This window comes from Hemibagrus wyckioides, linkage group LG07 (genome assembly GCF_019097595.1).
Source record: "Hemibagrus wyckioides isolate EC202008001 linkage group LG07, SWU_Hwy_1.0, whole genome shotgun sequence".
Taxonomy (NCBI): Eukaryota; Metazoa; Chordata; class Actinopteri; order Siluriformes; family Bagridae; genus Hemibagrus; species Hemibagrus wyckioides.
In genome coordinates, this window is record NC_080716.1 from 20,778,611 (window position 1) to 20,918,901 (window position 140,291).

General features: G+C 38.8%; 3 protein-coding genes across 3 annotated transcripts; all 3 read left to right on the plus strand.

Moving 5' to 3' along the window:
- The first annotated feature begins 14,932 nt into the window (after positions 1–14,932).
- fgf11a (fibroblast growth factor 11a) lies at positions 14,933–88,234 on the plus strand. The gene is made up of 5 exons (XM_058393771.1): positions 14,933–16,386; positions 49,435–49,545; positions 56,990–57,093; positions 75,332–75,530; positions 81,633–88,234. Exons 1-5 carry the CDS (start codon positions 16,194–16,196, stop codon positions 81,767–81,769), a joined length of 744 nt encoding a protein of 247 aa, XP_058249754.1. The 5' UTR covers positions 14,933–16,193; the 3' UTR covers positions 81,770–88,234.
- Positions 88,235–90,446: 2,212 nt separating this feature from the next.
- chrnb1 (cholinergic receptor, nicotinic, beta 1 (muscle)) lies at positions 90,447–116,147 on the plus strand. The gene is made up of 11 exons (XM_058396036.1): positions 90,447–90,513; positions 92,434–92,567; positions 97,058–97,102; positions 97,657–97,766; positions 101,775–101,883; positions 104,745–104,889; positions 105,055–105,243; positions 106,895–107,118; positions 109,518–109,690; positions 114,501–114,648; positions 115,629–116,147. The coding sequence occupies exons 1-11, from the start codon at positions 90,447–90,449 to the stop codon at positions 115,773–115,775; spliced, it is 1,491 nt and encodes a 496-aa protein (XP_058252019.1). The 3' UTR covers positions 115,776–116,147.
- Positions 116,148–120,868: 4,721 nt separating this feature from the next.
- chrnb1l (cholinergic receptor, nicotinic, beta 1 (muscle) like) lies at positions 120,869–135,798 on the plus strand. The gene is made up of 11 exons (XM_058396035.1): positions 120,869–121,220; positions 122,749–122,882; positions 123,697–123,741; positions 124,161–124,270; positions 124,554–124,662; positions 124,782–124,929; positions 125,441–125,626; positions 125,837–126,060; positions 126,865–127,046; positions 133,925–134,066; positions 134,159–135,798. Exons 1-11 carry the CDS (start codon positions 121,157–121,159, stop codon positions 134,297–134,299), a joined length of 1,485 nt encoding a protein of 494 aa, XP_058252018.1. The 5' UTR covers positions 120,869–121,156; the 3' UTR covers positions 134,300–135,798.
- The last annotated feature ends 4,493 nt before the right edge of the window (positions 135,799–140,291 follow it).

The window sequence follows — 140,291 nt, forward strand, 5'->3', positions numbered from 1 at the left end:
GTGTGTTATGTGCATGGGGGGAACAAAAAGGAACACAAGTCTAGCACAGAACGTGTGTCTGTCCTGTTTTACTGAACCCAAAAGATAATATATAGTTATATAACCTAACAGAACTGAACACAAACAACATACCATTTCAGCAGACAACACACAGCATTTTCTTGTTAGCACTACACATGTATTTTTTAATAGGAAATTGTAATTGTAGTGTTGTAAGACAATTTGAGCTTTTTGATCCCTACAAAAATGTACCACAGCAGTAAGTTCCAAATAGAAGGATGCATGTAGACTGATAACCAATTGCCTTTTTTAGGATACAGTCTGTCCTCTTGATACAGTCAACACTCCCTAAACACTGGAGACAGAACACGCTGACATTTATTCTTCTTGCACATGTTAAACACTGTCTGTTGCTGTTAAATATTTGTCATGTCTGTCTGGCATATATTCTAATCTACTGCTGCTAGGCATAAATCCTTTCAGAGAATTAAAATTAAGCATGTCAGCTCAGTTAGCTGTAAATTAGCTGAACTTTATACCATAGCTACAGATATAAGACCACACTACATTCCACCACTTGTTAAACTGGACCCTGTGTCTTCTCCCAAACTGAACTTTGCATTTTGTTTGCACTTTAGACCATTCCTTTGATGAATGGTCACTGAGAGCAAGCAGGGTTTCTGTTTGTTTGCACTCAAATTGCCTGATTCAGCTGGAAGAAGAGATGCTGAGAGCTGGCTGTATCCATGAACAGCTTTGTTCAGCGTCAGCCTCTCCATCTTCATTGGAGTGTGAACCAGTGAAATATTGCACTATTCAAAAATCCCTGGTCTCTTTCTCTTTTTTTTTGTCTCTCTCTCTCTCTCTTTTGGATCACAGGCAGCTAATCTCAATCTGTTTCACAGAGATAGGACAACAGTGCAATTGTTAATGTTCTGCCATCTGATTGGTTGGGCAGCTCTGTTCCAGAAACCTCAGCTTCTCAACTCAAATACTTATGTTGGGGGTTTTGACTTAAACCTTCAGTGATTCTTTCTGCTCTCGATCACTCTGCTCTTTTTTTTTTTTAGATGTAATACTTACTGCTCGTTTTTTCTCTTCTCTTTCCATCACTTCTTCACTAGCTTTGATTAAATCTAGGTCTTCTTCTTCCTGCTTATTCAGCGATGTCAGAACACTCCACTTCCCAAGCACTCAAGTATTTACCTCAAGTCTCATGCTTAGCAACCCTGTTCATGTATTTTCCATTGCTCCAGTTTAAAGCATTGACGAACTGACCTGAGTCTGGACTTACATTATTATATATCTGGCACCAAGTTACTTTAGAGGATCTTTTTATATTCCTGGCATGATCCCAAAGCTAAATAAATTAGAACACATTTTTTTTGGCTAGCTGATGGTTAATAACAGATGTATAGAGGTCATGTCTCTCTTCTTGTGGCCAGTTATCCATACACCCAGCTCTGTCCACCCACTCTTCCTCTCAGCGGGCAGCCTGTTTATTTTTGACATTCATCCGTCAACAACCGCTCATCTGCACGTATACCCTGCTTCTCTATTTAATCACTGCCTGAAAAGCCTATTCTCACTAAGCTTGTGCCAAAATTAAGCTTTTATATAATGCTTTTAGATTCACTTTAATTAAAAATAAAGGAATAAATCAAAATTTTAAACACTTCCTACGGAACAGCTAATGGCTGCTGTTTCTGAAAATGGGATATAGGAGATAGGATGAGCAGATGGGTTCAAAGAAGGACAGAAAAATTTTTCCTCCATCACTTTTTATTTTCTTTCCTGAATTTGGCTTGTGAAGTTTATTCAACTGTTATGGTGAAGGGTGTATTGAACATTGCAGAGATGTAGCAAACAGCTAGGATTCAATGGCAAATCAAAGATGTATTGTTGCTGCCTAGGAGTCAATGAGGATGTAGTTGGGTCATGTTTGAGGAAGAACAGCAGTGTCATCATAAATCTAATATTGCTGCTAATATCTGTTCCGCTCTGATAGGTTGTTAGTATATGAAAAGTGCTGAAAGGGAAAACTAACCAGTCATTTAATCAGCAGACTGTCTTCAGTTTCTTTTTTTTCTTTTTTTTTTGTTGTTCTAATGACCATAATCAATGTTACATGTGAATAATGAATTTGTTGAATTTAATTAATGGCACAAGAAACTTAAAGATTCAAATGAGTCTTGTTTATCTTTAAATATATATTATTTTATTGATCCCAGTGGGAAATTTGAAAAATTAAATACTTGCCAATGACATTACCTTACCATTAAACTGAACTATCCAAAATGATACCATATAAACTTAAGTCTCCTTCAAATATGAAATCTATCAGCTATGTGTGTATTTCATTGTTACTACTTTATTTATATTGCAAAACTATTAAGATTCTTCTTTGAAACAATGTATAATATGAGGCTTATATCAAATTGTTACTATATCCAGCTTACTGCATAGGAGCTAGAGATGTGGTGTAGCACAGCTGCTTTTGTTTTAAATGTTCATACATCATCAATGTGCTTTATGAAATATCTCTCTGTGTAAACTCATTTGTAACAGAAGCTCTGCTAATGGTTCCCCTAACAGTTTGCTTAGTGTATGCTTTCTTAGCCAGTGTGGTCCTACACCAAACAATGGTGTGGCAACTATTTTTTAAAAATCTATGTGAATGGATATTAATTAAAATTATTAATGTAACTGTCTTTGTTGACTTACCATAGTAGCCCTCTATACAGTCAAATGTATGTAGACACTTAATTTGTGCTCATTCCAAAACCATGGACAATGGAATTTATTCCCCTTTGCTGTAGTAACAGCCTCCACACTTCTAGTCAGTGTTTCCTCTAGATATTGAAGTGTGGTTCTAAGGATTTCATTCAGCCTCAAGAATAGTACTGAGGTCAGGGTCTGATGTTGGGCAAGGAGACCTGGCACGGAATTCAAATTCATCCCAAAGGTGTTCACTGGGGTTGAGGTCAGAGCTCAGTGCAGGCCACTCAAATTTATCCACATCAACCTTGGCAAACCATGTGTTTATGAAAAAAATTCTAATAGCTATATATTGCATATGGTTATTTATCATTTTGTATGCTTCCTGTTACAGACCAGACTCGGGAAACAAGCTACGATCCATGTACAGAGGCACTTTATTATAATATGTAGGCAGTCTGACAAGGAAAGTGCATTTGCATCATTCAAGTAGAAGTGACATGAATGTTCACCTCGCTAGAAGATGCTCTTTGGAGATGTGATTTACATTCAGCAGGAAAATGACCTTTTCCTCACCGTTCAGACAGAGTCCATCCTTCCTCTCTTCAGCCAACAGTTTAACATGACCTATCTCCTTTTGCTTCATGTTCTGGCTCCAACTCCATAGTGATCAATGGTGAACTATGCCAGGTTCACAGGTGTAGGATCAGCCTTACAAGTTAGCTCAGTCTGGAAATTATTTATTCCACAACTGGATGCAGTTTTCAGGACAGAGTCATTCCAGCCATGATTTGCAGTGATTGAAACTGAGTACATAATCAGAGGCAGGTAGTTTTCCTTGTTACAGCAATTGCACTGCTGTCACAGATTCACATCAGCTTCTCTATGGTGTCAGAGATTGCTTCAGTTGATGGGCCCCAAGAAGATGACCTCGTGAAGCGACTGATAATTGGAAGTCCCCAGACTTCCTCTGGATCTGCAGTAGAAGATGAATTTTTCTGTAACAGACAATACTCAGGAGGAAAGTAGAGATCCATGTACAGAGATATTTAATAGGATTATTAGCACAATTCAGAACTCACTATAGTGACAGAGGCAATGGTCAAAACATACAGCTGAAATAACAGAGGATAATCCAAAAATCAGTCCATGAGAAAAGACAAATCTCAAACAACTCTACAGTTGAAAATCCAGTATTGTGGTTGAAAAGCAGCATCCCATTCCCATCTTTTTTGGATAACATGGGAACACATGTACACAATAGAAACTGTGCACAGCTGTGGTTATTTTAAGTATCCTCAGTCGTCTGCCCTCTGTGTCTGTCTGAATGTGATTATCTGTTCAGTTGTGTCACCTGCCTGTTAAATCTGTGTCCTTTAAATATTTTGCTTCTTGTCAGTTTCATCCCGCCTTTCATTATGTTGGCATAACAGTTATCTCCCCAGAGTTATTACTTCTCCTTTCCTTAGCAAGATAGACTACTCTTCAATTTTCCCTTTCTTTTTCCCTTGGTGTGGCAAAAACCCAACTGAACTTTGTTTAAAACAGGCATTCTCGGGTCATGCTATTCTTCTGAGTGACAGCAGAACAGATGGGATCTGCGTTATGCCAACATTCAGACACTTTAATTGCAACAGCTGGAGTACACACACACACACATACACACACACACAGCTGGGAGCAGGGATTGGAGGGTGTTCTGTGATCCGTGTAGTGCGTCTGTAATCTGCTATAGGGTTGTTAAAAAAAACGACCCTCGTCTCCTCTGCCATAGACCAGAGTTGAACTGAGCTGTGTTCTGATCGCTGACCTGTAACACTGCTGATGTCCCGCTTGGAAAAAAAACAGAATATCAGTTCTACAGTAATATACCAGCTTTATTGTGGCACTCAACATGCTATTTTCTGCCTAGCTTCAGTCAGTGATGCCATATTTTGGCACATCCTTGCTGCCTTATATGCATTTTTACTGCTCAAGGGTAGATCTGGATTTCCATTTCTAAATTTACAGCTCCATACCACACTACCAAAGGTCCTTGTCCCAGAATACTAATGCATCTCTAGGACTTTGGAACTTCCACCTGCGGGTCATTGCTTCCATGGTTACCTACAGCTTATATAGCCCAGTTCTATAATAACTCACTGCCACAAAACAGATTATACCCAAGGCTCACCTGTTCTACAGTGGATATTTCACCTGGACACTATAGAACTAAAAAGTGCTACTGTAATCATAAAGACTGTGATGCTCATATTGAGCATCTTTTCAACACACTTTGAACTGTTTGGTTTTATAATAAACAACTGAATAAAATGTTTCTTCTCTACTGTAGGTTTCTTCCTCATGTCATCTCAGAGTTTTTCTGTACTCCGCCTGTGGCTTGCTCACTGGGGATCTAAATCAATTTCCGCAAAGCTGCATTGTAACTATGTCTATTGTCAAAAGCACTGTACAAATAAAATTGAATTGAGTTGAAGTCTTGCCATCTCCTAGATTGCATTTCTGAGCTGTCTTATATCATGTTAGTTTGTTAGTATGAACTTCCCATTTTGTAATCCCATGTAGTACTCTTGCTTTTTTGGCATGCTTTTTGGCATTGACATTTTGCTTGATTTCTGACCAAAGACTGCGACTTCCCCTGTTTTGTAATTGAATTTTACCTTATTTTGCTGTGCCTTCCTTAACCAGGAGTCTCGTGTGATAAGAAGCTGATGTATGGCCAGAAAAAAAATTCATTGATACATTTTAAGATGTCTGGTTTATAGCAGCAGAGTGTGATGCAATAGAGTCTTCCATTCTAACATCACATTCTTCTCTCTACTCTATTCATTGTGCCATTTATAACCACTAAAGGTTTTCTTGTAATGTCATGGGTTTTGATGAAAGCACTATGAGAGTCTCTTAAATCATTAACATTAACATTCTGTAGCCAGGGACTCTCAAAAAAACTGTCTCTCTCCGTACAGAACAATCCAACTAACCAAACGTTAGGCTTATTATTTAAACATTTGATCATTTTCACTGCTGCAACAAAAATTATTATGGAAATAAATAAATTGTAAAAACCCCTGCCTATGCTTAATGTATCCCTAGGTCTACACACCATTACTGTATTATCTCTTCTTCCTCTGCCATCAGGGTATACCACCTAGGTGAAGGAATGATTTATATAAAGCAATAAGGCTTTCTCATGTGCCCTGTCTGCATGCTGTGTCCTCAGACTGCAGTGTTTATATCAAGGAGGAGCTTGAATCTTCCAGCATGTTTTATTTGGTGACTCTTATGTTCTGTAATAGGATACAAAAGACAAGGTAGAAGAAAAGAAGCTCCTGAGAGAGTCTGGCAACCTCTACGTACACACACCCACATTTATATTCTCAGAGCCAAGATTTGCCCACATAGTAGTGCTATGTTTGTTCAGACAGACAGCTCAATTCTTGAAAGCTGAAAAAAAAATGTAATAATTGAGTAAATTCTCATATGCTTACGGATTTCTAGAATTTGGCCAGGTCAAAACAGGTTTGATGCTATTTTTCTTTTTCTTTTTTGAGACAAGGTGCATGCAACAATTTCACACAGGTATTTATCCACAGCAACATCTTTCTTTTAGCTAACTAGCTGAATTCATCCTACCACACAATGCTCAACATAGTTTACTCTACGAAAGCAAATATGACAACAGTCTCATAGCCATAACTATTACGCTGGAGATGTATTTCCCCACTTTTATAAAGGAGCAATCTTTTACAAAATATTTGTATAACAGCATGCAGGAGAAGCTGATCCATGGCCTTTCTAACAGTATCAGTTTAGCCTTATTCATAGAATGGCATATGTAATAAAATAAGAAGTGTTTCATATCCAGGCGTCTGTAAATTAACACACTAGGAGTGAGTTTTTGGCAGGCTTCCTTTCCTGTATATCCAGATGTTTCCATTGTACACATAATATTGAACAAAGGGTGAATTTATAGAAAACTAGAATCATATTATGGTATATGTGTACATAAAGTGACTCAGTGGCTTAAGTGTAGCTTTTACAAAGGAAAATGCTTGAGAGATTTTTTTTTTTGGGTTGGTTATATTTTCTTTTTCTTCTCTTACTTTCTGACTTGCTTGCTTGTTTGTTTGTTGTTAATCTCTCCTGTGCCTTGCACATGCAATCTGAAGACAAATTTGTTGGCACAGTGGGGCAAAATTAAGTTTGCCCTACTGTGTGAACAAAGTCAAATTACCTTGTCATTTAGTTTTGTTAGTGTTAATGACATTGTGTTTATTGGTGTTTGAACAAACCAATGTTGGGCTATTACTACGATTTCTGCAGTCAACAGTATACAGTATCTTTTATCATCATTTTTGATTTGTCAACTCTTTTGCCTTATTGCAAATTTTCCAAGAAGTGCTTGGCTGCTTCTACAGAACTTAAGTGGCTCTCTCTCCAATTGGCCCAAAACCATAACTCAGCAGACCTGAATCCTGACACAGACCGCTTCATCAACACTGTATTTACCTTGTTTAGGCATCATTAAGACATTTACTATATTTCCCCTCTACCTTTCATGCATATGTGTCTAATTCAGAGAGACTAATGAAAATAAGGTGCGCATCTTCACTGAGTTATACGGTTATTAAACACTCCCTGGAGGCTGGTTCGCAGTATCAATCCTTGTTCTCAAGTGATTCATTCAGACCGGTTGCCAGTTAACAAGCTCAGCCTGACACCCACTCTAATGCACTAGTAACAGATTCGGCTTGCTGAGTGTGTGGAGGCTGTAATTTACACAGCCCTGAGTGGGACTATATCAATGTATTTCTCTCTCAGCTCTCAGAAGTCTAGACACTTGAGCTAATGTGACTTCCTCTAGTTTTCATCAGTGTACAGATTTCAGCTTCTTTTTTAATTGCTCGCTTTATTTGAGCGTTTGGGTTTTGTATTTTGACCCAAAAATCCTGTGCTATTATACTAACATCATGTACCTTTTTTCACTCATTTCTGTCTGTCTGTCATTTCCATTGAGCTCCATCCATCCAGTGCCCTTTCCATCTCTGCTGCTATTCCTTGCTTTCTCAACTTCCAGTGGATCAGCACTTTCTCTCTGCATTGGCAGATACACTCTAATTCCCATAGATCTGTTAAGATTAAGCATTATGCTAATTACTTCCTCCAAAGCTTCCCTCACACTCCGCTCTGCTCTTTCACTCTCTGTCACTCTCTCTCTCTCTCTCTCTCTCTCTCTCTCACTGCTCCCCCCACCCAACTCTCTCTTTCTTCCTGTGTAAGATTACTGTTATCACTACGTCTGAGTGAGAGTGCACTGAGATGCAGTAGGCTTCATGTTATACAATAAATCTGAGCACTTATTAATGTAAGGTTTTGCCCTCCTACTCTTAATCTCTTGTCTTGTGTAAAGGGCATTGTATTTGACAAAGCATTAAATTAATTACTTCTAATTAAATAATCTTCTTCAGAATGAAATAATAGAAAGTTCCCTGTGTAGAAAGCCATAGTTTGTTCTGCACTATTACTCAAAACACTGTGTATAAGTCACACTGCAGTTAATGATGAAGACCACTGAGCTGCAATTTCACCATATATTTAATCAGGATGATGAGAAAATGTCTGTGCATTAATATTTCTGATCGAACGACTTTGATTTGCAAAGCTTTGATAATGTTACACACATACACTACACTGAAAACTACATTGGCAGGCATGTCATAAGTCTGAGACTGTATGTCCTGCTTAGAAGCAGTGCATTAAAAATAATTTCCCATCACACACGGGCAAACTTTATGTCAGCTTGTGTTTATCAGAGAAATAAAAATTCCAAGGTGTTTTGCATTTTTTTCTCAAGAAAAAAGGTTTAAGCAACATGAATGAGAGATTTAAGAGACATGCCATAACAATATTCTTATCTACAAAATGATGGTGAATTTTTGTATAGCTTCAGCCATTAATTACACAGATAGACACAAGCTGCTTATGGAGTCGGTACAGACACAGCCAGTGATATAAGCAAGAATTTGTGTGTGTGTGTGTGTGTGTTAGCTAGGAGCTTCATGCTGACTGGTGTAAGTGTGTAAGTGTCTCCTCAGCCATGTTGATGATTGTGTATCTCAGCAGGAGTTTGGAGCTGTGCGATACACACTCTGAAGGCCGTCTGATTAAAATGGAGCAGGTCTTTTCCTCCTCAGCCCTCGCACTGTTACTCACATTATTCAGGCGCTCACTTCCCCTGCATTGCTGCACTCCCCTCACCGACACGCAGGCTTCATTCATTCTGAGATGTTTGAGTGGTTTTAACTTCTTACACACACACACACACACAAACATTTCCTTTATGACAGCCACTGAAAAATATATCTTTTAAGATTGATGATGTACTAAAAGACTAAGTCTTTTGTGTGTGGGTGGTCGCATCACATTTTCATGTAAATATCTAAAAACTAAACCATTGTGGCACTCACAGAAATTTGCAACATGCAAGTTATTAGAGTATTACAGCACATAATAAGGATATTTGCACTATTATATAATAGGCAAAGGATGATATGTAAGACGTCTACTTCCACGGAGAGTTAAAGACAAGAAAAAGAGAGCAACACGGAGACAAAGGGAGATTTCACTGGATTGTGACAGGGTTGACATGAGGAGGAGGAGACGAGAGAGGGGAAAGTGAATAAAGGAAAGTAGATACACGAACACACACACACAATTTGAGTGTAATCTCTTTAGATGGACAGTATGACCTGGTCACATAATGTCTCAGGTTTTGACAATAAAGAATGCAGCTCATGAAAGCACTTACGTCAGTATTGTGTCATACAGAGCGTCCTCTACAATAATACCCAAGAGTCTGCTTAGTCAGTTCATTTCAAGCAAGTTCCTCTGATGCAATCTATAGCATATCCCTGGCAAGTGTGGATTAAAAATGTGCCAACATAATGTCCAAGAGTCAGGCCTAATGGAAGCTTACTGAACATCTGTCTTATTTGTGAATAATAGGCAATGTACAATATAGTGACATCAATCTTCTTGTGTTTACTCCAATATTAAAAAGTGTTTTCTTTGTTTTAGTTTTTTTTTTTTGTATTTTATTTTTCTTAATCTGCCTTTTTAAAGGAAAGGAAAGATAAGCAAAAATTTTATATAAAAGAAATATATCAAGTTATAAGATAAGGAAAAAGAATGAAGGCATATTTTCTACAGCCTTTATATATTGGCTTGGGGACATTGGCTGCTATGCTTTTTTAAAGGTTTGATAAGAAGTGTCAAGCCAAGTTGTATACAGGCTACTGGATCATTCAGCAATTGTGTGTGTATTCATCCATTCATTTTACCTAACCACTTTTCCGGGTCAGTGCTGCAGTGGAACAGAAGCCTATCCCAGGAATTCAAGGTGTGAGGCAGTAATACACCCTGAATGAGATGGTAGTCTATCACAGACCCACCCCACCCTCAACCAAACACACACACACACACACATACACCCACACACACACATATTCACACCAAACTATGGGCAGTTTAGTTCCCAATTCACCCACTGTTTCTGGGAGGTGGGAAGAATCCAGAGAACCAGCAGGAAACACATATGAATATGAGAAACTTCACACATACAGTACCCTGAGCTCAGGATAGAACTGGAGCTACTCGTCATCCTGGTGCCACCCACATGCTCTATAAACTTTTATTTAAAATGCATTTAGTAATATTCAATTCAATTTATTTGTATAGCGCCTTTTTTTTAAATAAAACCTAGAAAAAAGAAAAGCATCTGTGTTCACAGGTTGCGCAGGTAAGAGCTAAAATTCTGAGTATCCCAAATCTGATCCTAGAGAAATTTGGATTGACTAATTTGTCACAATGTGTTGCTGTCTACATTACTGAATCTCCATATTAATCAGTGGCCATTGGTTGCTTTGTGGCTTGATAGACTCTGACCATAAAATATCTTTATATGTGTATTTGCACTAACATGTTACATTTGTCAAGTCCATTGATTTGAAACAAAAACTCAGTTCTGGCCTTACTGGTGTGTATAATCACCTGCATGCATGTCTTTCTGCTACGTCAGGTCATGATGACTTATATCCCCAGATTTTGTCCAGGTTGTAATAAAAACTTGTGTGCACCATCCAGTTCTCCAGAGGCAGGGCTGTGGATGCACAGTCTCAGCTCTGGGACTAATTCGCCAGCTCTCTGTCACTGTGGGCTACAGAATGTGCCTGCCAGCCATGAGTAGTGTGTAGCACTAGTGTTCCTGTCAGTGCTGGCAGAATGTCTAAATGTCATCATGCTGGCCTGAGGCACAGGAGGCGACTGCAAGAGAAACACTAATGTCATGATTCACGTGGCAGCTGCATTAGAGCCAATTTCAGATCCACAACTGGCAAGGCAGCTTGGTGGAGCTTATCACAGTGTTTCTCTCATCAGCTGGAATGATTGTGTCTTTGTGTATCTATGTGATTTGAAAAAAAAAACAAAAAACAAACAAACAAAAAAGCAGAAATGTAATAGGCTATACAGTAAAGGGAAAGCTGGAGACACAAAGAGAGAAAAAGAGTGTATGGCTAGTGTTTTACAGTAACTGGAGTTGTTTGGAGACTAAAGCTCATATTTCTACAGTGGGATGAAAACCTAATAATGCAACACTTACAGAGAAAGATGAAGATGTTAGATTCCTCATCACCACACACAAATATTTACACTTCCAGTAGAAGTATATTTCTATCAAAATTTGTCATGCACTCATAGACAATATGTGTATGTGTGGTTTGTAGTAGTGTGTCATGGCATACACCGATCAGGCATAACATTATGAGCACTGACAGGTGAAGTGAATAAGACTTGATGATCTCCTCATCATGGCACCTGTTAGTGGGTGGGATATATTAGACAGCAAGTGAACATTTTGTCCTCAAAGTTGATGTTAGAAGCAGGAAAAATGGACAAGCCTAAGGATTTGAGCGAGTTTGATGAAGGGCCAAATTGTGATGGCTAGACGACTGGATCAGAGCATCTCCAAAACTGCAGTGGGGTGTTCCTGGTCTGCAGTGGTCAGTATCTATCAAAAGTGGTCCAAGGAAGGAACAGTGGTGAACTGGTGACAGGGTCATGGACGGCCAAGGCTCATTGATGCACATGGGGAGAGAAGGCTGGTCCGTGTGATCCGATCCAACAGACAAGTTTCTGTTGCTCAAATTGCTGAAGAAGTTAATGCTGGTTCTGATAGAAAGGTGTCAGAATACACAGTGCATTGCAGTTTGTTGCATATGGGGTGACCAGTCATGCTGACCCCTGTGCACCACCGAAAACGGCAACAATAGGCACGTGAGCATCAGAACTGGACCATGGAGCAATGGAAGAAGGTGGCCTGGTCTGATGAATCACATTTTCTTTTACATCACGTGGATGGCCGGGTGCATGTGCGTCACCAGGATGCACTATGGGAAGAAGGCAAGCCAGTGGAAGCAGTGTCATGCTTTAGGCAATGTTCTGCTGGGAAACCTTGGGTCCTGCCATCCATGTGGTTGTTACTTTGACACGTACCACCTACCTAAGCATTGGTGCAGACCATGTACACCTTTTCATGGAAATGGTATACCCTGATGGCTGTGGCCTCTTTCAGCAGGATAATGTGTCGTGCAACAAAGCAAAACTGGTTCAGAAATGGTTTGATGAGCACAACAACGAGTTTGAGGTGTTGACTTGGCCTCCAAATTCCCCAGATCTCAATCCAATCGAGCATCTGAGGGATGTGCTGGACAAACAAGTCTGATCCATGGAAGCCCCACCTCGCAACTTACAGGACTTAAAGGATCTGCTGCTAAAATCTTGGTGCCAGATACCACAGCACACCTTCAGGGATCTAGTGGAGTCCATGCCTCGATGGGTCAGAGCTGTTTTGGCAGCAAAAGGGGGAATATCTCTATATACATTCAGATACACTGTAAACCCAAAGTGAACATAACCTGAACGAGAAGTTTTGTTTGTTTGTTTGTTTGCTTGTTTATTTGTATGAACTGAACCATTATGCCTATAGAAATAAATGTAAAACCCTGGAAAGAAATAAACCAGCAGTAGAAATGCCAGCACTTTCAGCATAGTCTGTAAATTATGGCGCTGGCAGTTCCTCAACCTTAGCTATAGATTAAGTTAGCTAATTGAAACTATAGCATCCCTGACCAGGCATTTACTAAGGATGAATGAATGACTGCCATAAATGTATCATGCAGTGACTGAAGTTCACATTAATCAATGTAGTACTTGTCGCATAAGCTTCATATCTGTATACACTTCATATACCATTTATCTATGCCCTTAAGGTTCGTACACCTAAAGTATTTCTATTGTTGTTTTTATTTAAAGTATCTTTCTAAAGCTATGTTGGACCAAATTAACTGGAAAAACAGTTAAGATCTGCCAAAATGTGCCACTATATCTGTCTAGTTTCGTTTTCTCATGCAGTAAATGTCAGGATTTGTTACATGCTGTTGCAGAAAGGAAATGAAACTAATCATTCAGTCTATAATCAGTCACTAGCTATTCAAACACCGGTGATGCTGCATAGTCATGTGCCATAGTCAGTCTTTTTTTTGTCACTTTTACGAGACTTACTAGCATCTAGAATGTTAATTCTGTTTTAGATATGTGTAAAAGGGAAACATTATGGTTTCTGTTGCAGGATAGTCTGTTGTTAAGAGAACTATATATAGCCATGTCGAAAATTTCACCTTGTAAAGGGTTTTGCCTGACATATGTCAAACTTCTTAAGCAGCTCACATCAAACCAAATGTGCAAAGTCTGTTGTAGTTTGTGATAGCCTGAAGGACAGAGAAGAAACAAAGCACCAAAGCTGACTTATGCATCATTCTGTTACACTTGTGAATTATCAGAGAAAATGCTTCAAAAGTCTCCAAAAAGAGAAATTTCCCACACAATTCTACTGCGATTCATAGTGACCTGTCGAGAGGTGGGCGGATTTCCAGCTCTGTGATGAGATGTGCATGTTTAAAGAGTTTGGCTGAAATGTGATGCTGGCTACCAGCATTTTACAAGCACTGAATGTATAGTTAAACTCCATTCCCCAGGGGAAAGATGGAGCTATTGCACTTAATTAAAATGAAGTAGCTTTTAAGTAATTAAAGAATGTTTCATTTTCTTACCAATGTTTAACACATTATATACTTTTAACCAATTAAGACATGTATTTCCTCTTAGGTGCTTAGATGCACTTTCTCCTTTCAGTCTAATGCAGTAGATAATTTTCCATCATCTAGACCCATAATTGGATTTAGAACATGAAAAGACATCATTAGACAATGCAAAGCCAAGAACCACCACAGGAACTAGCAAATGAATTGAAGACAAAGGAATAAATCTTTTTTCATCTTTAGTAACTGCTGCATCCTGGTCAGAGTTTCAGTTGAATAGACTTCAGATATCAGCTCGTTGCAGGGCATTCACATCTATTAACACACTCACTCACATCTAAGAGAGATGTGACCTGAAGGAAACACATGGACACCTGAGCTAAAGGAGCTAAGGATCCTGCCCAAAGATGTTTTAAATACAGAAGCTAAAGCTATCTATCAAGATGAACAAAAAATAGCATGTAACTTTACTTATTACTACTTCCTGTGCACTAACTTGTACCCTTTTTTTAAAAAAAAATATACTCATCATCATCATCATCATCTCATCATCTATACTCATCATCTCTGACCATCATCAAGACATTCTCATACATTAGCCACATTGTATATCTGACAGTTTAGTTGTTAATATGAATTGGGTTTATTCATCCAGTTGTTTAGTTGTTATACATCCATGGCATGTTTAATCTTTTATCGCTCCTGAGGCTGTTTGTCAGCATTTACACTGTGGATCGCACAGTCTCATTCTCTGTCCCTTTAAAGCAACATCAGGCAGGCTTAATTTTTTAACGCTCCAGTCCACACCACACCGCAGTCAGAGAGAGAGAGAGAGAGAGAGAGAGAGAAAAGAGAGAGTGAGAAAACAGACAAGGGGGAGGGAAGGAGAGGAAGTCAGGAACGAGGGGGGGAGAAGGAGTGACCATGAGTGATCGAGGAAAAAAAAGGAGGGATATGAATGACAGAGGGAGGGAAAAACAGGAGGGAGGAGAGAAAATGGGAGGGCTTTGAGAAGGAGGGACGGCGCGAGAGAAGCATGCTTCCAGTGTTGGCTCGATAATACAGGCAAGAGGGGGAGAGACAGGGAGTACATACTCATACACTCTCTCTGTCAAACATATATGCCGTCTCTCTCTCTCTCACACACACTCATACAGAGTCACATACTGTCAGAGTTGAAACAGAATCAGGAACCTGGGACTGAAGAAAACTGGATCAGAACTGACATAATTGGACCTGCGGGACAAGGTTTCTTTCTCAGGACTTGTACAGCAGGACCAGTGCTCGGAGATGACTGACACATAGAACCATTCATAAAGTAAGGGACAGAAATCTCCATCCATCCTCTCCACACCTCCCTCTTCCCTCTCATCCTTCATTCATTCATCCCGCTCTCCTCTCGTTTCTCAACGTGGGTGAAGGACACAGGACTGCCTGCTCATCTGTGTTAGCTGCACACCATAGTGCACTCCTTCCTCTCTCCCTCTCTCTCCCTCTCATTCATTCTCCGCTCTCTCCCTCGTTCCTGAATGTCACCTCTGCATGAGGGAGCCTGTGGAATTTACAAACCATTTCCCAAAGGCCAGAGATGGAGCGAACACTGAGGGGGCTGAAAGATGACAGAATCAGTCTTCCATCCAATTCCGTTCATCCGTGCTTCTCTTTCTGTCATTCCTTACTCTGGACGTGAGCTTCTGGCATTGATTGGACCTGGTTTCGGTTTTTTATATTTTTAATGTATCTTAAAAGTGATTTCTTTGATTTTAAAATTGTGTTCATTTTGTAATTGAATTCCACTGCGGATTGCCTTGTTTGTAGTTTTTTTTTTTTCTAGAACATTTTTCAATTGCAATTTGCGTTTTTTGAATCTGGCTAGCTTATTGATTGCCGCTGTGAAATACTGATAACATCTGGAGTCGATGTAAAGCTGAAGTATCTGCTCAAGGTTTCTCTGTGCATGTGGAGCTGGGACTTACCGGACAAGCTACGACAGGACAGCAGACAAGAGACACAGACAGGACAGAGCTTGACAGAAGCATGCTTTGTCCGTGTTTAGCTCTTCCAACTCCAACATGACTCTGGTAATAACTCACTGTCACACTCGAGGTCCAACACTGGCATATTAGAGCGACTTCTGAAACACGACACCAGCAAGCCACCCAACAACTTCAACAGTCTCCACCCTCAAGAGACTTTTATTTCATTTCTGTCTTTCTGGCTGTGCTTCGTTGGCATCTCTGTCCATCATCCTGGGTGGTTGGGCAGGTTGGCGGCTCAGTGACGCCCTCCGTGCCCCTTGGGTGAGCTGGGCACAGCAAGATGGCCGCCCTCGCCAGCTCACTGATCCGACAGCGCAGGGAAGTGAAGGACCAGCAGGCCAACCGGCAGATCTCCAACAAGCGCAAACCCTGCCCCAAGAGCAACAAGTCTCTATGTCAAAAACAGATCCTCATCCTCATCTCCAAAGTGCGACTATGTGGCAGTCGAGGGAGAAAACTGGAGAAGAGACCAGGTGAGTGGACAAAAAGTCTTCGGTTTCTCCTCCAGTCGTCATCTCATGACATAGACACTTTAATGTATATTGTTATAAAAGACACAAACTCGAAAATAAGTAATAACTCAGTTATTCACCTTACAGCATATATGCAATAACTGCAGTGAAACTAACGGGAAGTGTGTAGCTATGAGGGTGAAAAACATAAATCTGAGAACTGGTCCTGGGAATTTTATGGGATTAATTTTACACATAAAAAGCACACTGAGGTTTCAGAATCCCTGCATAGCCATGTAAGTGATTTGAGTACATTTGTAATGGTGAGGGAAAACTTTAACAAAATTATCATGACTATCAGAATGTGTATATCCATAGTGCTCTGCAAAGGAACTGCATGGCATCCAGGGTATTTCAGGGACAAGCTCTGGATCCACATTGACCCTGACCAGGGGTTACTGAAGGATGGCTGAACTAATCCAAGGCTAATTTAAAATACTCTCTATAAAAAGACATTTGTATGCAGTGTGTCGTCCTTCTATCCAGCAACAGGAAGCGAAGATGCTGTGATTTGATTGTCTGATTATTTGGTTGTGTGACACAGTGCCTTTGAGCTGTGCTCCTGTTTTACGGTCAATGAATGAACTTGAAGCAGGCATCCATCATTCACACCCATGTTAAATTGTCACAGCTGCATTTACGACTTTTCCGGTCTTGCCCTGCCCTGCCGTCTCCTCACCTGTAAGCCTGTAAGGCTTATGCAAACAAGACAAATATTGTGTGTGTGTGTATGTGTGTATATGTGTGTGTTTATTGTGCTAGATACTTGAGTGTCATCTGTTTGTGCAATAAAGCACATCAAGACCTTTACTCCGTTACAATAAATCAATCACAGCACTGATGAGTTCATGGTCAGAAACACTGTAAAGTACAGAGGGGGAAGGCCCTCCCGAGCTTTACGGCATCATGGGAGAAGTGATGTGGAACAGAAGTGTCTTGGTCAGAGCTGCTCCTCTTTCTCCTGAGACAGCATGATGCATTGTTTACTGTCACCAAGCCAGAGTGACCTTAAACAGCTCTTGGAAAAATAGCTGCATTAGATTTGTTTTAGAGCAAGAATTCAATTCGAAGTAAAACGTGTAATTTTATTTGACTTTCTGCATGACTATAATCGACTTAGCATATTTCACACGTACATTAAGATGGAAATATCGAAAATGAACATCTGTTCACTGATAAACAGCAGCAAAGGAATACATCTAGAACAGCAGAACAGTGACTACACTATCTGTAATGCATTGCCCTTGATTCAAATGTATCTCATTAATAACTGCCTGTGCCAGTAGAGGGCACCACTGAGATGCATGCTAAATCTCAGGAATGCCTCTAAAGATTAATGAATGTGAGCTGGACATGACAATACCAGACTTTATGCTCTTGGAGTAAATCCTTCAGCTGACATTATAAACAATGCCATTTCCTATTTACACATTTTTGTATCTTGGCAAAAGTTCCTCACATTCCAGCTGCTGTCTTTAGCATATCTGCTAGAGGAGATATTCTTGTCACTGGGCCATTTTCTGTAAATTAGGGGCCAAAAAAGAACAGAAACAGTGAAATAATAGCAATATAAATTTTACAGCTGGGCTATGATCAAAGCTGCTATTATATTAAAAAAAAATGAATCCACATCTCCCAAATCAATATTTTCCAGTGCTGTGTTATAATTAACATTAACTCACTGATTTTATTATTAATGATCCATATGTAACATTAACATAGTAATCAATATTTGTATTAATTCATGTTTGTTTGAAATGCCTTAATTAACTAATGTTTTTTTTTATGACTAAAACATGAAACTGCAATAATTAACAAGTTATTAGGGGTTATCTTTTTTCCTTTTTTTTTACTCTACAGTTTTTACACTATTACATTACAAAACAAACAAATCAGTATTTTTTGTGTTTTTTTTTATCATTTTAAAATATAAAATTATTTATGCTACAAAATGTATTGTTTAATCTAGAACGATGGTAAATAAGGAATGAAGCACAACCAAGTGTGCCGTTAGAGGAAAATAATCAAGCACAGGGTTTATGATGCAACTTGACAGTTGTTGCCTCACTATTTGCCTGACTCTCATTTTTTATCCTCTCTGTAAATTAATACGACAAGAAAAGAAAATAGAAAGAATTTAATACAACAGCAACAACAACAACAACAAAAAAGAAAATACAGCTTCGTAATGCTATGTAACCAAAGAACTATAAAGTCCTCTGTCCTGATAGACTGATAGAAAACCACTACAAGGTGCTGACACTGGAGTGGTGGCAGGATGTATGTTGGGGTGAATGTTGTTTATTTGGTGGTTTGTATATTAGGGTATGTGTTTGTGTGTATTTCGGGGGTGTATGTAAGAGTGTATATAGGATTTTGGGATGTATTTTGGAGTGTATGTTGTGGAAATATGTTGTGTTATATATTGTGGTGTAGTATGAGGGACTGTTGTGTGTGAAAATTCCAGGAAATCAGCAGTTTCTGAAATACTCCAATCAGCCCATCTGGCACCAACAAGCATGCCATGGTTAAAGTCACAGAGATCACACTCTGATGTTTGATGAGAGCATTAGCTGAAGCTCTTGACCTGAATCTGCATGGATTTATGCATTGCTCTGCTGCCACATGATTGGCTGATGATAACTTTTCCAGAGCACCAACAACGCACAAGTCTAAAGGTTTACTTCTCTTTCACTTACTATACTCCACATTTCAGAGAGCTGCATCAGTTCCGAGGGTCAGGCTCTGTGTAATCTCTGTGGCTCTGTGGGTATATTAATGACTGTCATGTGGCAAGTTCATCATGGTAATTATGAGGGAAACCATCCTGGCGTCGCACAGCATCTGCTGCAGCAGAGTGCAGAGCGGTAATTCCCGGCTAAAATACAGCACTGATCGCCTGCACAGCACCTGATCAAAGATTACCTTCTTCTCCTCTGGTCAGTGTGCGGATCAGCATAAACTCCTCCAAAGTGCTGCAGCTATTCAGTTATTGTGTTATTATGTGGATGATAGAAAGGGTCTGCTTTAGAGAAATACAGAGAGAGAGTGACAGAGAGGGAGAGAACTTTTTTTCTGAACTCTCTCTCTCTCTCCTTTTTTGTCATTGAACAGGCAAGAAAAATGAGATCACAAAAAGGTAATCCCTCATTCTACTGTCCTTTCAGTGCTGTCAGAAAACTTCAAGTGTACTCCAGCTTGTTAAAGCTAGATTGCAAAGACATAAGGTAGATGTTAGTTTGGTGTGTGTGTGTGTGTGTGTTGGGTTGTGTGCTCATTCCAGGACTAGTTCAGAGAGGGTACTTTCTCTCTCTTTCTTTCCCTCTCTCTCTCTCTCTCTCTCTCTCTCTCTCTGTCTCTCTCTCTCTCTGTGTGTGTGTCAGTGGGGAGCTGGTAGGTCACTGTAACTGCTCAGTGATTTTATTGATTGAGTTTCTGATCTTTTGCTGCACACAGATTTATCTTCACCTGCAGGATGCAAGTCTGGGTTCTGCTGCTCAGCATGGAACAAGTGCTGTCACGAAAGAGCAGAGTGTGTGTGTTGATATGTGTCAGTGTGTTTGTGTGTGTCTGTGTGTGTATATGTGTCTGGGGGTGACCGCTGCCTTTTTTTGTTGTGTGTGCTTTGGCTGTTGAATTAGGGTCTGATGAAGTGACACAAAACCAAAACACACACACACACACACATACACACACATACACACACACACACAAACTCTTTATATATATATATATATAAAGATCAGATTTCATTGCAGGGGCAACCTAGAAAGAAAGAAAGAAAGAAAGAAAGAAAGAAAGAAAGAAAGAAAGAAAGAAAGAAAGAAAGAAAGAAAGAAAGAAAGAAAGAAAGAAAGAAAGAATAAGCTGAAAACTGAATAAGTGCTACAGAAGCAATACTATGATTCATGACCAGTCTCAGGGCCACAAAAGAAAAGTGTAAAATTAAGTAAAAATGGGAAAATGGGGACTTTTATGGGAACATTTATTACACAGGGCAATACAATGCTTCATCTCCTGTGTCAAAAAGTAACAAACATGTGCCACAAATAGACACACACACCCCAAACTCATAAGAAAGGTGATGACATTTCAGTGACATTTAAGCATTTGCAGGATTAAAATACAATGGAACACTGGAGTCACTGGTGTGCAATGCATCCAGAGGGCAGCCTCCATCCTATTCATGTCACATAACCTCACAGGCTTTTTCTGCTACACTCTCACAAATAAAGAAATAAACTAGACCCCTTCTTGTTCCTGGGGCTGCATTTTTAAGGATACATCTTTTATACCTTTACTGTGTTTACTAAACTTGAGAAGGTGCGATACATTTTAAAGTGTAGATATGTACTACTTAAGACACAAGAGGGATCACAAAAGGTTGAATTTTTCAGTTCAATAAAATTCTATTTTATTTGTATAGCACTTTTAACTATGGACATTGCCTAAAAGCAGCCTTACAAAAATAGAAAAATATAGAATAAAAATTAAAAAGTTTAAAATTTAGTTAAGGGCTGCATGGTGGCTTAGTGGTTAGCACTGTTGCCGCACAGCAAGAAGGTCCAGGGTTTTAATCCCAGGGTTCGAACAGGCAGGGGCCTTTCTGTGTGGAGTTTGCATGTTCTCCCCGTGCCTGCGTGGGTTTCCTCTGGGTTCTCCGGTTTCCTCCCACAGTCCAAAGACATGCTTCTAGGCTGATTGAAGTCTCTAAATTGCCCGTAGTGTGTGATTGTGTGAGTGAATGAGTGTGTGTGTGTGCCCTGTGATGGGTTGGCACTCCGTCCTGGGTGTATCCTGCCTTGATGCCCGATGATGCCTGAGATAGGCACAGGCTCCCCGTGACCCGAGGATAGATTGGATAAGCGGTACAGACTATGAAATGAAAAAAATTTAGTTAATATTTATCCCAAATAAGCAAGTCTGAGGCTAGGGTGGCAAAGAAAAACTCTCTCAGATGATATGAGGAAGAAACCTTGAGTGGCACCAAAAGGGAAGCCATCTTCAATCGGATTAAACTAGACAGTAAACAGTGTAAATGTAAATAATGTCCTTTCTACAGCTGTTTATAGTCAAATGATTTATAAATGATCTCTGCCTATAAATAGGGCTTTTTCGAACCCTTTTTTAAACCCTGCCTTTCACCCCAGTTAGAGGTTTTTTTTTTTTCCCATTTGTAATTTAGAAGCAGGGTATAAGCATTGTGATACATGATACAAAATAATCCATGATTCTGTTTACCCGTGATTTAGAATGACCCAGGTTTAATTATTTTAAAGTGTGAGAAGCCCTTATATATTCACATTTCCCAAAGAAAGATCAATATATGAATATATGAAAGATGAGGGTTTGTCCCCAGCAGCAAGAAAAGATTTAAGTGACAGTAACAGTCTGTGTGTGATGGTTCTGATTTCTGGATTCTAATTCTAAGCCCAGTATTGATACACTAGCTAAATAATCACCGCTAGAGTGGAGTGACTGTGTGTATCTTGGCAATAATGAGAGCTTTTACTTAACAGCAGCATCAGTCTGAGGTGCTCGGGATAAACTCTCTGAGAGCTGGTTTATATTTACTCAGGCTGAAATAGTTTTCATTACCTCTACTGAAATGGCCTGGAATGACACACACACACATTAGCATGGATCTATGAAATTTACTTACCGCACCGTCACTCACACACCTGCTGCAGTGGTGTCATTGTGTTTCAGATGCGTATGAAGGTTTTTGCACAGGCTCAATATCAAACATAAATAGATTACTTTTACACACTCTGCCATGTGTCCTCTCATGACAGAGTGTTAATCTGAGTCGCTAAGGCAGGTGGAGGTCAACAAAGTACCAAACTGATTAAACTGAGTACCTGAAAAATACTCTGGCAGAACATCTGTTCAGAGTCCATGACACTCGTCGAAGAGAGTGACGTAAAGCGTCGGTGTGAAACAAAGCATAATCACTTCTGTTTCTCTCACAGCATCAAAGTGATCATTAATTGCTCTGCATTAAAACAGAGCTGTTGTCGCTATCCTGTTGTGTTAGTCACTGATTCGGCTGTTTGTAAGCAGGGAGGTTTATGTAGCTATAATGTAGCAGCATTTACATAAAATAAAATGGAAATGCAAATGTAAAAAACAGGATTTAATGTTTGGCAGAGCTGCAGCTTTTTTCTCCGGTTTTAAAATGTGCCCAACTGATGTATATATTTTATTTTAAGACTTGTGTAGGAAGTGCAATTATGAGTAAATGTCTGTATTTTCTTAGGATTTGGAAATAAAATGAAAATGAGTTTGAGAAAGAAATAAATAAAAAAATGCTACGAACAAAATAGTCGTGCTACAAAGCTTGCAAAACTCCATTTGAGCATCTATGCACTCAGAGAAATAGCTGAAAGTAATAATAATAATAATAATAATAATAATAATAATAATAAACAGGTATGTATTTAATATCTTTTGTGCAATTATTGCCTAGAGTAATGTGTTTGTGCTATAGATAAATGCTTTGGATGATAAAGCCAGAGGTATAACTTGTAAAATCCTCCACGGTTTTCATTTATTTTACATCATGCATTAGCAAAACTCCCACATCGGAGTACATAATGGCCTGGCTTTTAAACTCATGAAAATACATGCTGGTTCTTAAAAATAAAAGGATTTCATAGTTTCCTGAACAATGATAGGGTTTTTTTTTTTTTTTTTTACTAGGCAAAAAAACACAAGAGGTAAAAGCGGTCAGCTCTCCCCTCCAAGGTCTTTCCCTTTTAGCTATGTCCTCCCTTCAGAGTGAAACACCCTCATTTGGATCCTTCTCCCAAAGAACATGCCAGCTAGATATTTTTGTACTGCAGCAGTGGCACAGTCACAAGTTGCATTAACAGAAATAAAAATGTTTTGCAGTGACTCTTTACATTTGGCTGTGGTTATTTAGCCACCTTTGAAATTTTTTCTTTGCGTTAATTCTAATTTCATTTTATACACATTTCCAATCCAAAAGTTGTGGAAAAGCCAAATGAGTGAAAAATAATTAAGTGATTAAAATCATCAGCTTATGCAGTAGTGCAGACACTGAAGAACAGAGCTAGTACATATACAGCCATTTCCAAATCATTTTCTGCTGATAAACAAATTAAATGTGTTCACTGCTTGTGATGGACACATGTAAAGCTTTGAAAGTTTAGGAAAACCTTTTATTGGTCATTATTCTCTTTTTAAGGAAGAAAAAACATTTACGACCCACATGATGACTGTGTTATTGTAGCTTTGGCATTTTCACTCCTATGTCTGTTCTTTTACACTGTATATGTAAACAAAAAAAAGTCTTTAGAAGTAGAATTAAGTAGAATATAACATTATGATCACCTGCCTAATATTGTGTTGATTCCTATTTTGCTGCCAAAACAGCCCTGACCCGTCCTGCACTGTGTATTCTGACACCTTTCTATCAGAACCAGCATTAACTTCTTCAGCAATTTGAGCAACAGTATCTCGTGTGTTGGATCAGATCACACGGGCCAGCCTTCACTCCCCACGTGCATCAATGAGCCTTGGTTGCCCATGACCCTGTCGCCGGTTCACCACTGTTCCTTTCTTGGACCACTTTTGATAGATACTGACCACTGCAGACCGGGAATCTTTACACTTACCTAACACATCAACTTTGAGGACAAAATGTTCACTTACTGCCTAATATATCCCTCCCACTAACAGGTGCCATGTTGAGGAGATAATCAGTGTTACTCACTTCACCTGGCACTGCCAGTCATAATGTTATGCCTGGTCAGTGTATATGATATCCATCCATCCATCTGTTTTCTGTAGCACTTCTGTGCCCTATGACACAGTGTCATAGGGAGCCTGGGGTTTATTCCTGGGATTCAAGGCACAAGGAGGCAGACACCCTGAACAGGGTGCCAACTTACTGAAGGGCACTGAAGGGGAGAAAACTGGAAGAAACCCCTGATGCACAAGGAGAAAATGCAAGCTCTGCACACACAGGACAGAGGCAGGAATTAAACCCCTAACCCCATAGACGTAAGGCAAAAGTGTTATCCTCTAAGCCTGCATCAAATCCATGTAAATAAATTCCAAAGAATTACCACAATTATTGCCAAGCATACACTAAAAGATTGCTATACGTTTTAGCCTTGAGGAAATGACATGTATTTGAATGAAGTAAATTCACTTTTTTTTTCACTGCGCTCAGTTGCCACCCCCGATTTTAATTATACTGTACTTTAGAGTTTCATTACATATGAAAGCTGATGGGAAAGACGGCAGTCAGCCTTTTTCATTTACCGTAGGGACACTGTGACTCATTTCCCCGCTCCGGTTGTGTACGTTTCGTGGCAGCACCGTCAGCTCTCAACTACAGAGGTCTCCGATGTAGCCCTTATACAACCCATCAAATTCATGCTGACAGGGTTATGAGTTGTGTAAGGACTGAAGCTCTGTGCAAGTGCACTGCAGCTCTGAGTGACATTACACTAGCGTGATTTTCTTTTCACCTACAGCATTTTGCTGTTATAGAACATGTTACTCTACTGTATAGATGCTGTGTGTGAGACATGCAGCGACATGGATGAAGCAAACTGTAGATTAATGGTAAGAATTATTGGGTTTTTTTGTTTGTGATTACCAAGGCAGAATGTGTTCCACAAAATCACATTAACATCATTAATAAACTTGTTAAAAGCAAACTATGTACAGTAATAAAAATAACAGAATAGATAGATAATTATACAATATTATATAATAAAAGTAATAAGCCTACACCAATCAGCCATAGCATTATGAGCACTGACAGGTGAAGTGAATAACACTGATGATCTCCTCATCATGGCACCTGTTAGTGGGTGGGATATATTAGGCAGCAAGTGAACATTTTGTCCTCAAAGTTGATGTGTTAGAAGCAGGAAAAATGGACAAGTGTAAGGATTTGAGAGAGTTTGATGAAGGGCCAAATTGTGATGGCTAGACGACCCCCCTCTTGTGGGGTGTTCCCGGGCGGCAGTGGTCAGTATCTGTCAAAAGTGGTCCAAGGAAGGAACAGTGGTGAACCGGTGACAGGGTCATGGGCGGCCAAGGCTCACTGATGCGTGTGGGGAGCGAAGGCTGGCCCGTGTGATCCGATCCAACAGCCGAGCTACTGTTGCTCAAATTGCTGAAGAAGTTAATGCTGGTTCTGATAGAAAGGTGTCAGAATACACAGTGCAGGACGGGTCAGGGCTGTTTTGGCAGCAAAATAGGAATCAACACAATATTAGGCATATTAGGAATATTAGGAATATTAGGTCATAATGTTATGTCAGCACATGCAAAGAAATACTGTAAAGCAAAGAGACCTTAAAAAAATAATGAACTTGAAGGTGTCTCTGTTTGTAAATACTACCAGGAGCATTAAACATTGACAAACTAACAAACTTAGTATTTGGTGAGAGAACCATTTGCTTTTTAAAAATGCCTCAGTAGTCATTGGTGCAGCTCTATAAAGAATTTAGCAGATCCCTTTTCTGATTTTTGGACAATCTGTCACAGTACTTCTGGAGACTCTTGACTGTCACACTTGCCTGAAACCTGACAGCATTCATTATGCTATGCGATGGTATATTATGTAATATGTTGCTTTCTTTACTGATATACAAACATTTACTCTTGGAAATGTAATATATGGAAATTGAAAATGTTTTGTACTCACTCGATGGTGCAGAAGTCATAAAAGAAATATTCATCCATACATCCATTTTCTGTGCCACTTATCCCACACAGGGTTGTGTGGAGCTTGGTGTTTATCTCAAGGGACTCGGGGTACATGACAGGACACACACACACACACGCCCACTCACACACTGCAGACAATTTAGAAATGCCAGTCAACCTTCAGTGCATGTATTTAGGACTTTAGCAGGAAACCAGGAATCAAAGAGTGGGAATTGAACCCTCAACCTTGCTGTGAATATAAAGCCTAACCACAATTAATTATGGCATACCCAGAGGAAACCTCTAAAGCACAGGGAGAACATGCAAACCCCTAACCCCAGAGGTGTGAGGCAAATATATTAACTAATGCATTAAGCCACTAAAGCTTATATCTAAAACCTTAAAAAGGGTGCTGCACATAAGTTTAGTTTTTTTTTTTAAATGACATTTTCCAAATCCTATCTATAGAAAGCTAGAGAAATCTGTGACCATTTAAAAAATAATGATGAATTATAATACAGAAATCAGTAAGTGATAATCTGTGTGTGTCCTCCAGCATCCTGGGTTTGAGTCTCGCTCTTGCTCCCGCTCACTGTGTGTGTGTGTGGAGTTTGCATGTTCTTCCCGTGCTTGGTGGGTTTCCTTCGGGTGCTCTTGTTTCCTCCCACAGTCCAAAGACATGATTCTAGGCTGATTGGAATCTCTAAATTGCTCTGTGTGTGTGTGTGTGTGTGTGCCCTGCGATGGGTTGGCACTCTGTCCAGGGTGTATCCTGCCTTGATGCCCAATGACGCCTGAGATAGGTACAGGCTCCCCATGACCCGAGGATAGATTGGATAAGCGGTATAGACAATGAAATGAAATGAAAAAATAATCTGCGTGTGTATCCACAACATAAAATTAATGAACATTGGAAACTACAGTATGTTCACCTTCTTTCACTGTAAACAAAAAAAGAAGTAGTCCTAAACACAGAGCTCACAGCAAAGCACTGGAACACTGAAAGGAAAGTTACCACACGTCCCACTGCCAGGACCATGACCAAGGGACAGAGGCCAAGGCTAAGGGTTTTGTGTGTGTGTCTGTGTGTGTGTGTGCGTGTGTGTGTGTGTGTATGTTTTACAATGTACTAGCTAATAGCTGAATAATATTGAGCTAACATGAGCTTAATCCTGACTAATTAAACCAAAATATTATGGTTAAACTTGATTGTTTTAATAATTACTAGAATGAGTAAAAGAAAAAAGAAATAATGAATAGATTTTTTTTCAGATACTAGAGACATGTTCACTTGTTTTTCAATGTGCATGCTATTTTTTTAGACATAGACAGTTTTTTTTTTAGAAGCTTAAGCCTAATTTCTTATTAAACCACGTAATATTAATTATGAACACAAGATTTCTGATTTGAAATAGTATTGGACAGGCTCTGGTATTCTGTTATTGACATTCAATGACTTTATATGCCAATTTTAACACTGAATAGAAGGGCTGTTGTGTTAATGCTGCGTTAGTAGTACTTTGGTTGTAGTGATACTATGAAATAATGGCAAAAATCTATCTATCTATCTATCTATCTATCTATCTATCTATCTATCTATCTATCTATCTATCTATCTATCTATCTATCTATCTATCTATCTATCTATCTATCTATCTATCTATCTATCTATCTATCTATCTATCTATCTATCTATGGTGTGTGTGTGTGTGAGAGAGAGAGACAGAACAGCCCTGACCCGTCCTGCACTGTGTATTCTGACACCTTTCTATCAGAACCAGCATTAACTTCTTCAGCAATTTGAGCAACAGTAGCTCGTCTGTTGGATCGGATCACACGGGGCAGCCTTCACTCCCCACGTGCATCAATGAGCCTTGGTTGCCCATGACCCTGTCACCGGGTCACCACTGTTCCTTCCTTGGACCACTTTTGATAGACCACTGCAGACCGGGAACACCCCACAAGAGCTGCAGTTTTGGAGATGCTCTGATCCAGTCATCTAGCCATCACAATTTGGACCTTTTCAAACTTGCTCAAATCCTTATACTTACCTAACACATCAACTTTGAGGACAAAATGTTCACTTACTGCCTAATATATCCCTCCCACTAACAGGTGCCATGTTGAGGAGATAATCAGTGTTACTCACTTCACCTGGCAGTGCCAGTCATAAGGTTATGCCTGATCAGTGTATATCATATCCATTCATCCATCTGTTTTCTGTAGCACTTCTGTGCCCTATGACACAGGGTCATAGGGAGCCTGGGGTTTATTCCTGGGATTCAAGGCACAAGGAGGCAGACACCCTGGACAGGGTGCCAACTTACTGAAGGGCACTGAAAGGGAGAAAACTGGAAGAAATAACGAATAGATTTTTTTTCAGATACTAGAGACATGTTCACTTGTTTTTCAATGTGCATGCCATTTTTTAGACATAGACAGTTTTTTTTATAGAAGCTTAAGCCTAATTTCATATTAAACCACGTAATATTAATTATAATCTATCTATCTATGGTGTGTGTGTGTGTTTGTGTGTGTGTTTGTGTGAGAGAGAGAGAGAGAGAGAGAGAGAGAGACAGTTATATACATGTCACTTTACTTAAGTTAGAAGATAATCACTATTAATGCAATCAAAAGAAACAACATAACACATGACTCCTTTTCTCTTCACATTTACTGCCTTTAACTACAATTGACTACAACTACTAACTATATCTGACAGCTTACATTTTATAGCACATCACACTACTAGAAATAGTGGAATATTTTACCCAAGAAAGTATTTATACAGCTTTCATGTACTTAAACATTACAGTGTTGTTTTTATATAACACTCAGTGAATAAAGAGGAAATATATGGTTTTACTATAAGTCTTCAGTTACTACTTCAATATTTATCTATCACGTTATCACATTCAGCTGTATCTAGCTCACTGCGGCTTACACATGAAATAGTTTACAGAAAAAGGAACCCTGGGTTTATTTTGTTTCATGTTTCACACTGTTCATATTTTTCTTTCAATAACGGCTTGTCTCGTGCTTTCACATCAGTGAGAATAAAATGACGCAACATAAACCCTCATTGGCTGTTTTAAGCCTCCTGAGACGCACAAAAACAAAAACTACTGTTTGCACAAAACATGTGAAATGAAGCACATGCTGCTCAATTTCTTATTGGGTGTCTGTTCTTAAGCATCTAGCCATAATATTTTAACACTGTGTCGTCTCACACTGTTCACATCTGGCAATGCAACACAGGGTTAATACTGCTTCAGAGAACCACGCTTTTTCCTCTACCCTTGGCTAAAAGTGGGGTTTAGAACAGTGATAACCCAGGGTTACGGTGTGTTTTAGTGTTTTCGACAGGAACTGACGCATGCTGTGTGGGCATACACCATATATGGAAGTGCAGATCACAAGCCTCAAGATTCTGAATATCGTCGCTGTAAAAGTATCAGACTTTCAGTTTCACAAAAGCGATCTACTACAAAACTACAAACAATGCAGTAGGCAGAGTGATTAACTACTATTTCTTCTCCAAGTTCCCACCACCACAGTTTGATGATGGAAAGAAATGGTTAACATTGACAAACTAGGGCTTTCATAACTCCTGTAGTGACAGGAAATAAACTATTTTAGTCAAATGCATGAAAGTGTGATCATTTAAGAGAACAGGGATTTCATTCCATGTAGAGCTTATGAAATAAAAGAGTACTACATTATACATGGCACGTCATATAATAGATCACATGACTCCCTTTTTTTTTGTTCTTGTGTGTATATGTACTTGAGTTCTCACTGTCTCTCTTGTGGCTAAATGAAGTCACGTGTGTTTGTTCTCTGTTATAAAAGAGCATGAGTGCCTATGTGTGTGGGCGATTCGTCTGCCGTTGTTAACACTCTGGCATGTTTCCAGCCTGGGTGATTGATGGCACATTAAAGTGAAGGACGCGTCCCACACCTGTGCTGCTCTTGATCCTCAGGAAAAGAAAACACACTAACACACTCATATAAACACAAGCACACACAGAAACAGGCTGCAACCAGCAAAGCGATTCAGAAACACTGCATACACTCGACCGCTCCTTATATACCCTTTCTTACTCTCCTACATGCACACACACACACGCACTGGTAAACAAGCAATACAACACTGAAATGTCAGCTGTGAAGCTTTTGTTTAAATACACACTCCAGTGCACAGTATGTAATGTGTGTGTGTGTGTGTGTGTGGGTGGGTGGGTGGCTGTGTGGGTGTGTGTGTGGGTGTGTGTGTGTGTGTGTGAGATTTTTCTAACTCCTAACGCTGTTTGGAGTAACATGATACAGGTCTCATTATTATTAGTGAGAAGGGAAATTGTGTAATAATTGTGTAATTATTCAGCAATAATTATGTTTTCTTCCCACTCAAACAAACAAGAAAGAGTTTCTCCAGGTGATATGATGTATGCTACATAAGCAGTTTATACAGAATCACAACGTCTTCATCCAGTGTGTAAGGAGAAGTTTACTGTTAATGTTTGTGTCACACAGTGCTATTCATATACTCGTAGTCTGAGGCATACTCCGAACAAGACTAACAATGTGTTCATCAGAATTAGAAGAAAAAACTGTTCATCTCATCGGTTCTGGCAACAGGTCTTTACTATTGTAACACACACTTTACCAAAATAAACAGAAGGATCTCCAGAATAACGAGCCTTTCACTAAAGTCTGTCTTCCATTGTAATAAGGTCATTACTACAACGATGTCATTAGGGAAATTTGAAGGAGATGTTTCAGTGATTTTGGTTTGCAGGAAAACATTTGGTTAAGACCGTTCTGGTAAATGGGAGTGCTTACTTTTATTCGTTCCACAATGTCGAATGTAACTTTGTATATTTGAATCATCTGCAAATTACTTTAGTTTTAAAAAAAAAAGGTATTTATGCTGATACTAGAAAACAGTAACTCTACTTTGCTGTGGGTCACATCACACTATTCTGTCTTGATTATTTTCCTATAACAGCACATCCCCATCATGTCTACACCTTACTTGTTATTATTTATATATACACTACCAGTCAAAAGTTTGGACACACCTTTTAATTCAGTGTTTTTTGTTTAGGGATTTATTTTCTACATTCTAGAACAATACTGGAGATTTCAAAACTATGAAATAACACACATGGACTTAAGTAATCCATATGTAATGACAACAAAAAACAGTCAGTTGTTATTTTAAGACACGAAGGTCAGGTGTTCTGGAATAGTTCTTGCAAGAACAGTATTGTCAAGCCCATCAAGCACCATGATGAAACTGGCTCACATGAAGACCATCCCAGTAAAGCAAGACCAAAACTTACCTCTGCTGCAGAGAAGTTCATTTAGAGTTACCAGCCTCAGAAATCACCAATTAACAGCACCTCAGATTAGAGCTGTTATGAAGGCTTTACAGAGCATCAGTAGCAGACATATCTCAATATCAACTGTTCAAACGAGATTATTGTGTATTTCGGCCGCCTTCAGCATTGTTTTACAATGTAGAAAGAAATAAACATCAGGAAAGACCATGGAATTAGAAGATGTGTCCAAACATTTATATATATATATATATATATATATATATATATATATATATATATATATATATATATATATATATATATATATATATATATATATTATTATATATATATAAACTTATATAAACGTATATATATATTATTTATATTTATTTATGTATTTTGAGTGTGTGCAGGGGTTTGACTTATTAATAATGACTAATTAAGTAATGGGCTTTTGTGAGAATGTTAGAGAAAATAGTTAGAAAAAGACTTCTGCTGGTTTTTAAACATTGACATGTCTACAGAACTGAAGCTTCATTTTCATTTATTGTGAAAATTCTGTAGGAAGAATCAGTTGTTTCAATGCTTTCTTGTCCTTTTTCCCTCCTTCCTTATTCTGTCTATCATGTATTCATATCATCCTGTCCTCTGCATATACACCTTGGGGCTGAAATGGACATCCATGTGTTTGCATATGCGTATACTTCAGCATGTAAATGTGTGTGTGTTCTTCCCGGTGGTCCTCTGAGTCCTGTAATTGCTGACATTCAAGACAGCTGAGACGAGGAGGTGCTTTTATAGAATGATTACCCCAGGCTGAGTCCTCTTTTCCCTGTCCTTCTCAATATGTCTCCCTCTGTCTTTCTGTTTAATTGCACTTGGGGCCTCCCTGTAATATCCGTGCTGATGGGAAGCACCGCTCGGCACTTTCAGGGACTCCCTAGTCAGCAAAAAGTGTGATGTGGAGAAAAAAAGAGAGTGCGAGAGAGAGGGAAGGAGAGAAGTGTTATGATGGAATGAAGGTGGAAGACGGAAATCAGCAGTGAATATGGCTGCAGTGCCTCGTTGGATTTGGATAAGAAGACTTAATTAAAAGCATCTTAATGGACCTATTAATGAATGTAACATCAATGACAGTGTTAAATGTGAAAAGCGTGTGTGTGTGTGTGTGTGTGTGTGTGTGTGTGAGAGAGAGAGAGAGAACGAACATTCACTCATAACTTTTCTTTGGCATAAATGAAATTTTCAATTTTAATGAACCCCTTCTTCTAAGTGTCCCAGAGTAACTGACCTTTTCAAATAGAGAGAGAAACATTATAGAAAAATATGCTGTGCTTTGGTACACCATAACCCCACTGGAAGAGATGCAACTTAAAAATGCACTATAGCTACATATATTAGCTATATTAGTGTAAACATTAAGGGAATTGTAAGAAGAAATTCTGCTTACTTGGGGTTTTCCACAGTCTGTAATAGAGCCTCTGTAGGTAATCATTACAGTTTAAAAAAATAATAATAAAAGAAAAAAAAATGGCTTTTTTTTTTTCAGAATCCTATCGAAAAAAAAATGAGGAAAGAATGATGAAAACTGAACTGCCTGGAGGCAATCAACCTCTTATTTAAGGGTTAGATGGCCTGTGTGTGTGTGTGTGTGTGTGTGTGTGCATTTAACTGTGTTTGCTCCATTATAATAGGAAATTTGGCTATATCCCTATAACTGACTGAGCCTTAAGAATTTCACACACACACACACTCTCTCTCTCTCTCTCTCTCTCTCTCTCTCTCTCTCTCTCACTTTCTAATCTTTATGAATGTTATAGATAATTAGTAAAATCACAGACATATTTACACCCACTGTCTTTCTTTAAGACAAAGCCTCACTTGGCATTTCAGAGATAAAAATCAAGCTAGTTAAAGCATTCCAGTGTTGAATGTCAGTGACCCTCCCCTTCCACTCCTCTTTATTCTCCTTCATGACTGGTCCAAGGTCATTGTCCTTTTAAAACACATAAGTGCTGTAATATAAAGGCAGGTCAACATGTCCTTGTTCTAATGGGTTTTTAAGGTGTTTTAGCCACATACACATTCATTAGTGGCAAGTAAGGATGTACAGTTGAGTTAGCATTCCATTTACTATAAATACTACTAACTATTTAGACTACAAGAAAGCGGATGGTGTAAGGTTTGTTTTTTTGTTGTTGTTGTTATAGGGAACAAATATAATGTGTGTTTTCATAGCATGGCATGGTGTAAGCAGCTGAATCTAAAGAAGTGAAACTCTGCAAAGTAATATGACCTTGAAGAGAATTCTCAGATTTAACAACAAGGTCACTCCACCAATGCATGTAAGGCAAACTCATTCATTTCTCCCACAAAGTTTGCTGTATTTGCTAGCAAGTTATTAGGCAAGGTTGTTTTCAAACAGGCATTTTGCACATGCTCATAGTGAAGGGCAATAAAGAATTGAGCAGTGTTTTGGATTTGCTCAGGGATGAATCTGCCAGCATGTTCCAAACAGTAGTACAACAAAGGTCTTGATGGCTATCTCAGAGACCACATGCAGACCTAGTTGCTAAATTTTCGGCAAGGTGGGAAGAATCAGACGTGGATAGTGGATGGTTGAACCGGTCATGTACTGACCCTATGGGCCATTGCTGTACAGCCCCTCAGACTAGTGAGGTAATCTGTGAACCTGAGGAGATTCTGTGCAAGACAGATAGAGCTTCTCTGAGTTGTGCCACCCTGATGGATGATATAGATGACAATCACAACATTGTCTCAGTGAATCAACAAACATTAATGTCACTCAAGTGGTGCAAAGACTCAAGAGCCAGATAATACACCCTCAATTTTAACAGGTTTATGTGTTCTGATATTACACCAGCAGGGCACCGTTGCCTCTGTGTGATCACAGTACACCGCGGCCAACAGCGGATATCTCAGTGGCAACTATCTTGCTACAATGGGACGCTGCTTTTAGGAGTCTAAACTAAGAAGTGTGTGGTATGGCAAGAGAAAGGCACTCAGTCACATCAGTGTACCATATGGTGTACATGTGGTCCAATGTGTGTACAAGCCTAGAGGAAGAAAAGAATAGATGGCTGTGACAACAATATTTATTCGGAAAACTGCATTCTAGTATGTTACTTCATGATTTTGTTGGATGCAGATTAGGAGAGGGGGAATAGTGGCAAAGGTTTGTTTAATCCCCAAGGTAGAGTGTTTGTGGTTGCCATGGTGACACAGTATATATAATATAAAGCTTCAGATATTTCTATGTAGAGCCCAATTTCCTATCAGAAATGGTTCCTATCTTGCCATTTTAAGAAGCTAAAACTATACCTTATCAGTACAAAGGACTTCTTTATAAAATCAATTATTACCTCTTAAAGCAAAATAAATACATAAATAAATAAAATTGTCATTTATTACCTCTAAAGTTTGAAAAATCAGTTGTATAATAAAGTCATACTTTATTAATCTCCAAAGCAGTATGGGGCTCTGAGCTGCACCAAAGTTGTCAGAAAGATTTCCTTTTTCTGCTTTATTTTGCTTCCTAATGGAAAGACTTGTTTTTATGTACACAAACTAAAAAAGAACCCAAGCAGGTCTGTGCTGACCTTCAAGAAGATAATCTTGGCAATCTAAGCATTCTGTACGTTTAAGTTCTTACTGGGAAGGGGAAAAAAACATTTTAGAACATTTATAACAGATGCAGTTGAGTAATGAGATTTCACCTCCCTCCCAGCAGAGACATTTATATCAGATACATTGATTACATCAAGTTGCATCAGCATGTTGCTGCAGCTGGATAACTTTCACTCTCCTGTACCAAACAGGGATTGCGAGCCATAGTGACCACTACTTGTACTGATAGAAGCTAAACCAGGGTTACTGAGTGAAACTAGCATATTTGGTGTTCAGTCACCAGTCTGAAAGTCATTGAGATTTTCTGCCAACATTAGGCTCGGTTTTTTTTTTCCTATGTGGCATGGTGGTGCAGCAAGACAGTGGTCAATTATAGTGGGAGGCATTGGGCTAGTGATTGGAAGGCATGTGGATTGGAAGGCAAATGTGGATAAGAGCATCACTTATATGAGGTCTACAATTTTAAAGGCTTCTCTCAGGTTCTCTGGTTTCCTCCCATCTTTCAACAATACGGCATTGAGTGTGCACACTGTGGCCTGTGATGGGTGGCCATCCTTTCTTGGGTGTATTCCTGTGCTCTGAATCCACAACAATCCTGTCTGTGATACAGCTCTTACTGAAGATGAATGAAACTTTCTATGTATGTTGGTGAATGAATGAGTTTTAACTCCAGCTATAAGAGAAATTATAAATAATAGATAGCTGAATGTGATCCTGATCCCTGAGAGGTTTCCACATTATTCTGGATATGCGTATTATTCTATCCTTCTTTGTTTTGTTTGCATTAATAATATATTTCCCAAAGTTAATAAACAGATAAGGATAAATTTTAATAAATAAACATGTAGATGTGTTTGACCAAAGAGGAAACAGTTTTAAAAGATAAATCAAATAAGGAAATAAATTCAAAGCTATTACATCATATACAAATCTAAAGACATTTTAATTATTATTTTTTGTTTGTTTCTTTGTTGTTTTATTAAATATGATGTATTATATATCCAATGAGAACAATAGAGTAAACCGTGAACAACATATAGATCACAAACAATACAGAACCTCTGGGGAACATTTATGGAGAAATGGTTCCTCTAATATGTACAAGGACAAGTATAAAACAGTAAAATATGACTGGGGAATCTATTTAGCACTATCAAGGGCTCTCAGGATTGTCCCCATGGGTTGGATGTGAAACCTTACAAGAGAGGATTTCCCTTTTAAAAAGTTCTAGGCATAGCAGTTTTCGAAAGCTAGAGGCATTCAGCGAACTGTAAGGAATTAGTATGGGTACCAATGAATGTAGCAAATCTACTGACTAGTGAGTTATTATACTGCAAGACAAATGATCCCAATTATGTGCAATCATGCATACACTTTTAGTGATGAAAAGAGAACAGAAATCAGCAAGAATAAATGTTTGGTCTTTATACTGCACATAATGTCACTAGGTACATCCCAGATCTCATATTTATACACTATTCTATTCTTTATTTTCTAGTATAAATGTGAGTACCCTGGAAATTCCAACAACAAGAAGAATTGCAATTCAAGTACCATTTATATAATTGTGGAATGATGGCCATTCCTGTACTCGACAGTGGCAGTATTGCTTTTCAAGATGGCTGACGCCATTGTGGTGGACAAGATATTTTACAAATGTCTTTTAAATGAGCTCACGTTGTGTGGTTTATTTTTCAACATTTTTAAAAAATTCTCCATAATCTGCTAAAATTTTATGTGTTGACTGGGAAGTCCCATTAGTAAAGTAATGTTAGCGTTCCATTTGAGACGATATTACTCTTCTAAAATCGTAGACTAGACTGTAGAGTACATAGCATAAGCGCATAGTATGCAGTGCTTCATTTGAGAGACAGCTACTGTCTTTTCATGTTTTTCTGGTACTATAATTATAGTATTGTCTTTCGTCTGCAGTCAGAATAATCATTTGGGCTTCACTGTCTCAGTTCCTACATAGTATTTTGTCCCCCCCTGACTTTACAGCCCCTTTTATTCATTGTTTTCAATAATACAGTGTCAGGGAACCTACTTTATCTAATCCCTTATTGTGTCTGTGCCAATTAGGCTGCTGTTCTGTTTCTCTCCTCTGCTTAATGATGACAGAGACTCCTTAGGCTTGACCAGCTTTGTTTCCCGTCTCGTCATGCCTCTTTGTCGGCTGTTACAGTGCGGTAAACTAGCGAAGAGGGGGATGATGAGCTGCTATGAGAACGACAGCGAAAGTGAAGGAACGGAGCGACGGAGAGAGTGCGAGAGAGAGAGAGAGAGAGAGAGACAGAACAAAGAACAAATCAGATTAATTAAAGAGTATCGATGCGTGAGATTAGACTGCAGGCTTATGGTGTAAAGGATATGATTACACAGAGAAAGAGAGAGAGATAACAGGACAGGGAAAGAGATGGAGAGACGAGTGGACGGGAGAAACAGACTAATGTGCACGTTAACAATAAGATTAAGGTATGGCCATGGTTTTGGAGGTCCATCTGTTTTTTCTGGTATGCAGGAGCATTTTCCTCTTTGTTGCACTGTTGGTGCAGTGTGATGATGATGTGGTGTTGTTCTGACATCAGCCAACTCCAACAGCATTTCCAATGGTGCATAGCAAATTTACACATTCACACACACACACACACACACACACCCACACACACACACACACACACACGCACGCACACACATGCAGACACATTCTGATTAATTTCTGGTGTAATTAAAAAGTGAATTTAATTTTATGTGTGAGCAATCAGTCACTCAATCACTGAGGCCTTTTATCCATCATTCAGGTCTACTCCTACACACTCTGCTCATGCTGCGTAGCTGTGTGAGTCAGTCTGTATGCACAATGTAGCAACATTTTAAAGGAGCAGTTAGTAATTTGGGTGGAACAGTGGCGCAGACAGTAGTGTTGGTGTTTCGTAGCTCCAGGGTCTGCTGTTAGATCCTGAGTTCATTCTCTTTCTGTAGCTGTGTGGGCTTTCTCGTTTCTAATTTAAATTGTTAATAGGTGTGTTTGTGTGTGCGTGTATGTGTGTGTGGTGCCTTCAGTGGAATGGATGGTGTATTCACCACAACCCTGTCTGGGATGAGCAGTTACTGAAGAGAAATGAATGAATGGGTTTGTCCTTTTTAAAGCCCTATGCTGTCTGCAAGGTGGATTGCAATTGCATTGAAAACAGAGAAAATCCTCCCATAAGACCCCGCCCCTTCTGAAAAACCTGCTTCCTGAATTGCCTTTTAAGGAAAAAAGAACAGAATTGAGCAGCTAGGGGTGGGGCTAACCTCGAATGAAGGAAGTAGTGATGTCTAGTGTAAGGTAATATTACAGAGGTGAAAAGTAATTACTAGCTAAGTCTGATCTCGAATGTCTGTACTTTCTTTATTTATTCACTTCAAATGGTTACCCTTTTGAAGTGAATGATCACATTTGCCACCAAAAGGAACCATAAAGCTCCCATTAGGGGAGGAGAAAATCAAAAACATTGACATCATGAAAGATAGCTATTAGCATGCAAGATTTCTTGCAATCTTATAATGCTAGCTGGTGTTTAAGGGATTATGAACACGTCTCACGTTGGCTAATGCAATACAAAAAATAAAAGCTGAACTTCCTCTGTTATTCATTTTTCCTTCTTTTGAATATTTGCACTTTTACTTGATTAAGGCATTTGTGTACATCTAAAAGGTTATTACAAGACTAGAAACATTTTAAAAATTATTACAGCAGCTACAGAACACTTTTTTATAGCCAGGCCTGACTGTAAAATCGAGCTGTGTGTGAGAGTAATTAAAGTAAAAGACATGGACGCTGGAAGTCATAAACGTGTCACTTTGTTTGTGGTTCCCTCTGCAGTAGCACTGCAGGAGCGATATTAGCCGTGCTTATGATGTATTTCTGCTCTTGAGTGAGATAGTGAGGGAACGAATGCGAAAGGGAGAAACAAAGACATCGCACCACTGTTGTTTCGCCTTTATGCATCCTGACATCAGAGGGAGGGAGAAAAAGAGTGGGAGGAGGCCTGATTAGCATTGTGTCCATGTCCCACTGGCGTGACTCTGCTGAGAGAAAGTGAAAGGATGTGGTGTACGTGCGTGTGTGTGTGTGTGTGTGTGTGTGAGAGAGAGAGAGAGAGAGAGAGAGAGAGCCTACTCAGCACATTTCAAGGAGCACAGTGATGGAGAGGAAGAAAGGGACAAGAAGAACAAGTGATGAAGAGAAAGAAAGCAGACAGATGATACACCTTTGTCCACTGTCCACCCCGTCTCGTTTTTTCCCTCAGTCCTCTCTTCCTTTGTTGACTCTCTGGTGTATTTTGAAAACAGGAACTCGCTGTCTGCTCGATTTCCATCCTTCTTGCTCATTCTCTCTGTTTCTGTGTTTCTCCCTCTGTCTCGCTGCTGTCTCACTTTACACTCCAGTGTTAACATCAAAGAAATGTCAGACAGCTTACAGCACCGGGAGGATAGCCTTTGTAGACGGATAGTTTTCCTGTCTTTCTTCTTAACGAGAACACACACACACACCACTTTTACCCGTGTTCCGGGAAGACTTTTCTTTCAAGGAGATCCTCTGTGAATTCACAGTACATTTCTCAAAGTATTTTTCTTTGGCAGGTAGTTCTGCTACACACACACACACACACACACACACACAGTAACTCAGTCAGTGGTGTGGAGCAGCAGGAGCAGCCTCACATTAAATAATGTGCTGTGGGTGTGGATGTGACTGTGTGCTAATGTAAGTGTGACTTCTAAGCTGTGGTGCTGTAGGAGGACGAAGGGTCAGCTCATGTCCACGTCCTCATACACCATTTATCTCTGTCTCACACACCAGCACACACACACTTCAGGGTTCCACTGTGTATTAACGTTGTGTGTAGTGATTATAACCATCACCATTTTCACCAGTCAGTCTTGAAGTCTTTGTCCAAATGTTTTTAAAATGACGAGTTGCTGAATGACAAATGCATTCTAATTCACGGTGAAATCATTTCTTAAAAGCTTTTAGTCATATCAAGTGTGCCTCATGCTTCCATTTTAACCAGCATTTATAAATCCACACCAGCTTATTAAACCTTTTCGGCAAGTGCAGAATGATGGATGGTTTGAAAGTTGGAAAATTGAGTTGCTACAGTTTACATCACCTACATTCTTCACTAGGAGCCCATTAGAAGCAAAAAAGAAAGCAAGCCAAAGAACTGCACGCACTGGACCATTACAGTGACAGCCCCAGGAAGCATAAAGCACTGTTCTTTACATTGCTAGACTTTTATTATAGAGATGACATTTTAGTACAGACACAACACTCACTGCAAATAGGGTTTAAGTAATAGGCTGCATGTTTGTATTAGTTTCAGCAGTAGAAGGTTTTAACAGACCATATGGCTATAAAATGCTAGGAACAAAATCATTGCAATCATGACAAAACACATATTTAGAATATTTTGGAGAGGATGAGTAAATTGAGCTTCATGGTTTATTATAGCACGGCTATATAGGCTTCTCTCTGCTTCTGTTGATCCAGTTAAAGCTGAAATGTAAGCAGGGTTCGATCTGAAGGCAGATTTGAAGGGATGTCATCCCACAAAACTCCTTTTTCATCCCTCATCCATTACGATGACATCTTCAGTGACATATACAATATATATAAAACCTCCAGTGATATTTGGCATTAGTATTTTAAGGCTCAAAGGTCTATTCCTGTTTTTGTTTTTTTTGGCTAATATTTCATTCTCAGTTTTTAAAACACTTTTCAAATACATACACTCACCATCCAAATGATCAAGAATACAGTCTCATCATCATGTGTCAGCAGCACAATGCAAAAAATCATGCAGATACACATCAAGAGCTTCACTTAATGTTCACATCGAACTGCGGAATGATGAAAAGTCTGATCTCTGTTAGTTTATTCGTTGCATGGTTGTTGGTGCCAGATGGGCTGGGTTGAGTATTTCAGGAACTGCTGATCTGCTGGGATTTTCACACACACACAACAGTCTCTAGTTTACACAGAGTAGTTGAAAAAAGCAGAAAATGATGAGAGATCAGAGGAGAAGGACCAGACTGGTATGAGCTAACAGAAAGTCTGTAGTAACTCTTTAAAACCATGCTGAGCAGAAAAGTATCTCAGCCTACACAGAAACAGAAACAGCCTTTATTTGTCACATATACATTACAGCACAGTGAAATTCTTTCTTCGCATATCCCATCCTTGGAGGTTGGGGTCAGAGCGCAGGGTCAGCCATGATACGGCACCCCTGGAGCAGAGAGGGTTAAGGGCCTTGCTCAAGGGCCCAACAGTGGCAACTTGGCAGTGCTGGGGCTTGAACCCCTGATCTTCTGGTCAGTGACCCAGAGCCTTAACCACTTGAGCCACCACTGCCCCATCAACACATCACATCAAACCTTGAGGTGGATGGAGCGTTACTGTGAGCCAAGTGTTTTATTACTGTATGACTGGTTTGTTTTGAAAGCTGTGGAACTGCTGTGTAGTTGAGTTATGCATTCAGTTCATTGGAATAATCAAAGAATTTGGTTATATGTTGAAGCTATGGAGGATATGGTGGAGCCATGGTTGATCTGCAATCAGTAACAAATGCAAGTCTAATAACCCCTAAATTATCAATCTGTACTTTTCTTTGTCTACCGCTTACATGCAACGGTAGCAATTAAACAATTATTTAAATCTTCATTTTGTTAAGAAATTATTTATATTCTATGGTATGGGAGGTGACAGTAGTCATATAGCATAATAGCAGTAGTAATAATAACAGTTGGTGTAAGAGGAATAGAACTCTGCTTCAGGTTGGGCTTCTTTATTCTGCATGTCTGTTATTTTCTCACACTTTGTTGGCCATTTGCTTCAGCCTGATGTTGTATAGCATTATAATGAACCTTGTATCTCTGCACTTTATTCAGAATACACTCACACTGTTTTTGCCGCTGATCTTTTATATTCTTTGTATTATATTGGGATATTTTTCCCTTTCTACATGTGTAGAAGTAAATTCTAGGTTCATGTCAATTCTATTTTTATATAATAGATAGTCATTTGGTCTGCTGTATGCTTGTGTATGCAACCAATGTCTTTTTAGCTCTAATTTTACATGTAGATTTGAATTGAATGATCATATTCTCTGTTTGCATTTGTATGTGTGTACACATTTGTATGTATGTGTGTGTGTGTGTGTGTGTGTGTATGTGTGTGTGTGCAGGTGGGCGGTACAGAGAGAGAGAAAGAAGGTCTTGGATTAATCATATAGGGTTAAAACAGGGCATCTATAGGTGTCTGCTAGATAAATAGGCCATTGCTTCCTCAGGAAAACCTCCATAAAAGTGTGCGCGAGTGTGAGGGTGAACTACGACTCGGCTCATCATTAACTTTAACCGTTTTCTTTGTCTCATGTTGAAGCGTTGCACAAAATTGAATCAGGTTCAATGAGAATTTCCCCTCCATTACTCACACAGACACACACACACACACACACAATTAGACATGCACACACACACACTTGATCTAGCTGTCAGGTTGTAGGGAATAGTCGAGTTGGAGTCTTTGTTGAAGGGATCGTTAAAGTAATTAACAGCTGTAAAGGGGGCATATTAGAAACCTCTGCGGTGGCATTTCAGAGGAACAGTTTCTCTCTTGCTCTTACTCTCTGTCTTGGTTTCTTTCTTTTTTTCTTTTCTTTTTTTCTCTACATCGACTGACTTTAATCATTCTGTTCTTCATTAAACTAGAGTCATCAAGGATGACAGAAAAATGTCTAGGAACGTACATGTACAAGTGAGTGTCTATGGCAATGTGCTTGTGTTTGTATTAGCCCCTTGTGTACATCCCTCCTCATCATTGCTTTATATAGTTTGTTGCTACTTTATCTATTACTTATAAGCATTATGGTGTTCACTGCAAATAGAATCTGGTGCCATTCCCATTTTCATCATCATAAAAAAAATATAAGGTCATATGGTTATACAGTGTATCCTCTGTATGCCTGTGGTCAGTATTGCTGCTGCTATAAAATTGGTGAAGGTTGACATGATTGTAAAAAGAAGTCACTCACTCTCACTCACTTTAAGTAAGCACTTTATTCTGGACAGAGTCACAGTGAATCTCCTGGGAACACTGGGTGCAAGGCAAGAATATACCTTGGATGGGACTCCAGTCTGTTACAGGGCATCATGCACACACATATTTACACACACACACACATTCACAACATGTTTTTGGGAGTTAGAACATGCATACAAACTTCACATTTTGTTAGTAATGTGAACTCACATTTGGGCTTTTAAGAGAACAAAAACCTCAGAATTAGCCCATTGTACTAAAAAAACTGCCCAAAACTAACCCAAACTTTCATGGCTAAGATGGGTTTTTTCTCTTTATTTGGGTTACAAAGAATGGGGAAATAACACTTATTTCCCAGGAACAAGAAAAAAGAAAAAAATAGTTACGTAGTGTAATCAATATGTGTCAGTATGTTTTCTAGGTTGAAAAATATTGTTTTTAATCACGATCTCACTAAATCTCGCTAAATCTTGCTAAAAAAAATGTATCACCTTTGTTTTAAAAGGATGTCTTGAATAGAGGTAACAGTGCAGTTTTGGCTCAAAGAAGATTTGAAATTTGAAGGTTGACACATTCCACCATGCTTCTCCACATACACTATATGGCCAAAAGTTTGTGGACACCTGACCATCAAACCCATATGTGCTTGTTGAACATCCCTTTCTAGATCAGTTCCCTCATTGCTGTGATAATAGCCTCCACTCTTCAGGTAAAGGCTTCCACTAGATTTTGAACCACCACTTTGTGGATTTGTGTCTATTCAACTACAAGAGCATTAGTGTGACCTCCTGACTAAGGAGACCTGGGGTGCAGTTGATGTTCCGGTTCCTTCCAAAGGTGTTCAGTGGGGTTAGGGTCAAGTCTCTGTACAGGATACTCAAGCTCTTCTACATCAAGTCTCTTTATGGAGCTCTCTTTGTGCACAGGAGCATTATAAGTCTGGAAAAAGTTTGAGCCTTTTAGTTCCAGTGAAGGGGAATTGTAAAGCTACAGCATACAAACACATTCTAGACAATTGTATGCTTCCAAATTTGTGGCAACAGTTTGATGGAGAAGCACATATGAGCATGTGCCGGGTGTCCACATACTTTTGGCTTCATAGTGTAATTCATTGCTTTTATTTCGAGCACTAAAAAGCAAGCAAAATGCAGAAAAAAACATTAGCCCTAAATTATGCTTATACCTCACTGAAAATATTGCCCTTTGGCTGCTGTTTCCTCTTCCTCCACAGTTTCATGATGATACGATCTCCATAGACTTTACTGCCTGCGTAAATCAAGAAAAAGTCCTACACCAATAACCTAAAGTAAGAAACTAAGCCAACTGATTTAGCATCTCTGCGTTATTGTCTTCTTACTCGCTCTCTTAAGTCTCATGCAGTTCAGCTCCAACACTGACAGCTAAATATTGCACAGTCTGCACTTTCATTGTTTGTTCATACTGTTATTTGTGTCTCGACTTATCATAGTTTGCTTATTAAGCATTAATAAATCAGTTATGAATGCAGTATGTGGCAGCACCTATGTGATACGTCACCAGCGATTTTCTCTAAGCCTGCCTTAGGTGTGTGTTTCAGGAGCGAGTTTGTTTTAGGGGTCACGTGTGTCGTTTCAGATGAGCAGTTGAGGGGGTTCTCTGAGAACATGATTGATTGTCGAACAAAATATTGATGTTCCAGCACGGGCTCTCCCTTTCTCTCTAGCCATTAGTCACAGTCAGATTAGGGCAGAGGGAGCGGCCACTGTAATTTTATGCAGTTTAGCTGCTGACTGCTCATGAATATTAAACAGCACCTGCATGCCGCTGCTCCTACAAACCACACACAAACACATTCCAGCACATGCTGTGGAGGTTTCGTAGACGAGCAGGGGGAGAAAATGAGGGGGATCGGTTGATGTGCTGAGGACTGCAGTATCATCATCGCTATGATGCAATTTAATGAATGCTTTCATCTACAGCACACCATTTACTGTCACAGCATTTGAAAGAATTTATCAGTGTATTATTGCCATGATAACTTGCTTTATTGTTCAGAAATGCTTTGCTGTTTGTATTTAAAGAGATTTGTGAGCCAAATATTTAAAGAAATGCTAACATAAACCAATTTATCCAAACAAAACCTTTGGTCAGTTCTACAGGCAGGTGAATTAATAGCCATATCGTTCAAAGAGCCTCGACTTTGGGCCTAAATTTCACTCATGCATGTAATAACTTTGAACTGAAGAAATGACTTGTGTTTCATTTCACACATATCCAATAAACAGCAATGAACACAGCTATACACTATATAAAGTACAATGCGTGTATATGAATGTAATGCCTATAGTGCTTGTAATACAAAATACACAACATACAAACATTTACACAATATGCAGTAATTGACGGTAAATATAAGAGTCAACTTAAGCGTCAAGTAGCTTTTATTGTCATTTCGACCATTTATAGCTGATGCAGTACATAGTGAGATGAAACAACATCCCTCTGGGACCCTGGTGGTACATGAAGACACAAAATTATAAGACAATACAGAACTAAATTTTGAGTGACAGAAACATAAATTTATAGTGAACATCTGTTGTTGTCTACCCAGTTAGCAATGTTTCCCCATTAACTAGCTACATGAGCTGTAAGGTAGCAGTGAATCAGCAACTTTCAGGAATCTACAAACACAAAATTAAACACAGGTAGGACAGTAAGCTAGCTAAGAAACTATAATCCTATGTTGTCAAAACTTCACGTGGTGAAGAGAATTTGGGACTGTCCACATCAACAAGACAATTATATGTACTGCTTCTCTCTTATCCTGAGGTGACATAATAGTAAAGTAGCTCATTGGGCATCTACTTTCTGAATAAAAATTATTGATGTTTTGGTCTGGAAAAAATAGTTAAATGTCATCACATTGCAAACAGTCAATAACAGAATATCAAACAACAATAGTTATATTTAACCACAATGTAAATGTGCTTTCGTTTGCTTAGGCATCTTGCAAAGCTCACATCAGGTAAGGAGCCAGTTTAACAAATACAGTATTAAAAACAGTCAGTCTGTTGAAACATGTTAGCTAAGTGCGATTTCCTCACACAGTGAATGTCACACTTTAATCATGGTGTTGGAAAGTTATGCTGTTGTTGTCCTTCGGCTGCTCCCTGTTCGGGGTCACTCCAGTAGATTATCTGACCCGCATATATTTGATTTGGCACAGGTTTTGCGCCTTCCTGATGCATCCCTCCCATTTTAAATGGGCTTGGGACCAGCTCTGAGAATTAACCCCCTTTAGTGGCTGGGTCGTTTCCCTGCCCGGGAATCAAACCTAAACACAACGGTGTGAGCACAGGATCCTGCCACCAGGGACTGTTTGATAGTTATGAGCCTTAGCAAAAGGCACATAAACCTAAAATATTATGTCTACAAAATAATCAATGTTCCTGCCTTTTAATTCTTACTTCACAGGTTAAGAGGCAAGTGGATGTAGTGTGCTGAAATGACACACTTCCTAATAAATAATTAAATGCTGTGATTCTAGCTCTACAGATTTATAACTAGATGCAGCTCTGCATGTGTGTAAACATCATGGCCCCTAATGGCATATCATCATAGCTCTGATGAGGGTGACTCCAGAGGTGATTTATTTACCGTTATTCTGTAAAGACATAATGTCTTTGCTTACTCCTTCTCTCATTTCATCTCTCTCTCTCTCTCTCTCTCTCTCTCTCTGTTCCTGTCGCTAGTCTTACACAGAGTGAGATATGGCCGACTTCCTCAGTGGAAGGGCAGGTTTTTGTTAAGCACTGTTGCGCTTGAGCGTTTTATCGACAGCTCGTGTAAAAGTATGGAGTGCATCCTCTTTTATTTAGAGTGTGAATCTCCTCTAATGGAAAGGGTGTCATCTCTTCTCTCCTCTCGCTTTCTTCCTCTCTCCTTCTCTCAGTGTCTTTCAGCAGAGAAGTAATGACTGCATATCCCCTGCTGATTGGTTGATGTATGGCATTATTCTAAGAGATGCTTAACTCACATAACTCTCTCTACTGGGGTTTGGATGAGGCAAAATAGAGATAGAAAAGACGAAAAAGACAGAGACGACGAGAGAAATGAAAAGAAAACTGATGATATTCCCATGAGTTAAAGTGTCTGTATTGCTTTTTGGGGAAAGGCCCAGACTTTGGCAGATTAATATCACAACACATTCATACAAACACAGCAACATGGCTTATCAGAATATCACTCTGCTGCTGGAGAGAAATCTAATAGGTGTAGTAGAGGCTGCTGGTGATAGTAGACATGAGGACTGTGATCTAATATCTACAGAAAGCACAACCGTGTAACTACAGTATTAAGGTTGATCAATGCATTATACCACTATATTTGGTATATGGCATAATAAGAATGATGTAGGGCAATTTATTTACACACACACACACACACACACACACTTAATAACAGATGCTAAATTTGTACACAATGTTTCCTTGTACTACCAAATATAGTAAACGGAAAAGTGTGACCTAAAATCAGTCATCTGTGCAACTTCGGTTATTCAATATTTGTTATTTGCACTTTGACTGAAACAAGAGGGCTTTTCTCATTAAATCCTACTTTAAATCCCGGGTAAACAAACATTTCACACTTATAATTAAGAAGTGGGGTTAGCACCACTATTTATCCAGGGTTAAAAAGCTCTGTAACAGCTTTTTTTTGCTCCACATTGTGGTGCCAAACATGTACAGTGTGAAATGATGAGCTGTTACAGCATGCTTGTTATATATCTAGTCATGGGTGTTGATGCTGCAAATATGCAAATAAGAAAGTTAACCAAGGGTTTAGGAATGTACAGTGTGAAACGTCTTGAATTATGAATAGCTAGGATTAATTAAAGTATGAGCAGAGTGAAACGTGAAGCAAGATAACCAATCCATTTTACCCAGGGTTTACAATGATCCAGAAATTACTATTTCAAGTGTAAACATTTCTCACTGCTCATGATGTGTTGTAAAGGTGTCAGTAACAAGGAAAAATATCATCCTAAATGCAGATCAGATCTAGAAAACATTTTACCAGCACAACTATCACTGATAGGCTGCAGACATCTACAGACTGGGATAGAAAGAAATCAGCCCCAGCCTTGCTTCTTCATACAATTCTGTGTATTTTAATTCTCATTTGTGATGTTGTTGCACTTGGTTCAACAAAAATCCAAAATAATCCACTTTAAAGACATTTTATAACAGCAAATAAAAAATAATGAACCCTTACATTGATGCCCACTTACACTAGCTGTCTCTGAGCATGAAGCTTCTGTTTAAAAATCTAAAAGTATTGTACCTCTAATCAAACTGCAAATAGGATTATATCAGCACACTCACACACTCATTTTGTAGGTGAGTTTGCATTCTTTACTCCAGGAAAAAAAGGAGAAAGCTACGATTAACACTAAAGATTTCATGACCATATTAAGATAATTTGCTTTGCTTTCAATTTCCTTAGAAGGTGGTGAGTTTTAATATTCACCAACCTGCTTCAGATCTTTCTCCCAAACCCTAAACCCTGTATATAGCTCTCTATATAGCAGTATATAGCACTGTTTTCACTCCTTCATGTAGTTTCTTTTTCCTCTCTTGGCTACATGAAGGAAGATCTGTATTGCTGGACACCTGAACACAGCCCCAGAACTCATGCATATTTGATTTCTCCTATTATGCTCCAATGTACCTTGGTTCTTGGTGGGTTTTGGGTCCACCGCTTTCATTCACTTCCTCTCTCTCAATCTGTCTCGCTTATGTCCTTGAGCTAACAGTTAACTGCCAGGCAATGGCCAATTGTGTGGTTGTGAGCTGCCAGTGATAAACACTGCCAGAGGCAGAGCAGGACAAGCTTCTAATATTCTCTCTAAACAACTTTCCTTCTTGATGCTGAGTTTCATAAATGTGGCACACACTGTTATTTGTTAGGTCTGAAGTTGGGCTGATTTTAAAGGCAAGGAGGCATTAAAGTTGCAGAAAAAAATACCCCAGCCCTTTATTCTCATGATGCCATGCCTGAATGCTGCATCCATCCATCTTTTGTGATACATTGCTACAGCTTCCCTCTCGCACACACATCCATACAAATACATATTTGTCCTGGCCAGAAGAGGACAAAAAGCCCATTTTAAAGAGGCACAGTAGGCTAATCTGTCCACAAAATGCCTATGAGACCATGACCAGTGTTGGCTAATAGATCTCTCTCTCTCTCTCTCTCTCTCTCTCTCTCCAGAGCCTCAGCTGAAAGGCATCGTCACACGTCTGTACTGCCGGCATGGATTCTACCTCCAGATGTTACCAGATGGCACCATGGACGGCACAAAGGACGAAAACAGCTCCTTTTGTAAGTTCTTGTAGCTCAATTATCATGGAAACAAAGCTCTTGTCTTCCAGAGGACTCATTCTTACACATTATTCAGCATCGTATCAAAACATTAAATGGATGAATGGAGGTGTAGCACGCTGACTCACTTCTTATGAGTTCACCGTAGATCTCACTAATATGCTTTATATACGCAATTACAAAAATCAATTTTTTGTTTGTTTGTTAATTGTATAAAGCATTATGGGTGCTATATTCATGATAATAGCCCACAAGGAAAACTAAAACATTTAAATTTGGGGTGTGGGGGGGGGTCATCAGTGCAAATGAAAATACAAAAAAAAATAAAAAGCATTACGAAGTCGTGTTGTTTATTAAAGTGTTTTTATGGACTAATCTCTTAAAGATTTGCCGATGACATAGTAACTGCAAAGTTGCAGTCAAAGATCATAGTCAGGATACAAAATTATATCTACATAAATAACTCAGCTGATTTTGCTATAAAAAGGGGGCATAGGGGTGTTTCCAATTTGCATATTCATGCAAATCCATAGATAAAGGCATGTTTAATGAGAGCAAAGATATCAGAATCAGAAGATATCAGAAGATATCACATGGCATTCATAGTAATTTCTTGCTCATGTACAAACCAAACTTGTTAAATAATTTTATATTGTTTGTTTTCAAAGCTTCACCTGCTTTAAGTAGCACTTTCTGCAGACACTTTGTGTCATCCAGTAACAGTAATTGGGACATGGTGTTGATTTGAGCATACGTTGTCTGACAGTTAACTGGCAGCTCCATCATGCTGGAAATGAAAACTGCCGTGTCTGACTGCTGCAATTCAGAACATGTGTACTGCACATAATGTGTTAAAAGAGAGGAAGCATTTTGCTGTATCTTTGCTATAACTGTGAATTTAATGACTTGACACTTCAAAAGATCAGCACTTTTCTGACTCAACATACAGATGCCACTATTTATTCGCTTGTTTGGTTGGTTAGTTGGTTGTTATTTGTTTGTTTGTTTGTTTGTTTGTTTGTTATTTGGTTGGTTGGTTGGTTGCTTGGTTGTTATTTGTTTGTTCATTTATTTGTTTGTTTGGTTGGTTGGTTGATTGGTTGTTATTAATTTGTTTGTTTTTGTTTGTTATTTCTTTGGTTGGTTGCTTGGTTGTTATTTATTTGTTTGTTTGGTTGCTTGTTATTTATTTGTTTGTTTGGTATTATTTGTTTGTTCATTTGTTTGTTTGGTTGGTTGGTTGGTCAGTTGGTATTTATTTGTTTGTTTGTTTGGTGTTTGTTTGTTTGGTTGGTTGGTTGGTTGGTTGCTTGCTTGCTTGCTTGGTTGTTTGGTCGGTCGGTATTTATTTATTTATTTGTTTGATTGTTTGGTTGGTTGGTTAGTTGGATTTGTTGGTTGGTTAGTTGGTTGTTATTTATTTGTTTGTTTGGTTAGTTGTTTGTTTGTTATTTAATTGGTTGGTTGCTTGGTTGTTATTTGTTTGTTTGGTTGGTTGGTTGGTTGTTATTTATTTGTTTGTTTGTTTGTTAAGCATGTCTAAGCATTTTATTATGATGACCTAGATATTTCATTAATTTATCTAAATAAAAGCTAATCCCTAAACAAAAAAAATGTGCATACTGATGTTAATGCTGTAGCTTTAAGCAGAAGTGATTAGCAGGATGGAAATCTAAGTGTTTTGTTTGTTGCTAGAAACAGACACTACAAAAAACAAGAATAAACTCCTGATTTCTAGTCTGCAAAGAAGAGATTTTTTTACATTTACTCCCACCTGAAGGAGTATAACTGAAGTAATTAATTGTAATTAATTAAAAGTAATCATAATTTAGTGTACACTGATCATTGATGCTGATCTCCACCTTGATATGTAGCTGGTGTTAATATATAAAGCTTCTATGGGAAGCTTTGAAAAAGTTTGAAGAAAAAGTTTCAGAGGGAAAGTTGACTGTTTCTAGAACAGTCTAAAATAGGTTTTGGGTTAGATAGTTTGGTACTCTCTAGAGGTGTATTGTAATGCCACTATCTGGATCTGTTTAGTGCTCCTACATGTCCCCATGTGTATACGGATTCAGACTTAAGCCCAAACCGAGCATGTATTTGTATTAATTTGTATTAATTTATTTATTTTTAAATTTATTCACTTATTAATGATATGTCCCAAGAATGGCAGAAACACTGGGAAACATTTGAACATTTGACACAATTTTTGTAAGAAAAAATATTCTAATGAATTTTATTGGTTATATTTCCTAAAATATAAACAAAATATTAGCCATATTTAAACCTTATTTTGAGTCATTTAGCATTAGTTATTTTTAGCACCTCATTTTCATGTAAATTTTTGTCTTTGTCCTGCAAGGGACTGACCACTTGCACCCACCTCCATGAAATTAAAAACCTCCCACTGACATATGTTTTTTGTTGTGTCTGTCAGAATCCCAGTCACAGTACACATCATTGGTCTCAACCAGAAGTTCCAGGCCGTGAAACTTTCTGATTTTGTAAAAAAAAAATTAACACTGAGCCTTCCTCCTATTCATATAAGTATTCGTATCTTCAAACACATTATCGATTCATTCTGAATAATATATTTGTATTCAGTTGCAACCCCAGGTACTGCTAAAGGTGAATAATGAGGGCCTAGTGCACATGGCGTGCTCGCTTAACTGTGCTAGCGGATCCTGTTAAGCTAGCTCACCCACACATACTGCATAAAATGTGCTGCTTCTTACACTAACATTTTAAAGATAATAATTGTACAGGTGTCTCTGCATTTTTATGAAAAAGAGCAAGCATAGGAGCGATGAATTATGGGCGTTTGAGAGGAATTAGGCACAGTGTTAGCTTTATCATAGAGAAAATGGGTTTTGTCTCAGATCGTCTGCCAGGCTTGAATGCCAAGATGAAATGTCTCCAGAGGTGTGTGCCCTCTCTTCAGCAGTATCAGACTCCTCATTATGCACTGCACTGCGGACTATGCTAATGAGCTGAGGAAAAAATGCTGAATCAGCCGTTAGAACGGCTAAATAATTAACGCACGCAGGCTGACTTGAAGCTGGAAACAGCATTTCAAATATCCTATGGTTTGATCGTTCCTTTTGTCAGTGCTGTAATGGTCAGTGGTTGCACACTTCCAGGGTTGTAAAGGAGACAATGGCCTAGTTTCAAGCCCAGCATAAATACAGCATTGTTTTTAAAAGCCCCATCACTCACATGAAGGATCTCTCTCTCTCTCTCTCTCTCATTAATGCTCCAGAAATACGCACATTACAAGATATCAGCCAACAAAGAGCCCAACCCTGCTTCCCAAGCCACCTGTCAGAAACAATATGTCATCTCTATGGTTTTCCCACCTCCTCTGTCCCCACATGGCCCTGGCTGCCCATCCAATCTAAATAAAGAATCAAGCCACGGAGTTCTGCCAAGCTTTAGGCCATATCCAACCTCACACACACACACACACACACATTAGTTCCACAAACTCTTTTAAAAAAGTACAGTTGACCGTTCAAGTCTTAAGGACACTAGAGATGAGTGCACTTTCTATTTTTTTTGTCCCTGCCACAATTTAGATGAAAGGCCGTAGCTGGCTGGCTTCAGCGTGGTGGCTGTTGGCCTCTGTCCAGAGTGATTACACACTGCGGTTTGCTCATCTCAGCCAGTTAAGGACTTGTTTTAATACAGCTGCTCTGTTTTATTGATTCCCACGGCTACTGGTCGCACCTGTATCTGTGATCTTCCCAACCTTCCCATTATGTGCCTCTTCAAGAAGCTGACCATAAGCTTTCTCACCATAAACTACCTCCCTACTAAGAGCAAGGGTGTTAAACATCCAGCATTACAGGGGTGTGAAAGTTCTCTTCCAGTCAAGCAACTGAATTTAGTGTCTGTGCTCTAAAGTAAAATTGTCTGGTGTAGGATAAGTGAATTGAAAGGTTTGAAAATGGATTTTATCTCTGTTATTTCATGTTTGCACATATGGAGCTTGCATATGAAAAAAATGCAGATAAATGAACACATTTAAATGTCTGTGTGTTGTTGATCCAACTTAATTTTTTTTTGCTCTGCCTTGAGTTTCTCCCTAGACATTACTTTGTCTATGCATGTTTTGACTCTGGCTTCTCTTTCACAAAAAAACAACTGTTGTCATTTTTATAACAATGTTTGTTGTAACGAAGATTAAATGAAAATTACACTGTTTATTATTTCATTTGAGATCTTATAGCAAAGGATTGCTGAAAAGTGTGGAATTTCATTATTTTCAAAATGGATTATTTGTTTTGGATAATGAGCTGTCAAATTGGATAATGAGTTATAGCAATTGGAAGCCAGACTTCAAGTTTATCTACTGTACCCATGCTGAATCAGACAGGTGTGTGTGTTTGTGTGTGTGTGTGTGTGTGTGTGTGTGTGAGAGAGAGAGAGAGAGAGAGAGAGAGAGAGAGAGAGAGAGAGAGAGAGAGAGTATAATGTCCCTAGAAGGATGGGTAGAGACGAAGAGCCCAGGCACGGCAGAGGAACAGCTGGTGTCTTGCTGACGGGTGTTCAATCACAGAGTGTGCCCTGCCTGTCTGGTGCCTGGCACACGGCATCCCAGTCTCCACTCTGCTGCTTATGTAACAGCCCTAATGAGAGCAGTAGCAGGACAAAAGACCTGGGACTGTGTGTGTGTGTGTGTGCTGTAATTTTTTTTTTACCTGCCAACAAACAATAAACTTCTCAATCTTCCAACACGGACAACAAACCAAAGTTATGGAAACCAAATTAAACTTTATTATGAATAAGCAAAAGTGGAAAGTAGTATGAGTTGAAAAACAAAAAAGTGAGATCACTCACAATTAAGATAATCGAAACTTAAACATAGAATTACTTTTCTCTAGAAATGTCAAGCAAGATATCCAGCTTAGAAGAAAATCCACAAACATTAGTTTATTCTTTAAAGTTTTCCTCCTCAAATGTAGACCTGTCAGGTGCTATTAACACATTTAACTTCACTTGACTGTTTAATCCCAGCATGATTACTACAGAAAGACAGAAAGATGCTAAAACCGCAAGTCAAGAATTTCACTCAGCCCCTGCAGATGAGATGTGATGTGAGTTTCAGTGGGTGGGGTAAAAATGATAGATTCAGCTAAAAGAAATGTGATCATCCATGAATACAGCGATATAATGGAAGATGGTAGAGACAGGGAAATGACAGACTGGCTGAGACATTACCTGACATGAACCCGCTCTCTTTTCCCAACATGATGTACACTGGTGAATGGCCCTGGAGGGGCCTGAAGGTTGTCATTCTGCATTGAGCTTCTATAATTGTTAATGAGCAAAGACAGAGAGTAGGACACCACTTGTCTCTGGGGTATATTTGTACACACACAAACACACACTCTCAATCCTACGACCCTGACCGTTTGCGTCACTCCAGTTTTCAGAGCAGTTCAGGACATCAGTCTGCATAATGCCGGATAACTAAATGACTCCCCGAGTGATGGCAGTAGCCACGCTGCAGCTCTGATCTGACACTCAACGTTGTGAGAGATGACTCACTGGCTGCTGTTCCCCCTGCAGTGATCTAGTAAGGAGTCATCTTTCCGGTTTTTTTAACAACCACCGCAAGTTTTTCCCATTTTCAGCGGGTACATATACTACATATTATCTCTGCTATTGTATCTCCAGCTCACGCACATTCGCACAACGTTTCTCTTTATTAGCTGTTCAGATTTTTTGCCAAGTACCCATCCCATCATACACACACACACACACACACGCACACACACTAACACTCCATTTTTCAAAAGACTTTAATTAATCTAAAAGCTGCCGTGTGTGGTAAGTAACATCTTGAGAATGAGGAGCAGAAGGAGGGAGAGAGAGAGAGAGAGAGAGAGACTGATTTATCATCAAGACAGTGAGGACAGTACAGACCACCTAGCACATTGATGATATGACGATGGAGCTGGATCAAGCATTCCACCGCATTTTTCTTTTACACAGTTCTCTGTTCCTCTGTGCACCTGAGGAGACTTTCAGACAACAAGTGAGGTCACAGAGCTGTCAGTTATGTTAGTTATATTTCACTCACATTAACTCCACATAACCTCTAGACTGGCTACGTCCCAATGCACTAATGAATTTGTCTGAATTGTAATAATTAGACCCATCATGATTAAGAAATTTTGATCACTGAATGTACATCTTCATTAGATTAATTTCATTTCTTCAAATATGGCTGCTTCAGGTGGACTTGGTACACCAGCATTGCCCCTAGGAGCGAGTTTTTGTGGCTGTGTGAGTGTGGGGTTTTTTTTGGTGGTGGTGGTGAGGGTGGTAGGGTGGCTTGGTTGTGGCCAGTGATGAACTGTTGTCCGGTCTCACACCTGGTGTTGCCAGGCCGCCTGTTTTTATACACTGACCCTCTACAGGATAAAGGGATTAATAAAGTGAGTCAGTGAGTGAAGAAATGTATGAAATTTCATTTTATTATATGTTCTCTTCTGTTGATGCCTCTTTAAAATATCAAAATAAAGCTAAAATAATAATGCAACATAAACAGTAAATTACTTTTCAAAGCAGAAGTAACGAGGAGGAGAAGAAAATTTAATAAATGGATGAATGACAGAATTAATGAATATAAAACCAAAAATGGTTAATGAACATTACACTGTTGTGTGTAAATAAATGTAATGTACTATTCTGTACTTATATAAAAAAAAAAAAGTTTTATCACATTTTGGAAAAATAGAAATGAATTCAATTAAATATTACTATGGAACATGGCGGATTTACATGATTATATATAATCTTGCAGTAATTTAATTATAGAATGAAACTAACCGAAATCTTAATGGTGCTGTATATTGATACTGTAGAATCTAGCATTTAATATAAATAGCCTTTAGGGTATAGTGTGATATTTGTGACAGACCTTAAAAGAAAATGAAATTATCACAGGATGTAGTACAAGATATTTCAGGATGGTTAAACTTCACCTGCTCTCCTGCTTCCTCAAACCTGTGAGAAAACTCAACTTGGAGATATCTTTTGTTTTAACTCACCAGTAGTCAAGACAATGAATTACTTTAAGTTAACAATATTCAAAACTTGTCATGGAGTCCAATTGTCACCTGGAGTTAAAGAGAAGAAATAAGTTCACATAGCTTATGTTATGTGGCACTATATGACATCCTTCTCTGAGATCCATGCACCTCTGAGGTGTGTTCCAACTCAGTTGTACTACTAGGACTCATCATCAGGACACCAGCATATTGCAGTATATTGGGAGTTGTTGTTTTTTTGTTGTTTTTTTTTGGATGTGTGCTGAAGTATCTCCACTGTGCTTTCAAATGTGACTACAAAAAGGTGGGGAAAAAAACAAGGATCTAGGATTGCAGTACATCTAAACAGGATGTATCACTTTTTTCTCTTTCTCTTTCTGTATCAGTGCTGTTCAACTTGATTCCTGTGGGTCTGAGAATAGTCGCTATCCAGAGCACGAAGACGGGCCTCTACGTTGCCATGAACAGTGAGGGCTACCTCTACACTTCTGTAAGTTATGAACATGTCTATAAACACTTTTTGTTTCAGTTATGAGCTTTCAGGAATACTGTATTATGCTGTGTTTCAGCCTGGATTTATTTCATGCTGAATGTGTTCAGCATAGGTTTGTGGATCGTCAGGTAGTAGAGTGGGTTCCATTACAACTTTATGAGGGACATGAACTTACTACAAACGTATTACTAAGTTTTAAATGAACATTAACATTAACAATCGGTTTATTGTTGTTCGTTATATAGTACACAAAAAAACACTTTTGCATCCCATTCTGTCTTCCATTATCATTATTACTGACATTTACACTGGACTCTGACTCGACATCAGACAGTTTACATTGTTAAGTACATCACTATTTTCTTTACTTGCTACATTTTGTTCAGAATTTTTGTTTGTATGTTTAATATCTATGTCACTATACACCGACCAGGCATAACATTATATTGTGCTGGTCCCCCTTTTGCTGCCAAAACAGCCCTGACCCATCATGCACTGCACTAACACCTTTCTATCAGAACCAGCATTAACTTCTTCAGCAATTTGAGCAACAGTAGCTCATCTGTTGGATCGGATCACAAGGGGCAGCCTTCACTCCCCACGTGCATCAATGAGCCTTGACCACCCATGAACCTGTCTCCGCTTCACCACTGTTCCTTCCTTGGGCCACTTTTGATAGATACTGACCACTGCAGACCGGGAACACCCCACAAGAGCTGCAGTTTTGGAGATGCTCTGATCCAGTCGTCTAGCCATCACAATCTGGCCCTTGTCAAACTCGCTCAAATCCTTACGCTTGCCCATTTTCCTGCTTCTAACACATCAACTTTGAGGACAAAATGTTCACTGCTTAATATATCCCACCCACTAACAGGTGCCATGATGAGGAGATCATCAGGGTTATTCACTTCACCTGTCACTGCTCATAATGCTATGGCTGATCGGTATATGACTGCACACATTGTTTACAGTTTTTTTTTTTATTATTTCATTTGTGTAGTTTCGTTACTTTTTGTATTTAAATAAGAGCTACTTATAATTGTTTGCACCATGTCTGGGTAAGAGTGTATAACTGTAGCACAGGAAAGCTTTCGGTATGCACATGACAAAAATGTGTTGTTAGTTCATTGTACAAACACACATCTTATTTTGAACACTACAGAACACTGACAATTATGGCAGTTAAGTTCTCTGATCATCAAATTCTTTTCCAGTAATTTATAGTAAAGTCAGCTTTCTGGTTCTGCTGTAGAAATGGGCAAGTTGTTGTATAATGTAATGAGTGGACTGAGTGTGTTTGTGAGTCTTTAGTGAATGCTCAAACCTCTAGCAGCTCTCAGAAAGTCTCTACACTCTCATTCCTCACTCCTGTAACTGCACACCGTTCCTACTGGATACACTGGAGTTATATAAACATGTTTTAAGATCCAAAGCTGAAAACAGGGAGTTTAACGGGTTAATATCTCAACTGCATTTTTTTATTCATGCTGTTTATAATGAAGCGTAACTTCAAATCATCACCTCAGTGCAAAAATAATAGACTTTGTGGACCACAATAATAGTTAAATCAAGCGTAAGATAGAATTGGATTCACTCACTTTTTATCATGGAGATTTTTACTTTTCCCATTTTCCTCATTAACAATTTGTCAGTAACACCACATGCAGTCAAGGTCATAGACACTGCAGATACATTGTTCAGAATAACCGTAATGTTACATTAAACGTGTATACAAAAAGACGTGACAGAAAAAGTAATAAGCTCTGTAAATATATAACAGCATTTTAACTAATAATCAACTAATTATAACTAAGTATTTTAACTCATTATTTTATTAACAGTATGGTCTATCTGTAGAATTAATTGAATTTAGCAGCCCAAAGCCATCAAACACTATAATAAACAGTGAAAACACAAAGATGTCTTAAGCAGATATGATTGAGGGGGACAATTCACACAAACGTACAAATCTATGACAGTACCTTCAGGGAAAACTTCAGGTTTTATCAGTAACATCATATATTGTTATACCGTGTTTCCCACAAATATGAAGAATACACGTTCTGGCTCTCATATATATTATATATTTAAACAGGTATGTCAGGTAAGATGGATATTACAAATAGATATGACAGATATTAGAATAACAAAGACAAATTGAGTCACGGTGAAACTCTGTCTCTGATCACCTGCATAAGCTTGACAGTTATGGGATGTGCCACCTCCCTCTCTCTGATTTTCTCTTTTCTTCTCTCCTTCTCTATGTCCCCTCCCCTTAACCCCAAGCTTGAGCTACAGCCATAAAGGAAATACATCTTGTTATTGTCTGTGAGCTGAGTAATTTTTTTATTTTTTTTTAAGGATTGAAATATACTTTGGTGTTTGTCAATACACCCAAGTATCGCTTTTGTGTGAGAAAAAGTTTATTATAACAATACCAGTAACAGTATCACAGGATGTGTCAAATTGTGTCTAGAGGCTGGTGAACAGTTTTGGCCTAATAACCTTAAAAAAAAAAAAATAAAAAAAAAAAACATTGCATGGGAATTTGTGTCGCGAGGAAGGTTTCAGTAAGAATGGAAGATGATAGCAGCCAAGAAAGATCTGAGAGCACAAAGACATCTTGAAACATATTCCCTTATGTGCTTTTTCTCGGTCACTGAAGACAGAAGTGGGTTAAATCCATATACACTTCAAAGGAGAAATAATCGGCTGTATGAACTACATTTAGAGCTGATACGTGCCAAGGGTGGATATCCTGCACCGGCTGAAAGTCTCAATTCAGTTTAACTCAGTGAGAATGTTGCGTTAACCCCTACAGTGTGTTACATTAAGCCTTCATGTAGTACAGACAGGACGTACTGAATGTGTGTATTTGCAGGAAGATCCAAAAGCAAGACCTAGCTTAAGCAAGTTCAAAAGAAACAGGGTTACTCTGGGTTACTGGTCAGAAGGTCAAGGGCTCAAGCCGCAGCACTGCCACTGTTGGGCTATGGATTAAGGGCCTTAACCCTCTCTGGTATACTTCAGGTATACTGTATCATGGCTGACCCTGTACTCTGACTCCAACTTGCTAACAAGCTGGGATATGTGAAGAAAATTATTTCAGTGCTGTAAAGTATATGTGACGAACAATGGCCTTTAATTCTTCTTCTTCCTCTTCTTGATAGATGAAAAATGTATCTAATCTCCTTGGAAAAGAGATTAGCGAACTCTTTACCCGTCTATTTAGTCCCTTGCAACTCACTATATATTTCTGTTTTACAGGTAACACTATCACTGTCTATAAGTATTTTAATTACAGGCCTAACTGCCTTACTCCTCAAGTGTATCTGCCTTTAATAAAGCACTCATTAGAGTCCCATTAGCATCTGAGACAGACCGGTTAATAACTTCCAGAAAGATTCAGGTTTAATTGCTCTTCTGTATCATGTTGTTCGGTCTGTGACAGTAACAGCCATTAAACTGCAATAAAACATTAAGAAACTTCAAGTGTTCAAAAACTTTTGACTGCCTTTTCAAAAGCTTTGAGGCACACAAAAGAAGGGATCAGACACACACCTGACTGTCCTCAGTGTGAAACTCAAGACCATGTTCATAACTAATCTAAAGTTCTTGAAAGCTTTTTATTAATGATAGCAGGGTGACACAATTTGATAGTATTTTCTCTGTGTGTGTGTGTGTGTGTGTGTTTCACAATTTCTCGCCTGGCAGATGATCGCAAAATTGCCGTTGTTTGTTCCCAGAGCTCTGTTCTCTTCTGGCGCAGCAGATGAGCTCTTTTCTTTTTTCTGAGCTTGTTTATTGTTTTGTGGTAATCACTATTTCAGATTTGGTGCACAGTCATTTAGCATCATGGCAGGAAAAAGAGTAGAAAAGAAGGGGGGAAAAAGATGAAGGATGAAAGTGGGGACTGGAGTGCAGGTAAAGCAGGGTGAACTGTTTTCCTCACAGATGGAGAAAGGAGGACAGACACTTTCTTTGTGGGGGTTTTCTCTATTTTTTTTTTTCTGCTAGCTGCTGTGGTCCTTTCCCGTACTGAAAAATGGGTCGACTTACTTCTACCCAGAGAATATAGAATAGAGTCTCTTTATAGCTCCACTTCCTTGTCTTTCTTTCTGTGTATATTGTAATTAATTACATTATCTGGTACAATGACAGGACTTGCTCTCTGTGTGTGTGTGTGTGTGTGTGCGTGTGTGTGTGTGTGTGTGTGTGTGTGTGTGTGCGTGTGTGTGTGTGTGTGTGTGTGTGTGCGCGTGTGTGTACTTTTTCTTGATCGTATTTACCTTAAAGCTCATCTATAATTCATGTTTATTTGTGGTGGACGTCACTGCGGACTCAAACACACACACAAACACACACACACACACAAATGGATGACATATATATATATATATAAAAAATCCTAAAGTGTCTCAATATGGTGCTGGGCCACCACAAGCCCCCAGAACAGCTTTGAAATGCCTTGGCAACAATTCTACATCTCTCTGGAAGTGTCCTGGAGATATTCCCTCAGCTGGTGTTTTAATGACCCTGGTGGTCATTTTGGCTCCCTGCCAAAGAAGCGCGTCACTTTTTCACTTTTTTCTTCTGCATACTCTGCAATTTTCTCTCTTCGTTTCCTTAGTTTGCTTTGTACAGCAAGTAAGTGAAGAAAATGACGTGAGATAGGCCTAATGCTATTAAATGGCCAAATTATAATTAAGTTATAAATTATAATTACAGGGGTTAATGCCTTTGAGCAATTTCTTAAAAGAAGAGCTTGGGTGGGACAAAATGACATGCACACAGGCAATAAATTATAGGCAAAAATAAAACCAACATAAAGTGGCATTATAAGATGTTGGTCCACTGCATGCTCATAGAAAACTTTAGTGCATCTTGGGATCAAGTGGACACGTGGGGATTAAAAATTGGTTTTCACTCAATTAATGTTTAGGTGTTATCTATCTTATGGCTCCAAAATCTTCCATGGGTGTTCATTTTCTAAGGTGTTCCCTGTGCATGTGATATACATTAAACAGTTTTATACTTATTAAATCATTCATTCAGCCTATGTAGGCTGAGGATGGGGCGGAGTCATTATGTAAAAGACCACACCCATCAATGGAGAAATGGTTTATAACAGAATAAAAGTTAATCAATCAGAAGAATTTCAGAGTAATGTTTGCAGTGTTGTTTACCTCTGGACCCAAAACATGCCAGCAGTATCACTGCAGTAGCGTAACAGCCATGATGTTCTCAGTAGTCTATATACTGTACATGCTGTGTAGGAATGTCTGTATGTTCAGTATGGATATAGATCTGAATAATTATGAAGCCGTGTGTCACTGGTGTGTGCTTTCAGGCTGGTGTTACCTGTATGTGGCTGTTGGAAATTGCTTTTGATAAAAATAGTCCCAGTCCCTGTAACCTGACCCATTTTATTAACTTTGCTCTGAGTAGAACTCCTCATAGACCACAAACTCACAGAGAGAAAAAGAAGGGAAGGTGAGATGGAAGCTCTAGACCAGGAGCGTCCAAACTGTTTCACATAAAATCCCTGAGGGCCAAAAATTGTTTAAATTATGCAAATACAATATAGTGGAACCTTGGCATACGAATGCCCTCCGTTATGAATTTTAGTCTTAAGAATTGAAATTTTACAAGCAATTTGCGCCGGCATACGAAGCATTTTTGACATACGAATGAACAAACCGAACCGAACGCCAGCTAAGTTGCATGTACAACCGGGACCTGTTCAAAACTCGTTTGCATCGGTGGAAAGCTAACCAAAATGAGTTTACGAATTTTACAAAAAAAAATTTCAGTCACCGAAAGCTATTTCAAAAGAGTCAACCCACAATACCAACGTTGCTTTCGGCATGCGTTCACAAGCTCCAGTACGGGATTTTTCATGTTTATTTGTTGACAGATTGGTGATGTAAGTGGTCTGTTCTATTTTCAGCCCAAGCTTTGTGGCTCAACTTCCTGTAAGGACCCTTGGAAATTGGTAATATTTTTGGGGTGGCTGGAATGGATTATCTGCATTTACATTATTTCTTATGGGAAATTAATATTGCAATATGAATTTCCGCCTTAAGAACTTGCCTCCAGAATGAATGAAATTTGTATGCCAAGGTTGCACTGTAATATGATAACATCAAATAACATGAAAACAGAGAAGCAAACACACACACACGCACAAGATGGCCACCACTAGTATGTATGTGTTGTACATCCCATTCCAGACTGCTGTTGTAATATCCTCAATTCTCCTGGCAAGGCTTTCCTCTTGTTTTCTCTGAAAAAGAAGTCCTTCTGCTTCTGCCCTATGATACTCTGAATATTTTTTGCCATGTGCATGATTTGTTTCATAATATCGCATGTTATTAATTCCTTAATTATGATTTCTTGATGTACAAGGCAGACATGTTTTCCATGGCTCTTGTTTCCAGCTGTTTTGAAAGCGTCAGTCCATACTGTTAACTTTTGGTGGTAACCATTACTAAATATTCAGTAAATGCTTTTGCAGGTGTAGTCAGCAAAAAAAAAAAAAACAGGATTGCAATTTAGCTAACTGTGTCAAAACAGTTTACTGCCACCATCAGGCAAAAGCACACTGTGGTACAGAACCAGAGACTAGCTGGAAGTCAGTTCAGTTGAACTGCGATTACTGAATGAGAACACAGCTCGTTTTAGTTAATTGATGACATCATTAGTTTAGCATGTGGAAGGGGAACGCTGTGGGAAACAGAAGAGGTGAGATGTGGTATTGTGTTCTTCATGCATGTCTGTGATCATGTAAAATGAAGTCCAATGCACCAGGGTTCAGTAGAGTCTGAAACCAGACCAATGCTGCAGTGAAGCCAGGAGCAGTCATGCTTGGACCACAGCAAATGTGTCCATTGTGAAAATTAGCCGTGGGCCAGTTAACATCTTTGAACCCCACACACACATAACTCAAAGCACACACTCATACTTATTACTTACTGATTATATTCAAATACAGGCACACACTGACAAACAGGTGCCCATGTGCTCAGGAAGAGCCTGACAGATCTGGGCCAGATTGTGTTTAACTACACTGGCTTTACTCAGGACAGAGAAAGGAAGGTCTAACAGTCTAACAGAGTGATTTCTGGAGAAAACCTTTACAATACAAATACACTATATTGCCAAAAGTATTCGCTCACCCATCCAAATAATCAGAATCAGGTGTTCCAATCACTTCCATGACCACAGGTGTATAAAATCAAGCACCTAGGCATGCAGACTGTTTTTACAAACATTTGTGAAAGAATGGGTCGCTCTCAGGAGCTCAGTGAATTCCAGTGTGGAACTGTGATAGGATGCCACCTGTGCAACAAATCCAGTCGTGAAATTTCCTCGCTCCTAAATATTCCACAGTCGACTGTCAGCTGTATTATAAGAACGTGGAAGTGTTTGGGAACGACAGCAACTCAGCCACGAAGTGGTAGGCCACGTAAACTGACGGAGCGGGGTCAGCGGATGCTGAGGTGCATAGTGAGAAGAGGTCGCCAACTTTCTGCAGAGTCAATCGCTACAGACCTCCAAACTTCATGTGGCCTTCAGATTAGCTCAAGAACAGTGCGCAGAGAGCTTCATGGAATGGGTTTCCATGGCCAAGTAGCTGCATCCAAGCCATACATCACCAAGTGCAATGCAAAGCGTTGGATGCAGTGGTGTAAAGCATGCCGCCACTGGACTCTAGAGCAGCAGAGACGCGTTCTCTGGAGTGACGAATCGTGCTTCTCCATCTGGCAATCTGATGGACGAGTTTGGGTTTGGCGGTTGCCAGGAGAACGGTACTTGTCTGACTGCATTGTGCCAAGTGTAAAGTTTGGTGGAGGGGGGATTATGGTGTGGGGTTGTTTTTCAGGAGCTGGGCTTGGCCCCTTAGTTCCAGTGAAAGGAACTCTGAATGCTTCAGCATACCAAGACATTTTGGACAATTCCATGCTCCCAACTTTGTGGGAACAGTTTGGAGCTGGCCCCTTCCTCTTCCAACATGACTGTGCACCAGTGCACAAAGCAAGGTCCATAAAGACATGGATGACAGAGTCTGTTGTGGATGAACTTTACTGGCCTGCACAGAGTCCTGACCTCAACCCGATAGAACACCTTTGGGATGAATTAGAGCGGAGACTGAGAGCCAGGCCTTCTCGTCCAACATCAGTGTGTGACCTCACAAATGCGCTTCTGGAAGAATGGTCAAAAAATTCCCATAAACACACTCCTAAACCTTGTGGACAGCCTTCCCAGAAGAGTTGAAGCTGTTATAGCTGCAAAGGGCGGACTGACGTCATATTGAACCCTATGGATTAGGAATGGGATGTCACTTAAGTTCATATGCGAGTCAAGGCAGGTGAGCGAATACTTTTGGCAATATATTGTATATAGACTTGCCTCTATTTCACAAGTCTACCATAATTCTAAATTAAAATAAAACATGGATGTAAAATAAATAAAATGGATGAATTATATACATAGCTTAAAAGAGACAAAAACAGTGTTCTGTTAAGTGAGCATACAAAAATATAATAAAAAATGTAATCATCACTGTATTATTAAACAATTTGACTTTCCTATGAATAAAAGAAATAGCAGAATATTTGTGCAAATGATCCTGTAATTTCTATTAACTTTAACTGGCCAATATTTCATCCCCAAAATGAAAATGACTGTGAGTATAATTAGGGGTTTGGCACGGAACATGCAGGACATTGTGTAAAAGCTGCTGTTGGCGACCTCTTCGCACTATGTGCCTCAGCATCCGCTGACCCCGCTCTGTCAGTTTACGTGGCCTACCACTTCGTGGCTGAGTTGCTGTCGTTCCCAAACACTTCCACGTTCTCATAATACAGCTGACAGTTGACTGTGGAATATTTAGGAGCGAGGAAATTTCACGACTGGATTTGTTGCACAGGTGGCATCCTATCACAGTTCCACGCTGGAATTCACTGAGCTCCTGAGAGCGACCCATTCTTTCACAAATGTTTGTAAAAACAGTCTGCATGCCTAGGTGCTTGATTTTATACACCTGTGGCCATGGAAGTGATTGGAACACCTGATTCTGATTATTTGGATGGGTGAGCGAATACTTTTGGCAATATAGTATATATACAAACAATGTATGTGTATGCGATGAAACAAGACCAGAGAGAAAAACCAGGGAATGTCGTATAAGGACATCCACTACATAAACCCAGAACCCAGATCTCCAAAATGTCAAGCATGACAACCAATTACAAAGACAAAGAATCTGAAAGCCAAATTGAAATAACAAAGCAAAGATCAAAAACTGGAAGCCATGAAGCAAATGGTAAAAGCCCAGACTGAGTACAACTTCTCCATGATTGAGTTGACAACATGAGCAATTACACAGAAACAAAATAACACATCTGATTATAATGTTTATGGGCGACTTTTTCTACTTGGAAAGTGACTTTCTCAAGAGCGCTGACTTTTCCAGGTTGGAATTCCATCACATCATTTCAACAGTAAAAACATACATCCATTTTCTGATCTGCTTATCCTACACAGTGTTACGGAGAACCAGGATCCTATCCCAGGGAACTCAGGTCACAAGATTCAAGATTCAAGAAGCTTTTATTGTCACAAGGTTGGAGACACCCTAGTCTCGTGTAGTCCGACCTTCAGACCAATAGCAGAAGGTCAGGACTCCATGGCAGCATTGATACACAGCTGAGCTTCTCTGAATTTCCTGAGTTCCTGAGTTCATTTAGAGTTCAAAAACTCATTTCTATGCCGGAGAGGATAAAGGTGTACACTGCTACACAATATTTGGGTAATCTGGGAAGGGTGCAGTTCTGACAGTTAGCTGTTTTCGACTATTCTAGTCTGATTTTTCAAAAATTAGTGCTGACTCTATGATCACAATCTGTGAGTTTAATAAATATTCACAGAACAGGAGTAGAACAGCCCCTGATCAAATCTGCAAAAAGATTTTAGTGCATCAGTGATCAACTTCCATCCCTCTAGACAGCAGCCTGGGTAACTCCTTTTTATTGATGAATGTGTTGCTGCGTTAGAGCGGTGTAGAGTTATTATCTGGACCTATTCTGTGTAACTTTTCTATAGCTTTTATAGTTTTCTCTTCAATTTCCCACAAAATTCGCTTGTAGTTGTACTTTGTATCCCTAGGTGTGTGTGTGAGTGTGTGTGTGGTGCTCTATAATAGGCTAGTGTCCTCCTCATGGTGTGTCTCCTCCTCACAGCCAGTGTTTTTGGACTAGCCTCTGCTGATCCACTGTGACCCTGGGCAGGATAACATGGTTACTAAAGAGGAATGAACGCAGACCACAGATAACACCAAAATCCTCAAGGACAGAGTGCTGGAAGAAATGGTTTGGGAACTACATAGGAGAATGTGGTTTAACCATGAATACGAACCTCACTGAGCTTCTGTGGTTACACTATTCACTAGCAGGAAAATGTACGACTTGCATTTTCTAACCCAAATGGAAGAGGCTTATTTATCAGCAGTTTTTTGGTACAATACATCAGGGTGAAACTTTCAGCCAAGCAACATCTCAAAATACAATAATTGGGTGCACTTAATATCTGTTCTTATTTCTTTCTCTCTCTCTCTCTCTCTCTCTCTCTCTCTCTCTCTCTCTATAGTCTGCTCTTTCTTCCTCTCTTTCATTTAGATGCAGGGTGTGCAGGTGCAAGATAGGGATCACCTTAGGTCATGTGACCAGCCAGAGTGAGGGATGAGGACAGGAGGGAGGGAGTTAGGGAGGAGATTCCTAAGTATGCTGCATTGGCATTGCAAAGGTGCTGCATCTTGGGTACAGCATCAGTCACTTCACAGTTTATGCACATACACACACATACATGAATCCGTTGCTGCACATTTCAGTCTGATGATTCAGTATTTACAGTGTAAGTAATTCATTGTTCAGGAGTTTAGTCCCAGTGCAGTTAGCAGTTTAAGAGCTGTAATGTGTATTCAAACACCACTGTGTGTATCGGTTCTGTGCAGCTGTGACACAAGTCGAGCTGGAGACTTATCAGCTCGGGGGACATCAATAATCACACAGAATGTAGTGTGTGTGCGTGTGTGTGTGTGTATGTGTGTGTGTGTGTGTGTTGATGCAGCAGTGGAAAAGGACACATGCCTGACTTTCAGTATGAGGAAAGTGTCTCTTTTGTTGTGTGTCGTTTGTGTCATGCAGAAGGGAAAGATTTCACGGTCTCTTTCACACTCACACACACACACACACACACACTCATATTCAACGTTTGCAAGTGACCTCAAAGACCAGTATATATAGGAACACCCCATAACACACACACACACTGTTGTGACCTTCTCTTTTCAAAATCATACATTCCTCTTTCTGTTTGCTAGGTCAGCACTCTCCTCTTTATCTACACACACTGCTCTTGCTCTAAACTACTTTTTTTTTCTCCAAACCTTTGCAGAATTAAGAGCAGCAAAATGTGAAGTCTTCTGTTGGAGGTAAACAGAAGCAAAATTTAAGGTACAGATCACAGGAAAGATAGAGAGGGAGAGACGCAGGGAGAAAGTGAGCAAGAAAAGGAGGGAGGGGGAAGCTGCACGCTTGTTCTCTTTGGAAAATCCCCAAACTCCCTGTAGGTTCCTCTAGTCAAGGTGAAAGGCAGAGGACACACACACCTCCTGCTGTTTCTGGGTCAGAGATGCAGAAACATGCAGGTGTTCATTCAGGACTTCATTCTCCATCTTGACCTGTGGTTCTAAATCTTACACAAAGTTAGGAAGACGCTTAAAGCCGTCATCAAGCTGTGAGAAAAAAATATTCTTTTAAATTATTATTCTTTTGTACAGGGAATAGGACATAATTATCTAATGAACACTGATCAGCCATAACATTATGAGCACTGACAGGTGAAGTGAATAACTCTGATTATCTCCTCATCATGGCACCTGTTACTGGGTGGGATATATTAGACAGAAAGTGAACATTTTGTCCTTAAAGTTGATGTGTTAGAAGCAGGAAAAATGGGCAAGTGTAAGGATTTGAGCGAGTTTGATGAAGGGCTAAATTGTGATGACTAGACAACTGGATCAGAGCATCTCCAAAACTGCAGCTCTTGTGGGGTGTTCCCGGTCTGCAGTGGTCAGTATCTATCAAAAGTGGTCCAAGGAAGGAACAGTGGTGAACCGGTGACAGGGTCATGGACGGTCATGGCTCACTGATGTACGTGGGGAGTGAAGGCTGGCCCGTGTGATCCGATCCAACAGACGAGCTACTGTTGCTCAAATTGCTGAAGAAGTTAATGCTGTTTCTGATAGAAAGGTGTCAGAATACACAGTGCAGGACGGGTCAGGGCTGTTTTGGCAGAAAAGGGGGACCAACACAATATTGGACAGGTGGTCATAATGTAATGCCTGTTCAGTGTATATGGTGGTCCAGGGGAAATTATTTACATGAAGAGAGTTCAACCTTTTCATCTAAATTAAATTCTGAAAACTAAAGATTTTCCTACTTGCAAATTTGCTCATATTTTTAAACCTGCCAGGCAAACATTTTTAAACACCTGGAGTTATGATTTATTACAGCTTAATCACTATTATTGCCACAGACCAAACAAATGATTCAGAAGAGCAACTAAATAAGGAGAGAACTTATTAACTGCTCACTCTCGCAGATCCTAATGGGAATCTAAATGAATGTTTTATTAAAGGTAAGAACACTTGGAGGGTAAAGCTGTTAAGCCTAAAGCTAAAACACTCAGACAGTGTTAGTATTAATTCTACAATATAAATATGAGGTGTGCTTAATTAGTCAGAAAGATTTTGGTCCTTTATTTTTAAAATAGTGTCATTTTCTTTTTTAAAAAATGTTTATCTCAGTATCTCAGTCGCAACCTCTGGTCTGGTATGTTGAAGACTTTTTACACTCTGAAATGAAGAATATGGAACATACTTGGAATTATAGGCTGTGTCCTAGGCGGTCAGACGGGAGGATCATGTGCTCTCACCGCCGAGGCAAAGCAACAAACAAAACACAACATCAACAGAAGCATGACAATGGTGTACACAGAAACCAGAACTAAAATAGGAATGCTGATTAGGTGAAACATAGAACAGGTGTGAGTGCTCAGTGAGACGGGACGTTCAGGATCATGTGACATACAGGAGCTGATGGGTAATGTGGTCAAGTGCCGATTTTGGCATAATTGTGGCATGGGATAAAAATGTGTGAAGTATGTTACCTTACAACTGACAGTAGATGGGGATAAAAGATTTAGTATTTGACTTGAGCATTGCATTCATTTATTTTTATTTTTGCTATTTTAACCCCTTTTTTAGATAGTGTTTATGCATAAACACATGCAAAAAGTGCAAAAGTGCCAACGGTCCTCTTTCATACACATGAGCTTTGACATTTCCATTTAACTGACAAGTGAGAGTACTTTGCTTTGCTTTCCTTTCCTTTCTTTTCCTTTCCTTTCCTTTCCTTTCCTTTCCTTTCCTTTCCTTTCCTTTCCTTTCCTTTCCTCTCGTCTCCTTTCCTTTCCTTTCCTTTCCATTCTATTCCTTTCTTTTCCTTTCCTTTCCTCTTGTCTCATTTTCGTTCCTTTCCTTTCCTCTTTTTCCCCTTCTTCCTCTTGTCAATTCCATCAGGCCCATTGTCCTGTCTATCGCAAAAAGTTTGACAGGAAGCTCATCCTCATGTCAGAGCCTTTCTGCCCTGCTTTAACTGGTACTTGAGCACTGATACCACCCCACCATCTGCCCTTTATTGCATCATGTTAATATACTGGACCTACACCAGGAAACTAGGATCCAATTAGAGGAAACCTCAGCTGTGAGGGGAAAGTGAAGCAGAAAATGATTGACAGTGTAAAGGTGTGTGTGTGTGTTTAGTTTTGTAATACTGGCTTATGGCTCATCATCAGTCTGATGACTCCTTGAACAGTGTGTTAGAGAGTGCCACCTACTGCCCATCGATGCTAATGCAATTAAGACTGCAGAAATTAACCAGCATCACAAAAAAGTGAAAAAAGCATTACATCTAGGAAAATAGATAAATGAGAGAAAGCCTGAGGATGAAGATAAGCATGAGCACATGGCAGCTTAACCATTTTTGTGTTGAAGCTGAACTTGCAGTTCACAGTACGATCATCTGGGGGAAAAAATCAATTCTTATACAATCTTTTTCAAATCCTTTGAAATACTTGATGTGATAAACCACACTAGACCGCTCCTCACTACAGCTACAATAAAGTATTTAATCAGTAATTCAGAAATGTGTTTTTGCTAGGCTTTATTGTATCTGGTACAATATCAGTGAATGACAGTGAATACTAAAATCTAAGCCCTCTGAACAGAGGCAGGTATAAACCTGTAATAATCACAATGCACTGATAGCAACTTTGAGAACCCCATCAAATCCCAATTAAACCTGTTAGTTTAGAGTCTTATTATTTTCTAACATATTATATTATAAAGCACTACTGATGGCACACAGCCTCCCCTGTGGATGTAGATGTAGAAAGCGAGACAGTGATGGAGAGAAACGATAACAGTGGGACAGCAGGGGCAGAAAAGGGATGAGGAATGGAGAGAATCAAAGCAATGGGATGTGGTCCAAAGGGAACAAATACATGAAGTAAATAGAGGGATGCAGATTTTGCTGCCAGGCTGCAATATATTGAAGCATTTCTCTTTTTTCTCCAACTGAGCTCAATGTGTTTGCTTGGCACCCCCCTGAGAACTGCTGTAGATCTCTCTCTCTCTCTCTCTCTCTCTCTCTTGCGCTCTCTCTCTCTCTTTCTTGTTTCTATAATCTTTCTGTCCCTGTCTTATCTCATCATTCTTGCATACACATTGTAGAGAGGGTCTTCATTATTGGTGGTCTCTGAGGGAAGCTTGTGCTGTAACAGGCCACGCTAGACCCTTTAGTGTTTAATGAGAAGGGAAGAGGAAGATCAGGAACTCTGCCATTTATTCAGAGGCTCCTAATTACTGCCTAATAGAGAGACTCATCCTGTGTGGTGTTAAAGTACTGTACACACACACACACATTATTCTCTTTCTCTGTCTCTCTCTCTCTCTCTCTCTCTCTCTGTCTCTCTCTCTCTCTCTCTCTCTCTCTCTCTCTCTCTCACTGTATTTATTTAATTGAATAAGGAATTTTTGTTCTTTCTTCTCTTTTTAATGCATCATTAAGTTATTCTTTTCTTTATTGTTGTTCTCCTATCGCCAATATATATGATGATTTCAATCTTTTTTTAAACCGGTTTTAAAAATGTATCTATCTATCTATCTATCTATCTATCTATCTATCTATCTATCTATCTATCTATCTATCTATCTATCTATCTATCTATCTATCTATCTATCTATCTATCTATCTATCTGTCTGTCTATCTATCTATCTCATTGTCTTTCTCTATCTCTCTCAAACTCTAAACCCCTTCTCTTATATAGCTACCCTGTCTCTCTATCTGTTTTCTCACTGTCCTTCATTTCTATCTATCTGTGGTATGTGTTTGTGAGAGAGAGAGAGAGAGAGAGAGAGAGAGAGACTTAGCTAGAGATCTACCTATAACTCCGTCACAATCTTTCTCTGTCCTCACAATTTCTCAACCCACACTCTACATCTCTCTCTCTCTCTCTCTCTCTCTCTCTCTCTTTCTCTCTCGTTTCTCTTCCTGTCTGCTGTGAGACATCAGTTTACTTCAGTTAATTCCTTAATTAGCAAATTAAAGCAGGGAGAAGGCTTGGCCCAAAGCCCTTATTGTTTGCTTCCAGGTGTTTTACACTGAGGACAAGATTTAATAGATGGACAAATAAGTGTCTTTGCCTAAAGTGGATTTGTATGAATTCATAAAGTGGATAGAATCTATAAATCTGTTAAGTACACAGATACATTATAATATTAGCAAATTATGTAATGTGTGTTATTCTAGTTAATTAAGCACAGCTACAGCTACAAGAGTTCTCTCCAATATTCCGAAAAGAAAGAAATGATGATTGTGTAATTTAATAAGTCAAACATACTCATATCATTTGAATAACATATTAATCCCCCTGCTGACAGTGCACATGTTTCACCCAATTGAGACAGAAAGAGAGAAAAGGAGGAAGAGAAGAGAACCCCTTATTCAGCTTCTCAGCTCACCAGTCACACCAAGGATCCCAATCAATCCTGGAAATTGGTTTGTTCCCTGACAAGGTTACAAAATGACAGCAGGGGGTGGAGATGGAGGGAACGCATGCACGGGAAAAAGTGAAGGATGGGTGGAGAGAAGAAGAGAGAGAGAGAAAGAGAGAGAAGCGAGCATGGTAAAAGGGAGGAAGAGGGATGAGGAGAGTGAGATGTTAGTCTTTGCTTACTGACAGGCTCCGATCTCCTGCAGGGATTTACAGATTGAAGGTGTTCAGTGCTTTGTAGCCATAGAGGGAAGATTAGACCTGAGCAGTGCCGCTGGTCTAAAACCAGCTGAATGACTGCGCTGGAGTGCAATACCTCATGTAGAAAGAGTAGTGGATAAAAAAGAGTGTGTGTGTGTGTGTGTGTGTGTGCGTGTGTGTGTGTGTGTGTGTGTGCTGTAAGAAAAAAATGCTATATTGTCATGATGCAGCATTATCGTATCACACAGTATTCTGCACTTGGATAGATTACACTATAAGACATTTCACAGTGGTTAAACTCACAAGTTAAACATGAGTAAACTCAAACTTTGTTTCAACTCACATTTAAAGACAATAAATTACTTAAGTTTAATGTTTTTTAATTTATTAACTTGAGTTCAATATCCAAAATCTGTCGAGACAATTGTAGTTAAAGAGAAGGAAATGTGTGTGTGTGTGTGTGTGTGGTACATGCCTATATGCTTCTGTATTTATGTAAAGAAATAATGTAATACTGCTGTGAGGCACGATGGATTTCAGGCAACAACTGCTTTGTGTGTGTGTGTGTGTGTGTGTTTGTGTGTGTGAGACATCACTCTTGTCAAGATGAGAATGCTTAATTTGTAAAACATGAGGTACCAGAACACCAAGAGGGAGGGAAACCAGCAAGAGGGAAAATGTCCCAGCACTTATAGAGACAAAACTCTTCACGTAATACAGCAGTGCATTAAATGCTGCCATAGACCTAGACATAATGCTGCATTCTTAACGTAGATGTCTGAACTCAGCTCCAAGCTACAAGCTGAACATCTCCACGAAAGCATGTTATCCAGCTAGCATGTGATCATGAGTTTATGATGTATATATTTCCTCAAAATAGCACAACAGTCAGTGATATAGATTTAACTAAATAATGTGTCTGTGTTGACTGATCTAAGGTAAATACTGCAGTCTAACCGAATTAAAAGTGGTGAAGTGAGTATTTTATTTCCCGTCTTGAGCAGCCCTGTTGAGGATGCCTTCTTGATTTTACGTGATTTTCTTTTTTACCTGTCTAGACACCAGAAATGACAAGCTTTAGTCAGACATTGCATAATAGCATAGACCAGGGAACAATCAGGGATTGCAGCCCTAACATGTCTTCTCTGCTCAGAACACTGAGAACTTTTAGCTGAGAACACAGAGTCTTCTAAAAGTATGCCCATTAATCAACAACACAGAAATGACACCACAAAAACGTTCTCAGCGTGCCTAATTACCCAAATTACTCCACAATACAATCATGTAACTTACAGTCGCCTTTTCATGTCACAATTCGCTCTGCTCAGAAGCAGAAACAATACCTCCTTTGCTTCTTCAGCATCTTCTTCTAGACCATCGGTTTTGTTTACTTCTTTAAGAAAGGACAGCAAAAATCAGCTGCCTTATTATTTCGCAATATAAATGATGTGTGAGTGTACAGTATGTGACTACACCAGTGCTCTTGTATTCAGTACTGTCACATTTCCAGCAGCACAGTAACACAGCAACTTGTCCTTCAGCTTACTCCTGTATTTATATTTCTATACTCTATGTATATCGGTTAGATATGAAATGTGCATGTATTTGTGCATAGCTTGCTAGAAAGGCGCTTTTCAAGTATTCGTACATCTCTTTTAAACATCACTGACATTCATCTTCCGAAGCTTCAGCAGTCACCAATCTAAAAAAAAAAAAAAACAGGAAAAGGGCATTGAAATAAGCAGAAGTGCAGAAGCAGTATTAAGAAGAATGAGGAAGTGGTTGTGCAAATTGATAATCAATTGGTTTGTTTGTTTGTGTGTGTGTGTGTGTTGGGTATTTTTTGTCTTACAGGAACACTTCACGCCAGAGTGTAAGTTTAAAGAGTGTGTGTTTGAAAACTACTACGTGACGTATTCGTCCATCCTGTACCGGCAGACACAGTCAGGCCGAGCCTGGTACATCGGCATCAACCGCGATGGCCAGGTCATGAAGGGCAACCGAGTCAAAAAGACAAAAGGAGCCGCCCACTTCCTGCCGAAACTCATTGAAGGTGTGCAAGAACACTTGCTAGACTTTATTCGAAATTTCCCATGGTCTACTAAGATTTTATTACAGATTATGTGTTTGAATATTTTTACATTTTACCAAACCTTCTATTTCTATGACAGACAGTGGTCTTGGCCTCAGATGCTCTGAAATCTTTTGGTTTTACTTTAGAGTCTCATGGTAACTGTGATCATTGTACAATAAATGCTAAGCTTGAAAATGATGAATATTACATTTTGGTTTTATATATATATATATATATATATATATATATATATATATATATATATATATATATATATTGCCAAAAGTATTCGCTCACCTGCCTTGACTCTCATATGAACTTAAGTGACATCCCATTCCTAATCCATAGGGTTCAATATGACATCGGTCCACCCTTTGCAGCTATAACAGCTTCAACTCTTCTGGGAAGGCTGTCCACAAGGTTTAGGAGTGTGTTTATGGGAATTTTTGACCATTCTTCCAGAAGCGCATTTGTGAGGTCACACACTGATGTTGGACGAGAAGGCCTGGCTCTCAGTCTCTGCTCTAATTCATCCCAAAGGTATTCTATCGGGTTGAGGTCAGGACTCTGTGCAGGCCAGTCAAGTTCATCCACACCAGACTCAGTCATCCATGTCTTTATGGACCTTGCTTTGTGCACTGGTGCACAGTCATGTTGGAAGAGGAAGGGGCCATCTCCAAACTGTTCCCACAAAGTTGGGAGCATGGAATTGTTCAAAATGTCAAAATGTCCTAGGTGCTTGATTTTATACACCTGTGGCCATGGAAGTGATTGGAACGCAATATAGTGTTGCCAAAAGTATTCGCTCACCCATCCAAATAATCAGAATCAGGTGTTCCAATCACTTCCATGGCCACAGGTGTATAAAATCAAGCACCTAGGCATGCAGACTGTTTTGACAAACATTTGTGAAAGAATGGGTCGCTCTCAGGAGCTCAGTGAATTCCAGCGTGGAACTGTGATAGGATGCCACCTGTGCAACAAATCCAGTCGTGAAATTTCCTCGCTCCTAAATATTCCACAGTCAACTGTCAGCTGTATTATAAGAACGTGGAAGTGTTTGGGAATGACAGCAACTCAGCCATGAAGTGGTAGGCCACGTAAACTGACGGAGCGGGGTCAGCGGATGCTGAGGCGCATAGTGCAAAGAGGTTGCCAACTTTCTGCAGAGTCAATCGCTACAGACCTCCAAACTTCATGTGGCCTTCAGATTAGCTCAAGAACAGTGCGCAGAGAGCTTCATGGAATGGGTTTCCATGGCCGAGCAGCTGCATCCAAGCCATACATCACCAAGTGCAATGCAAAGCGTCGGATGCAGTGGTGTAAAGCACGCCGCCACTGGACTCTAGAGCAGTGGAGACGTGTTCTCTGGAGTGATGAATCGCGCTTCTCCTCTGGCAATCTGCTGGACGAGTCTGGGTTTGGCGGTTGCCAGGAGAACTGTACTTGTCTGACTGCACTGTGCCAAGTGTAAAGTTTGGTGGAGGGTGGATTATGGTTTGGGGTTGTTTTTCAGGAGCTGGGCTTGGCCCCTTAGTTCCAGTGAAAGGAACTCTGAATGCTTCAGCATACCACGACATTTTGGACAATTCCATGCTCCCAACTTTGTGGGAACAGTTTGGAGCTGGCCCCTTCCTCTTCCAACATGACTGTGCACCAGTGACCAAAGCAAGGTCCATAAAGACATGGATGACAGAGTCTGGTGTGGATGAACTTGACTGGCCTGCACAGAGTCCTGACCTCAACCCGATAGAACACCTTTGGGATGAATTAGAGCGGAGACTGAGAGCCAGGCCTTCTCGTCCAACATCAGTGTGTGACCTCACAAATGCGCTTCTGGAAGAATGGTCAAAAATTCCCATAAACACACTCCTAAACCTTGTGGACAGCCTTCCCAGAAGAGTTGAAGCTGTTATAGCTGCAAAGGGTGGACCGACGTCATATTGAACCCTATGGATTAGGAATGGGATGTCACTTAAGTTCATATGCAAGTCAAGGCAGGTGAGCGAATACTTTTGGCAATATAGTGTATATATATATATATATATTTATATATAATATAGTATAGTAACTGCTCGTAATCATGCCATGAAATGGCTTTGCAGCTGTGGTTCCCTTTCGAGGGAACTCGATGCTGCATCATGACTGACACTATGGAAACACTTTGTCGAGGAAGTGTGTCTGAAGCTCTGTGTGCACATGCCAATAGGACATGTGATGGAGGAATACGTGCCAGCGTGTCCACATAAGGGCACCTACGTCACATTCATTCAGCTTTTTTGTCTTCAGGAAGCATTCCGTTGTATGTGTCGAGTGTCTGTCTGAGGCAGGTATGGCTAAAAATTTTAAGAGGTGTGTGCATTTGTGTCCAGAGGAGGATGCCCGGTTGGCTCTCAAGGGATCTGGCTGTGTGCATTGTGGGAGATTTCCCCCTCGCAAGCTCCGATCCCATTTGGCATTGCTTGGCATCATGGCCCACCTGGCTGAGATAACCGACCTTGGGTCAGGTCTCACCTGACGGGCCTGAGCCCATGCCCCCTACCAAAATCTAAGGAGGCAGGCCAGTGGACCGTCAGGCGAGACCTGACCTGAGATCGGTCATCTCAGCCAGGTGGGCCATGAAAGAATCCTGATGCCTGAGGGCTAGGGTTCCTGAGAGCACCCTCCTCAGTGGGGCTTTCCCTACCTTCTACCCCACTGCCTCTGGCGTTGCAGGGGTTGGTAGGACCCACCCTTGCTCCCATTTCCTTTATACATCTATTCCCCTGGTCTGTACCTCCCAGTGCGCTATTTCAGGACACCAGCTGGGAAAACATGAGTTTGACACCTCTCTCAGACAAACTGGCAGTGTGAAAACTTCTGCCAGGTGTCTCTCAGTGGGTCCTAGATACCGTAAAGAAAGGGTACAGGGTTTCAGGGAGTGCTGCCCACTATCGTCGGCACACACCAAACTTCATTCCTCCAAGAGGAACTTCTCTTCCTTCTGAGAAATGGGGCCATAAAGCATATTCCCCTTCCAGATTAGGATTTGGGCTTTTACAGCCGGTATTTTGTTGTACCAAAGAGAGATGGGGGGCTGCGTCCAGTTCTGGAACTCCGAGCTCTGAACTCTGCCCTAAAGAGGTTCAAGTTCAAGATGCTCACTACAAAACTGATTATGTTACAAATCAGATCCGAGGATTGGTTTGTGATGATAGACCTCAAGGATGCCTATTTTCACATAGACATCCGGCCAGAACACAGGAAGTTCCTCAGGTTTGCTTTCGGGGGCAAATCTTACCAGTATCTGGTTCTTCCTTTCGGTCTAGCACTGTTGCCACTGACCTTCATGAAGTGCATGGATGCTGCCCTGACGCCATATGCATCTCCAGGGCATCCGTGTACTCAATTACCTGGACGACTGGCTTATCCTGGCCCACTCCAAGGCCATGGCAGCCAGACACCAGGATGCGGTTCTTGCCCATATCTCAGGATCAACCCAGAGAAGTGTGTGCTTTCTCCTTCTCAGAGAACCACCTTCTTGGGGGTAATTTTGGATTCCACCATGGTGCAGGCATGTCTATCTCTTGCTCGGGTGGCTTCCATACTGTTAGCAGTGAATGCCTTTCAGCTAGACCAAAGCCTCTCTGTCACCAAGTCACAGAGAGTGCTCAGCCTCATGGTGGCAGCAGCCAATGTTATCCTTTTGGGTCTGATTCACATGAGGGCTTCAGACTCCTTCAACGGACACCTCACTTTTGGGTGGGGGAGCGGTCTTGGACAGCCACCCCACCCACGGTTTTTGGGAAGGCCCTCAACTCTCGTGGCACATTAATTGCCTGGAGATGAGGGCTGTGTTTCTAGCACTGAAACATTTTCTCCCACACCTCAGGGGCTTCCATGTGCTGGTGCACACAGACAGCACCACAGTGGTTGCGTATATCAACCATAAGGACAGTCTGCATCCACGACCTCTGTTCAAGTTGGCGCAGCAGATACTGGTCTGGGCAGAGACAAGACTTCTTTCACTGAGAGCGATTTTCATTCCAGGGCACATATATCGGGAGGCAGACTTCCTGTCGAGACAGGTGCTGAGGCTTGGGAAGTGGTGGCTCCACACTCAGGTGATGGAGACCGTCTGGTGGATTATCTGAAGTCGATCTGTTCACCTTGGAGGAGTTGACACACTGTCCGCTGTGGTACTCCCTCTCTCATCCAGCCCCTCTGGGCCTGGATGCCGTGGTACAGACCTGGCAGAGGCTGCGTCTATACACCTTTCCCCTGGTAGCTCTGCTCCCAGAAGCTCTAGCCAGAGTGCACCATGATGGGGTCCACCTTCTTCTAGTGGATCCCAGCTGGCCCGCTCTAGTTTGGTTCGTGGACCTTGTCTCCCTCCTAGATGGCACTCCTTGAGAGATTCCCATCAGGAAAGATCTCCTCTCTCAGGCTCAAGGGGCGATTCTCCACCCCTGCCCTGAGGGGGACCAGTTCCTAGAGGCAGGCCTCTCATCAGAGGTTGTGGAGACTCTGCTGAATGCTAGGGCTTCCTCCACTAGGAAGCTGTATGCTCTAAAGTTGAGGCTTTTTAGTCTCTGGTGCACTCTGGAGACTCTGGTGGACCCAATATACTGCCCGATCAGTACAGTGTTGGGATTCCTACAGTTTTGCCTTTCTCGGGGCCTGTCCCCCTCTACTTTAAAGGCATACATGGCCACCATTGCTGCGAACCATGCCTTTGTCCTCAGTCACTCCCTAGGTAGGCACCCTCTAGTCTCTTGCTTTCTGCGTGGTGCCAGGTGGCTGAGGCCTTCCTGCAGACTGCACCTCCCCACCTGGGACCTCTTGGTGGTCCTGGACAGGTTGCTGGAAGCCCTCTTTGAGCCCATGGAGTCAGCCTCAGAGAAGTTTCTGATACTTAAGACGGCCTTGGCCTCCCTTAGATGGGTAGGGGATCTGCAGGGTCTATCGGTTGCCCCCGCCTGCCTTGAGTTTGCCCCTCACATGTCCAAGGCTATCTTGCACCCCAGGGATGGATATGTCCCGAAGGTGCCCCGGTCATCCAGTCATCTTTCAGGCCTTCTGTCTTCCACCTCATGACTCAGCGGAACAAGAGAGGCTGCACTTACTCTGCGCAGTCAGGTTGGGTGGGTGGCTAGGGGTGTTCCTCTCCAGGAGATTTGTGCTGCAGAGGGCTGTTCCTCTCTGCACACCTTTATCGGGTTTTACAACCTGGACCTGGACCCCACTCCTGGGTCTTAGGTCCTTCAGGGCTAATGGGTGTTCTGTTCCTGGTCCGCACATGCTCTCTCATGGCCCCTGGGACAGGCATCGACCAGTGTGTGGCGGCGTGGGTATTGACGTTCCCATAGCGTCAGTCATGACGCAGCGTCGAGTTCCCTCGAAATGTAACCCAGTTCCCTGAGAAGGGAACAAGATGCTGCGTTGCTGGTCACACCCCGAGCATTCTTTCGCGCTTCCTTCAGACAAAGGCAAGTTGAATAAATGTGACATAGATGCCCTTATATGGACATGCTGGTGTGTATTCCTGTTCCCATAGCTTCAGTCATGACGCAGCATCCCTTCTCAGGGAACCGGGTTATATATGTAACCTGTTGTAGTTATATATTTATTTTTTGTTTTATTTGTCTAAAATGTTGCATTGGAGCATTTATTTATTTATTTATTTATTTATTTATTTATTTATTTATTTACTCATTTATTTATTTACTCATTTATTTATTTATTTATTTATTTATTTATATTTATTATTTATTTTTTTGTTTGTTTTTATTTATTTATCTAAAATAGTCTTAATTTGAATTGAAGCATTTGTTTGTTTAATTCAAGTAAATTTGTGGAATTGAAATATTTATTTGTTTGTTTGTTTAAAATTGTATTTGTATTTTATATAATATTGTATTTTATAGAAATTGCAAACACACACACATTTTAAATGAGTTCCATTCATATTTTCTAATTTAAACACACTGTAAATACATAAAGTCATAAACAATGACACATCTATTGCCATTGGTAAATATGATAAAAACAGTTTGTGAGAGTATTGTGTATGTTGTAACTTATTGCTCTCTGTGTCTGTAGTGGCCATGTACAGGGAGCCTTCACTGCATGACATCGGTGAGCAGAGCCCACCACGGAAAACAGCCAAAACTTCAGACTCTCCTGTCAACAATGATGACAAGAATGACCCGTTGCCTCCTAAAACTGGCGCCTCCTAGCGACCGGAGGAGATAAGACTGGAGAATATGCCACTATACCAAGGGAAATGGCATGGGCATGAGAAAAATAGTCAGTGCAGTCCTATTACTGATGCCATTACCCATGATGCAGGAGCTCAATGAACCCTGCCTGATGGACACCTCTTCTCCTGTTACCGCCTTCCTATGTGAACCTGGGAATTTTTTTGAGCAATAAGAACCCTGAGTTATTCCGGGTGTACGTTTTAAGAGAGAAATGAGCTGTGACACCATTCAACTCCTCCTTCCTTTTTTATGCCTTTTGTCTGACCAGCGTCAGTTTCAAGCACCATCTCATGACACTGGAAGATTCTGACATTCGGCTGTATTGTTTTGGAAGCATCAGTTCGTGTTGTTGTGCTGCACAGTTGATCCTGTGCAGTCGTCCTCCTGTATCTCTAAGCCGAGTGTAATCTCCTCCTTGCCTCCTCTGCTGTTTGATTAGTTTGTGACATAGAGTCAATTTTCCACTCCACAGCACAGGAAAAACCCAGCATGTACTCCAGGGTACCATTAAGACAATCGCATGCTTGTGTGAGGCTCACACACACACACATACACATACATACGCACACACACAAAGAAGGAAATTCGATAGAAAAAGAACACGCACAGGAGTAATACATTCTCTCCTTCCTGTATGATAATGCTATAAAAATATACACCCCAAGGAGCTAAAAAGCTTTCTCTGCCCGTATATAATAGCCTCAAAACTGATGAAAGTGTGTGGATGTGTGAGAGGTGACTCGTAACTGTGGAAACAGAGGTACATTATCACTCTTTTTTTTTTTTTTTTGCTTTGATTGTTTTTTCTCCAGATGCCCTGGGAGTAATATTCCTGCTGCTCTCCTTTTTTCCTGTTCCATTTCATCTTGTCTTTTCTTCTCTTTTTCAAAAGCTGTTTCATTTGCTAAACAATCAATTCAGCACCATCTTCAAGTCCATAGTCTTGTAATCAACATTTGACCAAAGACAATTATTGGAAAACCAAGCAAATCATAACAACACACACAAACTGTCTTCCGTCTTCTAATATCGTGTAACATACTCAGATCACAAATCGCATTCATTTCATTCAGATTTTTGTATGTAATAATCATTTTGGGTATCAGATATTATTGGAATTTCTCTTTTTCTCTAATAATACTTTTGTATATGTTGCCTAGCAGGGCTTTTAAACCATAAACATGATCCACTCTCCCTGCTCATGAACATCTGTCCTAATTAAGAGTGAACTTCTTATCGATCTCGGTGACGCTGTTCTGGAAATGACGCATCTGAGAGCACACAGAGGTTACATGTAGAGACAAAGCGAAGAATCTTGCTTTTTAGATCAATGCAATAATCTTCTCTAACTGCAGTAGGGAGGAATAGTGGAAAGCTGATGGAAAGATAACAGATAGGAGAAAGTAAATTGCTTCATCAGTCTTAGGAATCACTGGCATTTATTTATTGCACTGAAAAACTGGGATACTTTGAAATCAAATCACATTAAAAGAATGGACTTGAACTGCGCTTTAGTATTTATAACCACAAGTTTCTTTATAGCTCCAAGAGCCTTACAGTATTACAGCATTACAGTACAAAGCAAAATCTGAAGGGCTAGTTTTATCCATAACGTACACTATCTTCTATATATCATCATCATTTATATTTCTGTAAAGCTGCTTTGAGACAATGTCCATTGCCAAAAGCGCTATATAAATATAATTGAATCGAACTGAATTGTCGTCTCCGGTAGCTGCGGTTTCTCACATATTCTCTTCATTAAGAAACATTAAAATAAACAACAAACAAAAAACATTTTGCTAATATTAAATAAAAGACCAGTAGGGACAAAAAAACATATGTAGATGTTTTGATAGTTGAAGGTAAAAAAAAAAAAGGGAAGACGCCTTAGAGGTTAAGCCTGATTAAGACCTAGTGGCCTGGTCTAATTAATGACTTCAATTACACCGCTAAATTGTTCTTTTAGTCTCTCATACTCCCTCTTGCCACATTGTCTCATGTGCCCAAGGCAGAGCTCATTATTTGCATGCACTTTCACAAATCAGACCAGTTTTTTAAAGACCAAGGCTTATTTCAAGTCCACGGCCAATTACAGAGGAGATTTACAGATGTTTTTAGGCTGTGTAACTAGCTGAGATTCATATGCGTTTTATGCTAATTATGCTACAAACACGAACGCTGTGGTAGAATTTCAAAACGGTTGGGATGACTTTATAGTAAACAAAGAGCTCCTGTCTTTCAGAGACTTTACTCCAGACCAAGTTTCGGGAAAACTAGTTAGCTGATAAATGAAAGCCAGTTTGAACCACTTTTGTTCAGATCACTTTAAATACATGTCTGCATGCTTTATATACGTTTCTCAGCTTTCTTTGAGAGAGATAAGCTTGAGAACAAAACATCTGAAGCTTTGCTTATAAGAGAGGAGGGGACATGGTGTATATTGTGAAGTTCTTCATTTTGTTTCTATGCCTGGTTACTGCTGAACGGTTCATTTAGGAATTTTCAGTTCTAGCTTGCATAGCCTAACAGTTAAAATGTTTTGTGTTGGAATATGCTTACAGCAGAAGCTAATTATTGTTTCTCTTGATGCATCGAGTGCTTTCATTTGCATAACTACTAAATTCAAAGTAATGGCTAAAGAGTTTTGTAGAACTGAAATTAGTTGACTTGGTGGTGAAGGCTGCATAATTTGTAGGTGTTTTTGCAGCTACAAAAATTTAACTGAGTTGGAAGTGTGTGCGGTTGCGAGGATGATCCTTTTAACAAAACTTCATAAATGTACATTCATGATCAGAATGTAGGGGCAAAGTCAAAATAGAAACAAATCTAGCAAAAGAAATTCAGTAAACTGACAGCCAGTTGTGATCAACAAACATCTGAGTGGGAATTATGTAATATATGGACTGGAGTCAGGTGTGACATGGATTGTGCAGCAGTGATGCTGGAAAGTTGTAGTGAAGTATTACTGTAACATATTATTCACATCAATCTTATTATTCAAACTGAAACTAAAGTTGGCATGCCCAGTTTAATTTAAAATCAAAGTACACAGATCTACATGATAGAAGGAAACATATATATATATATATATATATTTGTTATATATATTTGGTAGATCATCATTTGTACTGTAGATGGAGACAAAGTTCATTAATTAAATTTGTGGGTTCATGGGGATTATTTTTATTTGCATATTGTAAATATTAAAAAAAAAATAAAATAAATTAAAAAATAGGCAACATAAAAAACACAGCGAATGTAATGTGAACAGATTGTACAAAGGGAAAAAGAAGGAAAGATTCTTAGCTAGTGATGAAAGGCTGCGCGATTAAATCCCAGGACTGCCAGTGAACCGCTGCTGAGCCCTTAAGCAAAACTCTTAACCTTCAGATCCTGAGCACTATGATTTATGTATAAATGAAAATGCAAGTATTAAGTACTCATTACTGAGATAAATGACAAAATATCATGGTTTTAATTATTGCCATTTCATTCAGTTTAACATTAACGATTAAATATCAGTTATTGTTTGTATGCAGTGTAGTTCAAACCTCTATTTGCACAAAATGTCTGTGCACTGTGGCTTTTACTCCAAATGCACCTGTGAAGAAATAATAACTTAAAAGAAAATGAATTCTACGCAGAATATCTATACAACTCGTAATTTGTTTCAGCCCATTCATGACTTCAGCATCATCAACAGCGGTGTGCTGACTTGAATCTAAAGCTGTAGATTGATCTAAAAGTGCACAGGAAATGACACCCAATACTCCAATGTTAATCTCTTCCTCCAAACTCTCCAGGGGACAAAAATAAAATAAATAAAAAAAACGATCCATTCGGCTTCCAGATCATTTTAAAGATCATTATGATAAAGTGATGCTGTGCCATCTGCGATAACCTGCTAGAAAAAAGGAGTAATATATTTATTGCTATTTGCACTGTTTCAGCTTCAGGTACAGGCTTACACTGATCAGAGAGAGAGAGAGAGAGAGAGAGAGCAGTGTATATGAAATCTACATCAAATGCACAATGAGATCAGTTAGGCAATACAGGCAACGGCGTAGTCTTACACAGCTTCTACTTATTGGTAGATTTTTTTATTTCAATACTGTTTGTTTCAGTGTTTTAGCTTTAAAAGGGTGGGGTTTTTTTTTATTTAGCTTGAGTTAGTATTAATTCCTGAAAGTTACTTTGCAGTGATACTTATCCAAAAATAGACGTGCTAGGAATTGTTTTTTTGTTCATTTATTTATGAAGTTGTGATGTGTGTTTTGGATTTCTTTTCAATATCTAAACTCTCCTCTACTTTATCAGAATTCTGCGTAGTTCTGACTCAAACATATTCAATCATAACTCCTTTAAAAATATCTTTTTAAAGTGTGTATATATGTGTGTGTTTGTGTGTGTTCCGTGTCTTCCCTCTATTGTCTTCCTTTTCTTTCTGCATCATTAAGAAATTAGTGTCTTAAAAGGGAGTGTATAACACAGTTGCTGCCTGTTATGTATTGTATTGTGTGTGTGTATATGTGAGTGTGTGAGTGTGTGTGTGTGTGTGTGTCAGAGAGAGAGAGAGAGAGAGAGAGAGAGAGATAAATGAGGCATGTAGAGTCACAAAACCAAACCTATAAGCTGTATCTTGGATAGACAGATTAAATGAAGTGTATTGAGAAGAAGTGTGCCCAATCTGAGTGATGCTTGCTGGAGAAGTGCTTATTGTAATTGTGTGTGTGTGTGTGTGTGTGTGCGTGTGCGTGCGTGCATGCATGTGGGGGTTTGAGGTGTAGCCCAATCCCTGCATCTGCAATGCAGCAGAAAAGACAAAAAAAAAAAAGAAAGAAAGAAAACCCAGCCCTCCTCACAAGGTCCAACTAAACGGTGATTCCCTCTGAGCAGTGGCTCTCCTCTCAGGCGCTACAGTCATTTTTACACTCTCCTGTTTTCCCCTTGTGCAAACTTTCCTCTTTCCCCCCTTTATGTTGAGCTGCGGTTTTAAGGATATAGAGGAAAACAAACCCAAGTGTCTTCATTGTCTGAAGATTTTATGTGTTTGTTTTTTTTTATGTGAAAATCTGTCACAGTATATTATGTCTATAATGGTGATTTAATTGAAATTTCAAGTCACTCCAAATATTCTACAATGTGGATTATAGGATTTTTTCCCTTTTAGATGAATTCATTTGAATGAACAAACTGGTCAAAGTATGATTTTGAGTTACTGTTCAAGTTGTGTGAAAGACGAGTGTTCTGTCATAAAATATCTGAGCCAATCATGTTCCAATATGCAAATACAGGCCATGTAACACTGTTGAATCAGGAACAGGAGGAGTGGGTGATGTGCATGTAGGGTAAGGGACGTCACAAATTGGGATTTTTTTATGTCGGTGAAAGTCTATGTGCTTTTGTGCCTTTTATGTTGTTTAATGAATTCTTTCGTAGTCACCACATGAAATTAATTCAAGATTTAATAGCCGAAGAAAGTACTGGATTTCATATGAGATTTGTTTATTTGTTCTAAAGCCATTAGAGTGTTTACTGGCCTTGTTTGGGTCTCCATGTGCAATGTCACTGATAAGCACTTTTTTTTTTCTTTATTTGCTTATTTACTGGAGGTCTGCTTAGGACTGGATTATTACTGACATGTTGATGTAAGCATACGCCTCTGCATCGTGACTAATATTGCAAAGTCTGTGATTCATTCCTGTCTGGGAAAAGTGTGAAATGAGACTGTGGTCTAAAACCTACAGTCGAGAATGAATTAACCAGGACTTGAATTAAACAGCAGCCCACACCTTTTAAAAGGAGACCGAGCTCAAGACCTTTCACCTTTGTCAGTTAGGTACCTGGAACTCTTGCAGCAATATGGACTGCTTGTTTTGGTTATTACTCTCCTTATTAAAACACACACACACACACTCACACCTTATAGCCATGTGTGTGACCTACTCCGATTGGATAGATTACTGTAAAGAAGTCTTCCAAAAAGGATTTTAAAAAAAAACGAACCATATTTTTTGTTTCTTGTCTTCCAAACCAAGACAGTTCAACAGTCTTCCAATGACACTATTTTTTATAAAAGAAAGGGACAATCCAAGTGGAATCGTGTGGAGGATTGGTTTCACCAAAACAACAAAAAGCCAAACAACATGGCACCAAAAACATGGACTGTTACAAGAGATTTTAAGGACACATGATGGAAGACTTTGATGCCTGAAGCAAAATTACATGAAAGAAGAAGTATCATGAAAGTAACCATACTCTAAAAGCATGCATGAACCGACATTTACTGGACACATTTAAAAAAAAAAAAAAAAAGATCCCTATTTAATAAGTCAGCGTGACCCCATCCATTTTACCTTCCCCACCCATCCTCAACCCTGCATTTGCAATAGAATCTGTATCTATTTCTATAATAACTAAGTCTGAGGGAGACATATTATTGGATATTATTGAATAAAACTAATATATTTGTATGATTGTAAAAAAAAATAGTGTCCGGGAGTATTATTCGTGCATTTCTGTGCTGTTGAGGTCAATATTGTACCTGATGTCTTTTTTATTTCATTCTAGTGTGAAAAGAAATGCTTCTGGCTAAACTAGTTATGGTTTGTTAACTGTTGGTTGGTCATTGAAAATGCAAGACATTAATATAGAGTAAATGAATAGCAGAGGAAAGCTGGATGTTATGTACTGGCTCATATTGCTTTGATATATGATAAAGTGCTAAGAAATACATCAAGATCAAATGTAACAGAATCAAATCAGCCATCATACTGATGCAGTAGAAACAGTACAGTAGAAAATGTGTAATCTTATACATTTAAAAAGATCACTTACATTCATAAACAGCTTTGTCTGCCTATAGGAAGAAATCTACATCACATTTCAGTGAGTACTGAGGAAAGGTTTTATTTATTAAGTCTACTTTTAGGTTGATTTAAATGCCTTTCACCCACAGGATTCTCCTGCCCTCTCACTCATTTATCCATGTCATTGTGACCTTAACAACAAACTGTAACTTCAACAGCAGTGTAAAACTCAGGACTGAAATTGATGAGAATTATAATTTAGTCTAATTGTCAAGACCTTGTGAATAATTCATGTTAAAGACACGGAGTAATGATATACCTTCAGGCCATAGGAATGCATACCATCAGTTAAAGATGCAGAATGAATATAATAATAATAATAATAATAATAATAATAATAATAATAATAATAATAAGCCAACTAGATAGTGGACTATTAAATTCTACTGGCCTATTTTAGTCTTAGTCTTGATATTATTATTTATTTAGCAATATTTTGATCTAAACAAGCATTCTTCATGTACAACAGCTATTTTTTTATAATAATATTACATTTTAAGTATTAAATATTATTTCTTATATCGTTGTAATTAAAGCAGAAAGGTCAAATGGTGTTATAAAGTAATCACATAATATCACGTTTACTCATGTTCTCATATGTAATATCAAGGCATTACATGGCGAAATAAACTATATGACCAGAAGTACATGGACTTCACTGGAACTAAGAGGGCTCAAACCAGTTCCAGCATGACAATGCTCATGTGTACAAAGCAATCTTCCTGAAGACATGGTGTGTTCAGATAGGTGTTGAAGAACTCGAGTGTCCAATTCAATTCAAGTCAGTTTTATTTGTAAAGCGCTTTTGACAATGGACATTGTTTCAAAGCAGCTTTACAGAACATAAGAAATATAGTACAAAAAGTTCAAGATTAATATTAGACAAAAAAGTTCAAGATTAATATTAGACTTATATTTTCATTTATTCCTATTAATCCCTAATCCCTAGTGAGCAAGCCTGAGGCGAATGTGGCAAGGAAAAACTGCCTTAGGTAGTTAGAGGAAGAAACCATGAAAGGAACCAGACTCAAAAGGGAACCCATCCTCATCTGGGTGACACTGCAGAGTGTGATTATAAATTATTATTAATACCAGAGAGAGTGATTATGAATAATGTCCTTTCTACAGTCATATACAGACAGTTGGAGAGTTTCCTGCACAGAGCTTTGACATCAACCCCACCTTTGGGTTGAAGTGTAAAGCAGACCACACCCCAGGTCTCCACGCCCAACATCACTAATACTCTTGAGGTTGATTGACCACAAATCCCCACAGATATAATTCAAAATCTAGCGGAAGCCTTCTCGGAGTGTTGAGGTTATTATAGCAACACAGAGAACTAAATCTGAACAGGGAAGTTCAGCAAGCACATATGAGTGTTATGGTCACGTGGCCACAAACGTTTGGCCAAATAGCGTACATATTTTGCATGTGATCACATATTAGTCATATACTCGCATGTGGAAAGCTTATGTAAACACAATCTTTATTGTAGGGCTGAAGTTCAAGTTTAAATCTTTTCCTCCTATAGTATGGTAAAATTTGGAAAAGTGTGCGTAAGTGAAGTGTACATGTACTAAAAGTTTGTTTATTTGTGTGTGTGTGTGTGTGTGTGTGCTGGGATGTAAGCGGGGTGTGTAAACTGTGTAGCTGTAACCCGAGCGCTTCAGTGCGCCAGCTCAACGGTCTGATAAAGACGAGCTCAGTCCCGAAAAGGAAACGGACATTCCTCAAACTAGACACCGTGTATATGAACATATTACTGAGGTTTGGACGTGTGAATGATGATGAAGGCCCAGGAATGGTTCCTGCTGACATGCTGCCTGTTCAGTCTGTGCGTAATTGGAGGTAAGAGGACACCAACAGCTCAAAATCTGTACTAATTTGCGGCTAAGACGCGAGACGCCGTAAGTTTTGTGTGTGTGTGTGAGAGAGAGAGAGAGAGAGAGAGAGAGAGAGAAAGAGAAAGAGAAAGAGAGAGAGAAAGAGAGAGAGAGAGAGATCATGTTTAGCACCTCATAGAGTCTTGCGCGTAAATATGGATTTAAATCTGCCACCACGCGCTAAAGTTTCAGCCTTCGTGTTAGGTCTTGCACAAAAAAGACAAAAGTTACAAAAGTTAAAATAAAACTTGAAAGTTAATCAAAAGCTGTTGATGCTGATTCAAGCAATCTTTTTTCTTTCTTTCCGAACAAGCATGCCAGTGTTAACTAGAGTCTGAGTCTGTTCTAGACAGTTACACTGCACTAAAATGAATCACATTCATTCGCTTATTTTATTGTACAGAAATGAAATTTCAGATAAAAAGATTCTTCTATTCTGTTATACAGTGATATAGTCTTGTACCCATACTGCATATATAACTATCTGGCTTAAAAGATCCTACTTTTGGTTTAGAGCTAATTTAATCAAAGACATTTGGTATTTTTAAACAGAATATGTCAAATATTGCAGCCCTTGAAAGGTGTGGTGGCTTAGAGGTTAATGCATTTGCCTCACACCTCTACCATTAGGCGTTTGACATGCATGATTGACATGATTGACATGTCTAAATTGTCCATAGTGAATGTGTGTGATTGCACCCTGCATCTGGTATCTCATCCAGGGTGTCCTCTGCCTTGTGCCCCTATTCCCCTGGAAGAGACTTCAGGTTGCCTGCGATAGCTGTTAAAGGTCCTACATAGAGCCCTACAACAAGCATTTTCCTTTCAGAAAACTTTCCAGGTAGAACCCCATTAAAGGATAGAGATGGTAACCAGCCAAAGCAGCATTAAGTGTACATTGATTTGTTTACACATTAATGAGAGGACAGTGTATACTGGTTCAGTGGGTTAACTCCTGTGATCAATTATGTACTCATTTAGATCATTAAATTGACTTGATGACAGAACGGATGGACTTAAAGTTCTGCATTTCCTTATGTTCCCTTTAGTCTATTTTTTATGTTTCACACTTTGTGTTTGTCTTCATAGACTCGCTCGATAGGTACTCCAGATTGTTGTACCTTGAAGATGATGATCATAATTAGTTTGAGGCTGCATGATTTCAAATATTGTGGTTCAGCAGAAAAATATTAAACTCAATTTTCTTTTTTTTTCTTCTTCTTGTTCTTCTTCATCATCTTCTTCTTCTTCTTCTTCTTCTTCTTCTTCTTCTTCTTCTTCTAATTGTTCCCATTATACATACACATGGTGTAACAACATTTTAATGTGAGTTTCCAGTTTAGTCCATTTACCTGCAAGTTAGAAGGACATTTGGCCTGTATATCACACAAAAAAAAAAAAAAAAAGAGAAGCCATCAAAAGTATTCGTCACGTGCCAGGATTGAGCGCCAGGCCATCTTGGCGGCTGCTAATGGCAGTGTGGTGTGGGGTGATGTTGTCATTTGTTCTTGTCAGAGTGGATCCTGGAGGGCTGCGGCTCTGTGAGATTTGATGGATGTGGCAGCGGTGAAGCTGCCGCTTATAAATGCTCCTAACCTTCAAAAACAGGGAAACAGGAGTAATGCATAAAAACATCAGGCTCATCATCTTTATGGAGCAAAAATCAAGGCTCCATCAAAAATTGTGCGTCGTAGAGGGCGTAGGTTTTTAATGAAGGCCACAGGCCTTTCCTGCTCTCGCGTCATCCGGATGGATCTGTGTATTATTGGTTATTGCTTTCTACATTTGGGTTCTATTTGTCTCACTGTGTCTTTTTAGAATAAAATGTTGAGGAAAAAAAAAAGAATACATTAATGTTGTTATTTTTGTGCACTTTCTCCCACAGAGACCTCAGATGCAGAGAATCAGCTATTGAAGAAGCTTTTCTCTTCTTACAATGTGAAAGTGCGGCCTTCAAAAACACCAGAGAGCAAACTGGTTGTGAGGGTTGGCATGACCCTGGTATCCTTCGTCAGTCTGGTACAGTCCCATGTTTCACACACACTGTCTAAAAAAGGTATATACTTGTAGAATATAAAACAGAATTGTGCTTCGGTGACCAAATACACTCACAGTGTACCTGAATAAACAGTTTAACAATACTGTGTACCGTAAAAGTCTGCTGCTTTACATTCAGCCGTGAGCCTTGAATGCATTTTGTAAACTACGCAACATCCTTCAAAGGTACAGAAGAAGTTCTCTGGCAGGCCTGACTTTATGTAGCTCTAGTCTAAATCATTTCCTGATAATGCCTCTGGTGATGAAGCAGATCCTTTACAAAGATGAGGAAAGTATTTGTCTAACATTTCAGCTATGAGCTGTAGCATTCTCGTGTTGCTCGTAAAGATGTTATTTGAGTCTGACAAAAGTTTCTTCATCATCACTCAATAAAGTTTTCAAATCTGATGTGACAGCATGTTGGGCAGGCATTAAAGTTATATTACTCTTTTTTATGCTGCATTGCACTTTGTCACTGTTTACACATTGTCTAGCGTCCATTCCAGCTAATTAATATGATCAGTAAAAATCAGTCTCACCAAAAGCCACAGCACATCTTCAGTTCCCCTGCGTAGTCAAGCAGGTGGTCAGATTTGGAAAAGAGTAGAGTTGTAGCACTGAGAGATATGTATGTACCTATTGTAGCATATAAACAACCATAAAAAGATTTCTTTTTGTGAAAAAATAATTCACATAATTTTTTTCTTTAAATGTATCTGCTGCTACAGCTTATAGTAACACTCTTGCTAATGTATAAGCTGCATCTTTGCTCCACAGCTAACTACACGGCTAGAAATGTAAGAATTAACATGAGCTAGTTAGCTAACGAACCTAGAAACCCAAACAGTATTTGGATAAGCTAGCTATCCAGTTAATGATAGCTTTCTTGTATATACTATTGATAATATATAGGGATATATACTATAGGGATAAAATAGTTTAATAATTAAATTTAATAATTTATTCTTATTTCTAGTTATTTAGTTATTTTTTATTTTTATTTTTCCCCTCCCCTTTCTCTGTTTTTCTTCTTTTGTAAAGCTGCTTTGAGACAATGTTCATTGTAAAAGGCGCTATGCAAATAAATTGAATTGAATAATGAAGATGGCGTTTACTTTAGTATTCTTAGCAAGTAAACATAATTATTTTAAAAAATGCATTCCAGAGCTAAAGAATGTTTTTGCAGTTATGTCAATTGTGGACATGTCAGCTGTAAAAAGTACTTTTTTGTAGGATTTTGTTTTACCAGACAAGGTATTTATTCTTTATTTAAGTGAATTAGTACTACGGTAGCCGTACTTTGACCTGTACAACTTATCCGCAAGGCAACTGTGAGAAAAAAAAAAGCTGTCCCGTGTGCTTATGCTAGCGATTTGTCAGTGCTTATCAGAGAGAGTCAGAGTCAGAGTCAGCTTTATTGTCAAGTCTGATATATGTACAGGACATACACAGGATTGAAATTTAGTTTCTCAAATTAAATATGTACACTGTGACACTGTGTTTGAGAGGAAGCGTGTAAGCTCAACATTCTTATCCATTCAGATATTTCTTTTAAGCCGCTGCGTCTGTAACTGAGTTCGGCCCAGCTGTTGTCAGTGTGATTCTCTACGTGTGTGTGGATGTTTTGTGTGATTCGTCACACAAACTATTGGCACCCAATGTGTTTCACCAGGTCACAGTATCCTCTACTTCCCATCCGTGGATTTTAATAGCCAGTCTCAGATAACGCACACATATACACAAACCCAAATGCATACACATAGTGGGAGACACAACCAGGTCTCAGTCTGTCTCACTCTTTCTATCCCTCTTCCTCTTTCTGTAATAAACACATACACGAGTACGCAGATGAACACATGGTTTCTGTGGGAAGTTAACAGATAGCATTTCCTAGTCCATCTTTTAGGACTGGTGCCCCTGTGCTGTACAGTGCAAGCTAAAAGCAGCTTAAATATCACTTTTCAAAAGGTATCCATCAAATATAAATATAGTCAAACAGAATTTATGTTGATTATAATTAATATAATAGCATTTATAATAAGCTGGAAAACACATTTGAACACGTGCTATATATGAAAATTTTCTGTGTACTGAGGTGCAGCATATCATTTTTTTAATATTTAGGCTTTTAATATAATATTTTTGTAAATTGGACAATTTAAATTAATGTTTTATTGGTCACATATTTGGCTGTGAAATACCGTCTGTGATAGAATAAAAAATAGAATAATATCAAAATTTACAAATAAAAGTAAAATTTACCAACGCAGGTAGGAAAGGGGAAATATATATATAGAAAATATAGAATATAATAATATTAATTTAAGTACATTTAAAATATAATAATAAAATATAATATATGAATACAGTCGATGACAAAATTCATCACCTGCATAATACAGTAGGCAAATTGCCATAAAACGCTGCTTATAATGCATGAAGCTCACACTAGCTCTTCTGAAACATTAGCTTTTTATTTATCTTACAGGGATTTTAAAAAGCTTCTCCTAAGCATGTTGTTTTTCTCATGCTACTATACCATCATGCTAGTGCTATTACTATTGAATCTGCACCAACATCACACAGAGACATGAATACACATCCTCTCTCTCTCTCTCTCTCTCTCTCTCCCCATCTGCTTCATGACAGCATAAAAAAAAATCAGCAGCTGATTGGGATGTTCATAGCTGCAGATATGATGCAGGATTCAACAAACCGCATAGCTTCAGACACACAACCTTGACAGTCACACCCAGGTTGTGCCTTTTTTCAGTTTTTACACCACATATTAAGTCCGTTTAGGAACAAAGACAGAACATATCTCCTTCCTTCATCCCTGCATACCAGTAAGTACTTCATCCAAGAGCTAATGTTTAATTTTGTTACATTCTAAGGAGGTAGATCGATTGAATTCAAATCCCAACACTGCTGAGCTGCCACTGCTGGGCCCTTCAGCAAGTTCTTTAAGTTTTTTTAAGTTCTTTATTGACACTGTACTGTATTGTATTGCGACACCATATGAAAACTTGATTACTGTATATTGTTACACCTCTAGTTCATATAAATAGGTACATCCATGTGTTTATCTATAAACTAAATCGTGTTGCTATTGTGTTCTAAATTGTTATTATATGTAAAATGATCCATATAATCAGGTATCATATACCAGAAATGGCATTATAAATCTGGCTCTTATGCATGTATGGAGCAGGTAAACTCATATTTCTGTCATGACCATTGGCTTTGATTATATCCTACTCTTACTAAATGTATGAAATGGTTGGTTGTGTATTTGTGTCGATAAGTTGTACATCTTTACTCTTCAGTTTCCCCAACCCCCACATGTGTGTCCTGTTTCAGGGGTCGAGCCAGCTGTCTCTCAAACATTCCTCTGCTGGTTTTAAATAGCAGCTCCTGCATGTGTGCCGCCGTGCCGTCACTGCTCAAACAATCCCACCGGATCACACGGGAGCATGGGGGGAGAATGAACTGTTCCCATCCCTCAGAGTTCATTTCATGTTAATCACAGCTACATACCCACCTGTTGTACGAAATGATTGGCCTTATGTGAGCAAAGGCTCAATATCCAACCTTCCATATACTTACATACTTGATATCGAATGGTCGGGCTTCATACATAGTGGTAGATCAGTGGCTAAGAAATTGACCTACTGCTTGGAAGTGTGTTGCTGCTGTTGGGGCCTTGAGAAAAGGCCCTTAACTATTAATTGCTTAGTTGTATAAGTGAGATAAACACAATTTGCTGTAGACAGATGGATAGATAGATAGATAGATAGATAGATAGATAGATAGATAGATAGATAGATAGATAGATAGATAGATAGATAGATAGATAGATAGATAGATAGATAGAGGGGGGTTAGAGTTTGAGATAGACAAAGAAAGGCCAATGAGTGTGTGTGTGTGTGTGCGTGTGTGTGAGAGGGGAGGGGTAGATAGACAGAAAGACAGACAAATAGATAAAATCATTAATCATTCTGTTTTAAAAAAAAAAAAAAAAAGAAAAGCATAAAGAAAGGTGACATAGGACTTTGCACATTACAGTTTCTTGATAACATGACAAGTGTTTTTGGTTTTTTGGGTGTTTTGGGGTTGGTGATGGAATATATACTATAACATAAGTCATTAATGTTGTTCCACAGATGCTCCAGAACATTAAATGTACAATGTACTTTAACAATAAATGCATAAAGAGTAGTTCTTTCATCAATGATCAATGAAATAACTGGTTAATTGCTGCAGTGTAAGTGTAGTAAAACTGTGGGACATGCTGTTATATTTAGCCAAGTTCACTATCAACATAATTTAATTGACAAAGATAAAAATCCTAATCTGAAATGATGAATTGTGCAATCTTAGCTCCTGTACAATCTTTAAAATGTGTGCAATATTCATACAATTTGCCATAAATTAGCAGATTTCTTCTCACATGTTCCATTTATCCACCACAGAACATGAAAAATGAAGAGATGACCACTAACGTCATCTTGAACCTGGTGAGTGCTGTTCCTGCTGAGCCGTGATATGCTTCTTAGCTTGTGCTACAACAACAGAGAGAAATGGCAGCAGACCAGAAAAAAACCCTAATATTTAACCAGCTCATCATTTCAATTTTGGAAAGACTTATTTGTACATTTTGTGAAATACCAGCCTCAGGAGCACAGCAGATTACTGAGCTCAAATGCCAACACAACACACAAGCATCCATTATGCACAGGCTATGAACACTAGAAACAATAAAGAACAAATTATGCAAAAAAAAAAAAAACGAACCATTATTATTCAAATGTCCTCGATATTATTCACAGACAACTGCACACAGAAATTGCACCCAGTATAATTAATGGTGGAGGGAGAAAAATTTGAAATAACGTGATGAAATGATGAACTGGTTTGATTTCTCATTTCCGAGGCGCCTCGCTTTGTTTCCTGCATGTTTTATCCTTGTCTGCCTTCACCTTTTCTGCTCCAAACTCTGTGTTCACTTTAAATATAAGCCAAAAAAAGAGTACAAGTGCTGGATTACATTCAGATTTGATATTTTTGACAGGAGTGGACCGATAACCATTTGGTCTGGAATGCTAAAGATCACGAAGGGATTGACGTATTGCGAATTCCCGCAGCGAAAGTGTGGCTCCCGGACATCGTTCTTATTAACAAGTGAGTGTGTGTTACAATGATGTGGACAAGCAATTACAACAAAGTCCCTACACTTTGTAGTCTTTTTGCCACCCTTCACATTGTCTACTAATGTTAATTGCACATGTGGTCTGGTACTTCTTACATGTCTGATACTTTGTAAAGTTCATCATTTTTTAAGATTTTTAGATGAGATATATCTTTAACATGTCTACTATAAATATTTCATGGGATTTTTTTTAACTCGTGATCTGAAACTTAGCAACAGAAGAATACTTTAAGCCCCACCCACTTTTTTTGTCCATCTTCAGAACCCGGATGACCAGTTTCTGGATGAAATTTACTATAATAGTATAATTTCGTTCATGAAATTTTGATCATTTTGAAACGGCTTTACAGATTCTATGCAGAAAACGGCCTAAAAATTCCAACAAACTGTTCTGTAAAACTCTTAGTATAAAGCGTGTTCACCGTGAAAGTAACGTTTTAATTCCACAGTCAAATCAAGACGAGTATTATTTACACACATTTAATTAGACGAACCTTATTGCCTAGATAATTGCCCATTTAGGGGGAAAAAATCTAACACCACTTGTAAAGCTGTCATCAATTCACTGATTGTGATTTCTGTTATTTTCAAAAATGACCCTATTAACTTGAATTGTCTTCCTTTAACTCTAAATTAAGCTCAGTGTTTTGCTTGGCATCATTCCCCTCCTAACATTCATTAAATACTGAAACAGATATAATGTACATGAGGCCTAGGTTATTTATATACCATGCATTTATATACTGTCACCGCTGTGGATGACAACAACCTCCTTATTAATTTACATAATATTCTACACATGCTGTATCGGCATCACACAACTGACTACACAGAAATGCACAACATAATCACATTCTCCGCTGTCACCCAAATGAGGATGGGTTCCCTTTTGAGTCTGGTTCCTCTCAAGGTTTCTTCCCCATACCATCTAAGGGAGTTTTTCCTTGCCACAGTCGCCTCAGTCACCTCAGGCTTGCTCACTTGGGAAAACTAGGACTGTTTGTCTGTTTATATGTTTGTTGTTTCTTATGTAAAGCTGCTTTGAGACAATGCTCTTTGTTAAAAGCGCTATACAAATAAAATTGAATTGAATTGAATACTGTATATCATACAAGCTCCACATTGATGTGTATGTCAAGATTTTTCCAACACGGTAATGCCTCACTAATTGTCTGATTAGCTAAATATCAAACCCCCCATGAGTTGAGTCACGTATGATATAGGATGGATGAAATTGCTGTACTGAAAAAACTGCAGAACCGAAACACACTCGTGTAGAAAAATGCTAAATATACACTATATTGCCAAAAGTATTCGCTCACCCATCCAAATAATCAGAATCAGGTGTTCCAATCACTTCCATGACCACAGGTGTATAAAATCAAGCACCTAGGCATGCAGACTGTTTTTACAAACATTTGTGAAAGAATGGGTCGCTCTCAGGAGCTCAGTGAATTCCAGCGTGGAACTGTGATAGGATGCCACCTGTGCAACAAATCCAGTCGTGAAATTTCCTCGCTCCTAAATATTCCACAGTCAACTGTCAGCTGTATTATAAGAACGTGGAAGTGTTTGGGAATGACAGCAACTCAGCCACGAAGTGGTAGGCCACATAAACTGACGGAGCGGGGTCAGCGGATGCTGAGGCGCATAGTGTGAAGAGGTCGTCAACTTTCTGCAGAGTCAATCGCTACAGACCTCCAAACTTCATGTGGCCTTCAGATTAGCTCAAGAACAGTGCGCAGAGAGCTTCATGGAATGGGTTTCCATGGCCGAGCAGCTGCATCCAAGCCGTACATCACCAAGTGCAATGCAAAGCATCGGATGCAGTGGTGTAAAGCACGCCACCACTGGACTCTAGAGCAGTGGAGACGCGTTCTCTGGAGTGACGAATCGCGCTTCTCCATCTGGCAATCTGATGGACGAGTCTGGGTTTGGCGGTTGCCAGGAGAACGGTACTTGTCTGACTGCATTGTGCCAAGTGTAAAGTTTGGTGGAGGGGGGATTATGGTGTGGGGTTGTTTTTCAGGAGCTGGGCTTGGCCCCTTAGTTCCAGTGAAAGGAACTCTGAATGCTTCAGCATACCAAGACATTTTGGACAATTCCATGCTCCCAACTTTGTGGGAACAGTTTGGAGCTGGCCCCTTCCTCTTCCAACATGACTGTGCACCAGTGCACAAAGCAAGATCCATAAAGACATGGATGACAGAGTCTGGTGTGGATGAACTTGACTGGCCTGCTCAGAGTCCTGACCTCAACCCGATAGAACACCTTTGGGATGAATTAGAGCGGAGACTGAGAGCCAGGCCTTCTCGTCCAACATCAGTGTGTGACCTCACAAATGCGCTTCTGGAAGAATGGTCAAAAATTCCCATAAACACACTCCTAAACCTTGTGGACAGCCTTCCCAGAAGAGTTGAAGCTGTTATAGCTGCAAAGGGTGGACCGACGTCATATTGAACCCTATGGATTAGGAATGGGATGTCACTTAAGTTCATATGCGAGTCAAGGCAGGTGAGCGAATACTTTTGGCAATATAGTGTATTTATTGGCCAATATATTACGATTTATGATGTCCAAATTATTTCAAATGGCAAAAAAATATACATTTAATAACACTGTGTCCGGATAATGTTATTGAAACATGTACTTCACTCTGTAATTGTTGGTGAAGTCCAAAGAGTGCTGTCCTCCACTTCAGTTTAGAGAGCTGTTAGTCCACAAAATAAGAGGTATTAATGACAGGCACATAGGTTATTAGACATTCTGCCTGTAATTTGTTGTCATTTTGATTTTGTACTCCAGGACATTCTAGTTGAAACACTGCCTTTGAAACTTAAGATACAGACATTTTACAGACATTTTTGGATACGAACACTTTGCTTTGGGGGTTTCCTCCAGGTACTCCAGTGTCCTTCCCCAGCTTAGTGACATAGTAGTGTGTCAGTGTGTCATGTTTTGCTATAGCTTTGATATCACAATTTACTTGGAAGATATAAACATTTGTGTGGGAAAAAGACAAACGTTTTTTGTTTCTGGAAAATTTCTATGACTATATTGCCCCTAGTAGGCTAGGTAAAAACAGAAATACTTATTAAAAACTACAAATTCTTCAAGCTCTTTAACCATCAGGAGCCATTAACCATGTCATGGCAAAGAAATTCAATGCTGAACATGAACATGCCAAAAACAGGCCCATGTTCCATTTTTTGGTGAAAAGGCTATAGGAATGAGCTGGCCAATGAAAATCACAGTATATATATATATATATAGCTCAATCCAGGGATGCTGTGGATGCCGTGGTCATGTTCTATCCACCTTCAGAGACTTCAGTCTTTTGCATTTTTTAATTAAATAAATATTCATATTAAACCCAGAATAAGAGCTTTGTGTCCATATCTGACGTATATATCGGAGTAGCTTTGGGACAAAATACAACATTCAGATGAAAGCAGGCTGATGAACAGTGTTTCTTGTCATATCCATGTCCAGAAAACAGTGGACACAGTGAATTTGTCATTACATGAACACTATATTATATCACAGCTTGCATGAAAGACACCAGCAACTGCACTGTTTTTCACAATCCTACAAACTACACCAGCAGGTCTGTTGATAAGACAAGGTTATTTACAGTTAACATGGTGTCAACTCTTCAAGAAAAGAAGGTGACCGTATCTGGTTAAGTCCTTCATGCAGAAAGAGTGGGCTGCTTCATTACTGACCCTGTGAGCCTGCAGGCTGATGGTCAGTGGTCCACTACATTAGCTCAGGTTCAATATCCAATATGTGTCTCTGAGCATGTTCTATAAAGACGACTCAGCTAAATCATGTAGTAACTTTTTTAACTGATGTTCCTGTAGAGAAATGATCCATAATATCGATAGTGAATGCAAATCAAGAGAATTGTTATTGTAAAGATGATGAATTGTTAAAGAACATGCAAATGTTTATCTGTGTGTGTGTGTGTGTGTGTGCAGTAATGACGGTGTGTTTGAGGTGGGTCTACGTGTTCATGTTCAGGTATACAGTAATGGCAGGGTGACATGGACCCCTCCTGCCCTTTTCCGCAGCTCATGTGGTGTAAAGGTAAGACAAAAATGTTACAGCTTATGAAATATACAAAGCATTTCAATAGTGACAGAAGGTTTTTGAACACCAGCGTACTGGATTTGCAATCACTGGAATCATGATTATTACAATAAACAGCAGAATCTTAGCCTTTAACTTTGATAAAGGCAGTTTTTATCGGCTTAGGATGATTTAAAAAACTATTTAGGACATTTTCCATGTTTAAAAAATAGAGATAGATTATTCATGATTAGATTAGTAGAGATAATTATTCATGCTTTTACTACATCTAGACTAGACTGCTGCAATTTTCTGTATGTGGGACAGAATGCTGCAGCTAGGCTAATGACTGTCAAAAACATAGAGCATATTACTCCTGTGCTGTCATCTCTTCACTGGCTACTGGTTCAGTTTAGGATTGCCTGTAATAAGGATCTTATTATTTGTTTTGAAAGCATTACACAGCTACACAACCACCCACCAGGTCATATTTCAGATCTACAAAGCCTTTATACTTTGTGTAAGCCTCTGAAAATCAAATGTTGTTGCCTACACTTTGGTCTAAACAAAATCAAAAGTTGTTTTTGCACCTAAATTATGGAAATGTGAAAAGTTTTAATGAGAGAATCGGTCAATAAAAGGAAGGAAGGAAGGAAGGAAGGAAGGAAAGAAAGAAGGGAGGATAGAAGGAAACAAAGAAGGAAGGAAGGAAGGAAGGAAGGAAGGAAGGAAAGAAAGAAAGAAGGAAGGAAAGAAAGAAAGAAAAAAGGAAACACAAGAAAGAAAGAAAGAAAGAAAGAAAGAAAGAAAGAAAGAAAGAAAGAAAGAAAGAAAGAAGGATGGAAAGGGTGCAATAAAGAAAACCACCAGAAGTAACGGCAAGATTTGTAATGAACATAGGCCCATGTCATGCTTCAGTAAAACAGTGTGCTTGTTGTGAACATGACCTCTGCTGGAGCACACAGTGAAAATGTCCTGACCCCTGATACAGCTACAGTATATACATCTCAGTATCAGCTATACCGTGTATGACCTGAAGCACCTTTTATCCATAGACCTCTCATTATATGAGACAAAAGGTCAAGTTTACAAATGATTATAAACAGCTAGCAAATCGATCAGATATTACAAATTAGTTTGAATAATTTCATAGGTATGTTATTAAGAAAAAGAGGCATTGGGGGGACAACATTGCACATTGTGGACAAAGACAGTAGTGAATAACAAAAGTGCTGCTGTGAAATCAAAACATTTCAGCATGTGCTTTTATTGGAAAATAATCAACTTCACCATAACTTTAAGTGTTCCACACTTGTATATTTTGTCTCTTCCATTTTCATCACATTAATCTGAGCTGTTTCTCCTAAATTACTCGCTGCTTCCTTTGTTCTCTCTCAGATACTCATTACTACTTATTCTCTCTCTCTATTTTCTCTCCTTTTATCTTTCTTTCTTTCTTTCTCCCTCTAACACACTCATATTATTTCTGAAAACTCACATTTCTTTTATTTATATATTTGTTTTGGGGTTGCTTTTGGATGTGTATGTAGGTATTAAGCTACTTTCACACATGCAGTGATTTTCCACATCTGCAAGTCGGCATTTGCTCTGTTATGAATTCGCTAGTAGGCGTTCCTACTATTGGTTGCCATAGCAATAATGTTTATTGGTGTGTGGCGCAGCTAGCTTTCCAATCAGATTTCTTGTGGCTAAAATGAAACATTCTGGAGAGAGATTTGTTGTTTGTGTATCAAATTCAGCAGTGTATATCAGCATCATATTATATGGGATGAAGGAGAAGCAGTATGTGCTCTTAACATTTATGGAAGGAGTCTCCAGTGTCACACATCCTCATCTCCGAGATCAGAGAGAATGTAAATGGATAACGTTAGCTTTACTGTTTTCACTCCATTGCTAGTCACTGCACCGTCGCTGCATATTTTCATAATGTAATGGACTGCCGGACAGTTCCCTGCCTGAACACCAGAGGGCGGTCTAACAGGGTTTCTTTATGTTCCATGTGCTTTTGTTTAGGTTGTGTTTGCACATGTGCTTGCCCCACCCGATCCTTCCTCCTGTTCACACACCTGTTTCTTATGTTTCTATGATTACCTTCCCTATTTATATGGGTTCTGTTGTGTTTGTTTTTTTCGCCGAGTCCTTGCCGTTATTGTGTGCCTCTTCTGTTCTTGGGTTTTTGTTTTGTGTTGAGATTTCTTCCCCAGTGTTTCCCATGTATGTGTCTGTTTATAAATAAAGTAAATTATCCCGACTGGCTGCTATCCCTGCACTTTGGGTCTGACATTGCCATCATTACGTGACACTTATAGTTAACATTTAACTGTAGTCACATCGCTGGACACACCCACATCTAGTCACCAAAGCTTGCTGTTGCTCTTGTTACTGGAAGTCACCAGTTCTTATTGAAATTGAATGATCTCTGGTCGCTTTACATTTACATTTCTGGCATTCGGCAGACTCTCTTATCCAGAGCGATGTACAGAAATGCTTTAAAGTCTCTATCAATGAATACCTTAACACCGGTTCAATAAGTCACAGACTTGGGATAGCATTAGTTGTTTGTTTTTTTTGTTTGTTTTTATAAGTGTGTACATACAACATAACAATACATAAAAAACAGGGGAAAAATAAGAGCTAGTTTAAGTGCTTCTTCCTGTATGTGTCATTCTCTATATGTGTGTGACGTGTATAAGATAGTCTTAAAAGTGATGTGATGTATCTCATAAGATGACAAACACAAAAATACATAAATAATATACATACACACATAATACTGGCACACTGACCCACTTTATTCCGGTCTCATACTCTCTTTTTTTTTTTATGTTTCCTCATAAATTCTTCATTGCACTTTGCAGGTGACATACTTTCCGTTTGACTGGCAGAACTGCACCATGGTGTTTAAGTCATTCACTTACGACTCCTCTGAAGTGGATCTTCAGCATGCCCTTGATGAGAAAGGCAAAGAGATAAAAGAAATCATCATTGACACCAGTTTCAGTGGTATGAATAAACACAAGCAGCTCAGACAAGCCTTGGCAGAGAAGAAAAACTGAAAAAACACATCTGCACTTTGTATTCTTGTTCTTGAATAAACATAGGATGCAGGTACATTGGATGAATAAACAAAATGCACACATGAACACACATCTGCACCCTTTTCCACAGAGAGCGGTGAATGGCATATACGTCACAAGCCATCCAGGAAGAATGTAAAGAAAGAGGATCTATATGAAGACGTCACCTTCTACCTGATCATTGAGCGCAAACCCATGTACTATGTATTCAACATCATTCTGCCCTGCATCCTCATCACAATCATCGCCATCTTCAACTTCTATCTGCCGCCTGATGCTGGTGAGGCTTACCATAATGGCTTAATATTTATTTGGAACTATATATTGGAAAAGTCATTGAACTCTTTTTTTACCAGAGGCCAAAAATGGATTTTGGTCATGTTTTGGGGTGGCTGTGTTCAACATTGAATTTCTTTGTCATGTCACACTCCACACTGAAAAGTATTTCCATAGAAAAGATGAAAAAATAATTACTTTTTTAACCACAAATGTTTCACAAATCTTAAAGTAAATGAATATGGCGATATCAAACCCATTTCTAGTCACTCAGATGCTTGTTCATAAGCAGCTAAAACATAACAGTAAAAGCATAATTAATTTATTTATACTGATTGACAAGTTGATTTTTATTCCACTGGCAAAATGGAATGCCAGTATACTGGTGAAAATTCTTAATGTAGGTCAATGTTACCATTCTTCATTTGTAGATCTTTTAGTTTGACCATTTCATCTAATGGTGTTTCCCAGGCCCTCTCACATACATGATCACATTTTTACTCGCTCATGTCTACTCATTTTAAACACGAACTTGACCTGATCAGAATTAGTATATAAACTCTCTGACAACAGAAGTGACATCCTTAGCCTTGGGTTGGACAGATGTTCTCACATTGACAGATCTATTGTAGTGGAGCTTGGATGAACTGCCTAGACACTGATCTTAATGAATTCCTTTAATTAATTAAACCATCATGGTGATTTTTAACATAAAAACTAAATACTTCATTACTATTTTATCAAAACAGTGTGGCCAGTAGTGTCATTGTAGCAAATAACACTCAGGTACATTCAATTATTCACCCATTCATCCATCCATCCATCCTTTTTATGTACTGCTTATCCTACACAGGGTCACATGGAGCCTGTGGCAACCCATTAGCCAAACATAAAGACATCAGATTAACTAGGAATTTTAGTTAAGCCGTCAATTTTCATTCCGTCAATGACCCAAAATAATCACATGTGCAGTTATTCAGGAGTCTAAAATACAGTCTGAACACTTAGAAGTTGATCCTATAACGGAAAAACCATGAATCATAGTGTAAAGTGTAGCTGGAAATCAATGAACAGGTTCATCGTTGTTCACTCAACTCCCAGTGCAGATGGAGACACAGGCACTGTGTGAGGAGGAATTTAATACAAAGCTGTATATTGGATGCAGTATATAGTTAACACTATACTCCTAACCCTACTTTCTGATATTTGGTATGTAGACTCTCCTGTGTGATATGTTCCATTACATTAACTGGTTTTACACTCTGACCCAGCCAGTGGCGGTTTACCAGAGGCCTCTAAGAGCAATGTTACAGCTCATTACATGAGCACTACGTTCATTTATTACCTGGGTAAAATCCAGTACATGTTGTTGCTCAGATTGAGAAACCTGACCTTAGTGTTCTCTGCAAGAAAGCCTCAGGGAAGAAGCTTTACATTAGAGAGTGTGTTTTTCCTTATTATTATGTGGGTCATGTATGTAGAGAAAGAGCTCTATAAATGAAATGGCTATTGGATTGGGATGGGTGGATATGGGATTAGGTAAAGATATTCTAGGCAGTATACTTATTATTATTCATGGCAATGCCTAAGAACTGATTACCGCTTGAGCATTACTGTCTTCCTCCTCTTATCCTCCTTCCATTGTCTCTATTCAGGAGAGAAGATGGGTTTGTCCATCAACGTACTGCTGACCCTTACTGTCTTTCTGCTCCTGCTGGCTGATAAAATCCCAGAGACATCGCTTGGTGTCCCCATGATCGTCAACTACCTGATGTTCACCATGGTCCTGGTGACGTGTTCGGTTATTCTCAGTGTGGTGGTGTTGAATCTGCACCACCGCTCACCAAGCACTCACCAAATGCCCATGCTGGTGCGCAAGGTTAGCAAACAGTGCAGTACTCTTCACCATTCACCTTACTACACTATTCTCCTGACTTATTCTACTGAATCCGATATGTCGATATGCAACTTTTCTTCACCAGATGTCTTTAACAAACAGTCCTTAATAAGTGAAAATCTGACATGTAATTTGAAATTTCTACTGAATACCAGCTGTTCAATCTCTGAAGCTTAAAAACATCTGGCTCTAATTTTGATGCTTCTTCTCTTTGGAAAGCTGGTTTATATAAAGTCATTTGGATTTGGAGCTAAAGTCATAGATTTAAAACTCCTGATCTGATTAGTGAGTTCATAGACTTATTTGGTTCAAAGCTGATCCAGCTGTATATTTGCCATATTGACATAAAAGTCTATTGCAAAGAGGTAAGGAAACCTGATTTAAGTGTGAATATGAGTAGAGGTGATTCTGTCCTTGCAGCAAGCTTTGGCCACATTTGCTGGGTTCATGACTTTCCTGTAAAACTGCAGATTTGGAAAAATACACCATTCAGCACTTTTTTTTTAACTCTGGCTTGAACACACACACACATACACTATTACAGCATAACACATTAAATGACATGTTTACAAATGAACCGCAAGGAAAAAGGGACATTAAAACAACACACTATAGAAACTGGGAACAAAAAGACTAGTTTAGAACAGCTCACGGCTTTACACCTTCAGCATTGTTGAAAGTCCATGAGAGAAAATGTGAGACACACCACTAGGCCTTCATGGTTCCTCATTGACTTACAAACTTAAAACTGACTCTTTCACTATAATTCAGTAGTGGTTTAATGGAGGAATAATGAAAAAAATGAACAATATGTTCTACATAAATGGTCACTGGTGTACGGTGCTTAAAGTTGATTCTCTCAGAAACGTTACAGTGATCAGTTCAGCCTGAATCAGACTCATTGTCTGGAAAGCTTTTGCTGTGGTTCACAGAAGACAGATGTAAAAGTAAATAGACCTTCCAAAGTAGTACATCAAGCCGAGATTAGTGGGGGGTTTACAATAATAAAATTAAAAAAGTTTGAAATAAGTTTTGTTTTTGTTTTTTTAAATTCAGAATTAGATGACTTTAGCTATTCAGTGTTTGTCTGTGTGACTTGAATACATAAACACATCTTATAATAGAAGTGCTGGACCAAAAAGCAGGGTCTGTGTCAATCGTGTTCATTCATTTTTCATTCAAATTATTTTTTTCTTCTAATAAACTAAAATAGGAAATTTATATTTTTTTCTCAGAATATTTGTTTCAAAAATAAATAATTGAATTGTTTTTAATTGTTTGTTGTTTTGTTTCCTCAAAACTAGAATTCATATATTCATGAATAAAAAAAAATAAAAATTAAAAAATGTCTATGGCTGCACATTTCTGTGTGAACAGAATCAACCTGGCAGAATAAATAGGTATTTATTTATTTATAAATATTGTTTTTTTTTTATAAAGTATATTATTAAAATGCGATCAGCACATAGGAAGAACGAAATGTTTTTATGCTTAATAATATGATTAATGTTATAATACGCTTACATGTGCTGCATCTGCAAAACTGTAACCATTATTTTTAAAAAGCACACAGTGATCAATATTAACAGTACATTTTTAGTTTGTGTGTGTGTCCACTAGGTGAGTCCTTATAACATCATGTTCTGTCTCTTGCACACTTCATGTAGTCGTGCCTGGCAGCTCCCACTGTCTGTAGCTTTAAATAGTTGGCAGCTATACACCACCCAACAACTTTTTTAATTATCTTTCAAGGTTATCCAAGGAAAAAGTCCAAACACAGGGTCTTGCACTACAGTCTTAAGTCGCTTCACCCCGGCTATATTTATAGCACTGACTCTGTAACAAACATACCGAGTGTGCTCATTAAACTTACCTCTGAACAATGCATGACAACCTTCAGCATTAGCAGTAATTAAAATAAAACTCACCTCATGCGTGAAACATGGGGCATTCAAAAAGCTGAACCGGACAAAAACCTTCCAGAGCTCACCAGTATTTCATTTGTCTTTCACTTGCAAGGTTTGTTGTTATATTTCAGCACGTACTAAACCTTTTTTTTTTTTTTTTTTTTTTTTACACACTGACCCCTCGTTTCTTGTCAACACTTTTAGAGTACAATTATACACTCGAGTAAACTCGGAAAGTTCAAACCAGATGTTGCTTGATTGCAAGCAAGCACCTCACATACGCTGTTTATTGCTAAGAATTTCAGTCACTTCAGCTTACTGCTCTCATTAAACATTTAGTAATTATGGGAAAGTTTATGAACACTATTAAAAGTGGTCTATTAAATGGTTTCAAATTTCAGCTGCAAAATGAAATACCGTAACAGACAGAACTTTCATATCATAACTACTTCCATTGTGGTCTATTTCCTGCAGATTTTCATCCACATACTGCCCACATATCTGGGACTCCTGAGGCCTAAAGTGGAGACACCGCTCTCTCTGGAGCGCCCACGCAAGAAGGAATACCACACGTGCATCAGCCGGGCAGCAGACGAATACTTCATCCGCAAGCCCAACACCTGTGTGCTCTTTCCCAAACCCAACAGGTAACACACTATTAACATTACAAGGGGGAGGTAGTGAAGGTGTGAAGTGATGGCTGATATTCGAAAAAATGCAACAGTCAAACAAGCAGATATTTCAGTCGAGGACGTTTCTGTATAGTGGGGTCAACAATGGCAGGGTGGGTATGGTTGTGGACTAAGTATATATTGTGGACTGCAGTATACTGAAGTAGGGCAGATCAATGTTTGTAAAAAAAAAACACAAAAGGGATAGTTCAGCAAGCCTCATTTTTTAAACTTGAACCATTTTGGCTTTTGTTTAATGAAACCAGAATGGTTAAAGGACGCAAAGACATAAGTGTTTATTCTTTGAAACAGTTCAGAGTCTGTGGCGCTCATTAAAAAGTAATAAGCAAAAACATGACCACTTCAGACTGTGTGTTTTACTTGCAGACATGAACTGTTGCTTATCTGCACATGTAAGCAAGGGATTTTAATGTAGCAAATCATTTACAGTTTTTATTTTCGTACCCCTGCTATGTAATGAGAGATGAAAATGCATAGCAATCCTCATAACGCAAAATGACACTGCGGTCTCAAATGGGATTTAGCTATTATGTTGTATAAATAATAGAAAGTATATGATCAAAGCATCAAAGAAGTCTGCTAAATTAATGTACAAAATGTGAAAAAGCCTAACAGATTATATATTTCGCCGATCCTAAACATATAGACACCCTCACATTATCATGCAGTAGAGCTGAGCCATATAAAATACTAGAGGTTTTTTAGAATAATACCCTTATTGATTTAATGTTCATTACGTTATACAGTTACCATAAGTCATGTTATTCGTTTTACAAATTCACTTTATAATCTAAGCTGGTTTCACATAAGCCACAAGGAATTTTGTGCTTCTGAGAGGATAATAAGTTCAAATATGAAATAATTTATATCTCTGCTTTTTTATATCTATATTTTTATACTACAATCTATACTTTTTTATTATGAATATGTCAACCTGAGTGATAAATCATAATCATGTCTGCCCCAGGCCTGCTCTGATGCAGAATGCTCGTTGCCAGAAAGAGAAAAAGAGACTGTATCTATATCCAGGCAATCACACTGAAATGTGAAAAAAAAAAACCAATAGCAATCATTGCAGGTTGATACACATTAGCTCAGGGCATGTAAGAGTTGGAGAGTGAAGGAAACCGGAAGGAAAAGAGTAGAGGGAGAAAAATGAGAGGGGAAAAGAGGTGACAGAATATCTAAGAGAAGTGATAAAGCGGCAATACTTTGCACCTTTTAATTGCTTTTAAGACGTGTCTTGGCATCTCAAGCAGCATGTCGTACTCAAATTGTATTTGATTAGTCGTTTGCCTGCTGACCCACAGCTCAGCATCTACAGTGAGACAGACGACAAGAAGATATAAGGCATATGCAGTGAACCTATCAGCTTAAACACATCAGGGTTAAGGCATGAGAATTATGAATTATTGCCCTGGCTGCCTGTTTGTCTTAAATCTGTGCAGCACTAAAGAAGTAGTGTGGTTTCTCTCCCGCTGAGTGAACTCAGTGTACTATTTTTAAGAGCTGTGAAGCAGATGACAGAATGACATTCCTGATCATTCTTGAAAGTTTTCAGGACCTGTAGTATCTGGAGATCACAATTTTCAATCCCGATGATGCTACATTCACTCAGGCCAGGAGCCAAGGGAGCAAAATTGGCTGTGCTCTCTGGCAGGGAGGCAGTGTTTACTCTCTTTCAGTTGGCTGGCTTTACATATCAGGGAGGAAGTACCTCAATTCACCCTCTCTGGTAGGTACCTATCGTATAATGGGGGTTACTAGCTGGTAAGTAGGAGTTGGCTGAAAAAATGGGCAGAAAAAGAAGTGACCTGTCACCAACAACCATGTCACAGTCAAAATCAGTGAGATTACTTTTCGATGACTGATTACGTAATCACATAATTATGCATAGACGTGTTCCTATCTCTCACTACCTCTCTTATAGGTTATTATAGAATACATTAGAATACAATTCCTTTAAAAGTTTATCAGGTTAGAGTTGTACAGCTTTTATTTCCAGCTTTTTAAGTCCAGTAAATGTTAAAAACGAAAGCAAGTAAAATGTTGACCTTTTCCACCATCACCCTCACATTCAGAGAACGTTCTTCTGCTGATTTATAGAAAGGTTTACACTTTGTAAGACCAACACTCAACTAAGTGTGTAAATTGATGAATGTTCTTTCCACTCAAGACATTTTAATACATAAATACAGTAGTATACATTATGTCTATGGTTAGGGTTAGGGTTAGATTTAAATAGAGTTGAATTCAATTTAATGTTTCTGTATATGTATCTAAGAGAGCAGAAATGCACACTTTGCAACATTTTGCGACGTCCTTTATTAGCTGTCAGTAAGACTGGCTGTTTTCTATAGTTCAGTGCGGTACAGTTAGTTCTTTCTTCTTTAGCTTTTTTGGAATATGAACTTCATTTATTTCATGGATGGAGTCTCCATTATCAGGGCTTTGTAACTTCTCCCCCACTTAAAGTGTTCTGGAAAGTTTGCAGCGTTCTCTGTAATACGACAAGCTCTATTCTTCTATTGTTGAACTTCGAGAGAGAAAAAAAGAGAGGCAGATGAGGGAACAACAACTTTTTCTTGCTTTTATAACACAACTACATTAACCGATAACAGGAACTACTTCAAATGTAATTATAAACTAATAAAAAAGTATGAGGTGTCATTCCTTCACTAATTACAAATGGAATTGTGGGTCATTTGCCGTGGTATTAGAGGAAGAAATATTTTGCGACGTGCTGTTATAAGAAAATAATTAAGTTTCATATGACAGCATACCCTGTTGAGTTTTATTCATTATGTCAAACATGTCTGCATTGATATTTTTTTCTTCCTGTCATTACATTCAAAACCTTCTACTTACCTATACATTATCGATCCAGTAGGTGAATCAGAACAAAAATGCCTGCTAAGCTCTTTTTCAAATCAATATCCATGTTTTGAGATGATTTGTGGTTTGAATGAGATGTTTGTTCTCAGGATGCTGTGTGTGTGTACAGTATGCATGACATTGTGTAGGTAAATATAGAAAACTGATACTCTCTGGACAAAATAAGGCACTTAATCAAATGAAATGGGCTTCCCTCTGTAATAAGAGTACTGCTTAAGTCTCTGGTGCATGCTGGGAGTCTAGAGCAACTGCAGCATGCCCAAAATACTCAACCAGTCCACAGGATGGGATGGAGAGACATGTACAGGAGGAAATGAAGCGCTATTCTACCTCCCAGTGGCAGGATGGTGCAATTACTGCACTGTGAGGGCCAACAGATAAAGTTGATAAGGTGATGCTATAAAAGGTCAGAAGTGGGATAGATGGAGAGAGACTGAGAAAGTGAGAGGGTTTCATAATGAAACAGATGTTAAAGGACATTCTAGTGGAACGGAGACAGCACAGCTGTTGTGAGAGCCAGATCATAAGCATATAGGGAATTTAGCAGGTGGTCAAGCAGCCCCCGGACACTGAAGAACAAAGATGAGAAAGAGTGAGAGATTTGAAAGGATAAAGAGATTTTCTGTCCTCACTTGTAGAAGTCACCTTGGAAGTGGCACCTAGGAAGCTGATATTCTATAATTTGGGATTATATCTGTAATCAGATTATATACAAACGCATATATGCATAGGGTCTGCATAGGGTCTGGGTCTACATAGGGTATGCATAGGATCTGCATTGTTTTTCTATATCCCTGTCAACTTAATTAAAATAATCCTGTTCATTTTAGATGATGTGGACAATTACTCTCTTGACTCTTTAAAGGAGTAGTCTGTAGTTGTTTAGAGCCCTGCAATACATCCTACCGGGGTTGAGTCAAACCAAAAGTCCAGATTGTGGAGACATCACACAGTGTGTTTCAGGCTGGATAAGTGTGTCAAGAGTGCTGTTTTAAACTGTACAGTGTAGTGTGTTTATGTCTTATAATGTAGCTTTTAAGAAAAAGGGGAGACTCCAAGTTAAATTCAGTTCAATTCCAATTTATTTGATTATAACTTTTAACAATGTACATTGTCACAAAGCAGCTTTACAGGAACCTATAAATTCCAGATCTAAACTCCATGAGATGACACAAAGAAGAAACATTGAGATCTGGGTGATACCTGTATAGTGTATAGCCTCCTGGTGGTCCTCCTGGTGGTCCATCCTTTCATTGCTGTGACATGGGATTGATTCCTGGGCAAGGAGCAAACCCAGCCACTGAAGAGTTAACTCTTCGCCGGCCCCAAGCCCGGATAAAATGGGAGGGTTGCGTCAGGAAGGGCATCCGGCGTAAAAACCTGTGCCAAATCAAAACATGAGGGCCAAAGAGCAGCCAAAAGAAGAACAACCCTTCTGCTACTGTACACTACATAGTCAGAAAGTGCAGTTGTGTAGCTAGGAACTTATGATCTTATAAGAAACTTATGAATATGAGCAACAGAGTCATTTCTGAATTCTGAGTTCATTCTAGTTTGAAATTGAAGCCTATTTTGTTGTAGTTATAAACTGTACAATGCAATTGCAATCCTAAAGCTTTCCAGGGAGGAACAACACAAGTAACTCCATTTGTTTTATCTGGAACTGAAGTAATTTCCTCAGGAGCCCAAAATGAATAAACTCTGCATTGCATAACTGCAATTCAAAATGTTTTTTTTCCCCCCTATTGTGAGTATTATTAAACCTGATGACAAAAGCTTTGGTACTACTGTACCTTACAGCAGTTGTGTGGCCTTGTGATAATGAAACATGCTGAAATAACACACACTCAGTAATGAAACTGTATTGCAGGTACCAGCCAGATGGCCTGTGCACTGACCTGCGGAAGTTCATCGATGGTCCCAGTCACTACCAGACTCTGCCTCCTGAGCTGAAATCAGCCGTGGATGCTATCTGCGAAATCGCTGAGCAACTACAAGCTGAGAAAGACTATGAAGCTGTAAGAGACTTCTTTTTAATGTTAGCCATTTATTTCATATCTATATTTACTGTATCTGTCTGTTAGTTAGTAATCTTACTCCATCATCTAACGTAATCCAGAATGGGTTTTAAATTCAAAGATAAGTAGATGAGGACATTTGCATCGTAATTCCATCAACCTGATGTTCATATATTTTTACGTTCCTGGTGCTGACCTTTGAACCTATCTGTTTATTTAAGGTCTTGTGCTGCTCCTTTTAGGTTATGTTCTACTAAATAAGGGTACCCTTGAGAGTACCACCTCTGAAATACACAGGCATCACTCTCATTAATAATAATAATAAAAGTTCAAACATTTCTTACTAAGTTAATCATTTTTAAGCATTTTATTTAGTACTATATATACTGTAGTTTTATAGGAATTCTGAGTACTTTATGTAAATCGTTTGAAGGTTCGTTTTGCACGAACTGAAAAAGCACAAGGTATAAGGATGTATATAATATTACAAAAACAACAGAAAATCTAGCCTCCAGACTTGTGGCTCATCAGTGAGTTTGGACATCATGAATTTGGCACAGATTCTAAGATTAGCATCAATGAGCCGAAGCAATCTGTTTACACACCTGAGGTGAGCTGTTAGAAGTATGAAAATAGCTTTAAAATGATGCTATTTTCGAAGAAATATATTTCATTTATATATCCATCTGCTAAAGGTGGAAAACAAGATATAAAGTGATTGATATGTGCAGCTACTGTATACATTTTCTGTGTGGCTCAGGGGGGAAAAATTCCAGCACAGAAAACCAGTGTAAATGTTAAAAGTGTCTAAAGTTGAGCAAAGTCTTTTCCCATCTTTGATTTTTTTTGAAGACCATTTCATTGACCATACTGCTGTGTGTATATACTCTTCTTTTATGTATTCTACCCCTTCCTCTTCCCATGCCCTTATCATTTATCGATTTTGTTTTCTTTTTTTTAATCTCCCCTTTGATTCTCAGTTAAAGGAAGACTGGCAGTATGTAGCCATGGTGGTTGATCGACTCTTCCTCTGGATCTTTGTGATCTTCACCACCGTTGGAACGTTGGCCATTTTTGCTGATGCTAGTTTCAATGCTACTCCCACTGACCCCTTCATGAGTCCTTGATCCTAGCGGTCATCACTCTGACCTTTTGAACTCCACAGCACTAGGCAGTGTGTTGCTTACATACTGCTTGCTACTGACATTTATTCACTTGGCAGATGCTGTTATATTTGTATGCAAAGTCTCCAGTCTCCAGACCAGGAATACGCTGACACATAATACCATCAATAAGCTCCAAGAACAATAATAGAGCAGTGTAAATAACTGTAAACAGCACAGGTTATAGACTCACTTCAGTGCTTTTGCGTTGTTTAGTGATAATGAGAACTGGATTATTGTTTCAGCCATGAGTTCAGCCTTTCTGTAGAAATGTATATTTTTTGATAAATGTTTGAGCTTGAAGTGTTTAATAAAGATACTTTGTAAATCAACAAAGCACCATCTATCAATATTTAGTCCGAATCTGTACCTTATTCTCATGCATGTCTGTTTACAGGTTATTCTAATATATTCATTCTTAACTTGAACCCATCAAACACCATCACATACACGAAGCGATGTAGTGCGACAGGAAGAAGTTGTTTTGCTGTTTAACTTCAAAGTGGGGGTCAGGGAGAACAGGAGAATAAAAAGTGGTAGGATTTTCCATCTGTTGTTCGAACGTGATCTCTGTGGCAGCATGAGCGATGTGATCTTCTGCTCTCCGGTAATACAGCCGGAAGGTACAGTCAAGCAAGGACATGGAGTGATACTTGAACTAATGAGTGCTAATGCAGCTAATAATGAATAGAATGTCATACAAGAAGTTAGACATAGGGAATGTCACACTCGTGGTGTGTTTCAGCTTTCGACTTCAAAGTAATATTTTGACACATCTCTCTGTACTGCAGAATATACCGTTCTGGTGCAACAAACTCATCCAAGTTGTCGCATTCACTTTCCTTTTCGTTTCCTTTTTATTTTGAACTTCCTTGCATGAACAAACTTTAGAACTTTACTGAACTTTACAAAAACTGTATCACTCACTTACCAGGATATATGACGGCTTAATCACATCATCAGGAAGCAAGGACATAATAAAAGCATGTATAACAATAGTATAAGCATTCTTAATAATTATATATATATATATATATATATATATATATATATATATATATATATATATATATATATATATATATATATCATAAAGATGGCTGTGTTCATCTCAGGACTCTTTATGCTCACACTGAAAATCTTTTCAACACACTTTCTACTGTGTGACATTATTTTTCTGCACTTGTATACTTCAACTATTTATACTCTATCTACTATTCAGTGTCATCCAAAAGTTCCCACTGAGTCTGGTTCCTATCGAGGTTTCTTCCTCATGGTTATCTCAGGGTTTCTTATCCCTTGCTGCTGTCTCTTCTAGCTTGCTTAGTAAGGATCTTTATCGAAACGACATCCTGGTATCTGTAAAGCTGCTTTGCTTTTGTAAAATAAATACTAAACTGAATATTGGACTGAATTGCATGACTAGCTATAACCAATCAAATGTGAGAGTAAATATCCTAGAATGAGCCAGAAACCAGAGAAAGTTTTATCCAGCTTTCCAGCAATGAAAAAGTAATTCGGGTTGCTTAGACTTTCCAGAAGGTTTTGTGTTGTCCAAATGTAATCAGACAGACACCAAGGTACATATGAAATATGTTGTTATAGCATAATTGCAAATCTCTGGAAGGAGACACTATATAAAATTAAAGCTTAACAATATTTTCCCTCCTTAGTACGAATATAATAAGGGTTATGTCTGTGGTTAATATACACTGCAAGTGCAGTAGGTTGAAAAAACTCAAGAGCATTTCTTAAAACTTATAAATACATTTTGAAGAGCTTTAATACATGTCATGTTGGCAGTTTGCTGGTCTCTGGTATACAGCAAATTTTATAAAACAGAGAGGTAAGTGAGCTCAGATAGTCAGTTGCCTAGTATGTCCAATATATTTACTGTTCTAGGTAAAAGTTATTTGTTTAAGGCACACTCACCACTATAGCAACAAGTACACATTTTTCTTATTTGATTTAATTTTATGATAACCTATTCTGACCTTTGAATCCAAGGATTGTAAAGTAAAATGATTATTTTTATACTGGGGCTATGGAGAGTCTTCTAGCAGGGAGCCTCACCACCTGGTTCAGAGGTACCATGACCCAGGATAAAAGATCAGAGTGGTGAGGACAGCATAGGAGACCATCAGGACTTCCCTTCCCCTGCATCTCAAACATCGACACCCAGCAATGCCAGACCAGGGCCAGCAGAATTATCAAAGACTCCCCCCCCCCTGGATACAGTGTCTTCTCAGTGCTCCCATCAAGGAAGGGCTACTGGATCCTGAGGACCAACTGGATCCTGAGAGAGAAAGAGAGGGAGTAAGAGAGAGAGAGATAAACTAGGGTAAGCAATGAATTTGCAGTTATATACATTTCAAATTATATATTGTTATGTTTGAGTATGTCTTTTGTCCGTAGATGGTTCTGTTCGTTATTGCGCTGTGGGACGAGTAACTAAGATAAATCATTTAACTGCATTACATCACATGTTTGTAATATGTATGTGACAAATAAAGAGCCTTGAACCTTTTATCCATGGAGCAAACTATTTTGTAAATTATAGTGAAAAATAACAAGTAGTATAGTCTCACTTTACAGGTAAAACAACTGCCTGACCAAACTGACATGCTACATATTTGCAGTTAAAGAACGTGAGTGTGTTTCTAAGACAAGGTGTGATGAAAAAAAGCAGTTAATAAAAGAGGTAGCTGCTTTAAAAGATAAGACTAAGTCATCAGTTTGTATAAAATTATCTTTATACAATATATAACATTACGACTTATAAGCCACATTCTATCCAAATTTTATATTTCTCAGACATATCTTATTTGGAGCACCAGACACAGAGTCTGATCAAATCAGTGTAATTGCCATGTTATGTTGCCCTTTTACACTTCGCTCGGCTCTGCTGTGAAAAACGCCTTGCCGTTTCATCCAGTTCAATTCTGGACACGGTGCTAACTTGCCAAGCACGTACTGCATTTGAACAGCTCTACTAATTCAACCAGCTCTTGTCTGAACTGAATATATCTTGGCTTAGTGTCCAAACAGAATTAAAGTGGAAGTGCAGGAAGCTCAGTGCTGTCATCTTCCACATTCTCTCTGTGTCCCCTGTACACGTTACTCATGTGCGGTGTATGGTGGGAGAATGTATCAGCATTCCCAGGGAGCATCAACTCTTGTTTATAGACGGAGTATAAAAAAAGACGCCGAGGCTGAGTGCTATTATTTATAACTCACATGGTGTAGTAGCCTCCAAATTCCAGGAGTGAGACAGTAAATGTGATCTAAATATTATTATTATTATTATTATTATTATTATTATTATTATTATTATTATTATTATTATTTTACAATTTAATAGAATTTAAATAAATTAAACTAAAAATAAACTTTTACTAACACATGGAATAATGGTTTTATGTCCAAGTGCACTTTTAATACTAGCTAGTCAGCTAACTTGAGATATTTTCCTCACACTTTGTCTGTAATGTAAAAATGAACATAATGTTAAAGATGTAAGCCACTATCTATAGTTTAATCCATGTATTTAGGGCTAGGGTTAGGATTAAGCTTTAGGTATTTTAATTGTATATAAAAATGCATAAGACTCTTATTTATTTATTTTTTTTAAATGCATGATTTAATTAAAAAAAATAATATTTCTTTTTAATGTAAATAACATGAAGGTGTAATATATCCTCATATTATGCCCTGAAATTAACACAAGGCATGAGCAATGTGTGATCACTTGTATAAAAGAATTATTTAGTTAGGAAAATCACAGATTACCATGTGAAAAGTTAACACTGGAAAATAAACTGCATAAGATAATATAAATGTGTATGCAGAATATCCCATTCCAGACTTAATTCCACTTTGCTGTTATAATAACCTCCAATAGTCTGAGAAGGCTTTATACGAGATTGTGGAGAGTGGCTACAGGGATTTACTCATTTAGCCACAAGAGCATTAGTGAGGTCAGGCACTGACATCGGGGGGTGAGGTCAGGGCAAAACAGATCTTCATGGACCTCACTTTGTGTTCAGTTCCAGTGAAGTGAAATGGTAAAGCTACAGCATGCAAAGACATTCTGTACAACTGTGTGATACTAATTTTGTGGCAACAGTTTGGGGAAAAAAACACATTATGGGTGTGATGGTAAGGTGTCCACAAACCTTTGGCCATATAGCTGTAATATGTAATATAGCTGAAAAAAATAAATCATGTGTCCGACATAAAATTTTAAAAAATGTGAAATTAAAATTCAGCTGTGTGAAAAAATGAACTGCTTAAAACCCCTAAATCTAAATTTTATGAAGTTCAGGTGACTTTTACTGTAAGGGAATTTTCTGGAGCTCCAACTTGTAATTAAAACTTCAAAACCTTCAAAAAAAGATATATCTTGTACATTCTATATCTTTTTTTTAATTAATTTAAATTAATTCCAATTCAGCTACTCATTGAAGTTGTTTATTTTTTGTTGTTGTTGTTATTTTAATTATTTTTATTTTGGATAATTTTTTTATGTTGTGTTATGTCATATGATAAAAAAATAACTACAATACAACAAAGCTCTGGGCATTTTTTTAAACGTGTGTGTGTGTGTGTGTGTGTGTGTGTGCGTGCGTGTACGTGTGTGTGTGCGTGCGTGCATGCTTGAGTGTCCAACGCTTTGTACTGGTGACACTGGGCAGCCCCAATGAATGCATGTCATACCTCTGAGAGACACAAAGAGCAAACTGACCACAGCAGATAAAGCCAGGAGCTGAGTGAGTGAGAGACAGACAGTGAGGAAGAAGGAATGAATGAAAGAGAATGAAAGAATGAAAGCGTGGTATGATGAAAGATGTCTGAGAGATGTGCTGGGTGACTACTTCCTGCATGTGAGTGCGTGTCCTCTCTCGATCCTGTGGGGGAGAAGCTCCTGCTGTCTGCTTTACTTTGTTCTCACTGCCAAAACATCCATACTGTGATAGATTTCCCTTCTTGTTTAATTACTGAGCACACACACACATACACACACACACACACAAACCCATCAACAGGTGCCTCAGAGTATGTGACCATTCCCTACATCCCATAATTCCCTGTCGTGCCAGTCATCCCACAGATCTACAGAGCACCGAACCCCAGAAAGGAAAGAAAGGATGGTGTGATCATGCTGTGGTTCAGAGGAAAAAGCTGCTGTGGTCACGTCCCTAACAAAACTATTTTCTGAACAAACCTCTGATCAGAAGAGCAAGGACACAGATCCGGTGTGTATGCGAGAGTGAGAGTGTGTGGGACGTGGTGCACATCACTATCTGGTAAAGGGGCCAGAGTGTGACGCGAGACAAACAGACAAAATGGAGCAAAGGATGAAGGTTCTGCTTTGGGTTGCCTGGTTCAGTAGCATGTTCGCTCTCGCAGGTAAGAAAAATGGGTTTGTCTGTCTTTTGTTTGTTTTTGGTGCATCCCATGCTGTTATGAACATAGTATAATTATTTATTTATTATATGCTGAATTATTTAAACATGTTAAGGAGACAGTTTGGAGGTATGATCTCTGGAAGTCAGTTTTAACCAGATTTCTAAAACAGGAAAGGATTTAACCCTAAGTTCCAAAGGGCAGTGCTGCGGTCTTATTTGACCTTGTAATGTACGGTGAATATAAACAGAAAAACATACGGTGCACAGGTGGAGACAAACTCTAACTAATGCTTTATGCCTCATGACTCGCTCTATATTATCATAACAGTAAACATCGTTTGTACATTAAAGAACACTTAACTAAACCCTAACTTATCCCCACTCCAAATAAAATCTGCACTTACACCTTTACCTACTCCTCTAACTCTCGGTTAAAATGGTTGCACTGCTTGTAGTGTTATCTGCTTTGTGTTCATTTCATCATATGTTAGATAAAAGTATCTGTTCAGTAAATAAAATGAAATTAATAGAGAGTTGTCTGAAAACAACAACAACAACAAAAAAGAAAAACAATTGACAAAAACTGACAAAATCAATTGGTGAATTCTGTTCAAGTGAGTTTTCGTATTTCCTCTTTGTTGTAAGATTTCTTTCTATTAATGACACACTATACATTTATGAAGGAACAAATATTTCTGTCATATTCTAAAGAAGAATGGTTTGGTCAAAACTGACTGAAAATAATATTAATGACCAGTTTGAGTCAATGTGATTTAGGCTTTTACTTTCATTTAACCTTATTATAAAAATATTATTAAAACATTATTCATTTATTATTAGCATAACATTTCAGTAACAAGATTTGAGTAACAAGAATTATCCAAAAACATAATGATAATGTAAGTATTTGCTTAGTAGACTAAGTTAAATAAAATCCATATAAACGTGTTAAGCTGAGTAATATTCTGTGTTTATTTCTTAAAGCAGTAACAAGAAGAGCAGGTTTTCAATACTTTTACAAATTCAAACCTGGTATTCTCTCAAATTCAGTATGAACAGATTAAACACAGTAACTAAAAAGTCACTAAATGTATTTAACATTTATTATTTGATTCTTGCAGTAGCAGCATGACATAAATATTAACAAAAATATATCAAAATCTGACATGTGACATTACCTGATGTCACAATCTACCTTAGTTATGTTATACAGTACAACACAAACCACCACACAGTTGCATTTTGGAAACACAGAAACATATTTTGTGAGAAGGAAAGCAATTCAACTAGTAAACCTTTCATCTAATCAAGCTTCCTGGTGGATTATAGTCAACCTTATCTGCAAATACTTTTTGTTATGTTTTTACATACAGAAACATTCGGAAATATTGCCTGTGCATGATAATATGTGGTCAGATCATGCAATGTGGACTTATCAGGCCCATGATCTACTGTAATATTCACCTACAAAATTTCTCTCCATGCCTCATGCCGCTAAATACGAAACTGTTGTGTGTCTGTGTGTTTAGGGGCTTCTGAGGCAGAGCGGAGGCTGTTGCAGAATCTGTTTCAGGATTATAACCTGAAGGTGCGTCCTGCTCGGGCCTGGAACGAGACAGTGATGGTCAGAGTCGGGATGACGCTGGTGCAGCTTATTAGTCTGGTAGGATTTTTATACACTCTCTCTCTCATACACACACACATACACTATTGTGTATGTTTCAGGGCTCAGTTTGATTGGAAATGTAAGGGGAACTCAGCTCCCTGGTGGAGACTATTAGCACAATTAAACAACCAGTGCTATTTTTCATATCTCTGGAGTACGTGTCAATAAAGAATATCCATTATAATCAATTTTCCATTATAATCCATTATAATCAATATTGCATAGGTATATGTCACACAGCAGATTGTCTTGAACACAGGCTTCATGATCCAAAAAAACCATTTTAAGACATGCTTAATGTTCTTCTGTGTTTGACATGTAGGACATTTTTAGAGATTTATATGCTTAAGAACATCTACCATAAATAAATGATAGCATTTTTTTAAGTGTGAACTATAGTGCAAGTGTGTATTTGAGTTTGAATTTAGTTTTGTGTTTACTGTAACCCAAAGTCTAGTGACTACAGAATTATGTTAAGAGGAGTGATATATGAAAATGTATTTTCTGCATATAATTAAAATCCCACTACTGCCCTGTGAATGTTTTACAAATCAAGCTCTGATTGCAGTCTGACTGCTGACCATTATTTGTGCTCAGCAATAATCACAGAAGAGAGTAGCTAAAGGAAATAGTCTGATGCGATGCTATTTTTCCCAACATTTCCTCATCGCTGGCTGTGGCACCACTGAAAGCTTTAATAGAGTGCCGGGCCATGTGTGGGCCATTAGACTTCATCTAACAGGATTGAGTGTTCCACTGCTGCAGGATTTAGCCACCGCATGATACTGTCAGTGTGTCTCCTCTCCTGCAGGATGAGAAGAATGGAGAGATGGCAACCAATGTATTCATGAACATGGTGAGAGGCACACTCCGTTTATCTTCCTCCACCGATTCGCTCGGTTTCTGTTCTGTCTTAATTCACTTGTCACTTTGTATAATTAGAATTTATTATATCTCTGTTTTGCTCCGAGCCTTTTGCTCTTAACTGCTTTTTTTGTAACATGTCTTATGTTCTCTGGTGTTGTAGAGCTAATTAGTGTTTCTTGAATTCCTACACCAATGTGTCATTCCTTGTGTGTGTGTGTGTGTGTTTTCAATTATAAAAGCAATATACTGCTTCCTGTTAACTGATAATAAACCTTTTTTAATGTAATTCAATATGGAGCTGAATTTTAGAGAGAGGTAAATTTACAGGAACGAAATGCTACATATCACTTATCCTCGCTCTCCCTATGTCCGTCCCTGTCTGCTTTTGCTTCTTCATTCCCTCTTCAGGCTTGGTCTGACTACAGGTTGTCGTGGAATCCAAAGGACTACGACAATATTGATGTTATCCGAGTCCCGCCGACCAAAGTATGGCGTCCAGACATTTACCTAATCAACAAGTGAGTGCTCTTTGTCCATATTTAAACCATCTTCATATTTATATATAACAGCTATGCTTGTAACCTGTGGCTCTACTGTAATATGACGTCCCACCTGTCATGGCTTCTTATTTAAGCACAGTATATATGTGACCTCTGTGTGTATGCACCCGACACTATGCAGTGCAAATAACAGAGTCAAAGGCAGCACACTTACAGCTGGAAATGTGTCAGAAATTGGAGCTGTTGTATATCAGATGTTGTTAAAAAGCACTAAGCGAGAGTGGTTCTGTCCATTTTGTAGTAACGATGGGCAGTTTGACGTCGCTCTTTATGTGAATGTGCTGGTTAATAGTGATGGCACGGTTTCCTGGCTGCCTCCAGCTATATATCGCAGCTCCTGTTCTATTGAGGTACAACGAAAACTGCAGCACAAACAGCTTACAAACAGCAACCATTCGTCATCTTAACAATATTAAATAAGCAAGCATCTGATGAAGGCTACCGCTAATATTCAGCTGTATTTCTTTAGGTGGCCTATTTCCCCTTTGATTGGCAGAATTGTTCGATGGTGTTTCGCTCATATACGTATGACGCCTCAGAGGTGGACCTGCAGTACGGCCTGGATGAGGATGGAAAAGAGATTCATGAGATAGTCATAGATGAAAATGCTTTCACTGGTTAGTCCACTTCCTTTGTCTGGGATCATTACTTTCTGTCCTCTGTCTGATGTTTTCAAAACTGCACTGTGTCAATTGCAAATGGCTCTCTATAAACAAGGCATTATGGGTGCTGTGCATCCTGTAGACTGTATTATTTGGGTAATTACTGGGCATTTGGAGTGCATTATATTTTCTGTGATGTCAACCACCAAGAGTTCTTTAGATATTACCAAGCTTTTTAAAAGTTCTACTTGGATCTCTCCCAGATGTGCAAATAATTTGTAGATGGGTGGAAGGATGGATGGATGGATGGATGGATGGATGGATAGATAGATAGATAGATAGATAGATAGATAGATAGATAGATAGATAGATAGATAGATAGATAGATAGATAGATAGATAGATATGCAAATAATTTGTAGATGGATGGATGGATGGATGGATGGATGGATGGATGGATGGGTGGATGGACGGACAGATACAAGGATGGATGGATGGATTTCAGTGTTGTTTTCATCTTTGCTCAGAGAATGGAGAGTGGCAGATCTGCCATAAACCCAGCAGGAAGAACACCCAGGAGGACCTCTATGAAGACATCACCTTCTACCTGATTATCAAGAGGAAACCACTTTTCTACATCATCAACATCATTGTGCCCTGCATCCTTACTAGTGTGCTGGCTATATTTGTGTTCTATCTGCCACCAGGGGCAGGTGGGTGTGCACAGAATAGTTCTGCTCTGTGCTTAAATTTTCAGCCAGTGTAGGTGATTCATTGGTTTGCTTTTAGCACTTGTGCTTGTAAAAGCCTAAAAATCTATACACATAACTTAAACATTTGGAGCACTTCGAGTCATGTTTATGCTCTAAAAGATTCTATGAATAAATCATTTTTTGCTATGTCTTCTTTGGTGTTCCCCACAGGAGAGAAAATGACTCTGTCCATCTCTGTTCTTATTGCCCTCACTGTCTTCATGCTCCTGCTGGCTGATAGAGTCCCTGAGACATCTCTGGGAATCCCAATTATTGTGAATTATGTGATGTTTACAATGATCCTGGTGACCTTCTCAGTCATCCTCAGTGTTGTGGTGTTAAACCTGCACCACAGAACCCCCAGCACACATTATATGCCCAACTGGGTGCGCAAGGTCAGCCAGCATGGCAGTGCTATTAATCATTACTGCAGCAAGGTTTTTAACAAGATATCCAGTTGTCCTTATTCTCTTACTTACTGTCTTAAGCGATATATAATCAAAGTGTAGTTCTAGTGTTTATTTGCTGAAACCAACAGGCAAAGAAGATCCTTTAGGGATCAGCTTATTATGAAAGTTTACTTTCGTTACACTAATTACATTCTGAGGGGAAATAAAATTCAGTCTAGAACCAATTAGGGTTCTCTTATTATGTTTATTTAAATGTTAAATGCAAGAAACCTACAACAGAGGGTTTCACTATTATATAGGGCTCCCATGTACAAGTACTATATAAAGAACCTTTGCCGAGCCTTTATACCAACTCCAATTTCTTAGACTGTTGTTTGGATCAGATTTGTTAAAACAGTTTAAAAAAACTTTAAGTTCATAAAGCGTCTGTGTCCTTATGCTAAAATATTTGTGGAATGTTATGTATGAGCTTAGTGACATCATGAAATAAGCGTCATGTCTTCTGGCTTATGTCTGCCAAATTTAGAGGATGATCTGATACCCTGAAACCTTTAGCTGCAGAGCTGGCATGCTAAACTGCATGCGAAATATCTTAGCTAGTTACTGATGAACAAAATCATGCTTGTTATGGGTGTTTTTATTTCATTAATTGACATTAAAAAAAAAACATTTTATTAATCAAACCAAATAATTTAAAAGGTTTAAAATGACATGTTCAAGGTTCAGGGCTTTGACTTGCATCTTATTCCCACTAAGAATTTACAGTTATTTCATTATTGATAATTGCAGGTATTCATCAACTTCCTGCCTCCCTATTTGGGTGTGCTCAGACCCCACCCAGAAGAACCTGTGCAGATGGAGGAGCCTAAACAGGACCCTCCTATTGCCCATTTTGACCACAACTTCAGGCCCGGAGGAGAATATTTCATCCGCAAGATAAATCCTGAACTGATCGCACCATGGAGGGGGAGGTAATAAGCAGAAAAGAAGATAAAATGTTCTTAATTGTCTCTATAATCAATTAAACCATTAGTTAAATGATAAGTGCCATTAAGATAGTTAATGACTCATGCTGATTTGTTTTTGCATCATTGATAGATAGGCATCTGGTGTTGAAACTGCGTGCAGAACAAAAAAACAGACGGTTGTGTATACGAAACCGTGGCTCTAATATTGTGCAGGGTTATTAGGGTAGTTTTCTTCAGAAATTAATAGGGTACTTTTATTTCCTTGTTTTCTTAATGAGTATTAATTGCATCACAAATTACAAATCCATAACCATGACCTTTAATAAAATGGCAGTTAATAAAAGGTCACTGCTACATTATACCTGTCTTCTGGCCATTCTGATCCAACCCAATCGGAACCACAGAAACACAGTATGTATCCTTCTAGTCCACTGCTTTGTGGATTGCAAGGGCAGTTTCCTTTAGAATTGGCTGTATTTCAAAGTCGTCATGAGGTTTCGTAACACCTCCTGACAATAACAGACTGCACTCATAAATAGTGCCGATGCTGTACATTGTTCAACTTATGAGCCACTTAATGTGGTGATACTGCTACCTATTGAGAATGAGAATCTGTTACTGTTATTTATTGAGGATGTGACTTCTCAAATTGTTGGAAAAAATGAGTTTCCATTGGAAGTTAGGATTGCTCAAGGTGCTGATGTTGTGTTCTGCTGAGGGTGATGATTACTCAGATCACCCAAGCTCACCACAGAGCACATGGGCTGCAATAATGCACCATTTAGTGCAAAATCTGCTAAAGTTAGCTGATAATCTCTATTGCCATATGTCAGCAAGTGATGCTCAGGATATATCGCCATGGTGTGCATTATGTTACATTTAATGGAATGAAGCACCTATTGACCTGTGTTTATGCAATCACTTCCTTTAGCCAACAGTTTAGCCTGGAGTATCTTTATATGATGTTCCCCAAAGCACACAAACAGCTGGTCAGTGTCCCGCCAGCTGGAAGACACTTCGACATAACACCTTAAAACCCTAACCGCCCCTCACACATGGATACTATTCAACTCAATTCAATTGTTTTATTTGTTTAACAGTGGACATTCTCACAAAGCAGTAACACAGAAATATATAAATTCGGAATATAAATCTTACATTTATCAATGTATCCCTAGCAAACAAGACTGCAGAAAGGAAAAACTCCCTGTGACTAAATTAATTTCCCTTTTATAACAGTGTGTAATATGCAGAGGTGGACGAAGTACACAACTTCCTTACTTGAGTGAAAGTACAAATACTACTGGTCAAACATTACTCCATTACAAGTAAAAGTTGTAAAGACAGATTTTTACTTAAGTAAAAGTACATAAGTACTTGTTTTTAAAAGTACTTAAGTATCAAAAGTAAATGTCAACGCATTGTTTTATTATTGTTGCATTGTTGTATGCAATACTTTCTGTGGAATTAAGAGCTTTTAGAATGTTACAAAACCTATAGAAATTAAACAACTGAATTGACAAAAAAAGACAGGTATAATCATTTATTTTTAATTTAACACTCCTACCACCCACAACAAAAAAGTACAGGTACATCTCAAGAATTAGAATATCATGAAAAAGGTCAATATTTTTTGTCACTCAGTTCAGAAAGTGAAACCCATATATTATATAGATTCCTCACACATAGTGAAATATTTCAAGCCTTTATTTCTTGAAATTGTGATGATTATGGCTTACAGATAAAGAAAACCCAAAATTCTGAAAATTAGAATATTACATAAGATCAATAAAAATAGGATATTTCAAAGAGAACTGTCAGACTTCTGAAAAGTATGTTCATTTCTATGCGCTCAATACTTGGTTGGGCCTCCTTTTGCATCAATGCGGCGTGGCATGGAGGCAATCAGCCTGTGGCACTGCTCAGGTGTAATGGAAGCCCAGGTTGCTTTGATAGCGGCCTTCAGGTCATCTGCATTGTTGGGTCTGGTGTCTCTCATCTTCCTCTTGACAATATCCCATAGACTCTCTATGGGGTTCAGGTCAGGCGAATTTGCTGGCCAATCAAGCACAGTAACACCATGGTCATTGAACCAGCTTATGGTACCTTTAGCAGTGTGGGCAGGTGCCAAGTCCTGCTGGAAAATGAACTCAGCATCTCCATTAAGCTCATCAGCAGAAGGAAGCATGAAGTGCTCTAAGATTTCCTGGTAGATGGCTGCGTTGACTGTGGACTTCAGAAAACACAGTGGACCAACACCAGCAGATGACATGGCAGCCCAAATCATCACTGACTGTGGAAACTTCACACTGGACTTCAAGCAACATGGATTCTGTGCCTCTCCACTCTTACTCCAGACTCTGGGACCTTGATTTCCAAATGAAATGCAAAACTTACTTTCATCTGAAAAGAGGACCCAGGTAAGATGCTTCTGATGTTGTCTCTGGTTCAGGAGTGGCTTGACACGAGGAATGCGACATTTGTAGGCCATGTCTAGGATTCGTCTTAAGCTCCCCCAAATTCTTGAATGGATTTTGCCTGACAATCCTCTCAAGGCTGCGGTTATCCCTTTTGCTGGTGCACCTTCTCCTACCACACTTTTTCGTTCCACTCAACTTTCTATGAATATGCTTGGATACAGCACTCTGTGAACAACCAGCTTCTTTAGCAATTACCTTTTGTGGCTTACCCTCCTTGTGGAGGGTGTCAATGCCTGTCTTCTGGATAACTGTCAAGTCAGCAGTCTTCCCCATGATTGTGTAGCCTACTGACCCAGACTGAGAGACCATTTAAAAGCTCAGGAAACCTTTGCAGGTGTTTTGAGGTAATTAGCTGATTAGGGTGCGACACCATGACTTTCCAATATTGAACTTCTAATTCTCTGAGACACAGAATTTTGGGTTTTCCTTATCTGTAAGCCATAATCATCACAATTTCAAGAAATAAATGCTTGAAATATTTCACTCTATTTGTAATGAATCTAAATAATATATGGGTTTCACTTTCTGAACTGAGTGACAAAAAATATTGACCTTTTACATGATATTCTAAATTTTGAGATGTACCTGTACACATCTATGTGTATCCACTCATGAACATTTCAATCAAATGGTCTGTAAATGAAGACTGGTCAGAAAAAAAATCTAACCTGCTTTAAAACCCAGCTACACAACTGTAGCTGTACAACCACCCAACAGCAACACAGCTTTAACAAAGAGTTATATATATTTCCACAATTCATTTACACCGTTTTAATATGCATTTACACCATTGTCCAGGATCCTTCCTCCTGTGTGCAATGCGTTGTGGGCAATATTACCCATTAGAGTGTGCATTGTTCTGCACTTTGAATTTCTACCGGAAGTAGTAGACCATCCAGGAATATTTGGAATACTCTTTTCAGTATACTGCGATTTGGGGCATACTAATTCTATTTTTGAATACCATTTAAGACACATCGTATGAGAATTTGGACACAGCATACGTTTTTGTGTGTTAACTAACATCATTACCAATGTGTTGGTGGTGTATAATATACAAAGCATATCTTCGTCCATTTTGTCAGCAACTGAGTTCAAAAAATGATGGAAAACCACTGAACTTTACAACACATGACGCTACAAGAGTGAGAAAAATGATAAAAAAAATGATAAATGTAACTACTTTCTACTCAATGACATTGACAGAAATGTAGTGGAGTAAAAAGTAGAGTATTTGTCTTTCAAATGTAGTGAAGTTAAAGTAAAAAGTATCCAGAAAAAATAATACTCAAGTAAAGTACAGATACTCAAAAAGTGTACTTAAGTACAGTACTCAAGTAAATGTACTTCTTTACTGTCCACCTCTGGTAATATGGCCAAAAGTGCTATTGTGTAAACAGGAAAGTCATTCCTTTTTTTTTAACACTGTCCATCACCATTTTAATTCTTTCTAAGTGATACAATTCACAGTCCTACTAGAATGCTCAAATGAGTTACACAAGGCATGCATTCATCTGACGGTGCAAATTTAATAGCAGTTAGTAAAGAAAGAAGTCTCCCGATGGTCCACCGGCAAGATCCCACACTCTCATTGCCGTGGCCCATGTCCGATTCCTGGGCAGGGAGTTAACCCAGCCATTGAAGAGTTAAATCTCAGTGCTGATCCCAAACCCAGATAGAATGGGAGGGTTGCATGAGGAAGGGCATCCGGTGTAAACAAAGGGAATTAGAATTTAAAAGAGTTTAAGGGAAAAATGAGCAGATTAGTTGTGCATAGAATAATGACAGCTCAGATTAAACTAGTATAGCTTTGACATGTTGGCACTATATGGAAACCAAAATCTTTCATCCCAGTTGGACTCATTTTCACTGGATCTCATTTCCTCTCCTGTCACACTGGACTACATGTAATAGAATTGACAGCAGACTGCTTATTAAGGAATGTCCCTGTAGAAAGAGTTCAGCTGTTAAAGTATGAAGCAGGTGATTTGGCAGTCTTTATAGATCCCTATAGCAAAGAAAAAAAGAATCAAAACTACACACACACACACACACACACACATACACATACACTGTCTCTCGTATTTTTCCCCTAAAGGGATGGTCTGATAGGTAGTCTGTAGTGTACACTAACAGTATCCTGCTACATTGTGCTTTGAGCTTAAACATAAACGTGGCTCTGGGGTCTTCCAGTCATATGGTTGTGGTCTTTTCTCTTCTCCTTACAAAGGCATTTGATTTCAGCCCAGCTAAGCCCAGTCGCCCGCCACTGTCGCCAGCTTCTAAGCCCCTGTTTAGTTTGGGCATTAGGGTTAATCCTGCCCAGGACACAAAGGGAGGGTGAAGTGAGGAGGACAGAATAAATGCATGGAGGATGAGTGCTGCTGAGGAACGTAGAGAAATAGCTGAAATACTGTATTGATCTTCACAATCATTTTATATTTATTAGGGCTGTGTGTCTGTGTAGTTTGATTTAAAAGAAATGTGTTTAAGGAGATGGCAGTACAATGTTTGTGGAATTCCCCAGTGTGTGTGTGTGTGGGAATGACTGTCAGGCACTGAATGGGAGTTCCCATCCGTCTGTGGTACTGAAGCGAAGAAGTGGAATGTTAGCTGGCATGCAAAGCACTATATCTCTCTATCATTCTTTTTTTTTCTCACCATACATCTCTCTTTCTCTCTCTCTCTCTCTTTCTCTTTCTCCCAATGTTTCTGCAGCTCGAGTTGGTTGATGTCATAAAATAATTTATGACTTGTTGCTCTGTTCTAATGCTCTCTCCCCCTTAATTTGGTTCCTTGGCTCCCCGAATTCTTATAACAGGTGCCTTTAAAATGTACAAATGTCACATGTTTTCTTAGAAGTGGAGCCTATACATCTGACACGGAATCATATTTCTGACCTTGTGAGGACATTTGGCTGGTCACTACAAAGAAAACACGTTTTGTTGTTGTTTCGGGGGATTAGTTTGGTTTTGTTTTTAAAAGCATTGTGCACATGGTTCACTTTTGCTTACTGAGGTTAAAGTTAGGGGTAGCTTTTTGTGTAGAATTATATCAATGGAAGGGTAGTAAGATAGATAAATGTGTGTGTGTGTATGTGTGTGTGTGTGTGTGTGTGTGTAGACACAGTGTTTCTGTAGATATAATAACTCATATGTCGTATCCGCCTTCTCTACAGAGTTTCTGTATGAGATTTATACTGCAGATTTCACAAGAATGGCTATATGTAAAAGTGTGCCTACTTCTGTACTGTACCGACCTCCAGTGTGCATAGTGTCTTCACACAATATTCAGTGACGCACTGTGTACTGAAAATGTACAAAATGCACTAAGAAATTGACCAAACAATCTTTGAGGGGAGTTTTATAGTTAAATAATCAGTATCTAATGACAACTTGCCGAGTGTTAGTGTCCGAATGAATGTGTTACTTTGCTCCAGGTACATAGTTATTGGTTTATGAATAGAGTTTTGAACATTTGATTTAACTCTTTAAGACAATGAAGCCATTCTTCAGCTCAGATCAAGGAGATGATAATGGAGTCCTCAGAACTGTGTCTGGGAAAATCTCCAGTATGCAATAATCAAGAATAAATCACTGATCAGCTTCTAGTAAATACCAATAATAAATATCTACCACATATTCTAAAAAATACCAAATAAATAAATACTGCAACATCTCCTGTAGAAAAGGCTACTGTTATTTTAATTTTATGTTACATGAATATAGAAAACATAGCACTCCAGCCATATTTACAGCATCAGTTACAGATATACACGTGCGTGTGTGTTTGTGTTCACATCATGTCATTTGTCATTGAAGAGAAAGGGCACAAACAGACATACCACTGCAGTCATATTTATAGTGTCCTCTATGAATGAACAGTGTGTGTGTGTGTGTGTGTGTGTGCCTAATTATTTCTCACACACGGTTTTAAATATTGTAAAAACTTCATTATTTAGCACTTATTGAACACTCTGAGAAGCTTATCTAGTGGATATAAAATTGTATGTTGTTGTATGTGTTTACTTCTCTGTTAGTGTTTTCTGTTGGTTTGGGTTGATAATAGTTCATAAAAGTATTTACATTTGATTTTAAGGAGTTGATATCACAATATAAAATGGGGGTAATGATTTAACAAGTGATCAAGGACCATGTGATATTTTCAAAGATATCCTACAGGAGTCTGTGAGAGTGATCTTGTGGCATTACAGTGAAACTATGGTTTAATGCACTGTTGTGATATTCTGCGATATAAATGAGTACTGTAGCCTGAGTACTGTGTCCAGAGCACACACACACAAACACACACACTCACACACACACATACACACACACACACACACACACACAACAAAAAAAGTTTCTCGTTTGTGTGTGTGTGTGTGTGTGTGCTTTACAGTCACTCTGACAACACTGTGCAGCTGCAGAGGATTTTTGACAGTGACAGCTTCTGTCTGATCCTGCCTCCTGATCTTAAATCCGCCATCTCTGCCATCACTTACATGGCTGACCAACTGAAAAAACAAGATCTAGATGATACTGTGAGTACACACACACACACACACACACAAATATACACTCATTCAAACTCATTGAAGTATTTCCTTTTTCTTCTGTTTGCATGTACCGGCAGATGACTGATGACTGGCAGTACATCGCCATGGTAGTGGACCGCCTCTTCCTCTGGCTTTTCATCATTATCACCACCCTGGGCACTCTTGCTATGTTTCTGGATGCCAGCTTCAATCACACGCCTGTGGACCCTTTCCCATGAGGAAACCTGACTAAAAGCACACCCACACACACACACACAGTATCACCACATCATCAGTAATCATTGCTCCAGCTTTTGCCTAATAACTGAGGAACATATCTTAGTGCACACGCTATATTTTTTTCAGCTTGTAGTTCCTACAACAAATCAGAAGAGGGTACTAGAGTCTGATTTGTGGGGTACAGTCAATACAGACGTTAGTATTGTATTTTGTTCTAGTTTCAGTCTTGCATGGACACATGATCAAATGATTTTCCTACTTCTGACACGTTCTTCAGATTCCTTGGATCCGATCACTCATGTCTTTATATAATTCCTGACTTTTCATCTGCTAAGTTGATGGTGTCACCGAGGTGGGTGTGTATAGGGAACATGGTTACTCTTGTAAATGAGAGGAAATAATATTTTGTACATTATGCAGTGTCTGATTAAAATGTCTAATGCATTGCTGTAAAAAAAAAAAAAAAAAAAAAGCATTCTCTCTGAGTCAGTGTGAAAACACGAAGAGAAATTTTATTTGTGAATAAAATACACTCACAAGACACTTTATTAGGAACACCTGTCCATCTACTTATACATGCAGTTATCCAATCTGCGAAGAGCAACGCATAAAACCATGTTGATATCAAACATAAGTATGGGGGGGGGCAATCTGATCTTGCCATATTTGTTAGTGAAAGATGAGCTGATTTAAGATCTGATTTGCCTGATATTTTTACAATCATCTGTCCACTTCCAGTGAACCTGCGCTTACTGTAACCTCAGATTCTTGCTCTCTGCTCATGTGGTTGTCTGCTGTTGTAAACATGCACCTAAAGATTTGGTGTGTTATGCATTGTGAGATGTTTTCGGCTCACCACGGATGTAAAGAATGCATATTTGAGTTACTTATCAGCTCAAACCAGCCTGTCCTCTGAGTTCTCATATTAACAAGGCATTTCTGGCTACCACTAACTAGATGCTTTTCCTCTACCTCATTCAGTGTAGTTTCTCAAATCTGGCAAAAACAACCATGCCTCGAGCAATTAAGATTTGCCACCTGCCATCTTTTCACATTTTCCACCAGTTATTCGATGTTCAATCTGGTTCTCGATCTGGATATTACCTGAAACTTTGTATGAATTTATGTATTGCACTACAGCCACATGATTGGCTGACTGGATAATTGCATAAAGGAGCTTTACAGTTTGTTCATATTAAAGTGAAGTGAAGGCTCAGGATTTACTTCACCAGTTAATTACTAGGCTTAGAAAGTGTGTTTGAGCAGGGAATACACCATTTTCACATATATAACCTTAGGAAAGAGATGTTTTGACTCGTTCCACCCTTCTCTCTCTCTCTCTCTCTCTCTCTCTTTCTCTTATGCTGTATCTTCCAGTCTCTCTTCATTCCTGTCTCAGGCATAACTATGATCAGGAGTGTTGTACAACTATATACATACATGAGATAATAAACTACAGGAAATGTAATTTATATAATTAAGTTACAAGTTATTAAAATGGTGGAAATGCATGTCTTTATACAGGTATGCATTTATTTATGTATTATTATTTATGTATTCAATCCTAATAAAAATAAAATGTATCTGTAAAAATCATCGATTGTTTAATTTACTATATGTACTAGATTTTGCTAAGAACAATGTCACTTAAAATATACATTTACAGGTATCATATCTTACACGAGTTTTTTTAAACAAATAATTTAATCAGTGTACAACATTTCATGCAATAATATTCTGTAGACTCACAGTATGTCTGTAAAGAGTGCTCAGTATAAATTGGTTCATTGTTAAAAGTGCTGGCTTTAAGGGAGAACTAGAACCCAGCATGTTTTTCTGCACATGGTTCATCAACCTTCTAAGCCAGCTTCTAGCATTTTCTTCAGCCTCCTTTTTACACAATCAGCTCTCCTCACAAAAGAACCAAGCTAGCAGGACTAGGGGAGAGTCTTCACCTCAGGGGTGATTTAGTAGTTTCTGTTACCTTGTTGTAGTAAATGCGCTGGTGAAGCACGAGACAAATATGCGATTACGGGAACCAGGAGGGAGGAAATGTTCCAAAAAATGCTTAGCTCTTTTGTGTGTCAAGGTTATTTGGACCACAGTTTGGGAACTGGCCAATAAGGCGTCAGATAAATCACATGGCTGAGCCCATCGTATGTGATTCCTGAGAAAAGGACTCAATCCTTCTCCTCCTCCTCCTCCTCCTCCTCCCCTCTTCAGCCCACAGATTTCTACTTTTTTCAGTCTCGCTTATGACCAACAGACTAGATGAATCCTGCCAAGACTGGAATTTTCTTTACTGCTGAGAACAGATAGAGAGTTTCACATTCTTTGATATGAGGGTGAGCAGGGTTCAAAATAAGGGGAGTTTGGCCATCAGTTGGCCATGATCTCAGAGTCTATAGGGATTTGATCCAAACCTGTACCAAACACTTCTTTTATTGAAGCTGTCACGAGATATACTACAGCTGCTATGGGAACGGGCTGAGACTAAGCTGTTAAGGGGTAGGTGCTACACAGCACTGTGCACCACCTAGGCACAAGAATAGTTGTTTTCCTACAGACCATCACCCTCATGAATATACTTCTTCTTTCACTTCTTCTTTTCTTCTTCTACTACTATTTCCTCCTCTTTCACTTTTTCTTCTTCTTTTACTTCCTCCACTTCTTCTACTTTTTCTACTACCACATCTTCTTTTACTTCTTCTTCTTCTTCCAGTTTTTCTTCTTCTTTTTCATCTTCTTCTTTTTCTTATCTTCATCTTGCTAGTAACTGGATGGTTGTGAGCTCAAAACCTAAAATGTGCCAATGTTAGGAGTTTGCCCAAAGCCATTAAATCTCTTTAGGGATATGAAACAATTGCTGAACCTGTGCTCTGACCCCATCACTTTTCCAGTATATTCAAATAGTGTTATATTAGGCTAAGTGGTGCAATATCGCAAACGCCCATCTGCCTCCAGTGCCCCTGTCACACCCCATGCTAAGTCATCTATCTTCATTTAAAACAAAACTTAATGCAACAGGGTAGCACTGAAGTGGAAGTGAAATTAATTTCCTCCCCTATTTAGAACTATTACTTCCTTTCTCACGTAATGTGCATAGTCTCCTTCCCGGTGAGCTCACTGAGTCAGTGGCGCCAGCTCAGATCACTGTGGCACACAATAGTTTTCACTGTTCCAGGTCTTGTTGCTATCTAGCACATATACAGGATGTAAATACACGAAGAATTCAAATGTGACACGTCACCCACCACCGGTTGGTGCTTCCTATAGAAATGAAATTATGGGTAAGCCTGGCAAGGGGATGAGTATATTGTAAGGTCATGTTTTGTACAGCATTCCAATGGTGTTTATTTACATTTTGTACTTGTGAATTTTATCAGAGACACAGTGATTTTATCCAAAGACTTACAGTGGGGGGGAATTAGAACACATAAACTGCTAACATTATATGTGATACACACATTTATTTGAGACCATTTATAGCTAAGGCAGTATAGAAACCTAACAAGGGTTAAAGGTCTTGAATAAGAGCCCACATCTGGCTCATTGGCAGACATGGGATTGAATTTACCAGGGATGGAAAGTAATGAACTACATGTACTCTCATTACAATCACAGTTTGAAAGTCAAACAGACAATAAATTTAAGCCCAGAAGACAATAAGCCAATTAAAATACAGTATGTGCAAATATTAAATAGTTTCTCTTTCAAATCTTGATCAAAATAATGTGATAATCTGCTAATTATGCAAGCCAAATCCCATGGAGATATCTGCAACCTTTAGCTAGCAGAGTAAACTAGACTAACTAGCCAGACCTTTAGCTATTTTACAGTATGAAAGTTCAGTATTAAACTTAAGATTTAAAGCTTAAAGCATTTGGTTACGTTAGCTAGCCGGCTGATCTTATTTATTGTTCTTTTTGGTTCTTTTTATAATCATGATGGTGTTCGCTTAATCATTGCTCACTTTGTTGGTTAGTATAATTGTTTAAAAATGCATTTCTCAGCTATACAATATCAGCTGAATTTCTTGTCTCAAGGTTGAACAGCCATTCATTTTTAGAAGATGCCAATTAAAAATGTCAATCAACACATTTCTGACATGGAGGGAACAAAGGGAGAACCCAGAGGACACTCTAAAGCTCGGGGATAACATGTAAACCCTTAACACCCAGGGCAGAGACCGGTTCGAGGCATGACAACATGACAACCTATAAACCACCTTTTTACTTCAAGTGCAAGTGAATTATTACTACAATAGCACGGCAGTACTTTTTTTAAAGTCAGTGTATTTTTTATTCATTTACATTTACAGTTATGGCATTTGGCAGGTGCACTTATCCAGAGTGACACATGAAACTGCTTTGAAGTATCAATAAATACATCAACACTGGTTTACTGGACATCTAGAAGAAGTTCATTCCTCCACCTTAGAGTCTTGATGTATACCTAACTCTTACCCTGACCAGTCAAGCAGTGCCACTAGACTGGAGGGAGTGTGGTGCAGTGCGAGGAGTAATAAGAGCTTTGAGGTAAGAGGGAGCTGGTACATTCTTGGCTTTGTAGGCACGCATCAGTGTTTTGAATCTGATGTGTTCAGCTACGGGAAGCCAGTGGAGGGAGTGCAGCAGTGGGGTGGTGTGTGAGAGGTTGAAAACAAGTTGTGCAGCTGCATTTTGGATCATTTGCAGAGGATGTATTGCTTTCAGAGGTAGATCTGACAGTAGAGAGTTGCAGTAGTCCAGTGGCCTATTCATTCCACCAATAGAAGTTACATACTTTCAATCACTAACTCAAACATATATCTATGATACCGTATAGCTCTACCAAACAGTTGGATTAGGCCCAGAACTCAGAAAATCTTGACATGAATTAAACATTTACTTAAAGATGACTGACTGACTGACTGACTGAAGGAAGGAAGGAATGAATGAGTGAATGAATGAACTAAACTGGGGTTTTAAGATACACTCAATGACATGTGTACCTATGGTAAGGGGAAAATAATTGTCCTCAACACCCTAAGGACTCAATAATCAACATCCTAAGGACTGCTGTTGTAAGTTTAAGAACACTTTTACATTGTCTGTAGCTTGGGGATACAAAATTGAGGAAATTATGAAGTACAGCCAAAGGCATCCAGTCAGCTGAGAGGAGACCTTGAGTTCATACCAGCAGCCAAACACAGTTACTGAATAAATTCTTCAGTAAGGGGCGGGATAGACCAAAAACTGTAATACCAGAAGTAAAAAACAGAAAGTGTTCACAATTTTTCTTTGTATAGTTCTTGTAACAATAGACATTGTCACAAAGCAGCTGTACAGGATTTCCAGATGTAAAATGACATCCCTAATGAGCATGCCAGAGGCGACACTGACAAAAAAAAAACAAAATCAGACGTCACTTCAGACGTCATCTTCTGGTTTAGATTATAAATCATTACTGTATACTATTGGAGAAGAGTAAAGACAAATAACACTATGTGACACTTTATATTCACATTTTTTATCTGTTTTATTGTGTCAAAATATCTCATTTTTGACTGTAAGTCAAAACTGTAAGTTTGTTTGAACTGTAAGAGTATTATTCTCTAAACACCTTCACATGTGCTGCCTCATTTGGGTTGGTCTAAAGTGAACTTTCCTGAAGAGGATTGTCTCAGGCCAAAGATACGGCAGAGATGCAGCTCTCTTAACAAACATTTTTATTACTTATAGGTGACTCCAACAAATGTAGTGCCCCACTTCATATTAAAAATAATGCAACGATAAAAGATATTTAAAACACAGGTACAGTGTCATACCAAGAGTTTCAGAAAATAAGTTAAAGCATTAATACAACTGACGTACTGATTTTTATTTTTAGTGGCACTGTGACTGATGTCATTTTGAAAGAACAACCTTGTTGCACAAATTTTAGATTGAAATAAATTATTCATTAACAGAATTTAGGTCAGAATTTAAGTCAGCTCTCTGTGCAAGTGCA

Excerpts from the sequence above, each read along its gene's own strand:
- fgf11a (XM_058393771.1), top strand. The coding sequence starts at position 16,194 with ATGGCCGCCCTCGCCAGCTCACTGATCCGACAGCGCAGGGAAGTGAAG. Across the intron at positions 49,546-56,989 it reads GGACGAAAACAGCTCCTTTT|TGCTGTTCAACTTGATTCCT; the intron begins GTAAGTTCTTGT and ends TTTCTGTATCAG. Across the intron at positions 75,531-81,632 it reads CCTGCCGAAACTCATTGAAG|TGGCCATGTACAGGGAGCCT; the intron begins GTGTGCAAGAAC and ends CTGTGTCTGTAG.
- chrnb1 (XM_058396036.1), top strand. The coding sequence starts at position 90,447 with ATGATGATGAAGGCCCAGGAATGGTTCCTGCTGACATGCTGCCTGTTC. Across the intron at positions 92,568-97,057 it reads TGGTATCCTTCGTCAGTCTG|AACATGAAAAATGAAGAGAT; the intron begins GTACAGTCCCAT and ends TATCCACCACAG. Across the intron at positions 114,649-115,628 it reads CTGAGAAAGACTATGAAGCT|TTAAAGGAAGACTGGCAGTA; the intron begins GTAAGAGACTTC and ends TTTGATTCTCAG.
- chrnb1l (XM_058396035.1), top strand. The coding sequence starts at position 121,157 with ATGGAGCAAAGGATGAAGGTTCTGCTTTGGGTTGCCTGGTTCAGTAGC. Across the intron at positions 124,663-124,781 it reads GCAGCTCCTGTTCTATTGAG|GTGGCCTATTTCCCCTTTGA; the intron begins GTACAACGAAAA and ends GTATTTCTTTAG. Across the intron at positions 127,047-133,924 it reads ATCGCACCATGGAGGGGGAG|TCACTCTGACAACACTGTGC; the intron begins GTAATAAGCAGA and ends TGTGCTTTACAG.